The 143,016-nt window shown below is 50.1% G+C and overlaps 2 protein-coding genes across 4 annotated transcripts; both read left to right on the top strand.

Moving 5' to 3' along the window:
- Positions 1-78,452: 78,452 nt before the first annotated feature.
- On the top strand, positions 78,453-100,135 carry HMGXB4 (HMG-box containing 4; the record flags this gene model as incomplete). Its single annotated transcript, XM_084254954.1, has 10 exons — positions 78,453-78,483; positions 79,122-79,270; positions 79,517-79,595; positions 80,373-81,331; positions 92,939-93,020; positions 94,294-94,358; positions 95,426-95,531; positions 96,196-96,365; positions 99,515-99,637; positions 100,091-100,135. 10 exons carry the CDS (start codon positions 78,453-78,455, stop codon positions 100,133-100,135), a joined length of 1,809 nt encoding a protein of 602 aa, XP_084111080.1.
- A 6,095-nt stretch (positions 100,136-106,230) lies between these two features.
- TOM1 (target of myb1 membrane trafficking protein) lies at positions 106,231-139,415 on the top strand (the record flags this gene model as incomplete). Of its 3 annotated transcripts, none has more annotated exons than XM_084256452.1 (15): positions 106,231-106,282; positions 121,353-121,437; positions 122,304-122,382; positions 123,197-123,346; positions 123,595-123,729; positions 123,868-124,014; positions 126,537-126,653; positions 128,748-128,881; positions 130,588-130,621; positions 130,947-131,040; positions 131,836-131,956; positions 134,993-135,068; positions 138,158-138,217; positions 139,109-139,148; positions 139,224-139,415. In XM_084256452.1, 15 exons carry the CDS (start codon positions 106,231-106,233, stop codon positions 139,376-139,378), a joined length of 1,479 nt encoding a protein of 492 aa, XP_084112578.1. In that variant the 3' UTR covers positions 139,379-139,415. The 3 variants fall into 3 exon arrangements, with proteins under 3 accessions (XP_084112578.1, XP_084112577.1, XP_084112579.1); XM_084256451.1 differs by having other exon boundaries at positions 139,109-139,151; XM_084256453.1 differs by lacking the exon at positions 123,595-123,729.
- Between the last annotated feature and the right edge of the window lie 3,601 nt (positions 139,416-143,016).

Below are 143,016 nucleotides of genomic sequence, written 5' to 3'. Positions count from 1 at the left end.
GTCCGTCCGATGGCCAACATGGAAGGTCCCGGCTCCTCCTCTTCCCCCAGTGCTTCCTGTTCCAGCCACAGTGGCCTCCTACCAGCTGATGCCCCGAGGTGCCAAGGACAATCCTGCCCCAGGACTTTTGCATATATTGTTTGCTTTGCCTGAAAGAGCCATCAGCTCTTTGTCTGGCTCCCTCCCTCACTTGTGCCCAACCTCCTCTCAAATCGCACCCACAGCGCCCCTCCCCGACCTGGACTATCCTATCTGAACAACATACAAATACACACTCTGCCTCCCTAGCCCCATACCCCCATTTTACTATTTATTTTTTAGCTCTAATCAACACCTGAAAGTTATCAATTGCCTGTCTCCCAACACTAGAATGAAACTCCATGAGGCCAGGAGCCTTACCTGAGTGTACACTGCTGTGTCCTCAGTAGCCAAGTCAGGGCCTAGCACACAACATTTGTTAACAAGCACACGCACACAGCTATGTATGCCTAGAAAGTCCCTGGACAGAGACACAGAAAGCCTGTCAGCAATTACTTCCAGAGAGTGGGCTGGTGGTACCAGCTCATGGAGAGAGAAATGTTTCTTTCCCCTGATGCCCTGCAGTGTTTGAATTCCTGCCCTACGTTATAAATTAAAATGTTAATCAATAACGAAACGATGAATGTTTTCTCTCATTTCTCGTGTGCTCTGCAACCTTACATTCTGCTATCTAAGAACATGTTTTTCTGCATCTTCTGGTACTGGGGCGCTCCCCTCTGGAGATGGGGTCACCAGGTAGCGCTGCTGAACTCACAGGAAGGAGAATAGAGTCTGGAAAGCATGGTCCCGGGGCAGAGAGGGCAGGGCAAGTGGACAGAGCTCTGGGAATTAGAGCGAGGAGGGCAAATTCAATCACAGAGAAAAGCAATGAGTCGAGCAGGCGGGCCCAGAGGGCAGGAGCTGCCCAGGCTCAGCCCCCAGATAGAGGGTGGATTTTTAAAGGCATCTCAGGGGGATAAACGCAGACGATGGTCAGGTGAAAACTCTTTTATCATAATTAGGCCCGAAAGTTGATTTGATGCCTCTGAGCCTAGCAAGAGGGCAGGGCCACATATAAACAGCAGCTCTTCATCAAATCCTCTGCAGAATTTGGTAAAACATATGATTCACTTTTGACACGGTTTGAACCCCTGCGCCGTGCTCAGAAACATTTATTTAGGGCCATCTGGCCCCATCTGGTCACTAAGTCTGAACCCTGAAATGGAAGAGTCAGCCCAACGGACGAAGCATTCCAGGCAGGCCAGAGTCAAAGCTGGGTTAGCTCCCAGGCATGGCCCATCCCTCCACTCGCTTTCCTCTACAGCAGCCAGGCCCACAGCCTCACAGCCTCCCACCTCATGGTAAGGAAAGACACTTTATCTTGCAGCTGGTAGATGCTGGGTTCTGTAGTGAATGCCTGTTTTCTGTCAATCCATCTATTTGCCTTTCTTCCGGTACCAGCGTCCCAATTTTACCAGGGGATCCCGTCTCTCCACTGTCAATCCATGTGGTTGTGCCGGGGCTCACTTGACCTCTGGCTGCACCTGGGGTGGTCTGTAAACCAACTTTATAGACCACTGCACCCTAAGTCCCACCTGAGGGCAAGACCGGCCATGCCGGCTGTGCCAATGGTGTCCAATCCCAGCACCTTTGTGACAACCCTGGAAAGAGCGACTATTGTTCTGCACCCCGACTTTCACATGAGGACCCTGGAGCGCAACAAGAGCAGTGACTGGAGAGAGGGGTATGGTAGAAAGAGGGGGTGACTGTGTCTTGAACTCAGGCATTTTGAATCCAGGATGACGCTTCCTCTAAAATCCAGGCTGGGAACTAAAAGCAACCAAACAGACTTTTCTGCTCCACCATGGAGGAGGATCACTTAATAGAAAAAAAAAAAAAAAACAACCTCCCCAAGAAGATGGACGAAGCGTGGCAGGTCATCGGCTTCTCCAGCACCCTCCCGGGGCTCTCATCTCGTTACAGCAATTTCCCAGAGAAATCAGGCGGCACTCAGAGAGGTGGAGAGAGAGAGATTTATTTGTCACACCGGCAGGCTCAGTGGGATCGCTCCCAAAAGTCTGAGCCCCGAATTGCAGGAGGGGTAAGGTTTTATACCGCTTGTATGCGGAATCTTGTCACCCCATTCATCATAGACTTTATTGTTTGAGAAGGGGGTCAAGGTAGGCATAGCGACTACTGGGGGCCAGCAGCCCACAGCTGGAACCTCCACTCCAGCAGGCAACAGAATCCAAACAGCAGACTGAGTGACTCCCTGCTTCGGTCTGACTTACCCTCTCCTGCAAAGGGTGCTCTTATTCACACTTTATGGTATGAAATACACTCTGAGAGCTCAGGAAGCCTGAGCTCTCGGCCCAGCTGCATCAGGCCGGGCCATGGCCAATTTGCTCTCCCTCTCGGCAGCTCAGCTTCCTCATCCATAAAACTGTGTCTGTCCAGGTGAGCCTCCAGGTCGTGTCTGGTTCTGATCCTCTTATTTCCTCAGAAGCTGCCGTCTGAGCCAGGACACCGCCAGAGTTCTCAGGAGACACTGACTCACTTCCTCTCAGTGCCCGAGGCGGGCTCAGAAGTGGCGCGTAGGAGCACTGACCCTCCCCTCCATGTGGCCATCGGGATTGATGAGCCCCGTGTGCGGTGAGCCCCGGGTGCTGAGAAGAAAGGTTCCAAACGGAAGCTGTTACTAATCTTTCTCTGGGGTCACAGCTAACAAAACGGTCCCCTTCAGGGCTGAGTCACTCCGGTTAATTGTTTGGTTCCTTGATCTGAAGTGAATCGCAGTGGATGAGCAGAAGGAACAAGCCCCACCACACACAGGCTGGTCACATCTCCCAGTCCATCCCTGTCCGGTGGCTTGTCATCCTGGGCAGCTCTGAGCCTGTGATGCACATGTGTGTCATGGTGCGTGTGTGTGTGCATGCGTGTGTATGCGTTTAGTGAAAAGAAAGGTTTCCCACCTCCATTCTCATCACTATTTCTCCTGCACTCTTCCTCTTGAGACAGGTGTAGACAAACTGGACTGTTCATAAGAGATGATCTGTACGGAGATCAGGCTGACCCCATCTGAACCCCTGACCAGCCTTGGCCTCACTCAGAGAGGAACAAATCGCCATGGTGTGAATCCTGAGCTGAGGCCCACAGCACCATCTGTGAATTGCTCTTACCTAAAACACTGAGCTTAAGTCCAATCGCACTCCACACGTACCTACCTATTTACAGCAAGTAGAGAGGACAGAACAAATTAAGGGCCATGAAGAATTAACCAGTCATATTCAGAATACGGGGCAGTCACCAGGACAGTGATTCTGTTTCTGCAACAAATCTACGGCATGGAAGACGTGCTGGAGGAACAATTACAGACTAAAAGAAACTTAAGAATCACAACAAGTAATTGTAATATATTCATCTCTTTTGAATCTTGGTTTAAAAAAAAATAATAATAATAAAAGATCTTTGCTAGAAGCCAGGAACTCTGAATATGGTCTGATTGATAGAAGACATTGAAATTCTCTGTTAATTGTCAAAGTAATATGGTTTGATTTTTAAATGTTCCTTTTGATAAAGATGCACACTAAAATCTTATGGATGAAAGTATGCAATGTTTGGGATTTTCTTTAAGATACTCCAGCAAACAAACTCACAAAGGAAAGAGGAGAGGAGGGACTGGAGAACACAAGACAAGCAAATGTTAATCGTTGCTGAGACTTATTGATGGGCACGTAAGATTTCATTAAGCCACTCTCTCTACTTTGGTATGTGCTACAAAATTTCCATAATAAAGAAATTCTAATCCAGAAGCCATTCATTAAATAAGGGGGTGGGGGGAAGGATGAACAGAGCAGGAAAAAAAAATGATCAGGAAGGAACCATTTCTCAAAACCAGGTCCCCTGAGGGGCTCCTGAGAAAACCAGGGATGCTTGGAGGTCTAACCCTGCATTCAAAGAAGGGCTTGTCTGGAGTGAGAGGGAGACTTGTTCTGCACAGCCTCAGGAGGCAACAGGGAAATGAAGATCAAGATCAATGCAAAGAACTAACAAGCAACAATCTCCTAAGACCCCTTCTCAGCCCACCCCTACCCCCAGCCTTCTCTTGTCCCGCAGCCTTTGGTGAGCCCCATGATCCAGCCACACTGTCACCTGGGGTTGTTGAAACACACCAGGTATGGACCTATCTCATGACCTTTGCTCTTTGTGTTTTCTGTGGCTGGGATGTCCTCTCCTCCCCCAACTATTACCTCCAACTCATGACTCAAGGCTCAATTCAAGCTCCCTACCCCCACTGCCTCCTTGCAAATAATAACATCCTCCAAGCGCTGAGTCTATGCTGGTAGCTGTTACATGTATATGACTCGGTGGTTTAAAAAGAGAATTTATATTTGTTCTTAAGTAGATCTCACAGATAAATTACATATTATGAATTATTTTTATAATCAATTTTCCTTTTCATTCCCACAACACTCTGTATTTTGATATAGGGGACCCCATGTACTGAGGGCCTACTATGTGCCAAAGGCTTTAATTCTCACATCAATCCTCTAACAAAGGGCTCGCAGGAGTCAAATAGGGGATGTGACTTAGTGTCAGAACAGAGATCTAACATGCACTCAGGTGCCAAAGGTTTCAGCCACTATATTGTATATATATATAATTTATAAGTGGTGTGAGTGTGTATAACATGCCATTATGTGTATATAAATGGTGTGTATGTATACATACTATTATTTATATTATTTTAAAAAATAATATAACATGGATGTACACATTTATACTTATATGAATTATGTAGATATGTATGTGTACACACTACTATTTATAATACAACTATATAAATGGTTTATGTGTGTACATATACCATTATTCTGTTATTTATAAGAATTATAAATTTAGATGTATATAAATAATGTATATATGTGCATAGGTACTATTATTTTTATGTAAATGTATAAATAATATATGTATGTGAATTAGGGGGGATAGACATAGGTGTATTCATTGTGTCTATTTGCTTTCTAGCCCTGTGCCTGGCATGCAGTAAAGGCTAATAAATATTGAAATGGATGGATGAATAAACCCTGCATTATGACTAGCTACCTATGTGCTTCCCCATAATACTAATGGGGACCAGGCCCCAGGATGCCACAGGCAATAGACGAGCAGCCCATGCAGAAGAGGATCCAGACCCAGTGTGCCGGGCTTGCCAAGTGCCAGGTGGGTGGATGGGCGCCCAGGCGCTGTCCTGGGGTGCCATGGGGCTTCTGGAGAAGCAGACGTCCCTCCTCTTCCCAGCTGCCAGGCCCTGACCGCTGTGTGACCCCGGGGGGGGGGGGGCCCTGTACTCCTCAGAGGAGGAAGGTTATAGCCCTATTATCGCCAGGATGCAATAAAGTCATTTCGTGGTGATTAGAATCCTAACCAATTTAAGTCATTTACAGCTCCCAAACAATTACCTGGAGATTCTTATCTCCACAAGAATCCAGAGATGTTATTTGAAGAGGGTCACAGATGAGGAACCTGCAGGGGGTGGGGCATGACAATGAAGTAAGGTGGCTGCCCCAGGGGAGGGAAAGAGAACCTGGTCGGGGGCGCCTGTGCCCCTCACCGTGTGTGGACCAGCAGACATCTCTTCAGGAAAAGAATCTGCCCCTTGAAGGTTCCTCTCCAGAGTCATGAAGTCTTAGCACTGGAAAGACTAAAGAGATGTCTAGTCCAGGATTTCCCAGATTAGAAACCTTGGACTTGGGTGCCTCTCAAGATGTTGATGAGTGTTGAGTGAAAAGTATTCCTAAAGTGCTTCAGTTTGGGAAACCCCTAAACTGTGGGTCACTCCAGAGAGTCACAGGGGGAAAAAGAAGGACAAAGAAAACTCTTTGGACAAAACCAGGTTCCGGGAAATCTATAATAAAGAAACCAGGAGTGTTGGACTCAATGAAATCCAGTGTGTCTCAGACTTTGACCACTGAACCCTCCACCCCCACAGGAAACAGCTCAGTCATCCTCTGGAAATACTCTCTGTCTGTGCATTGCTGCTCTTCCTTGGGCTGAAGTTAGACTGAGTGGGTTTGGCTCCATGACACTACGTGCCCCTGGTTGGGACAGGTTTTTGTCCTTAACAGCCATGTGTAGCCACCTTTGGAAAGGGAACGACCTCCCTTTTTTATGTCTTACCTGAACGGAGCTTTGAAGGGAAAAATGAAGGACAAAGAAAATCTTTGGTGAAACCAAAAATAGCACCACACACTGAAGTTCACCTCCAAAAGTGACAGGAATAGGAATGTATAATATTCTGTGGGCTCCAAAGAGTCCAGTTAAAGAAAGAACTTTCTATCAGTGGATGCCATGGACAACAGAACAGATGGCAGGAAGGAAGGAGCTTCCCGACACCATGTGTTGCATGAGCCAAGCTGAACAGGACCTTACAGTGTAGTATTCGATCAGTCATTAAATACATGAGACTCTATATGGTTCGAAGCACTATCTGCAGGTAGAAAAACAGTGATGGCAAGTCAGAAATGTCTCACTGTACTGGAGGCAAGGCAGAGAAACAGGTAAAATCAAAGTAAACAAAAATAAACAATGATTTCAGAGAATTATGAAGATTTTTAAACAAGTGATGTCATGTAATGGGAGCAGGGCTAGGTAAGTTAGCAAAGCCTCTGTGGGATCAGCCACCCAAGCTGAGACCTAAGTCAGCTTTGAGAAGACAGGGGGATTGTCCCAGGCATGTAGTCAGCAAGTTGAAGGTGGAAATAACAGGGGCTTATTTGAAGAACCAGAGGAAAGCTGGAGTGGGTGTGGGGGTGGGGGAGCACACAGCCAATGGGGATGGGAAGGCACAGCATCTTCGAGCATGTGGTGGCCTAAACACCCCACTTCACTCTTCCAGCTTGGAGAATCTTTACTGGCTGCTCGACTAAGCAGAATGACAGCACAGTGTCCCTGTCTTCTGACAAATAACATCAATCATCTTCTACCCAAGCCTCAGTTTCCTCATCTGACAGTTAGAACCCACAAGCCTACTTTGCAAAGAGGCTGTGTGGCTAAGTGGCTGTAGAACAGATAGAGTGCCAAGTGCCACTCTAAATGCTTTATAACTTTCCTCACTGGACCCTCCAAATAGCCTAGGAGACTATTTATACTCCTATTTTATCAGTGGGGAGCAGGGATACAGAGGTTCCCTGCACACATACATAGTAGCTGCTAAGTGCATTACAGCTACTGTATACTTAGATGTTATTGCAATGTATGTCTTGTAGTGGTTTACCTATATTTTCTTCTATGTATTTTATGGTTTCAGGTCTTGTGTCCAGTTCTTTTATCCATTTTGAGTCGATTTTTGTGCACGGTGAAAGGTAATAGCCTAGTTTCATTTTTTTGCATGTGGTGGTCCAGTTTTCCCAGCGCCATTTATTGAACAAACTGTCTGTGTTCCATTGCATATTCTTTGCTCCTTTGTCAAAGACCAGTTGTCCACATAAGTGTAGTTTTATTTCTGGGCTCTCTATTCATTTCCATTGGTCTGTGTGTCTGTTTTTGTTCCAATACCAAACTGTTTTAATAATTATGGCTTTGTAGTATAGCTTGAAGTTTGGAAGGGTGATACCTCCTTTCTCCTTTGTTTTCATCAGTAGAGCTTTAGCTATTTGTGGTTTTTTGTGGTTCCATATGAATTTCATCAGTATTTGTTCTATTTCTTTGAAGAATATCATTGATATTTTCATAGGAATAGCATTGAATCTGTATATTGCTTTTGATAGGATGGACATTTTAATAATGTTAATTCTTCTGATCCATGAGCAGGGGATGTCTTTCCATTTCTTTGTGCCTTTTTCTATTTCTTTTAATGGTGTTTTATAGTTTTCTTTGTATAGGTCTTTCACCTCTTTTGTTAGGTTTATTCCCAAGTATTTGATTTTTTTTGTTTCAATTATAAAAGGGATGATTTTCTTGATTTCTTCTTCAGATTGATTATTTGTGTATAGGAAGGCTATTGATTTTTGTGTGTTGATTTTGTATCCTGCTACTTTACTAAACTGGTTGATTATTTTGAGTAGTTTTTCTGTGGACTTTTTAGGGTTCTCTATGTATATTATCAGATTGTTTGCAAATAGTGATAGTTTTACTTCTTCTTTCCCTATCTGGATTAGACATCGGTGTAAAAAAATAACAACAGTACAAAATACAACAAAGCAAAAACAGGCAATTATAAAACAGAGATAAACTGCAGGGGAGGAGGAGGGAGAGGAATCAGAGGGAGGGAGGGTGGAGCACAGGGAACTGAGGTGATGGTGCACGGGGGCATTGGTGAAGGAAACTTTATAGGGACTACACCTGAGGGGGTGGGGGGAAGCAAATATTGTTTAAAAATGAACAATGATGTAAAAAAATTTAAAAATTAATATAAATAAATAAACACGCAAAAAATGTGCCGAGGAGATACACATAAAATATTCATTTATGGTCTTTGTCGTCACCCACTTTCATGCCTCCCATTAGGGAGTATCAGCATGTCCTCAGATTCTCAATACGGAATTATTCCCTTGATCCATGTGGCACAGATATGTGCAATGCACCACAGGCACATAAGGTGAATCAAGAGTTGTACAGTCATCCCTATCAAAATCCCAAAGATGTATCTCACAGAAACAGAAAAAGCAATTCCCAAATTCCTGTGGAGCCACAAGAGACCCCCAAATAGCCACAACAATCTTGAGGAAAAAAACAAAGCTGGAGGCATCACACTTCCTGATTTCAAACTACATTATAAAGCTATTGCTATCAAAATGGTATTTTTTTATTAAAAACAGACCAATGGAACAGAATAGAGAGCCCAGAAATAAACCCATGTGTAAGTCAACTAACTAGTCTGTAACGAGGATGCCAGGAACATGTCAGGGGAAAGATAGTCTCTTCAGTAAATGGTATTGGGAAAACTCGATATCCAGGGGCTCCCTGGTGGCGAGGTGGTTGAGCGCCACACTGTGAAGCCGTCTGCAGCCTCTGCAGCGCGGGTTTGATCCCAGCCGGCCAGTGAGAATCCCACATGGCAAAGCAAACCTCTCCTATCACACCCACTGCTCCCCTCAGCAGTGTATTTCGTCAGTCTGCCTATTTGTTTTTTTTTGTTTTTTTTTTTTTTTGCAGGTTATGACCCATTCTTTTTTTTTTTATTCTTTTTTTTAAATAATAAATTTTATTTTTATATTCCCCATACAATTGCAGCCCCCCCCCATTCTGACCCCAATCCCTCCCCTCCCGCCCCCGCCCCCCTAAAAGTGTCTCTGGTTCATAGTTTTTTGTTGATTTTTGATTTTCACTTTCTTATAGTTATTCATTTTCCTGGTCCCTTATTTAAGTTTTCTAGATTCCTGCTATGAGTGAGACCATCCGGTATTTTTCTTTTTCTTTCTGGCTTATTTCGCTGAGCATGATCCCTTCCAGCGCCATCCATGTTGCTGCAAATTGCATGTGTTTATCTTTTTTGAATGCTGAGTAATATTCCATGGTATATATGTACCACATCTTCTTGATCCAGTCATCTATTTTTGGGCATTTGGGTTGTTTCCAAAGCTTAGCTATTGTAAACAGTGCTGCCATAAACATAGGAGTTCCCCATTCTGTCTCCGGTGAATCCTCTCACCCTCCCGCACATCTGGCCTGTACCCCAGTACTTGTATAAAAATAAATAAATCTTTAAAAAAAAAAAAAAGAAAACTTCAATATCCACATGCAGAAGGATCGACCCTTCTTTACCCCTTATACAAAAATCAACTCAAAATGGATAAACCATTTTGATGCTTTATGAGGTGGTTACCACATCAAGCTAATTAAGACAGCTATCACCTCACATCACTAACTTTAAATTTTTGATTGTGCTGAGAACACTTAAAATCTACTGTTAGCAAATTTCAAGTATGAAACAGAATTATTACATATAATCACCATGTTGACAATAGACATAATTATTGACAATAGACATAATTCCCCTTATGTTGACATAAGGGGAAAACTTGACATAAGTCAACGACTTTTTGAACATGATAATAAAAGCTAAAATAAACAGATAAATAATAAAGCTAAAAGCAATAAATAAACAAAAAATGAAAATAAATTAAAAAGCTTCTGCACAGCAAAGGAAACAATCAACAAAATGAAAGGCATCCTATGGGGTGTGAGAAAAAATTTGCAAGAGATATATCCCATAAGGGCTTAATACCCAAAATATATGAAGACCTCTTGAAACGTAGTAGCAAGCCAACAAACAAAAAACCTGATTTTAAATAGGCAAAATACTTGAATAGACATTTTTCCAAAGAAGACAGATAGCCAATAGTCTCGTGAAAAGATATTCATTATCTCACATTATTTATTAAGAAAATGCAAATCAAGACCACATGAGGTATCTCCTCACACCTGTTAGAATAGTTATTATCATGAAGACAAGAGATAATAAGTGTTGGCAAGGATGCGGGGAAAAGGGACCTTGTGACCTGCTGGTGGAAACGTAAATGGAGACAGCATTATGAAAAACAATATGGAGAGTCCTAAAACATTTACACTACTATATGATCCAACAACCACAGGAAACGAAGTCAGTATGGTGATACCTGCATCGCCATATCCACTGCGGTGATATTCACAATAGTCAAGATATGGAAATGATGTGTCCGTGGATGAATGGATAAGGAAGACATGATATGTGTGCTTATATATATTATTCATAAAATATTATCCACAAAAAAGAGGGCAATCCTACCATTTAAGCTGGAAGACATTATACTAAGTAAAATTAGCCAGGCAGAGAAAGACAACTATTGTATGATTATATGTGAAATAGAAAAATTATAAACTCATAGAATCAGAAAGTAGAATGTGATTACTAGGGCCTGGGAAATTGAGGAGAGGTGGAGAGAGCATGCAAACTTTGTTCTCAGATGAATAAGTTTGGGGGATCTATTGTCAACATGGTGATTATACGTAATAATTCTGTTTTATACTTGAAATTTGCTAACAGTAGATTTTAAGTGTTCTCAGCACAATCAAAAATTCAAAGTTAGTGATGTGAGGTGATAGCTGTCTTAATTAGCTTGATGTGGTAACCACCTCATAAAGCATCAAACCATCACGATGTACACCTTGAATAAATGCAATTTTTGCTTACCAGCTAGACCTCAATACAGCTGGTAAAATGGAACCCTGTGTCCAAGAAGGGTACTGGGGTCTCCCCTACAGGGATGCAGGCTGTGCGCCCCCTTTAGGACCTAGAGGGAACTCTTCCATGCAGCCCCTGCATCCACCCTCTTCATGTGGCTGTGGGGTTTGGATCACTATCTCCGGTGCTGTAGAGATTGTGGGAAATGAAGCTCAGGTAAAGTCTACAGGTCACCACAGTTGTGGGGTTTCATGCCCCAAAGGGTTTTCCTCTGACTCTCCGGGAGGCTGGAGACATCTAACCTTCAACAGATCATTGAGGGTTTCTTGGACCTGGGTCATGAGACTCAAACAGTACACTTACCCCATAACAGTGACTTAACAGAGGGAGGGATGCAGCCAATCCACCAGGAAGCAGGGGGCCCCACTGGGCTCCCTGGCAGCCCTGCCACTTGCTACATCTCAACCTCCTTCACAGACACTGCTCCTTTGTGTCTCCTAGGGTCAAGGCCATGCTGCCAGGGGAAGAAGACTGGCCAAGGAGCCCTCTGGGGCACACATAGGGTCCATAGCATGCTAGCCCTGCTTCCCCAATGCTCTTTGGAATGGGCATACAGAAAGGATAACAGGATGGGGAATAATTGCCCTTCAGAGATCACTCATCTCTCTTTAGCCCACATAAGAGTGAAGCTATCTGGGATTTGTCTTTCTCCTTCTGATTTATTTCACTGAGCATAATCCCCTCCAGCCCCATCTATGATATTACAAATGGCAAGTGTTTATCTTTTTTATAGCTGAGTAATATTCCATTTTGTATCCTCCTAATCCACCCACCTGTGTTTGGACACTTGGGTTGTTTCCATAACTTGCCTGTGCCTCTAAGTCATACACAATGTTGGAAACCAATAACCTCAGTAAAAATCACAAATGACCCAGAAAATGTACATTAGGGGGAAAAAATGGCTCATGCAAACTCTGGTTTATAGGGGAGAAGGCAAAGAGGCCAAGGACTTTGCTAAGGGTCACATGGTAGTGTCAAGAGGACTAGAATCTGGTCCTTTCATGTCCCCTTTTATTTAGTTTATTGATTTTTAAATGATAAAAGGACCCTGTGTTTGCTACAGTGACTCAAACAACACAGACGTAATATATGAAGACAAAGTTATCAGCTCATTTCCCTTACCCCTCAACTCACCCCCTAAGCAGGGTGAGCCCCTGAGGCCTTGATATGTAAGGACAAAGCCATCTCCACTGCCCCAGCGGGACTCTGAGTACACTCTGCTGTCTTTTCTGCAGCCCCAGGCCTCGGTGGGAGCCCCTCCGAATGGATGCTTGATCCAGCTGTGTCCGGCACCCCTTGGCCACTCTGGAGTTGGATGTTGAAAGCATCAGGGATCTCCCTGGACCTCTGGGATGAGGAGCCTCTGGCCTTGGTGCATGAGGGCAGAAGGAGGGAGAGAATTCAGCCGAAGCTCAGATTCAGGCAGCCAGCGCTGGCACGCCACCAACACAACTTCTTTTACAACGGAACACTCTCCAATGACTCACTCAGGGAGGTGTCTTGAAAGAGCTCTGTAAAGCTGTTTTGGCACATGGTAAGTGGATAAATCCAGCCCACAATGTAAACAAGGGAGACTCTTAGGCAGAGAGCTTGAGTGAGGGGTTCCATTACAGGCTGGGGTCCAGAGCACACCCTCCACTGCCACCCCTACCCACACACAGATACACTCAGCTGTCCAGGCCTGTGTTGCCAATGCATAGACACCTGCAGACTCTGAGCCTGATGGGAAAGCCAAGAGGCTGCTGGCCAGAGCGCAGGTCCCGAGCCTGCCAGTGCCACCCATGAGACCTTGGGGGATCCCTCTGAAATACATGAGGGGGGACTCCCATATGCTTTCATGCATTTCCGTATTTATTGGCATGAGGACTCACCTCGGAGGGTTACTGTGAGGACTGAGGCTCAAACACGGAGACCAGGACCTGCTTCAGCAGCTGCAGAGCATTTCTCACAGCTGTGGCAGCTTTGGGGGCTGGAGAGCACCTCCACCTGTGCTGCCACTTCCCCTCTGAGGTGTGATCCCTGGGGAGGAACACCTGAGTTAACCACATTGTCCCCTGACCCCAAGAAGCCTTCCCTCCCCGGGTCTCGTGTCAGTCCTCAGGTTCCTCCCCTGGAAAAGGAAGGCTGGGCAGTGAATTCAGCCCAGATCCCAGGATTCAGCCCAAATGCCAGGCTCCCATCCCCCTGCCACCACCAGCACAGAGATTGCAGGTGCTTTCTCCAAAAGGCCAGGTAGTGACTATTTTTGGCTTTACAAGCCTGTGGTCTCTGCTGCAACTATGTAACTTTAACTCTGCCATTGTAACTGAAAAGTAGCCAGACAATCTGTATGTGATGGACATGACTATGTGCCAATAAAACTTTATTTACAAAAACAGGCAGTGGGCCAGATTCCTCCCACAGGCCATTATTTCCTAATTCTTGCCCTAAAGGGTCTCAGAAAAACTAGACTTGTGGTAACTAGGATTTGGACACTAAGGTTTCTGTGACTGGCTACTTTTCTGACCACCCCACCAAATCTGCCTTGTCAATGCATTCCATTCTGTCCTTTCAAACTTGGGCAACTCCAATTAAGACATGCAACCAGAACCTTCCTTCTTCAGACTGAGCTCCTACATGGGTGATGTTGGGGAAATGAGTGCAATGGCCAGTGGAGTGTCTAGATGAAAAGCTCTAGAATACTGGTACCAAGATCTCTTTCCGATGAAGGTAGAAACTGGGACTCAGGTTAAGCAATGGTCCTCGGGTCCCAGAGCTGTAGTGTACAGTCCGCAACTAGAACCAGTTTTCTGGATTCCAGAGGCCAGAGCTGCAGCCTTTTCCCCTTTTATCTACCCCAGAATGACTCCAAGGTCCCTTCGGGTCCACTCCTGGAGGGTCTGGGAAGGTGGAAAGCTCATCAGAGAGAAGAGAAAGATGGCAAAGGGAAAACCAGAGCTTCTCCTCATCCCACGACTGTGTGCCAGGCTGTGATCTAGTTCCAGGAGGTGTGTCCTCCCTGTGAATAGATGAGGAATCTAGCCCAGAGAGGTGGCGGAACTTGCCTAAATTCACACAGCCAGGTAAGTGGGAGTCGGGACATGAACCCAGGCTGTCAGACCCCATGTGGCAGGGCTTGGTTGCCTTCCATGCTCCTGTCCTCCCCTCCATGAAAATGGAGCAGGGCATCCTCCCCAGGTAACAGACAGGCAACAGCCCAAGAAGATGGTACCCCACCCCCAGCGCCCTCTCTGGGGCCACCATCTGAACCCATAGGTTTCCATCAGCCCAAGAGTGAACCATCCACAATGGCCCCCTTGTTCAGATCTTGAGAAACCTCTGTGGCTGGGACACCAGCTGGTTTCAGCATCCAGGAAGGTTTATCAGATGCCAGGAAATGCCTGGAGGTCTTGAACTTCTGAACTCCTCGCTCACCTCCACCTGAACCCAACGAAATAGCCTCTTTGCTATTATTACTTTATAGCCTTGATTGTAAATTCCTCCCTGATCCACTTTATGGCTGCAGGATAAAAACATGTGCCTGGGGCGACGACGTGGAGCAGGCCACCGGGTTTATAAAGTGTAGCTGTCCCGGCACAGCCAGAAGGAGGGAGCTGCTGGGGCCCAGGCAGAGCATCCCAAGGTTAGCTCAGGCAGGAACCCTCGGGGTCCCAGGGAGGTGGCCAGACCTGCCGCCCTGCCACTGCACATGGGGATCGGGGTGAAGAGGCCCTTGAAGAACTTGAGAGCAAAGCATCGGTCCCCATTCCCCACTGAGGACTACAGAGACTTGCTCCTGAGTCTTCAGGACACCTGAGAAACTGGCCAGTGTCGTGACCATCTCATTCCACAGATGAGAAGGCTGAGGGCCAACCAGGTGGCACAGCCAAGATCACGCAGGTCCCAACCAGGACCAGCACCAGGTCCAGAGTTCTGTCCCCACACAGTCTCGTAAAGTTGCCTGTCTACATGGCAGCATATTTCAGCAGACTTCTCAGCCTCCTGGAATCCTCGGTCACTCCAGAGGAGCCAACATAGGCCACCCCACTTTGCAAACATGTTCTTTTATCACACAGACGTCTACAAAGCCCCCACTCTGCGTTCTCTGTTATTGAAGAGTGAGCAAACCTCACTCCTGCCATTGTCACCATGTGAGGGACACAGATGGGCACCCCAGCCCCTGCTGCCCCTCTCCCCTGTGGACTACACAGCCCAGCCCCTGCCTCTTCCCAGTCTCTCTATTCCTGTCGGAGGAGGGACATGGGAGGGGTAGAGCACCCTCCGCTGACCTTCAGATGACAGTGGCCTGTGGATTCAAGCGGACTTCTCCATCCCAGCCCCTTCGGCAAGAGAGATGCTACTAGAGCCCCAGCTGCTTCCTCCCTCATCTTATTTCAAGGTACAGTCAAATGTGCTAGTGCACTCAGGAGACAATAGGGCCCTCTCTCACCCTCTCTCACCATGACTGTCATTCTCTGTGTCTTATTTTGCCCTAACTTCCATAACTCCGAGGTGATGGGGTATTTGGAGACCCTGACTTGAGATACAACCAAGACAGACCAGAAGGAAGTGGCCGTGGGAGGACAAGGTCATAAAAGGTGACCAATGAGCAGCCAAGATACCAGAAAGAGAGTGGTGAGGCCCAAGTTCAAGGCTGCCGCCCTGGAGGGGGAAGCAGCCAGGAGAGGGTCCTGCCCTGGAGTCGGCCACCTGGTGCTGGCCTGCAGGCCAGGCCTGACGTGCTGGCCCCCTAAGCATCAGTTCAGCTTCGGTTTTCAGTTTCCTCACTCCTCTGTGAAACTGGTGGAGACAGGGCATAGAACCTGAGCCCTTGTGAGGTTGTTCAAGCACTAACATCCAGAGCCTGCGCCTCTCCCTTTTGTCCACAGTTCTCAGCCTGGGGTGCACATTAGAATCTCCTGGAGAGTGTTTCTAAACACCATGTCTGGGCCTGGGGACATGGTATGCCCTTGTGACACCCAACTTCCACCTGGTCAGGTCCTGTCCTTTCTCACGAAGGGCAGGGACAGCCCGGCCTCTGCCCCACCTCCCCCGCAGTGACTTCACACTGCTGACAGACTTGTCACCTGTCATAAGGGCAGAGTCCATTATTATTATCAATCTCGGTAATGGATCATTAAGCAGCAAATGCACTAATCTCATTAAGCTATTTATTTAATTAATTTATTTTAATTCATGTAATTAGTTAATATGATAATGCTTTCTTTCATCCAAAGACAGCCTGCAGGCTCTCCAGGCTGCACGTATTGTTATTAATGGACTTTCACATGTGGAGAAGGAAGAAGTTGGGGAGCTGGTCAAAGTCACGCGTTGCCTGGTGGGGGCCGTGTAGCCGGTGGAGGAGCCTACCCCTTGGTCTGCTGGTGCTGGGTGCCCACCTGGAGGCACCAGGTTTCGCTGCCTCTCTCACCCTTTGCACCTGCTCGTTCTCGCTGCCAGAATGCCCTCTTGCCTCATCTACCCAAGTGGCAAACACAGTGGCTTCTAGGTGTGGGACTCAGCTTGGGAGGGCACCTCCAGCAGGGAGTCCCCACTCTAGCACCAGTATCTCCTGGCTGGGTTAGATGGCCCACCTAAGGTAGCCTACAAAGCTCATTTCACAGAGTACATGTGGGGGAGTGTCCCCCAAAAATGAATGCAAATCCTTTGAGAGAAAGAGAATTAGAACAACAGCCACAAACACAACCCCCACCACCAACCCCGTTCATTCATCCCTTACCGCACACCAAGAATTACCCCAGGCTCATGGCAGAGATAGTCACAGTTGGTGTGCCCCAACACTGAGTAGTTGAACTGGTTTAGTGGGCCCTTTTTTGAAGGGGAATAGTGACACTTGCCCAGGGCCACCCACCAGAACTGAGGTCCAAACTCAAGTTCAGATATGGCCCCAAAGTTAGCTCCCTTAATTCCTCTGCTAAGCTGACTCATGTGTCCTTGAAGTCTTCACCCCTAGCACAGAAAACTGACTAAATGTCTATGTAATCAACGAAAGCCTCAAACTCACCCTTAACAAATTTGGATCCCGTAGCAAAAGAGAAACAAAAAGACCCGCGGCTGAAGGAGTGATAATGACAGGTTTACAGGAACTCCGTGGCTATACTCATTACTTGTGGTAATGCTTAAGGACATTAAAAATTTCAGTACTGCTGATAGGATTACATTTTATTCCAAGGCTTAAAACCGCAAACAAAAATAATAATTCCATTAGTTGTTGAAAATGGTAATAATCCTGGTGAGTATGAATTTTATTGCTATGGCAACTGGAAAACCCAGAGATAATAAATAAAAAGTTCCTGCATGTTATAGGGAGTACATTTTGTGGCGGATACTCCATCAAGCATCATAATTCCATTAGTAGTTAAAAATCGTAATAATACCCTTGACAATAATTTTTATTGCTATACCTGTAAAACACAAAGAAAAGAAATAATTTTGTCAACAAGAAAGTGGTGATAATAACTCAACTGTATTAGTGAGAAGCCTGTGGTTGGTTTCAGTGTGACTCGCATCCTGATTTGGGGGGCTAACACCTGAAATAGTGATTTTAAAGTCGTTTTGAATTTATGCTGTTTTTTTTCCATTTCTAGTGTTCTCACTGCGAAGAAAGGATGTGCTTGGAAATGGGTTGATGGGAGCTTTGGCGCTATCTTGTGACCGACACTGGGCTCAGTCTTCCAATCTGTTAAATGGATTAACATCTGCAGGTACAGCCCCAGGGGACAGAGGTGACCGTGGGGAGTTTTCAGTTTGGGGAGGTTAAGTACAGGAAATCTGAGGCTTGCATGATTGTTGAAAGGTGGGGGCAAGAGGCAGGGAAGCCACCGCCTATCAGCTAAGCCTGAAGCTCAGAGAGGGTGGTTTTCAAGAGGCTACCTAGAAGCCACTGGAAGTCCCGTGAGCTACCTCAGCTGCAACCTGAAGTAGGTGCCTCTCCAGAAGCTCACCTGGAAGCTGCTGCAGCCACTGGTCTGCGCCTCTGTGTGCACAGGTGTCTGCCACCAATCTGGCGGCGATGTCCTGAAAACAAAGGTTCTCTTTCTCTTCCATTAGATCGTTTCTGCAGTGAGCACCTCCCACTGGCCAACTCTAACCTGGAACCATCCTGGGGAGGAAATTCTGGGAAATGGCAGGTCCCAGCTCTCTTCAATGAAAAGCACGATGCTGAACAGGCCACAGATAACCCAATATAATTAGTAAGTTACTGTTAAATTAGAGCCCTGAAATGCAAGCACAGGAGCAGTTTTGGGGTGGGGGAAGCTGAGGGGCTTTAAGGACCTCCTGGAAGTCTTCCTGGAGGAAGTGACATTTAACTCGAGAACCAGAGGATGAGTAAGACTTGATCCAGTGAAGAGAAGGGTGAAGAATTGAGAAGCAAGGAAAAGAATTTCAGGCACTGGGAAGAGCATGTGCAAAACTGGATTTTGGTTACACCAGAGTTTCCCCTACAACTCCGTGGCAGAACCCCCACTGGCGGGTGTAAGTCAGGTAGGGAGACCAGATGCTTCTGGAACTTGCTAATGGAGTTTGCTCCTGTCACTAAGTTTTGTCATCCACAGACGGCACCACGGTCTTATTTTCTGATGAAAAGTTTGCCATGAAGATAGCATCTCAGAGTGAAGAGAACAATGACTCATGTTTCACAACTTATGCTCCTCATTTAATTTATTTTTGACAGTCCTGTCATATTTTTGACAATTAATGGCTCCTTCATCCTTAGAATGGAAGGTCACGCAACCTCCATGACTCCTCCCACCCATGTCGCAGCTGCATCCTTCCACAGACTCTAACTCTGGATTAGCAAAAGAGAAGGGAGGACGAATAGAACAAGGTATTTTGGGGTGGTGTGGAGATGGTGATTTCAGTTCCAAACATGTGGTTTTGTGGTACATTAAGACATCCAAGTAGAGATGACAGGTGGCAATTTCTACATTGGTCTGGAACCCGGTAGAGAGGTCTGTAGCTACAGAGATTTTGAAAACAGGAGGGTAGATGAGAAGAGCAGAGAAGTTAGGACAGAGCACTGAGAAACACCAGCACTTAAGGCCAGGTAAGGACACTCAACACTTGACCTATAAAGGACAGAGGACAAATGTCCAGAGAACTAGGAGACACCATTGGACAAACAAGCCAATGCAAGTCACCATTCCACCAAATAAGCCAATGAAGATGGAGAGAGGTCTGAAAAATAGCAGTGACTTAGCAGCCTGGAGAAGGCTGGCCACCTGTGTGAGACTCAAAGAGAACCATGTGTTGGAGAGACTGGGGGAATCCAAATTGGCGTGGGCTGAACAGGGAAACCTAGGTGACCTTGAGGAGCAGTGTGGCACTGAGAGGGGGAAAAGAAGGTGGCAGGTAGAGGGGAGTGCTGGGTCAAGGTGGTGCTGGAGATGGCTGTTTTTCTAAACATGGGTGTGATCTTCACAGATTTAAAAGATGCAAGAGCACACAATGCAGGAGAGAAAAAAGGCAGCTCCGCCAGGAACTAGAACTAAGCTAGGCACCTGCCCCGCGTGAGAGCACGCATCTCTTTCATTTTGCACCTGACAAGCCTGACGGGTTTCCCTCTGAACTGAAGGAGCTCAGGGTCCTTGGGCTCGGGGTAACCCCAAATGCTGTACTCTCCTATTGACACCCGCAAAAGAGAAGTTGTCATCCAAGACTGGACTGAACCCTAGAGCCCTCCACTCCCATGGGTGTCCTGGCTTGGCTGGGAATCTCTGTCTTCAATCTCATGCTGAAACCCAATAAGTAAAACTGGCAAAGCAGGTGGAGGCTATGCTGAGAATCTGGGAGCCGTTGCCGCTCCGGGGTGCAGGGACCTGAGACTCTGCAGGGCAGCACAGTTTGCAAACCTCTGGTCAGGTTCAAGGTGCCCGGTTATTCATCGGTGAATTTGCTGCATCTTTCAGCCCAGCTCCTGAGGGCGCGAGGGAAGCCTAGTGATGGGGAGCGTTGGGGAGCTTATGCATCTGCCAAATCCTCTGTGGGTGGCCAGGGTGGACTTTGCTTTCTATAAACCTCCCACATTTAAATTAATTTATCTCTGCCCTGCCTTGTTTCCAAAGGAATCCAGGTAGTGCACAAAGATAGATGCAAGAAACAAGATAAAATACCTACCGATGGCTAGTAGTTGATAACAAAATGGCAAAGGGAAGTTAACAGAGGGAAGCTTGAGATCTAAGGTGTGCTCAAAGTCCCAGCCACTTGCCACAAAGGGGTCACAAATTTGACTTTGAGCTTTTGATCAATAGAAGCAAAGCGCGAATTCAGCAAGCAAGAGCCCAATAACCGAGGGCGCAGTGGCCCATTTACCACCACGATTTGAGCTAGAACTGCTAATGTAGAATTTAACTTGCCAATTTTTAATTCATTCCTAACTGTCTAAGAATGCTCCCATCATGTAAAGCAAGGCAACCTGTCCTAGGGGAGGTTTTACCTGCTCCTGACTGGTCAAAAGCAACCAGGTGTTAGAAGAATCAATAGTGCCTCTTAAGCCTCCCTTCCAGAAGGTTCTGGGTCCTTAAAACACAAATATGAGGCCACCATGAAAACAGAAAGTGCAGCTCAATCAGGTTTCCCTAGATGCTGGGAGACTCAGGGTCCCTGTGTGATGGGAGCGCGTGGCTGGTCCTAAAGCCTCAGCCCACAGTGTACTGAGCCCCGTGCCCAGCAGGATCTCCATCTTTATCTCCTAAGTCCACTTCCTTCTTTGAAGAAACATTTCCCAAATTATTTGTTCATTAATTATGCTATTCATCAAATATTTATTTACTACCTACCACATGCCAGTCACTTTGACTTCCATTACCTCACTCAGCCCTTTCACTACCTTTGACAAGCAGATGTGATCACTCCCATTTTGTGGATCGGAAAGTTGAGGCTTGCAGAAGTTGACGTAAGTGATCAAGCATGGCACAGCAAGGAAGTGGCAGAGCTTAGCCTTGAGCCAGCTCTCCTGAGCTCAATCTGGTGCCCTTTGCATTGCCCTGTGGGAACCAGCTGAGCTGAATGCATCAAGGCTGAGAATCAGAAAGTCCCAAGCCAGGCAGACATTCAAGAACCATAAAGACCACACCGGCCAAAGGCTCTTGAGAGCTGAAAGGGCAGCCTGCTGTCTTGAGATCAAGGCAGCAGAATCATGTCCTCATGCGCAGATTGAAGCAATGTCTCCCTTCAGGCTTGTTTAGAAGCAGCCATGTACACTGGTGTAGGTTGCACACCACACAACTCCAGAAAGCACCATTCAGAGCAGCATTATGGAGTTGCATAAACTTTTGAGTATGTATTAGTTTTCCAGCAGGAAAGTCACCTGCTTCACACAGAGGCACCCTGTGGGCAGCCAACAAGCTGTGGGAGCCTTGTGAGCGGTGGTGGGTGTTTGAGGACCGGTACTGAGCTTTCCACCCCTCCTGTAATATGAGGACCATCAGGCCTGCTCAGATTGAGGGTATTCGTGTTTTTGTACGTACACTGGGCCCCCATCAAGGTTAGGGAGCTCGTGAAATGGTTAAGCAGTTGAAGGCAAGCCCTAGCGCACAGGCCAGGCCCAGACCCACCCAGGGCACACGCAGGAGACACAGGGAGCAGACAGGAAATGGAGGAGAAAGTGAAGGAGCTGAGGGCCAGGAAGCAGGGGAGAGGGAGGGGCAGGCCTGAGAGGAAGCGTGAGACAGTTGTTCAGGGAAAAGACCAAGAGCAAGGTGAGTGTGTGAGTGGGTGTGTGAGTGGACAGGCTAGTGAGTGTGAGGGTGTGGGTGTAAGTGCTTGAATGAGTATATGAGTGAGTGTGTGAGTGTGAGATTGTGCGTGTGTGTGGGAGAGATAGAACCAGACAGAGAGATTCAAAGAGAACAGACACAAAAGGAAGAGGGCGGGGTGGGGCGGAGAAGAACAGAGCAAGGGAAGAGAGGGCGGAGAGTGGGGGCAGCTGTACTCACACAGGCCTGGCTCCCCCTGAGGTGCGGGGACCCCTTCCCACTGCTGTGCTGTCACGGCAGGTCCCTTAGCATCCTGGCCTGTTACCTCATATGTGGACAGCAGTCCTGGCTACTCCATCCCTGCTCCTCGGGCCTCAGCAGGCCCAGGTGACCGGCGCAGCCCACGGAGCTTGGCTGACAGGAAGGCTGCTGGGATGCTGCTGAGACAGAGAATGCTCCTCGGAGGCGGAGGTGGCAGCTCCCCGTCTTGGCAGGTTCAGGTGGGTCCCTGTGCCTGTCACAGGGCTGGGGGCAGGACAAGTAAGAGGGGGCTGCTCTGTTGCTCCGGGGGAGGCATTGCCACCTTTCACAGGTGGAAAGGCGGGTTCTGGATGGTGACTCTGCCCTTCCTGGACCGCGCCCCAACTGTGTCTTTTGGGGCCTCATGAGGACTGGCCAGGAGAAACTGTGGAACAGAAGGCCTACAAGCCCCAGCCATGTGGCTGGCACTTCTCTCCTCTTCTCTGAGTGTGAAAAGCCCATAAAACAATTAGAACCCCATGTTGCCCTCCTGCCATGGAGCGGGCAGGCGTCTGTGCTTTGTCAAGTGTAATCAGCAGCGATAAGGCCCCCTGGCAGCTGTGCAAGGAGATAGGCAGCCCCATAAACCCGGGTCACCAGCAGGGCACCGGGGTGAAAAGGTAAAGGTAGGAGAGGACAGCACCCCACCCTGGCCCAGAGAAAGTCTTCATCAGGAATTCTGCCCTGGGGTGCGGAGGGATGGGTTGGGGTCAGTGGGCACCTTCTCCAGCCCCACGCTGGGTCCGGGCCCAGGTCTAGGGGAGGTGGCCAGTGGTTGGGAATTAGAAATTAATCCACTTTTGGGACTCCCCGGTGGCGCAGCGGTTGAGCACTGGCCTGCGAAGCTGCCCGCAGCCTCTGCAGCACCAGTTCTATCCCTGGCCGTGGGCGAGGATCCCACATGGCGCGCAGACCTCTCCTGCCGCCCGCTGCTCCCCTCAGCAGTGTACTTCGTCAAGTCTGCCTGCTCTGCTCCCCGCTCTGGCTCTGGTGAATTCTCTCACCTTCCTGCACTTCTGACTGTACCCAGTGCTTGTATAAATAAATAAATAAATCTTAAAAAAAAAAAAAAAAAAAGTATTCACCTTTTAAAAAAAAAAAAACAGAAATTAATCCACTTTTCCCCAACAACCAGGGTTGACATTAAGCTTGAAAGCGGGGTACAGGCAGAACATTTGTCAAATACTGAGCCACTTCTGTCCTGAGCACACAGCTCTGCCCATGCCCCACTTCCAAGACCAACCCCCACCCCCTTGCAGCCTCAGGAGCCTCAGAAGCTTCCAGGACCCTGCCTAGCTACAGCCTGCATCAGATCTGATTAGACAGTGCCCAGTTCCCAGCAGGGGTGGATACGCGAACAGCTCCCCTGCCAACAACATGACGCTAAGCGTGAGTATCTTTGGCCCTTCCGTAGCTGAAGAGCCCTCCCGTAGTTGAAGGCGGGAAGGACCCAGGAGCCCCTGGAGTGCACCCCTGGAGCGTAGCTCCATTAATCCCAACCACAGGGAGGGGGCTGTCTAAGAGGGACAAGAAATTCCTCCAGGGTGTCTTAAGGAGCGCAGTCTGCCTTTGGCAAACTGCGGAGGGCAGAGGGCGAGAGTCCAAACTCTTGGTCATTCTGAGCAGGAAAGCAAATCAAGCAGTGCTGGGTGTCAGGGTCTGGCTGTGGCCTGATGTTCTTGGCATTTGGGATAAAAATAAATTCCCAGGACCTGAGGACAGGCGGTCCATAGCCAACCCCTTTCTAGAGTGACCAGTGGACTAGGCAGGGAGACCAGCAAGCTACTGCTTCTCTTCCTGACTCAAGATGTGTCCTCGGTCATCACTCCCTCCAATGACTGTCAGTTTCCTCATCTGTAAAATGAGGGCCTTAGATGATGAGCCAAACTCTACTCCTTCTCTGCTTCTGATTCTCATCCAACTATCTTGTCACTGGATGGCAGAAATAGCTATGGAGGAGTCAATTCTACCCAGCCAAGAGGTGGCACACCATGTCTTGAACAGCACAGAATGGAAGACAGGCCTGGGCAGGCTGCCATGTACATTTGTTCAGGTTTCGCACTGCACAAATATGCTCAACTGAGGAGATGAGAGGAAGTGTTGGAATACTGCCAGAATCCAGCTTGCTAAGCTGTGCACCTGGTACAGGGTTTCAACCCTGGAGGCTAAACTTTCTCATGTTCACAGATGTATGTGTATATTAGCCTTATGAGCTAGCCTTGAACTCGAGTTCAGATCCCAGTTGTGATATTTTCTAGCTCTATGACCTCAGGCAATTTGGAGAACCTGAACTTCAGTGCTGTCATATAGAATTTGGAATTGCCACTGTTTCCTGGCAGGAATGATGTGAGGCTGGACTGAGAATTTCTCTCCAGTAGCCAGCACGGCCCCTGACCTCTAGGAGGTAGCCAACAGAAAGAGATTTCCCTCCCACCTCTTTCCACATGGATTTCTCTTGGAGATACGTTCATTAGTGTTCTGGTGTGGGAGATGACCACCCTTTGCCAGGTAATTCTGTCCTTAAAGATCACCTGCGAGTGGGAGACTCCCCTCGTTGCCCCACGCCCGCCGAGCACCCAATCTTCATTCCAGATGCTGGCCAGGGTGGGACATGCAGCCTCCATTTACACAGGGATGTCGAGAGCAGATGGGAGTCTGGGTAAAGGCATCACCCAGTAATTTTACTGGTGCATTTTCATTTTTACATGTGAACCCAAGTACTTTCAATAGGGAGGCAGGGATGGGGCGCAGCTGGCCCGGGAATCTGCTCACACTCACCGCACAGGCCGCATGTGCACACGTGCCTGATGTTACCATTAAACCAAAACTCCAGCTTGGAACTGAGATTCCTGCCCTGATGGTACCCAAAGGAGTTGGGGACGTGGATGCTGATTAGCCAGGCTCAGACGGTCAGGGCGTACCTGGGTCAAGATGGCCCAGGGGGCAATAAGAATCTCTGGGGGCTGAACTTGAGGAATCCCAGAAACATCAACCATGACAGGCTGTTTGCTTATGACGGTCTTGGTTTAACTCATTATTAAAAGCCAGCACAAGATGAGATGTCAGAACAATTTCTTCAGGATGTTACACCCACCGTTCTTTCAGATCGCTGGTGAGCTAAAAATTAAAAGTGCAACTTAGAGATTCAATTCCTGTCTCTCTGCTCTTTGGCTTCTGGGTGACAGGCACAGGACCTGTGATTGCCAGTATCACTTTCAACAGCTGGAACCTGCTCCTTTGGTCTCTGCATCATCTCTCTCCTCTTGGCTCTTCCATTTCCCACTTAAGAGACAGACGAGGGTATGTATGGATCCGAAATGCTCAAGCCAGAGCCCCAGGGAGGTCATCTGGTTCCATTCCCTCACCCAAGATATTCATCATCAGGAGTTATCCAGTTCCACACTTCTTCTTGAACTCACTTGCAGCCTATTTCCCCCAGTGCTGGGCACAAGTTTCTGAAAGCTTTCTCAGCAGGCATAATCACCCCATTTTAGAGCTGGAGAGGCACTAAAAGGTGCCTAAGGGGCCCACGGAGTAGCACAGCGCCTGCCAACACCCTCCCAGTGTGAGCAGACTTGCTCATTCTTGATCAGGTCTTACCTTCAAAAATTTACCATCATGGGACTTTTGTCTGCTAGAATTTGGAGAATGTGAATGCTTTAAAAAAAAATCTGAAACATGTCCTCATATACACTGGGCCCTGCTCCCAAACATTCAGTGGCTCACTATTGCCTTCAGGATTAATCCAATTCAATGACTTGACCTTTGCTGTATGTCCTGGGGGCAGAGGCAGGAACAACAGTCTGTTCTCTTCCATTGCTTACATTCTGCTTGGGAGCCATGGAGATGGCTGCACAGGCCGGTAAGTCAGGAATGAGTAAAACAGCACCCACAGTAAGTGCTACGAGTGGACGTGGAGGAGAGAGGAACCGGGAAGTGTTTAGTCCAGACCGTCATTCTACAGATAGAGCGCGGAACCAGCAGAGGGAGAAGCGGTTATCCAAGATTGCACAGGGAGGTGGAGGTGGACTCGAGACCAGAACCCAGGACTTCTGCATGTGCACTGGGTTCTCTTTGCCCCATGCCCCAGGGTTTCTTTCATAACATTCCTCATTTTTGAGGGTTCTCCTTTGCAGGACACCGCCATAGTGCGACGCTGTGAAAAGCACACTAGGACATTGGAAAAGGGGGCAAGACACCTGCGTGTGACTCTTGGGACTCTGCTGTGTGACCTTAAGGGAGACACTCAACCTCGCTGAGTCTTCTCTTTCTCATTGTTCAGCTCCACCGGGACAAGCACAGCCTCTCATTTGCCCTCCCCATGGCTGAACTAAGGACTGTGAGGAGGAAATAACTTACCTGTCCCAAGTAGCAATGTTCAGCAGTCAAGTGCCTGGGACACCAAAGGGGCAGAAAAGAAAGACTCAGAGGGTATCAGCATATTGAAGGTGTGGGGATGGATGAGCAAATGTGAGGAGAAAGAGGGAACTTTCACATTGTCAACTCCTCCCCACTGTGACCCCAGGAAATGTTGAGAAAATGTCTATTTAAAAGGGTTAAAAGGGCCTCCCTGGTGGCGCAAGGGTTAAGACACAACCTATGAAGCAATCTGCAGCCACTGCAGCACGAGTTCGATCCCCGACCAGGGAGCTACCTCTCCTGACTCGCCCGCTGCTCCCCTCAGCAGTGTCTTCTGTCTGTCTGCCTGTTCTGCTCCCCACTCTGTTTCTGGTGAATCCTCTCACCCCAAGCCCCACCCCCCGCATTTCTGGCCTGTACCCCAGCTCTTGTATGCATGAATGGATAAATCTTTTTAAAAAATAAAATATATACATATAAGGGTTAAAAGGTGAAGGTTGGCAAAAGGTGTGGTCGGCTGGCCGCTCCGGTGTCTCCTGGCCCTGAGCTGGAGTCGGCAGACCTGGCTGCAGCACTGGGAAGAGAACACACAAGAGGACTCTCGTCAGCTCCTGCCGTGCCCTCACCTATATGGCCAGGAGTGTCACCTCACCTCTAAAACCCTCGTCTGTAAGTGGGGTGGTGCTGACTCAGAGGGGTGTGGGGGGAGGCTCAGTGGGGTGCGAGGCACCAACTGGGGCAGCACACGCTGGATGGCACCATGCTGGGCGCATTTCCACCATCAAACCTTCCTGTCCAGGACCCCAAAATGGCATGGATGAGTTGTAGGGCTCAGCAGCGCTGGAATGCATTCCCCGTGCAAAGTAATTGAGCCTTTTCAAGCCATTTGATTCATTTTCTCCCCATCTCCCAATAGGTGGTGAGGCTGAGTGCAGCACATTGAGGATGCGCAGAAAACCCAAAACAGGATTGTTTCAGAGACAGGCTGGGCTGGCTAATTAAAATGGCCGCATGTCTAGTCGAGGACATGTCTCTCTTGAGAGCCTGGGAATTCTGGGGATCAACATGCAACTGTCAGCAAATGCTCCTTACAGTAGATGCTGGGACTTTAGGAAAAATGAGTGCAAATCCCAGATCCTGCCTCCAGAGGCCCCAGGGAAGAAACTGGCAGGTAAACAGAGCATCACACCATCAGCAGTGAGGTCCAAGAGAGGGATCACTGGGACCTCTAGCTGCACAGAGAGAGTTCCTGACACCATACACAGGGCCATCTGGTCTGGGCACTGAAGGGTGAATAGGAGTGCGCAGAGCGAGGTCTGAGACAGAGAGGCGAGGAGAGAGGGAATGAGCCCCCTCCCCTCTCCCACAGGAGGGGTCTCCATAGCTGATGGCCTCACAAGATGGCCGGCCATAGAGTCAACCCACGTCCCTCATCCGGGAGAGCAGCTCACTGGCCCACTGGCCCATCCTGTTGGTTCTTAGCATTTTATAGACCTCGAGCAACGCCCTGCCCAGCCCCTCATGATGGGGAGGTGTGGGCCCCACCTGCCAATCACTCTGTCCTTCCTTACAGGTGACCTCAAAGGACATTCCCCAGGAGCCATCCTTGACTCCTCCGGCAGATGCTCTCAGACCTCTAGCCTGGAGCTGACACCATGTGCAATGTTCCCCACTTGCTTCTGCTCCCAGCTCTGTGCCCCCAGGGCATGAAGTGGCGGACCCAATAGGAACACAGTTGCCAACAGCCACGAAGACAGTAGTGATGAGCCCTGAGCGTGAGCTTGCACCAGGCTCCAAGTGCCGCCCTCAAGAGTTCCCTGAATGCTCACAGCCCCACAAGCAACAGGATCATCCACACCACACAGATGAAGGGCCTGAGACTCCAAGAGAGGAAGTGGCAACCCGAGTTGGACAGTCTTGCATGTCAGGCCAGGATTCAAACTGACTGGCCCCAAAGGCTGGGTCTTCACCACTGGGTGTCTTGCTCTGATATGTGATAAATTCGAAGTGGATGCATTCGACTGGATCTGGTTTGGAGTTGATCTCATTGCTCTGCAGAGAGCTGGGCTGCGCTGGGCTGTGTTGGGATGGATTAGGCTGGGTGGGGTGGGTTGTGTCAGTGCCATAATAAAAGGGGGGAAGGAATATAAGAATGTAAAGGAAATAAAGCATGGACACCTGACACGGACCATGCCATGCTCTCACCCAATACCCCTAAAAACCATGAGCTGGAGGATTGCTTACTGGCTTCTGAAGTGGGGAAACTGAGTTTGGACAAAGGATTTGCCCCCAAGTCAGCCTGTCTGCAGGGCCCATGCTTTGTCTCCTATACCAGGCCACCTCCCCACCCCAACAGTGGGTCTCCCCACCCCACCCTGTATCCCCTAATCTACGATGGACACTCTCTGCCTCCATCTCGTTTAAGTGTACGTGTGCTCTTGTGTCAAAGCGGTTGTGGGCTATTTTACCCAACCGCTGGCTCCCGTGATCCTCTTCAGAGAAAGAAAAGGGAGAGGCAGTTTTCCAAATGAGCAAAATCTTACAGAAAGCGTGTGGGTTCCCTCCTAATATCTCCTCTGCTTGGCCAAGGAGAACCCAGACACCACATTTTCCAGAATTTTCTAGCCTCTATAGTTCGGCGTTACCCTCTGCCAGAGAGTGGAAGTGGCACAAGGTCTGGGAGGAGGGGGTGAAGAAGCAGCAGCTGTGGGGAGCCCCTGGCGTGGCTGCACTCATCCCAGGCGCTCTGCAGAATCATCACGAGATCCCAGAGCATCGCGCCAGTTCCACGCAGGCTTTTGAGAACCACCTGCTTCAGCGCTTCGGGCGCACAGCCACCCACGACCTGGATTTTGGCGGCAGCTCCTCTGACCTGTGGCCTCCAGCCCCTCCGGCAGTTAGGTAAGTCCCTGCTTCTGTCAAGAGACTTCTCGCGGGAAACGTGGAGAGGGGTTTCTGTCTTCCTTGTAAACTCGGACCAATATAAAAGTTAATATCCAAAGAGAACATTGACTTCTGGCTGGACTATTGATTTATGAAAAGTGTGGAAATTTTAGGAAGAGATTTCTTTATGTTCTGTCAATTTCCCAGAAGGGCTCTGACCCAGAAATGAGCCGAATGCCTAACTCATGTCAAAGGAAGCTAAGCTTTGGGGACTGGCTTGCAAGTGGCCCTTAAGGGAGCCGGGAGTGGTACATGACGGTGCAACCTCTGACCAGGACCATCTCTGAAATCCCATTTTGTCTTTAAATCCCACTTTGGGGAATAGAGAGGAGCACAAAGCAGCTCCTCTTCAGATACGGTGAAGCGGGAGGGAGGGATGGCGCAGGGCAGGAGACTTACCCCACCAGACAGCTGACCTCTACCCAGCCTGCCGACTTTCCCGCTGGCTCTCCTGGGGGGCCCTCACCACAGGCTGTCTGCTCTCCCAAGAGCCATTCCTTCCATCCCTAGTTGGTAGGACAGGCCAAGAAAATGGGCTCCAAAAGATATCCAGGCCATATCCCTGGAAGCTGGGAGTGTTCTCTTTAAAAAAGCTTCCTTGCGGGCCTCCCCTAGTGGTGCAGGCGGTTGAGCACCGCACTGTGAAGCTGTCTACAACCTCTGCAGCACCGGTTCGATCCCCGGCTGCTGGCGAGGGTCCCACATGGCGCTGCAGACCTCTCCTGCCTCGCCCGCTGCTCCCCTCAGCAGTGTATTTCATCAATCTGCCTGTTCTATTCCCCACTCTGTCTCTGGTGAATCCTCTCACCCTCCTGCACATCTGGCCTCTACCCCGGTTTTTTTATAAGTATATAAATAAATCTTTTTTTAAAAAAAAGCTTCTTTGGAAATGAAATAATCCTGGATTATCCTGGTGGGTCCAAACCCCAACGACAAGTGTCCTTCCAAGGAAAAGGCACAGTGAGATGCAAGACAGACACACAGAAGAGAAGACAAGGTGAAGACAGATACAGAGAACGGTGATGCGGCCACCAGCCAAGGAAAGCCAGACTGCCAGCAGCCACTAGGAGAGAGGCCCCAAAGCAGGGGGCTTGGGAGGGGTGGGGGGCAAGAAAGCCAGCTCCAGGCCTTTGAGCCATGTGGACCATCTGTTCTGCTACCTGTTCTATGTGTAGAGCCATGAAGTAAGATTAAGGGGGCTTGGGGGAAAGTGGAAACCACACCCCTAATCCAGCCCCTTCACTGTGTTTGCTCAAACAGAGGAGGTGACCAGCCGCTGGTCCAACAGTCATGAAGGTAGCTGTGCCAGCGGCCGGGTTCCTGGCTCCACCAGCACAGGATCAGTTACCAAGGCGCTGGAGCTCAGCAGCAGACTCACTGGACACTGACTCTAAGATGGAGCCTGTCTGCTGTTTCTTGGGGAACCATTTTAGGAACACCCCTGTAAGAAAGGGGTTGCAGGGCTGGACAGGGGGATGGTGAGCTGAGAAGCAATTTGTATAGAAGCTCAGCTGCTCCTCTAATTGCTACAGAGAAATGTTGGCCCTTCAAAGTTGTCCCAAATTGTTTTCCTAAGTGCACTGGGCATTGGATACCGGTGAACCCCAGGGGGTGGGCCATGACCTGGGAAGCCACTCCCTTCCACTGAGTGCAATGCCTAAAGTGAACTGTGGACTGAATTGTGGGCCACCAGCAGCTGGAGAAAGAAATAAGCCCCTTGAACCTGCAGAGGAGGGCCAAGTGGCCCCAGCAGGGCCTCGCCACCAATCCTTGATAGATGAAGGTATCTGAAGGACTGGCAAGGAGCCACAGCCAGAACACTATGGACATTTTTATCATAGACAGACATTCCTAGGATCTAATAAGCTATCAGAGCAGAGTGAGCCCAGGAGTTCGTCTAGTCCAGAGACATCAAATGAGTGGCACTGATACCACCCCAACCCCTACCAGGCCAGGGCAGACATCACTAATCAACCAGACCCTTCTTTCTGGAAACACCCCAAAAGACCTCCAAGTTCTCTTCAACATGACCTTCAGGCAGCCAATGCCAATCAGATGAGCTGACCTGCAAGACGAAACCTCCTCCCAGGGTTGTGCAGAGACACCCCTGCTTGGAGGAGGTCTCGGCCGTTCGGTGTGGAGCTGGAGGAGAACCAGGATAGAACCCTGCCCCTGAGCTCCTGCCAGCAGGACCACCACATAAAGGCCGGTGCAGTAGGGGCCAGTGCTTGTTCTGTGGAAGCCTTCTCACTGAGCCAGGCTGTAGCAGCAGGGGCTGCCCCCGCTGCCAGCCTTGGGGACAAGACTTCACAGCCCTCCCAGGAGTTGGGGGTGGGGGATGGTCTGCGCTGTGCAGATTTCCATCATCCTCTCAGCGGGTTAGCAAGGGCTTAACGTAATCTTCGGCCCAGGCGCCAGGAGGCCTTCATTAAGCATTATGGGATAATCCTGATTGGATCAAGAAGTCTCTCCCTACCTTTGGAGAAAAGAAATTCACATGCACAAAAAAAGGGGTGAGAACACCCAAACAAGTTGTCATCATCATGCTGATATTTTCAATCCTCCCAGACATTGGGGATCATGGCCAGATGTGGCAGCCCAGCACCCTCCCGCCCCCGGTCACCCCACCCCTACCCCCCCCCACAGAACGCTGTAGGTGCTAGCAAGTGGGGGTACAGCCCCTCAGTTCTACAAATAGGGTGTCCAAGAGAGGACGAGTGACAAGCCCAGGACGCCCAAGTCCCCCACACAACCCAGTATGCAAACAGGGCACTGCCCAACACACTGCCGCCTCCCTGGTACAGAGGCCATCCAGGAACCAGGTGACCACACCACCTACTTTGCCCACAGAGCTGGCTTCCTGCGGTGGGGCCAGCGATCAAGCTCTGTCTCCCCCTGGTGGCAAGACCAGGGCTGTGCCCAGAAAAACTGCCCAATGTCAAAGACGGAGGAAACAAAGCAGCCAAGAGGAGGAAGGAGCCACCAGCCCCCACTCACATGGGACCTGAGAGTCTCTGTCCAGTTTCCTCTTTTAGAATCTCTTGGTTCAGTTTTCATGTCCAAAATAGTAACAGAAGATCATGGAGCCCCATTATGTGTTAAATTTCTGTCCCTTCAAAAAGCTGTGCTGAGTCTTAACCCTGTATTTGGAGACAGGGTCTTTACAGAGGTGATTAAGTTAAAATGAGTCCAAAGGTGCAGCGGGTTGAGCGCAGTGCTGTGAAGCTGTCCGCAGCCTCCGCACCGCACATTCGATTCCCGGATGGCCAGGGAGAAACCCACATGGTGCGGCAGACCTCTCCTGTCTCACCCGCTGCTCCCCTCAGCAGTGTTTTCGGTCCTTCTGCCTGTTCTGCTCCCCACTCTGTCTCTGGTGAATCCTCTCACCCTCCTGCGCCTCTGGCCTGTACCCCAGCTCTTGTATAAATAAAAAATAAATCTTAAAAAAAAAAATGAGACCAAAGGATGGGTCCTAACTCACTATGACTGGTGTCCTTTAAGAGGGCAGAATCTGAACGCAGACACACACAGGGGGACAGCCAGGGAAGACACAGGGCCAGGGCGGCGGCGGAGACACCAGCCCCGCCTACACCTTGACCTCAGACTTCGCCCCTGGACGGGTGAGAACACAAACGCCTGTTGCTCGAGCCCCCAAGACCGTGGTCCTTTACTCCAGCCTCGAGCTGACTCACACAGACTTCCTCTCCCCTCTGGCCTCCATTCCTGGCTCATTCGTTCTAGGTTTGTTTCCCAAGCATCACAGTGGATTCGTTTCTGGAGATAGAGCGCTGAAAAGAACTCTTACTCATTCAGCAAATGTCCATTCTGGAAGGTTCTTGCCTGATGCTGGGTTATCATGATGCACCAGACAGGACGTCCTGACCATCAGGTGAGAGAGTCCTTCATACAAACATCTACCTCAGGTACTAAGTGCAAATTCCGCATGGAGTGTGCCCAGGGCGGCTGCTCAGAGGAGGAAAAACAAACTCCCCAGGGAGGAGAGGAAATGGCGAGGTGGGGGTGGGGGGCAGAAGGAAGAGGAGCCGCTTATGCTGGGTCCTGAGGACTCTCTCCAGAAAAGCGTCCAGGTGGCCGGCATGAGTCACAGGATGAAAGGGTGCGGTCTGGGTGGGTGGAGGGAAGGGGGGGTGCAGAGGCTAGGAGGGGCCTGCAGGGGCAGAGAGAAGAAAAAGCAGCTCGCCCCCAGGTGTCAGCCCTCCCCACCGCCGACATCTGTTCTGATCTGAGCCTTAATTATGATATTTGGATGTTTTATTTTCCATCCTGCTTGATAATTACAACAGAACCCAAAGTGTGAGATAACACTGAATCATTATAAAATGAGATTTAATTATTCTCCCAACTCGTAGGAATTAACGGGCTTCGGAGTGAACACACGAAGCCTTAACGTAGCCGTTTGGCAAAGCCTGGTCCTCCGCCCCACCCTCCAAGCCCCGCAGGCGGCACAGGCCAGGGGGCGCATGCACTGGGCGCCCAGCGGCTCTTGGCTCTGGTGTCCGGGAAGCGTTGGGCTGTGCCTCGTGGGGCTGGAGGAGCCCCAGCAGGCGGGGCTGTGTCTTCAGTCAATCACATTCCTCCACTCGACAGGAAGCCTGCTAGGTCTTGGGGAGACAAGCCAGCAAGGCGGGCAAGACCCCACCTCAAGCACTGATTCTGTCCTAAGCCGAGAAGACTAGACCAACAAGTGAAGCATCGGAGAGTGAGGGTGCAGAGAATTTAAATCAGGCGCGCTCCGAGGGGAGCGGGCTGGCTACCTTAGACCCAAGGACCCAAGAGAGGCTCCTGGAGGGGTGACATTTCAATCCAGGGTCAGAATGAAAAGAGAGAGCCATGCAAATAGTGGGCTCAGGGGACGAGTGTGGAGATCCTGGAAGGGAGTGAGGGACAGACAGCAAGAAGGAGTGGAAGGAACTGGGGACAGCAGAAGTAGGACACAGAGGGGACGAGCCTTATAGAAGAGACAGAGGAACTGGACTTCCTTTTAGGGCCAAGCGAAAATCCCCCAAAGTTTGAAAGTGTGAGTGGAGCAGAATCACGAGCTGAATTTTGATTCTAAAATTGCACTCCAGACTCTGTGGAGAACAGATGAGGAACAGAGATGGAATCTGGTACAGGAGTGAGGAGTCTGCCGTCACCAAGATAACATTGGTACCAATAGCTCCAAAAAGTATTCTTTCAATGCCCTGAATCCCAACCCTATCTCATGTACAGCGCTCTCTAGCTTAGAAGGTACACATTTTATTTTGAGCTTTATAAATAATGCAAGAAGCAGGGACTGTCATCCTGCAGAGGAGGAGACTAGTGCACAGAGAGGTTGAGCGACCTGCCCAAGGTCACACAGCTAGCTGGTGACAGAACCAGGAGCTAGGAGACTATCACTCTTAGAAGCAGAATTTTTAAAAAAGGTTTTGAGAGGAAAGTGTGAGGTCTAGACCCACAGTGCCCAGCGGCAAGTTCTTTTGGACAAGAGACCAGGGCTTACACGCCTAATGTCCCTCATGCCGGCACCCTTCAAAGAAGCCCCCAGTGTGACTGGACACTGCTTCTCACAAGGCACCTGGTGTTCGGGACATTTCTGGAAATCCAGGGCAAGGGAGCAGAGGGCACAGTCTTTAGAATCAAAGCTCCACAGTCGGGACCTCCCAAGTCAGCCGCTGGTGGCCCAAGTCTGGCTGGGCCGCCGGGCCCCCGTCTGTCTACACTACAAGTGCAATTAACCCACTTGGAGTGTACAACAGACCTGGGGCGCCTTCTTTGAGTCTTCTCCATAGGGAGAATCTATATTCTTAGGGCTAGTTTGAATTTGGAAGAACACCCCGGAGCTGCTAGGAGTTGGGGGACACATGGGTGCCAACAGCAAGAAAACATCCCCACCCCCCCCACCCCCCACAGCTCAGGTAGGCAGGTGGAGCCGCCCTCCCCACCGGCCCGGGGTCCATGCCAGCCTTGGAGGGGCAACAACGCCACCCGGAGGCCACTTGCTCCCAGTCTGGTGGATGACGAGTCAGGGGACCTCGGTCCGCTCTCCTCAGCAGGTGCGGGGAGGGCCAAGACTCTGCGTTTCTTCCAGCAGAAGCTGCTGGTAGTGGCGGGTCTCAGGGTTACCCATGAGGAAGGCTGCTGGTGTTGCCCAAAAAAGTCCATTTGGAGGGAGTGCCCACAAATACCAGCACAGGGCTTGTGCCCGTGAGTGGCTGCCAGCCTGCAACCCCAGCCCCGTCTTGGAGTGCTGAAAGTGATGTCCTCGCCTTCTGACAGCAGTGACTAGTCCAGAAACCCCAGCAGGGGGCAGGAGAGGCAGCTCTGGATCCGGCTCAAAAACCAGTGTTGGAATCCTGGTTGTGCCATTGTGCACAGGCTTGTGAGCCCTCCTCTCCCAGCCTCAATTTTTGCAAAAAACCAAAAGAGGGTTATAGTCCCCATGCAATTGCCAGCCCCCCTTGTTTTGATCCTACTCCCCGCCCCCCCAGCCACCCCTCCCCAGTGTGTCTCTGGTTTATAGTTGCTTGTTGACTTTGATTTTTACTTTATTATAATTAGTCTTTTTCCTGGTCCCTTATTTAGGTTTTCTAGATTCCTGCTATGAGTGAGACCATCTGGTATTTTTCTTTCTCTTTCTGGCTTATTTCGCTGAGCATGATCCCTTCCAGCACCATCCATGTTGCTGCAAACTGCATGAGTTTATCTTTTTGATTGCTAAGTAATATTCAAAATCAACAAGCAACTATAAACCAGAGACACACTATGGGGGTGGGGTGGGAGGAGGGAATAGGATCAAAACAAGGGGGGGTAGGAATTGTATGGGGATTATAACCAAGATGAAAATGCATACACTGTGCAAAAATGAAAGCTGATGTAAAAAATAGATAAAATAAAAACAAATAAAAAATAATTCTTAAAAAGAGGGGTGAGGGAGGACATACTGGTTGAGATCCTCTCTAAGAGGATTTCAAGATTCACGAGATTTCAAGATTCACAAGATTTCAAGATTCATGAGACTGTATATGGGATGAAGGAGGCGCAGGCACAGCTTTGCCCATTATCTTTGCCACTAGCCAGCTCTGCCTCATTGGGCAAGTTACTCACCCTCGCTGGGCTTCAGTTTCCTCATTTGGTTAAAAAAAAAAAAGACAAATAGAACCTATTTCATAAGGTTTGGGAAGAACAGGTGATTGACATGTAAAGCACTACTCAGGCTGCGTAAGCACCACAGGAGTATTCACTACTATTACAATGTGAGGTGTTCTTCAGTCCTTAGCAGTCCTTTAACAACCTCATTAGGGGCCTCCCTGGTGGCGCAGGGGGTTAAGACACAACCTGTGAAACTGTCTGCAGGCACTGCAGCATGAGTTCAATCCCCAGCCAGGGAGCAACCCACATGGCACAGCAGACCTCTCTTGACTCACCCGCTGCTCCCCTCAGCAGTGTACTGTGGTCAATCTGCCTGTTCTGCTGCCCCACACTGTCTCTGGTGAATCCTCTCACCACCCCCACACCTCTGGTCTGTACCCCAATTCTTGTATGCATAAATAAATAAATCTTTAAAAAAATAAAAACCTCATTAAGCCAGGCAGACTGAGAAGAATTCTAAAAAGGTAATGATTCTAAATTAGGGACGACTTTAAAAACAAGGTAGTTTTAAATTGCTAGACTTGCCCCGCCTGCGTTTCTGCAGCCACAGAGAAGCGCCCGAAGAAATTGCCTGAACCATTCCCACACACCTCTCCCCAGGGGCCCCTAGAAATAAAGTTTGACCAATCAGAGTTGGCCACACCCTCTACCAGGCTCAGTGATTGGTTCAGGAATTAGCACATGACCCAGGCCTGGCCAACCAGCAAGCTCTCCAGGGTTGGTGGTGGTGCAGTCCCTTTGGTAAGCTCTTGGAGACCGCACCTCGCGAAGCAAGACGCACATGTGGCAACCAGTGTGAGCACAGGCTCACTGATACAAACCAGAGTTCCCTTCCTATGACATATTTTAAAAACATCCCCAATTCATTACCTGGAAACAGCAACCCTGGAGGTAGGTTGGTGTTTGTCAAAGGGTGGTTCCTGGATGGGGGCCGGCAGCAGGGCCTGAACTTGTCACAGTGCAAAGTCGAGGCCCCAGCCCTGATCTGTGGGTCAGAAACCCAGGGAGGGTGGCATGCCCCTATTCTACACTGAAGTATGAGCATGTCAGCCCGAAGGGAACACATCAGCCCTGGCTTCATTTTATTAGGCACTTTTTGAGTCCTATTTGCTGAGAGTAGAGAGATAAGTCAGCTGGGGCTCTTGACCTCCAGGAGCTCCGAGCCTGGTGGTGGCAGCCAAATCAACAGTCCACATCCACTGAATGGCCATCTCTGGGTTCAGGCCATTTACAAGCAGCACCCCTGTTTTCTTGGACAGGCAGAACACTTTGGAATCTCCAGGCCTTCACCCTGAAGTCCTCCATACCTACGCCCTGAGTCCCCCCTTTACATCCGGAAGACTCCTACCCTTGCTTCAATACCCCACTTCAAATATTTCCTCCCTAAGGCCTCCCAGTCTCAGGACTCCCACCTCTCACCATGGAGGGGTGGGGGAACAGGACCTCCATTCCTCTCCAGGCTCCCCATCCTTGCATTGTCAGTGCTTGTGACTCAGCTGTCTCTCCCTCCCAGCTGGAGGTGCTTGAGGCCAGGCACTGGGTTCCATTCGTGTAGCCCAGGAGCCTAGTGCAGGGCCTAGCACACAGCAGAAGCTAATGCATGTTTGATGAGTGAATCAGTAGGAATTAAGGCAACCCTGAAGGCCAGCAGAGGCTCCAAGCACAGCCTGAGCAAGGGCTGGGCCTGCACCATGTGATTCCAAGGGAGCCCAGGGTTCCAGGGTTAGCGGCATCAGCGCTGCCTCCCTTGACACTGGTAGGTCATGCACCATCTCAGGGCCCCAGGCTGCTGAATCAGCCTGCATCTTCACAGGAGGCCCAGTGCCTCGCACACTTGACAGTCTGAGAAGCTCTGCAAGGGGCTGCTCACTCCCTCTGCATACATGCATGGAGAAACTATCAGTGGCGTGGATTTTCTGCAGTAAAACACATACAGGCATACCTCATTTTACCGCATTAAACAGATAATTCCTGTTTTACAGGTGGAAGGTTGTGGCTGCCCTCCCTGGTCAGTTGGCACCATCATTTCAACAGCACAGGCTCTCCCTGCGTCTCTGCGGCACATTAATTAAGGTATGCACGGTGTTTTTAAGATATGATGCTGGTACACACTTAGTCGACCACAGTATAATGTAACGTCATGTTGATACACACTGGGAAATTGACAAATTCACGAGACTCGATGTAGGGGGAGGTCTGAAGCCAAAACCGCAACATCCCCACCTTGGCGTGTCCAGGCAGTGGAAAAGAGCCCCTTTCTTCTCTCCCTAAGAAGACTCCCCACTTGACACCTCCTGGAAAGCTGAGGTGCCCATGGTCAGCCTCCTATTTCCCCATTTCGCCAGCACAGCTGCTGGGCAGCATTAAGAGGAGAGAACAGAGACCGACTTCCTCTCTTCACCAACGCTTGGCACCAGAAAGACTTCCAAGAAAGATACACAGAGCTTAGTTCTGGTCGAAAAGTCTCCACTCATCTAAGAATGCAATCAATAATGGCAGGAGAATCGATCGCCCTGGGAGGTCCCTCTCTGGGTATTTATGGAGCGTGGATCCCTGGGTAGGGAGGTGGCAGGAGGCTTCAGCAGACCGGGCAGAGTCTGTGCCTGCTTCCCGGAGATCCTGATTCCCTACCCAAGAATTATAGGGTGTCCTTTGTCTCTGCTCGATAACACCCTGGAGTTAGAGCCATTTAGAAACCAATTGGCTCATTTTTCTCTCACCCCTTGCCCACGGTGACAGGTCGCCCTGGCCTGCAGTTATTAAAGGGACAGATAGGACACTCTGCCCGTTCCATCTGGCCGTGTCTGGCTTCACCAGCCTCCCTCTGTCACCAGCAGGGCTGAAAGCTGTACCTTCTCATAGAGCTATAACATTGTGGGGTGGGGAGGGGAGATTGGGAAGGTGTTGAGAAATTGAGAGGTAGGTGATATATTTTATTTCAAATATTTTTTTCCCCCTTGGAAGGCGAACATAGCATTTGTCGTGTGAAAGGACATCCTGTTCCCCCCCCCCCAACCTTTTCATTTGTTTCCCCCTAGTAATCCCATGACCATTTGGAATGACAGGGCTTATTTTTCTTAAATTAGCAAAGCCATCTCCTAAAATGAAACTTACTGCAAGTGTAGAATTTAGAAAAGGCACTTAACCTCTCTGGGCCTCAGTTTCCCCACCCATGAGGGTGATAATCCCAACGGCTAAGGTCACTTTGAGGAAAATGCTTCCTCCACTGCCTGGGAAGGTAGGTGTGCCTGGTGATTGATTGATGTGCATCTACAAATTGTTATCGTTCGACTATTAACTGCATGTAGTGAGCATCCACTGCTCCAGCTCCCTGTGAATCTGGGCTGTTGGGGTGTGAGGGTGGTCTGTGCAGTGGTTAAGTTCTGGGGACGGGACGTTAGGCATGTCATCCAACCTCCCTGAGCATCCTGATAAAATAAGGATGATAATAAGGATCTCGCACAGGGATGGAGCAGAGTGAAGTGAGAATAGATTTAAAGCCCCATTAGAGCCGGGCTTGGAGGGGATACTGTCACATTTCCTCGTCTCAGGTACCTTGGTTGAAGTTGTCTCTCTCCCCATTGTACCAGCAAGGACCCTGGGACTCATCTACAGGAAACAGCTCAAGGTCACAGACCATGGGGTCCGATGCCGCTGGGTTACACTGATTGCTGAGTAAACCCAGCTCAGCTTCAGAGAATCCAGCGAGCACTGCCCCCAAACTGGCCCTGCAGGCTGGTCAACCTCTGTGCTCACAGGCATGTGACAGAAGCTGGTGACCTTGACCTAGAGGCTCCCTGACCCCTCTGAATTCCTATGGGGTTCATCCCAGAGGAGGGAGCAGCAGGAGAGCTGGAGATTGAGAGCCACATATTTCCGGCTCCTCCTGTGCCAAGTCGTGGTCAGCAGGCTACCATCCTCACCCCACTTCTGGCTCTGTGGGAAAAGCTCCACATCTCTCCAGTTCTCTAAATGCTCCCTCCATGCAACTCTAGGCCATGGGTTGATGGTACCTCCAGCTGTGTCCAGACCCAGGAGCCTACACCAGGCCTCGCAGCTTCCTTAGCTCCACCTACACTTGCAAACCGTCTCCCCTATTACCACCCCATTGGGTGCCTCCTGCTGGGCCTCCTGCATGGACAAAGGAGCTGAACTGACCTTCTACTGGGAGCCTTGGAGCTCTGGACACAGACCCATGTGGGCAGGGAAAGTGCCACATCTGGCTTGGATTGCCACCCCCCCTGAGGTCCTCTGGTCTTTGATACAGTTGGACTCAGCCAAAGACAGGGGCTACTAGGGCAGCTCAGTGCCTTGGGGAAGGCCCAGGAGCCCTGTTTGGATAACCCCCAGTGTAGCATCACCCACTTGTCAGCAGTAACAGCAGCTCTAACTGGGATTCAGAGTAGGCATAGGTTCCCTAGACTTCCCTACTCATCCCCTCCCTAGAGAAGGAATCCCCAGATTCAGTATTGATGAAAGTCAGCTTACTGGTTCATAGGCTTCTTTCCGGTTATCTCACATTATGGAAGGGGCATGGAACTTTCTGGAACCTCTTTAATAAGGGCACTAATCCCATTCAGGAGGGCTTCACCCTCCTGGACTAATCCCCTCCCAAAGACTCCACTTCCAATAGACATCACACTGGATGTTAGCATTTCAACATATGAATTTGAGGAGGACACAAACATTTACCCCCAAATAAATGGAGGCACTATTTATTTCTTTCAGTCTTCACTTAATGGGGTCTTGTTCATCAAGTATCTGTGAGACCCCAAGTGACTCATATGCTCTCTGCGCCATTGTTAACTAGATCTAAACTCCACCCAGGATCCAGCCCCTTCTGAGAGCTGTCATTCTGTTACAAAGCTCCCTACAGCACAGAATTTCCAACAGAGACAGGAGGAGAAAAAGAGACTCCTTCTCTGCTGAACCAGTAAAGGATCATTAAGCACTCAAAAGTAAAAAGCGCCACCAAAAAATGCACTATAATTGCCAGGGATTATTCGTGAGGAAAGGCAGAGAGCAAAGAAATGGGGGAAACGAACAATTTCAAGCCTGCAAAGTGGCTTTGCTCCCGGAGGACCCAAGAGAGAAGCTTAAAGTTCAAGTCCCTTTGAAGACAAAATGAAAGATTCAGAAGCCAGGGGCTCCTATTGCTGGTGAAGAATGTAGGTCACTTTGCGCCCTAAGAAAACTGGGTGGTAGGGGGTGAGATACTGCCTGATACCAGCTCCCAATCCCTATTTAGGAAGAAACTTTTAAACAACAAACTGAGGGCAAATATTTGCCCCAAAAAAATATAGGACAGGGATTAATATTATATTCAAAGATATCAGGCAATCAGATAAGAAAAAAAAAAAACATTAACTCCTACTAGAGAAATGAGCAAAGAACAGGCAACTCATAAAAGGAAAAAATTAATGATCAATATACAGAAAATGCAGCCCTCACTAACATAGACGTGTACATTAAAATAACAATCAGACACAATTTTTCACTCATGAAATAAGCAAAGTTGGTTTCTATTAAGAAATCCTCATTAGGGGCCTCCCCGGTGGCGCAGCAGGTTGGCTCAGAACTGTGAAGCTTTCTGCAGCCTCTGCAGTGCAGGTTTGATCCCGGCCGGCCGGCGCGAATCCCACAGGGTGCAGCAGACCTCTCCTGTCGCGCCCGCTGCTCCCCTGAGCAGTGTATTTCTGTCATCTGCCTGATCTGCTCCCTACTCTGTCTCTGCTGAATCCTCTCACCCTCCCTCATCTCTGGCCTGTACCCCAGCTCTTGTATAAAAAATAAATATATCTTTGAAAAAAAAAAAAAGAAATCCTCATCAGGATATGCCTAAAGTTAGGAAGATACTGACACTGTCAGGTAGGAGTGTAAATGTGTCCCGCCTTTTTGAAATATATAACAATAACCATTAAAAGTTCATATCCTGGGCCTCCCTGGTGCCACAGGGGTTAAAGTCTCAGCACTATCAAGCTATTGTCAACCACTGCAACCTGAGTTCTACACCTGGCCAGGGAGCTGACCCATAGCAGACATCTCCTATGTCGCCTGCTGCTTCCCTTAGCAGTGGATTTCAGTAGATCCACCTGTTCTGCTCCCCACTCTGTCTCTAGTGAATCCTCTCACCCCCTGCACCTCTGGCCTACATCCCAGTTCTTGTATGCATAAATAAATAAAAATAAATCTTTAAAAAAATAATGAAAGTTCATATCCTATAACTCTACCCCTAGAAATTTAACCCAACAAAATAATTAAAGATAGGAACAAAGATGCGTATGAAGGGACAGTCATCACAGGGTTAATTATAGTATAAGGAAAAGATTAACTACATTCATATAATGCACACACAATGGTATGTTCACATAACATACAAGCATTTAAAAGTCATGTTTTCAAAACACATTTACTGGCATGAAGAATTGCTCACAATAAAATGAAAATGCAAGACATAAAACAATATATAAAATACCTGTAAATGAAAATGCGGGATTTGGGCACACATAAACAGAGTCACAGAAAAGAACACGGAAGGAGACACATTAAAATGTTAACCATGAGAGTTATAATCAAGAAAAAAATAACATTTGAGATATAAAAGGCCTTTGGCTAGAACTTGGCATCCTACAGGAACAATAAGGCTGAGATCAGATTTCCTTTTAAATTCTATGATATAAGCCTTTCATTCCACAAACACTTAAGAGCACTTGTATGTCCAAAATTATAAAAGGTTTTAAAGATACAGTCAGGGCCTCCCTGGCGGCCTAGGGGTGAAGAGTCAGCGCTATCACTGCTAAAACCTGAGTTCGATCCCCGGTCAGGGAGCTGACCCACATAGGGTGCAGCAGACCTCTCCTGTCTCGCCTGCTGCTCTCCTTAGCAGTGTATTTCAGTCACTCCACCTGTCTGCTCCCCACTCTGTCTCTAGTGAATCCTCTCCTCCCCCCACCTCTGGCCTACAACCCAGTTCTTCTACACAAAAAAATAAATAAAATTTTAAATATATACATATATAGACAAGTCAGGAGCTCCAATCCCAAAGGACTTGTTTGTGGTCAGGAAGGGGGAAAATATATACTAATGATTATGGTAGAATATTGGTGACCCAGCAGAAATTCAAGGAGTGACTAACTCCCAAGGACATTTGAATGAGTCTCCAAAAATTCTTAGAAGTTTGTCAGGTAGACAAAGACACGGCAGAAAATTCCAGGTAGAGGGAACTGTATGTGTGCAGAAGTCGGAATAATCCCCCCCAGCCCCAAAGATGTCCATGTCCTAACCCCAGAAACCTTAGATGGCAAAAGGAAACTTATGGGTATGATAATGTTTGAGAAGCTTGAGGTGGAGAGATTAGCCTAGATTTTCCAGGGGGTGGCATTCCAGATGGGAAAGCAGTCCTGCCAACACTTGGATTTTAACTCAGAGAAACCTGTTTCAGACTTCTCACCTACACAAATGTAATGTAATAAATTTGTATAGTTTCAACCACCAGGTTGGTGATCGTTTGTTACAGCAGCAATACAAAACTCACATGTCACACAAAGGCCTGGACCTGCGGACTGAAATACAGATGGAAGGAGCTGTCATGAGATCAACAACATATTAGGTCATATTTATTGATTACCTGCCAACATGAGTCCCCTTTCTGCTTTTCACAAGACCCAGTGTCCCCCCCAACTCAGAGGTCACAGACCAGCAGAAGACACAGATCAGTGGTAAGAAAGTGACAGAAGGCCCTGGAAGGTTCCTGGGAGGGCAAGGCCAGCGTGCCAGGGGTGATGTCCTCATTGAGAAGGGAACAGCTGGCTTGGGTCTGGAAGAGTGAGTAACCTGGGAAAGGTAGCCGCTGACCTCAGAGCAATCTTCCAGGTTGAGAAGCAACATACTCAAAAACCCTGAAAGGTTTTGTGTCTTGCATTTTCATTTTATTGTGAAAAAATTAATCTCATGCATAGGAATAGTGAGGAATATTTATTGAATGAATGAACTCAAGAATAAGGTGGCAACAGCCTTGGAGAGAAGCTAGAAGTCCAATAGCAACACACAAAGTCAGAATAGCTCGAATATCGAGAGTAGAACGAGGAAGCGGTTCTGTAATGATAAACTCGTGCTACTTAAAGCCCTCCAGTCTGAGGGGAAGTTTGATCCAGAAGCCTCGAACCAGCCTGAACCTTCAGGTCGAGTTGCTATAATTGCAGGGGAGGGAGGACGGGCAAGAGGACACATACTGTGACCCCAAAATCTCCTTCCCACCAGAAGATGGTCCCCATTCCTGCGTCTCCAGAGGACAGGCAGAGTCAGTAGCTTTGGCCACTGCCTGGATGCCCCTGGAATGCCCTGAGCTCTTTGGCAAAAGGTGACTCCTTTTTCCTTCCTTTTGGACCCGTGAGGCTAATAATAAAACACTTTCTGCTTCCGAGTCTATAGGAGAAAATGCCTTCTAAATCCATTAAGTTGCTAATGCGTGTGTTCGCAGACCAGAAAGAAAGGTGCGGGATTGATGGATGTACTTGTCATATTTATGGTTTGTAGCCATGTGATTAATGGGCTTGTGGTTTATAATGCAATGCTCATTTCACTCTCCTCTTTAAGCTCCGGGTGATTTATAGGACCCGGCATTGCTGTTGCATTTCAATGGGATGACAGTGATAACATTTTATCACTCTGGATTATCAATTAGTCTCCTTTGAGAAAAGGGTGGCCCAGACTGAGTTTGGAAACAGGCTGGGGAGAGGGGCTGCTTTCCGGGAGCATCTGTGCCCAGCCCCCTGGAGAGCATGGCTTTTCTTACGGGACCCAAGTCCCAATTAATCCATGAGGTGAGGGGCTGCAGGCATGTGCACGGGAGCTGGGCCCTCCTACCCCAGAGCCGTTCTCGCCCTCTCTAGACTGTGCCAGGCTCCTCGTGGGCCTGCTAACCCCTGTTCACCCTCATCAGCTCCCACATACAGACTCTAGGCAGCTCAGGCTGAATTGTGTCCCCCTAAAATTCAATGGTGAATTCTAACCCCCAGTATCTCAGGATGTGACTATTTGGGGGTCTTTTTTTTTTTTTAATATTATTAGCTTAACTTCTTTTTTTTAAAGATTTATTTATTTATGCATACAAGAACTGGGGTACATGCCAGAGGTGTGGGGAGGTGAGAGGATTCACCAGAGACAGAGTAGGGAACAGAACAGGCAGATTAACCGAAATACACTGCTGAGGGGAACAGCGGGTGAAACAGGAGAGGTCTGCTGCACCATGTGGGCAGCTCCCTGGCCAGGGATCGAACTCATGCCACAGTGGCTGCAGACAGCTTCATAGGTTGCGTCTTAACCCCTCACGCCACCAGGGAGGTTCTGTTTGGGGGGTCTATTAAAGAGGCAATTAAGGTCAGACGAGGTCACTACCATAGACCCAACCCAATATGACAGGTGTCCTTGTGAGAAGAGATTAGGACACAGACACACAGAGGGAAGGCCCAGAGACACCAGGAGAGCCGTCTGCCAGCCCAGAGGGACCCACAGAGGGACCTGCTGCTGAGACCTTCAGCTCAGAAACCAGCCTTCAGGACGGTGAGACGAAAATGTCTGCCGCTCAAGCTCCCTCTGTGGCCCTTCATGGCAGCCCTAGAAGCCAGCGTGGGGTTCCCCCTTTTCACATTCACATCCTTCCCCAAAGCTTCCTCAGTCTCTGCCACTGTCTCACTGTGTGACATTAGCCTGGCTCAGCTCTGTTTCCTTCCGTGTCAAGCAGAAATAACGATAATTAGGTGGAAAAGTGGTTGAAAGCTTCCAAGTGCGGAGCTCAGTACCAAGCTGCACCCAGAGCTGCAGCCACAAAACCTGCTGCCTGCTCCCATCGTCCAGCTGCTGGCGCCTCGGCCGCGGGAGGCTCTTCTCCCCACTTCTGCACCTGTGAAATCAAACCCTTCTTTGGCGTCCTGTCTGCGAGCCAGCCGCCTCCTCTCTGAAGTCTGACTCTGCACAGGACCCTGCTCCCTGTCCCCTCTCTGCACTCATCCTGTCGGGTCTCTTTGCTCCGCGGCCTTTGTTCCTATGGACTGTGAGTCCCTTTCAGGTGGGGCGGGGTCCAGGCCTCCTCGATCCCCCACACCTGCTAGCGGGGCTGGGGTATAGTAGGCGCTCAATGCAAGGGTCCGGAAGGGCCAAGGGCAGGGCGAGCTGGAACTGGAGCGTAAGGAGGAACCCAGGTGTGTCCTGGCAAGCATATCAGGACGCCGCCAAGGAGGAAACACGGGTCTGGCCGGCTCACTCACTGTCGCCTACCCCCATACCCCAACCCTCTGACTTCATCCTTTCTCTTTCTCCCTGAGCCCTATTCTGCTTCTGCCCTTGGTCATTCATCCAGCAGATATGAGTTGACGCCCACATGCACCAGGTGTAGACAGATACACGCGCTGAGGCCCTGCACCAAGGGGCTTGCAGAGCGGGAATAAATTAGTCAGCACGTGGATGCGTAAGTACAAATATGACCAGCGTTGGGAAGACCAAAGAGAGCAGGAAGATGAGAATAGCAACAAAGCTTGTTCCGGTGGGGCTTTGGGGGAGTCTCTCCAAGGAACGGGGCCCAAGCTCCCGGGCGGAGACCTTCAGCTCAGCAGGCTGTCAAGGCAGGCTGTCAAGGGCACAGCTGGTCCAGCTGGCACCTCCTGGTGAATCAGACACAAGCCTGAGCTGTGCTCACAGTGACAGGGCACAGGCGGGACGTCAGCCTCTCCCTGCCCGATGGTAGGTGTCCCCTTGTGCAGTTCACAGCCTGCACAACCAAACTCCATTTCTGGGCTCACCCCATTTCACCCAATCTTGCTTCCTGACCTGCTGGACTCTACTTCCTGGGGCCCAGTCCTCATTCATCATTTGTCCCGTCCCGCCCTTGGCTGCCCCATTCCACCCCACCCCACAGAACCAGGGTCGAGGCTAGAGGACAGAACAGGCAGAGGGCCCAACAGCATAGTAAGCAGCAGCCAGTCCGTCTTGTCATCTGTCTTGGCCCAGAAGCCCTGCCCTGCTCCCTGGCCCTGCCTGTGCACGTGTGTGAGAACGCAGGGCCCGCCGGAGGGGGAGCAGGAGGGGCTGGAATGGGCAAAGAGAGGAGGACAGGTGTGCCTCCAGCCAGGGCAGGGCAGTCTTTGGGAGGGAAGGGAGGAGGGAGAACTAGACAAGGAGGGTGAGGAAGGAAGTGGGGCGATGGGGAGAAATCCAGGGGAAGTGAGGTCTCATCAACTCGAGGAGGGAGGGTTTCTAGTAGGAGGAATGGCCGCAGCTGAGAGGTCCGTTAAGCCAGGAGAACAAATATCCCTTGCATGTGGCCATTGGGGCTGACATTGGCAGGAGGGGCGGGTGCAGACTGGGTTGGATTCTAGAGCACCGGAGAGGAGAGGATTGAAGACAGAGATATAATCAACTCTTGAGAAGAGTTGGGTGACTGGGGAGTAAAGAAGAGGGAGCGGGTCCGTGGGAGAGGCGTTTGGCGCTGAAAGAGGGTTTTTGCTGAAGATGAAAAATATTGCAGCCTGTTGGTATGTTGCTGGGGATGATCCAAAGTTTAGAAGGAAAAAATGCTGCTGAGGAGAGAGAGGAACTGCAGGGATGTCTTCAAAAAGACAGAGGACCAGGGCACAGGGGGAGGGGTGGCCTCTGGTGGGCAGCCCTTCAATTGTACCAGGGAGCAGACTGACAGCCAGGTGGCTCCTGGGAGGTGCTGGCTTATGGGAGATGCTCAGTACAGGTGAAGCTTGCCAGCTCCGCCCCCTGACCCCAGCGTGAGGGGCTCAGCTACTTGTCATCCATCTTGGCCCAGGTGCCCTGTCCTGCTCCCTGGCCCTGCCCGTGCTCTACTTACTCCCCGGCAGACCCGTGGCCTCCTACTGTGACCCCTGTGCATTTCCCAGACCTGCTGTTCCCCACTGCACCTCCCCGACCTCCCCGACCCTGGGACAGCGGGTCCCCCCACTCAGTGCTCCCAGGAGAGGGGCAACAGGTGGCGGTGAGCAGCGCCCCCCACCCGGAATGATGGTCTGCACAGGGGCCCAACACCGGGGACCTCCTCCCAAAACTTTTTTTTTTAAGATTTATTTATTCATGCATACAAGAACTGGGGTACAGGCCAGAGGTGCGGAGGTGGGGGGTGAGAGGACCCACCAGAGACTGTTCTGCAGGGCGCAGAACAGTCCTGCTAAAACTTCTTGAAGGGTCACATCTCTGCTGGTCTCCTCTCTGCAGCGAGCCAGCCCCTGGCACTGCTGTTTCCTAGAAATGAGAGCGCGAGGTCGGCCCGGAATGCCTGCCCGGACCAGGGCAGGCGGGACTAAGCGCGCGGCTGGAGCGCTCGGAGCCCAGCAGTCCTGCAAACGCCGAGGGGACGTGTGTTCTGGGATGCCCTGGGGCCGCAGGCCAGAGCGGGCAGCTGGGTGCAGTGCTGAGGTGAAGCAGGGAATGCCCAGGTAGATTCCAGATGCGGGAAACAACACGCAGTGGGCTGGAGAGCCCAGACCAGGACACCCACAGTTCTGGCTTAGCACCCACAGAGGGCAAGGATTGTCCCCACACCACTGGGTCCAAAGGACCATATCCCGCCAGAGGCCTCTGTACGTGACCAGGAAAGCGGGGTACTCTGGTTAGTAACTCAAAACAGGTGGGTAGCGCCAAGTCCCCACCTTTCAGGAATCAGAAAGGGTCCAACCCCTGATTTCTCATCCAAACTTTAACGGATGTCTCTCCTTCCCCCGACGTTTTTCTCTCCTTTCCTCCTCAGTCTACCTCACATCTCCACCTCATCTGTCTCTCTTCCTCTTACTGTTTCTCTGTCTTCATTGCCAAGCTTTCTCTCCTTGCCTCCCCACCTCTTTTTTTTTTTTAAGATTTATTTTATGCATACAAGACCTAGGATGCAGGCCAGCGGTGCTGGGGTGGGGCAGTGTGTGTGTGTGGTGGTGAGAGGATTCAGGGTGGGGAGCAGAAAATGTGGATCTACTGAAATACACTGCTGAGGGGAGCAGCGGGGAGACAGGAGAGGTCTGCTGCGCCCTGTGGGTCACCTCCCTGGCCGGGGATCGAACTTGTGCTGCTGGCCATAGCTTCATAGTGCTGCAACTTAACCCCTTGCACCACCAGGGAGGTCCCCACCTCTTCTTTAAAAAAAACAAACGGATTCTTTTTTTTTTTTAAAGATTTATTTATTTATTTGTTTGTTTGTTTGTTTGTTTATACATACAAGCACTGGGTACAGTCAGAAGCGCGGGAGGGTGAGAGAATTCACCAGAGCCAGAGCGGGAAACAGAACAGGCAGACTGACAAAGTACACTGCTGAGGGAGCAGCAGGCGGCAGGAGAGGTCTGTGCGCCATGTGGGACCCTCGCCCATGGCCAGGGATTGAACCGGTGCTGCAGAGGCTGCGGGCAGCTTCGCAGCCCAGCACTCAACTGCTGCGCCACCGGGGAGGCCCAACAAATGGATTCTTAATCAAAAACCAGGGGAGAAAATACCAGATCAAGCTGATTTAGCAAATGAATTCTAACATTTAAGAAATAAATAAAAATGATTTTACATAAACTCTGTCATAAGTCAAGTTCCCCAAGAAGTAAACTTTGAGGTGGAGTTTCGTGAAGTGGTGGACAGGGGGATGCACTTAGGAGCACGACCTAGAGTGGATCAGAGGAAGAAAGATTGGGCCAAGGTGGCTGAATGGTGCTGAAGGTGCGACAGAAGTGCCAATCGGGCCCTAAGGTTGTCCCAAACTGGGACAGGGGCTCCAGATGTTGACAGAACATCAGCTTAGCCATTGGGCGCGGCGAGGCTTCCATTTGTCAGTTCCTGGGAAGGAGTCAGCCGCAGACACCATTCTAGACGCTGGAATGATGAGTCCTGCATTCCTGAAAGGGGTGTATGCAATGCACGGGGTACTGCAGGCTCCGTTACAAATGCTTTCAGAAAAGAGGAAAAGGAGAAGTACTTTGCAATTCCCTTTGTGAGGCCAGCAAAGATTCAATACCCAAAATTGAAAAAAGATATAACAAGAAAAAAAATTACAGGTCCACCCTCCCCTTGAACATAGATGCAAAATTCCTCAATAAAATACTAGCAAGGTGAATCTGAAATATAATCAAAGGATAATACATCATGAGAGTGGGATTTATTTCAGGAATGTGAGATCAGTTTCACATAAAGGAAATAATGCAATTCACCACACTAACAGAATAAAGCATAAAAATCCCTTGGTCATCTCAAAACATACAGAAAAGGCATTTAACAAAACCCAATGCCCATTCATGGGTTGTTTTTTTTTTTTTTTTTAATTCTCAGGAAACTATGAATAGAAAGGAGCTTTCACAATCTCATATGAAGTATCTATGAAAAAAATCTACAACTAACATTATATTTAATACATGAAATGTTGAAGTCTTCCTCCCTAAGATAGGAGCAAGTCAAGGATGTCAGCTCTCACTTCTTCTGCTTATCATTGTTCTAGAATTCTGATCCAGTACAATAAATAAGAAAATGAGATTAAAAAGCACAAAAGTAAGAAAATGAGATAGAAGTACAGGATTAGAAAGGAATCCATAAAACTAGCTTTATTCACAAATGAAATGATTGTTTATATAGAAAACTCTAAGAAATCTACAAAGAAAAACCAAATTTAATAGGCAAAGTTAGCAAGTTCACAGGTTACAAGATCAGTGCATTAAAGTTCGTTGCATTTCTATGTACTAGAAAGGAACAATTAGAAGATTAAATTTATTAAAACAACATAATTAAGCTTGCATCAAAAATTAATTTATCATAGAATGAATCTAACAAAATGGTGTCCGAGACTTCCTTATTAGATAAAACAAACTAACAAAAACAACTTTTTTTAAAGATTTATTTATTTATTTGTTTGTTTGTTTGTTTGTTTGTTTATTTATTTATACAAGCACTGGGTACAGTCAGAAGCACGGGAGGGTGAGAGAATTCACCAGAGCGGGGAACAGAACAGACAGACTGATGAAATACACTGCTGAGGGGAGCAGCGGGCATAGCAGGAGAGGTCTGCGCGCCATGTAGGTCCCTCACTGGTGGCCGGGGATCGAACCCACACTGCAGAGGCTGTGGCAGCTTCGCAGCCCAGCGCTCAACCGCTGCACCACCAGGGGAGGCCCCAAAAACAAATTTTTTAAAAGACCTCCCTATTAATAAATAAGCCACTAAATAAAGGGAGAGATATCCATTCTCTTCAAATTTATTTTTTATTCATGCATTCTTGATCAAAATCCCAGCAGACCTTATTTGAAACTTGATGGTTCTAAAATATATATACATGCAAAAGACCTGAGATCACCAGGAATACAACTATATCTGACAATATTCTAAAGTTAATTAACATTTTTACCTTCCTCCTGAACAAAGCAAGGAGCTGATAATATTTCAGCTAGTATTACCGCCTTCAGATTTATGTGTCGTTGTTTTAATTATTGGGTGGTTTTCAAAGCTCATATAGTGGGCCTTATAGTAACTGTTTTATAAAATCAATATAAAATGCATCCATTTATTTGTTCCTGTTTCTTCTTGCAGTTAAAACCTCCTTCTGGGATCATTTCCTTCCTTTAAGTTTCCATCCTTTAAGAGTTTCCTTTCTGAAAATATGTTGGCTAATAGCAGGTGTATCTATATAAACAGAAGAATCAACAATGTCAGACAAGTTTGGTGAAAGAGATGTCGAGAGGGAAGAGTTAAATCCTAGTGACCTCACACACCTTGCTTCCTTCTTCTGCCCTCAGTCTCCCATGTGTAATACAGAAGTTGGGCGCTCTCTGCACCTCCGATTACACAAGCTGGCACATGACACTGCAGCTGATCAACAATAAGTGATGTTTATTGTGCATCCATATGGCTAAATAAATTGATTTAAATTGATGGCTTTGAGGGGCAACAGAGCCTTCTGAACACCGAGGAAAGATTCAATTATAACCACTATGGCTTCATTGTTGGGTGTTCTTTCTTCATTCACCAAGTAACTTTAGAAAGACTACAAGATGGGGCCTCCCTGGTGGCGCAAGGGGTTAACCACTGCACTATGAAGCTATCTGCAGCCCTGACCAGCCAGGGAGAAACCCACCTGGCGAGACAGACCTCTCCTGTCTCGCCCACTGCTCCCTTCCACAGTTTATTTCAGTCAGTCTGCCTGTTCTGTTCCCCACTCTGTCTCTGGTGAATCCTCTCACCCCCCGCATCTCTGGCCAGCTCATGTATGCATAAATAAATAAATCTTTAAAAAAAAAGAAAGAAAGAAAGACTACAAGGTGGCATCATGGGCCTGGGGGAGGGGATCTAAGCTAAGGGACACAGCTCCCAGCTTGGGAGAGCACCCAGTCTGCTTTCCCTATCTGGGGGAGGAAGCAGCTCCTGGGAGACGAGCATGACGTACAGAACCAGTGCAGAGCCAACGCAGGCATGGGCGTGCAGAGGAGGGTGTGTGGTTTTCCGTCTGCCATTTAGAAACAGGCTGTTAAATTATTTCACTGAGTCCAAGATTTATCCCTGCTGTATTTTGAATATGTATCATTTTTTGGTTATTTATATTCCACAGATGAATGAACCATCTGACATCTATTTTTCACTTTCTGGCTCATTTCAATTAACCACCTAGAGAGCGATCTGTGTTGTCCCAAAAGCCACTGTTTCATCTTTTTCACAGCTGTATAGTAGTCCATTGAGTATATGTTCCACCATTTCTTTTCCATTTGTGTTTGGATGGTTACTAGAGGGAACGGGATGGGGAGTGAGGAGGGGAAGGGAAAGGGAAGGGGTGTTGGCACAGGTGGTTTGGTGAAGGGTGAGTGGAACGTGTGCACATATGGAAGAGCAAAACTTAAAATTTATAAAAAAGAAGCAGACTATTGCTCACTGGAGAACAGAAAAACCCGTGATGATGATTTTGTTCTCCCAAACACAAGTTAAATATTGACACCTCATGGCACGTGGGGAGTTAATAGCAAAGGGATTTGGGTGTCATTAGAATATAATCAGGACTTTTGAGCACATTGGTCTTTTCATTTGCTATGAAAACATAAACTTATCAAAAAGAAATCTATGCCAAAGTACCCTTGTCAAGCCTAAGAGGAAGCCAGGCAGGAAGAACAACAGAGTGGGACTTTGTCCACATCTCCGTGCATTTTCGAGTCCACATCTATAAAACAGCAGTGACGGTTTCTGCCTCCATCCCGGCAACTGCTGTGTGCTGAACAGCTACCCGGCGCCAGAGGCCTTGCTGGGACATTCCCTCCAGTTTATCAATTCCCTTCCTTTTCATGGTGCCAACACAAGGGTTCTATCTCACTATAACCAGGACCACAGAGAGTTGTCCCAACACCTTGAAGTTTGTAGGGTTGTGTGATATGAGGGTATGCCTGGACCCAGCACTGTCTGACTATAAAGCCTGTGCCACTGAAGCCACCTCTGGGAGCCTGGAACACCAAGGAAGTGAACTTGGCAGATGTACCCTGGTCAGGAAGCAACTTAAAAGCCAGGATGAAGGACAGCTGGACGGCACCTACTCTTTGGCAGTAGGTCCTCCCCACCCTTGTTAACTCTGCAGCTATAATTAAGGACCCAGGTGTCTAAAGAACCACATAGGTCCTAAGTGTTTGCCCCTGGGTTGCCAGGCACCCACGAAGAAATAGTCCCATATGGTTGGGGTGGCATAAGACCTTGCTCACCTCCAAGGCTTTTCAACCACAAGCCCCATCTCCACGGAGCCCTGCACCCAGGCGGACCCACACGGGAATCCCAAATTAGCTCAACCTGCCTCCCAGCTGCTGGATGAGCCTAATTAGACCAAATTAATAATTTATTCAAGCAAAATGAGACATGCCAAGAATCTCCAGGGAGGCAGTAAAATGATAATGCCATCTTATTAGGGAAATGTGTCAACACCCCAAGCCAGCTCTTTGGTTCTGTGATAGAAGTAGGAGGCCCAGTTGACATGATCCACCTTCTGAGACCAGGTCCTGCCCCTCGCCACCCGCATCTCTCCCTGTGTGGCATCTCTCCCTGTCCCACCGCACACTCCCTCTGCCCCCCACACCCCTGCTCCCCTGCCCGCCCCTCCTCCTGCTCCTGCTCCTCCTCCCTCTCCTCCTCTTACTTCACCCTGACACATCATTAACCTAAACTTTCAAGATCATTCTCCCCCACCAGAAAGGAAAGCGGATGACAAGCTAATATTTTCATGTCACACACTGAGTGATTCTTACATAAAAATTAACAGGCACTTGACAAAGTCATAATTACTAACTAATGATGCATTATGCTATTTCCATAATTAGTCATGTTATTGATATTTCCTTCCGACCACAGAGCCGGTGGGGCCACCTTTATTTATAGTGAGAGAAATGGCTAGTCTGTGTATAGGTTGTTAAGAGAGAACTTTCTGGAAACACTTCCCTTCTGACTCACATGCAGACCTACCAGCACCCTCACGTGGGACAGTCCCTCAGGTGCTGCCCCTTCTCTTTGAAGCAATAAGAGCCACCAATCAATGGTGCACAAGGGTCAGTTCAAGGGCTACACAGTGGGCGCCAGGGCAGCGTTTTCTGTTGGCAGATGCTTCACACATGCACAGTGTGATCCTCACGCTCACTCACTCTGTGCCTCGGACACTATTACTGGCCCCATCCTCTGGATGAAGCACAGAGAGCCAGTGAGTTCTCTCTGGTCTCAGGGTTACAAAACCAAGACAGGACTTGGACCCACATCTCCTGAATCCATATACGATGCTTCCACGTCCATCACGCACTGTTCAACGACTGCCCACACTAGCCGAGCTGGAGAGACATTACCAGATCAAGAAAACAAAAAACAGGAAGTGTCATAAAGCTCAGAATTGCACCAGGAAGGGAACTCATCAATCATTCTTCCATACAATATTTACTGAGCAACTACTAGGGGTCAGGCACTGAGCTAGACGCTGGGAAACAGGAGGGAGCAAGCAAACCAGGTCTCTCCCTCGTGGAGCGCATATTCTGGTGAAAGGTAACCAGGCACAAGAAACTAAATTATAAGATGCTCTCTCAGAAAGTGATCAGTGCTACGCAACGACAAAACAGCCATGTGCCTTCGTAGCTGGGAGGGCTGCCTAACTCTTGAAGATATTGCAGCATCTGCTGCTGAACCAATAGCTGTCCAGAGAAAGTCCTGAGGCTCCCTGGCCAAGTTGTTAGAGACCCTGATTGTCTTTTAGCTAAGCAAGCAGGTGTCTGTGTTACAAACTACACCATGTGCTGTACCTGAATTAACACTTCAAGGCTCAGTGTGGAGAAGCGGTAAGGGCAACCCCCAGAACCAACCAAAGCCCATGCACAGCTCACCCCATGTCCAGCACCCACACCCACCATCACCGCTGGGCCGAGAGAAGGGCCGAAGGGGATGCTAAAGGAGCTGAAGCCAAGGTGGAGGATGAACCACAAGGTTGTCCTGCGACTCTGCAGGAATCGGTGGGAGGCAGCCTTACCTAATACCTTTTCCTCCAAAGCCTGGCAGGGGAAGAGGCAGGTGGGAAGCAGAAGGGGGACTTGATTATAGTCAAGATAATATTTAAAATAATTTATAAAGTGTCACATGCAGGCTGGGCCTTCCAACGGAGCCTGATGCTCCTTCACACAGCCATTTTTCTGCTGCCAAGTCTTGGGAAGTGTTTGCGTGTTCTGGCTACTCTCTCTCCTCCTTCCATCTCTGAGCAGTAAACTGGCCTATTTTGGAGGAACCAAGAATTAAATCAAAATTACATTTCTCCCCCTGTCTCTCAGACAAGTGAAACAGCGTACTCTCATTGACTCCTGGAGGCTGGGTGGCCAGGGGAGGGGTAATAATAATACTATGTAGTCGAAGACCACTGTGTAGCAGGGAGCACCTGCAATCATCATCTTGCAGCAGCTTGTATTATTAACTGGTAATTGAGCTTTCAGCCTTAAGCCATAGCCTGGAATGATGCCCTGAGGTTAGTAAGAACTGAAAGCTGCTTCTAAATATGGCTAGATCAAAGGGCTACTGCTTTGTAAAAGCAGCCAGAATTTCCTCAGCCCACACCCTCCCTTTCAGGCCCTCTCTCTTTTCAGTAGGTCCCAGTATCTTCACCTATAAGATGGAGCTCACAAAGGAGAAAGGCAGAGGAGCTCTATTAGTTAGGGATGTTTTCTGGTGCCAGAAACACAAATAAACATGGGGCAGCCAGAATCATTCAGTGGCTCAAGGATGTTGGGGCAGTGTACCTGCAAGTCTTTTATCCTTTACCTCATGTTACAAAATGGTTGCTTCAGCTCCAGGCATCATGCCAACATTCCAGGTAGGATGAAAGGCTGAAGAAAATAAAGACAACTATATTCATCCCTTTTACCTGTAAAATTAAGGTTTTCTCAGAAGCCTCACTCCTGCTCCTAGCAGACTTCCATTTAGCATCTCACTCAATAAAATGGGATCACATTCATATACCTATTTGGACTCTAGATTAGTCATGAAGGGAGAAAGTGGAGGGTTGGGGGGAATGGAGGAAGTACTGGGTTAACCAACTAACAGTGCAAGGTAGTAGAAAGAGCAGGAGTCAAAAGATCGAGCTCTCCTACCACCTGGGTCTTCATGTCTGCTTCCCCCTCTAGGCTAAGAGCGTCTTTAGAAAAGAGACTTCTTGTGATCCACAGTGATGAGCATGGAGTGTGGCACATGAGAAGTGCTATATCAATGTTTGCTGAATGAATAAATGAATGAATGGGGGAAAAAATCTAACACCTAGCAGCAATATCTATACACCCAATTTCAATCTCTTAATGAGATAATGATGAGTCCTGGAAGAATTTCCCTTACTGAATGGTTTCTGCCACCTTGGCAAACTCTCCCCAGTTGTCTGAGTCTCTCTTCTCTAACTACAGGATCGAATCCCAATACAGAAAAGACGAGGACACTGAAATTAAGACAAAGCACCAAGCACAATTCCCTTATGTGGGTCAGAAATAAGCAAGAAAAGCAATTCCTAGTGGAGCTTCAGAAAGCTTAGAATTGGGCCTCCCCGGTGGCGCAGCAGTTGAGCGCTGGGTTGCGAAGCTGCCCGCGGCCTCTGAGGAGCCGGTTCGATCCCCGGCTGCTCCCCGGCCACCGGAGGGGGATACCACATGGCGCGCAGACCTCTCCTGCCGCCCGCTGCTCCCCTCAGCAGTGTACTTCGGTCCTTCTGCCTGCTCTGCTCCCCGCTCTGGCTCTGGTGAATTCTCTCACCCTCCCGCGCTTCTGAATGTACCCAGTGCATGTACAAAACAAACAAACAAAATAAATAAATAAAACATGCCTCTATTAAAAAAAAAATTAAAAAAAAAATCAAAAAGCTTAGAATTGTCTTAAACTTCATCTCAGAAAGGACTGCTTTGTTAGTAGATGCTATTCTGTGCAAACAGCACTCCAAACAATGAGCTATTGATAGCATAGAAGATTTGAGTTCAATATCAAGGAGAATTTTCTTTAAGTTATAGTTGTGGGCCTCCCTGGTGGCACAGCTGGTTGAGCGCAGCACTGTGAAGCTGTCCGCAGCCTCTGCAGTGCGGGTTCGATCACGGCTGACTGGCGAGGATCCCACATGGCGCGGCAGACCTCTCCTGTTGTGCCCGCTGCTCCCCTCAGCAGTGTATTTCAGTCAGTCTGCCTGTTCTGTTCCCCTCTCTGTCTCAGGTGGATCTTCTCACCTTCCATGCCTCCAGCCTCACGGCCCCAGCTCGTGTATAAAAATAAATAAATCTTTAAAAAATAAATAAATAAAAGTTATAGTTGTGCAGTCACGAAACAGGCTACTTCATTGAAACAAGTTCCCCGCCCAGCCAGTCAACAATTATTTACTGAATGTTGGGTCACGATAGTAAACAGCATGAGAAGGCAACTATGCTTGGAGAGGATATGCTGGATAACAAGGATTTTGCAAGAGGGAGTCTGAACACCAGATCAGATGACCTCAAAATTTCCCTCCAAATTTAAATCTTTCTTGTCCTGATGAGCCTTTCTGAGTTATCAATTTCATGTAGGACTAGTGACTTCTAGGCACAACTAGGGAGGATGGAGAAGACACTCATTAACTAGTATTAAAGAATGTAAATTTAATTATATCCCAGCAAAACTGGTGGGGAAAGGGGGAGGATTCAAACTTGAGGAAGCAAGAGCCAGGTGTCTTCCATCCTCCATTATATCCAGAGAGCTTGGCACATGAGAGACTCAAGGTAAATATTAGTGATTTTTAATCAAGGAAGTGCAAATCAAAACCACAGAGATGCCACCTCTCACCTGTGAGAATGGCCTGTATCAAAAAGACCAGAAACAATGAGAATCGACAGAGTCGACAAGGATGTAGCAAAAAAAGAACCCTCATATACTATGGGTGAGACTGTAGTCTGGTTCAGCCCCTATGGAAAGAATATGGAGGTTTCTCAAAAGATTAAAACTGGGGCCTACCTGGTGGCACAAGGGGTTAAGATGCAACCTAAGATGTAACTGTCCACAGCCACTGTAGCACGAGTTTGATCCCTGGCCAGGGAGCTACCTACATGGTGCGGCAGACCTCTCCTGACTCGCCCGCTGCCCCCCTTAGCAGTGGATTTCAGTCAGTCTGCCTGTTCTGTTCCCCACTCTGTCTCTGGTGAATCCTCTCATCCCCCACACCTCTGGCCTGTACCCCAGCTCTTGTATGCATAAATAAATAAATCTTTAAAGAAAAGATTAAAAATGGATCTACCATGTAATCCAGCAATTCCACTCCTAGGTACCTATCCAAGGACTACAGAAACACTAATCCAAAGGGATGCATGCTCTCCTATGTTAATTGCAGCACTATTTACGAGAGTCCAGCTCTGGAAACAACCTAAATGCCCAATGACAGATGAGTGGATAAAGATGTGATATATAAACACAATGAAATACTATTCAGCTATTTAAAAAAAATGAAAATCTGCCATTTGTGACAACATGGATAGAACTGGAGGGGATTATGCTAAGCGAAGTAAGTCAGAAGGAGAAAGACAAATGCCAGATGGTGTCACTCATATGTGGAATATAAAGAAACAAAACAAAGAAACAGACAAAACCTAACCAAAACAAACCCTGGAAATCTGACTGCAGAAGTGAGACTACCGAAGGGGGAAGGTAAAGGGCTGGGGAGCAAAAGCGGGGAGGAAGCCCAATGGACTATGGCGGAGAATTAATGGGGTTTTGGTGGTGAGTGTGGTGACATACATCTAAGGAGGTGAGAACCCAGAGCCCAAATATATACAGTTTTGTAAACCAAGATCACCTTAATAGAAAACAATACATTTTTTAAAAAGATTTACTTATCTGTGCATACAAGAACTGCGGTACAGGCCAGAAGTGCAGGGAGAGGTGAGAGGATTTACCAGAGACAGAGTGGGGAGCAGAACAGGCAGACTGATGAAATACGCTGCTGAGGAGAGCAGTGAGTGAGACAGGAGAGGTCTGCTGCACCATGTGGCACAAGGGGTTAAGCGTCAGCACTATGAAACTATCCACGGCCACTGCAGCACAAGTCAATCCCTGGCCAGGGAGCTGACCCACATGGCGCAGCAGACCTCTCCTGTCTCGCCCTCTGCTCCCCTCAGCAGTGGATTTCCATGCATCTGCCTGTTCTGCTCCCCACTCTGTCTCTGGTGAATCCTCTCACCCGCCTGCGCCTCTGGCCCGTACCCCAGCTCTTGTATAAATAAAAAATAAATCTTAAAAAAAAAAGGTTTGTTGTCGCTTTTAATGCCCTTTGTCATTTTCTCAAGAGGATTGCAGTAAAAAATCAAATTGCCTTTTCAATTGCTTTTGGATTCTGGGCAGATAATTCTTCGCCTGAGATCGTGGTGAGAATAGACATAGGTGGCCTACCTTGCATACAAGTTTTAATTTTTTTAGGGCCTCCCCGGTGGCACAGCGGTTGAGCACTGGATTGCGAGGCTGCCCACAGCCTCTGCAGCGCCGGTTCAATCCCTGGCTGCCAGTGAGGGTCCCACATGGCGCGCAGACCTCTCCTGCCGCCCGCTGCTCCCCTCAGCAGTGTACTTCAGTCCTTCTGCCTGCTCTGCTCCCCGCTCTGGCTCTGGTGAATCCTCTCACCCTCCCGCGCTTCTGACTGTACCCAGTGCTTGTATAAATAAATAAATAAATCTTTTTAAAAAAATAATATGCCTGAAATTTAATTTTTTTTAATGCTGTGAGAGACAGTGACGTGAGTCGGTTGGCAATGATGTCTTGAGCACCAGTCTTAGCCAGGATGAGCACTCCGTAGGATGAACCTGCCATACTGTCAACTGGAACAGCTAAGGTCACGTCTAAAGTTCAACGATGTACAATCAGTTCGTGGTATAGTTAACTTGTCCAATTTTCTTGTTGGTGTTTCATTCATGCTGTTGCTAAGGAAGGGGGCAGGACACGCAGACTGGAGAAAGAGCGATGAAATTCGTTGTGTAGTTTTGACTGGACGATGATACCTACAACCTCTTGAGATACGCTGATGGCTCTTGCAGCACGCGCTGTCCACAGCAGCAGGAGTGAAGTGCCACGCACGTGGCGGGTTCCCTGCCACGCACATCTCTAAACAAGCATCACCCCCTCCATCACAACATCCCTGACTCTCCCGCCCCTGGGCCCTGGCCAGATGTCTGCCCTAGCTGCTGGCTTCTTGAGGGTTTGTGGACCACCGGCTTGGGTAACCCCCTACTGGTGCCCTACCTCCTACTGTCCTCCCCGGCTGTGTGCCAGGACCTGTTGCATCATTTCACTGAGTGAACACAGCCTTCAACATTTTCTGCCACTCCAATACCAAGTATTACCTGAATTAATTCACATGCAAATTAAAACCACACGAGATATCACTTCCCCGCTGTATAAAAAAGAATGGATTTAGCAAATGTCAGGGAGGTTGCAGTGAAAACGGAGCTCTCCTCTCATCCGCCGTTGCTGTTGCTTCCGTCACCAGTTGTGGGACTTTGTTCCAGCAGCCCGGACAGACCACAGCAAGCCCCAGCGCCCCCTCGGTGTGCTCCCGCCGCCGTGTCCTCACTCCGAACATTGTGCTTGTCCTTCTTCCTTTGCACGCGGGTTCCCTGCCACGCACATCTCTAAACAAGCATCACCCCCTCCATCACAACATCCCTGACGCTCCCGCCCCTGGGCCCTGGCCAGATGTCTGTGCTAACAATGGCAACGAGAAACATTTACCCGGCACTTACTCTAATCAGGCACTTGGCTGACATCTGTCATTTAATCCTCCCATCCATTCTTAGGTAGGGCGCTATTTCTGTCCCCATTATACAGATAAGAAAACTGAGGTCAAGTGTCTTGCCCATGTAAGCAGCAGGGCCCAGATTCAAAGGTGGGCGATGGACCCCAGGGGCCCCCCACCTCGCCCACTCTCTCAGGACATCCACACTTCAGTGCCTGACCTCTTGGACTCCCTGTCTCCTGAGCAGGCCAGGAGCTCCTCGGCGTCTGACCTTGTCTAACCCGGCTCTGCACCTCTGTGCCTCCAGTAGCTGCACTCTGCATGGCACACATGGATCCCATAAAGGCTGGAGAAGAGGGAGAAAGAATGAATGAATGAATGAACAAATGAATGCCTCAACCTCACCCTGGGAGCCACCTGTCACAGTGATCAGAAAACCGACAGTCCCTTTGACTGTGGTTATTAACAAAGAATCCTAGTGTGGGATAATGAAAGTTCCAGCGTGTGCCGTCTGTCCACACAGCCTCCCTCTGTCTGCACGCATGCACGTCTGAGTGAACAGATAACTCATGCTGAGATTTACTTAAAAGGCATTTAACTCAGCTCACACGTCCGCCAACCAAGCCTATTCTTGCAGAAATCTATTCCATGCATTACCATTTTGATTTCCAGCGTGGAGAGAGACGGGTAGGCTGGTAGGATTCTTCTTCTTCTTCTTTTTTTTTTTTTTTTTGCCTCTCACCAGTTGAGTTACTGTCTGCTTTTGTGGAATAAATTGCTATCAATTGAGTTACCAGCACTCTAAAATGGGGGAATATATTCTCGATGCTATCCGGACAGCTGACAACATTATGGAAATACACAAAGTGTGTGTCCAGGTTTATGGGAATGATGATGCACTGTGATGGATGTTAGGAGAAGGGGGTGCAGGAGGGCAGGCTGGGAGAATGGGGTGACTGTGGCCCTAGGCAGAGAGGTACCCACATGCCCTTCCTCCCACTGCCACTAGACACAGCCTCTGCAGGGGAGCTTTAGAGGAGAAACACTGGGGAGATTAAAGCTATGAGGATAATACAACAGGGTTAATTGCTGGAGAAAAAAATAACAGCTTGGGGGGAAAAATAACACCAGCCCAAGAAGGATGGGGTTGGAGACGGTGTGGGTGCCCTGTGCATTTTCCCTTAGGTGAGTCTCAGGTGGGCCTGGTGTTGAGAGGGTCTGAGGGAGTGGATGCAGGAAATCCGGGAGCTGATGGGGCAGCCGGGGAGTTTCCAGGAAATCCATAGGTGCTTCTGCTTCAAGGAAGCCCCAGGGTGACATGACTAGGCACAAAGGCAATTTCCTGACCCTTCTTCCTCCCTCCTCCACATCCCATACCCAATGCCCCCCAACACTGGGGGTCAGAAAGAGCTGCTCTCAGTCTGCCTCCCTCCCCCAAACCAGGCCTAAGTCTGCTTTGGCCCCAGCTTGGAGGGCCAGGGGTGGGGAGGGAGGGAGGCAACTTACCTGCTTGGAAAACAGTGCTGCGGACTGACAAAATGGACTGCACGCCAGGTTCCTCGCTTCCCAAGAGTCTGCCTTGCGCCCCCAAGGCTGTGGGGTCTTTTCCAGCCTCAAATGACCAGCAGCATCTATGGGGACCCCTGAGTTTTCATCCAGGACCAGGGAAGGGCCTGCTGTCCTGGAGCCAGGGTGTCAGGGACAGGGGACATCAATAAAAAGCAGCTTTTAGGATGACACCACCAGTCCCGATCCACACGCACCGTGGGCACTGCTGCGACCGCCTGTGTTAGAACTGAGTTCCTGAGCAGAGCGGCTTCTTAGGCCCCAAACAGACGTGGGGCCCACAGGACTGCCCCGAGGAGGACGAGACCCGAGGCCGGAGGCTCAGTGAGGAGGCTGAGGGGCGACCTAGCAGACCCGGCCTGACTGCAGAGGCACTGGTGAGTCACGGGGATACCCGTGCTGGGTACCCCAAAAGTGACTGAGGTGATCTGGGGAGTGTGTGCAAAGCCAGGAGGCCAAAAAATGGGGGCAATCCAGTGGAACCCCCAAATTGGGAACCAGTTCAGGAGGAGACTGTTAGAAGGAAATCAGGAATGGGGTCCAAGAAGTGACTTTTGCCTGGCTAGCGAAGTCCTGGACGTTGCCTGATTGATGACAGGGACGCAGAGCTGAGACTTTCGGGGTGCGCTGCCGGGCGTGGCTCCGTGGCCCGGTGGGTGGGGCAGGGGCTGGGGCCCCTGAGGTCTCGGCGACAGCCGACCCCGCAGACCTGCACGTCCCACCTCCTGGCATCAGATCACTCGCGCGCACCCGGGCGCAGCCGCTGGTCCCGCGGGTGCGGCTGGTCTCCCCGAGTCCCCGCAGCGCCGCCGGGTCGGGGACGCGATTTCTGACAACGGCCGCCAGGTGGCGCCCGACACCCGCCGAGGGCTCCCCGCCGGGTCCCCCACCCTCAGGCGGGCGGCGGGGCCGGCCGTGCACCTGCCCCGCGGGCCCCCCAGGACGGCCGCGCGCGCCGCCGGCTCCCGGGGACACGGCTCGGGAAACCCCTGCAGCCGCGCGCGGAGCGGCCTGGGGCCGAGCCCCGGCGTACCCCACTTTCCCAGGGGAGGTGGAGGCTTGGGGGAGCCTGCACCCCGCGCCGGAAGCCCGAAGGAACGGATGGACTCGCCTGACCCCAGAGAAGTGGAGACGGAGCCTGTCTCCGCGCAGACGGCCCCGCAGCCCGCGGGGGCCCGGGGTGCACACCAAGGCTGCGGGGAAGGCGAGGGGGTGCGGCGCGCTCAACGTGGCCCAGAACAAACAAAAAAGTGGGGTCACGGGGGGGGGGGCAGGGGCCTCCGCGTATCTGAGACAACGGTTTCGCGCCCTTGGCTAAATACCCACAGAAGGTATCGCTGCCTCGTAGGATGGTTCCACCTGTTCTGAGGAGCTTCCACGCCGTTTTCCATAGTAGCCGCGCCAATTTAGAGGCCCCTCCTGCACACCCTCGCGTTAGAGGCCCCTCCTGCACACCCTCGCGTTTAGAGTCCTTCCTGCACACCCTCGCGTTAGAGGCCCCTCCTGCACACCCTCGCGTTTAGAGTCCCCTCCTGCACACCCTCGCGTTTAGAGTCCCCTCCTGCACACCCTCGCGTTTAGAGTCCCCTCCTGCACACCCTCGCGTTTAGAGTCCTTCCTGCACACCCTCGCGTTTAGAGTCCTTCCTGCACACCCTCGTGTTTAGAGTCCCCTCCTGCACACCCTCGCGTTTAGAGTCCTTCCTGCACACCCTCGCGTTTAGAGTCCTTCCTGCACACCCTCGTGTTTAGAGTCCCCTCCTGCACACCCTCGCGTTTAGAGTCCTTCCTGCACACCCTCGCGTTTAGAGTCCTTCCTGCACACCCTCGCAATTAGAGTCCTTCCTGCACACCCTCGCGTTTAGAGTCCTTCCTGCTCACCCTCTCGTTTAGAGTCCTTCCTACACACTCTCGCTTTTAGAGTCCCTTCCTGCACACCCTCGCGTTTAGAGTCTTTCCTGCACACCCTCGCGTTTAGAGTCCCCTCCTGCACACCCTCACATTTAGAGTCCTCTCTGCACACCCTCAATTTAGAGCCCCTTCCTGCACACCCTCTCCAAGTCTCGTTCCTCACCTTTTTTGGCTAAGTTGGGCTTGTGATGTGCAGTGACTGTGGCTGCAGGGAGTGACTTTGAGCACCTTTTTATATACTTGTTGGTCATTTGCATATTCCCTTTAGAAAAATTTGTATTTCTTCTGCTAACTTTGAAATTGGATTGTCTTTAAAGGAGGGAGAGAAGCTTTTAAAGGGAAATGATGGGAGGAAGGAGCAAAGAATTGCAACAGTTAGGATTGCTTATAGATTACCAGGGAGAGAAGAAATAGAAAAAATAATCTCTACGCAGTTCTTGGAGAAAGCTGAGGCATTGAGCTGGAAATCAATTATTTTTTTGAAGGTTTATTTATTTATGCATACAAGAACTGGGGTACAGGCCAGAGGCACGGGGTGGCGGGGGAGTGTGTGCGAGAGGATTCACCAGAGACAGAGTGGGGAACAGAACAGGCAGACTGACTGAAACACACTGCTGAGGGGAGCAGCGGGAGAGTCAGGAGAGGTCTGCCGCGCCATGTGGGTTGCTCCCGCCTGGCTGGGAATCAAACTTGTGCTGAAGTGGCTGCAGAGAGCTTCATAGGTTGCGTCTTAACCCTTGCACCGTCAGGGAGGACCCTGGGAAACCAATTCTTGCCAGTTCATAGTTTTTAAAAGTTTGTTAAGATGGGGGTTTGGGGCGTAAGATGGCGTCTGGCTAGTCTGCTCCGAACATTCCTTTTTGCACACAGAAACCGGAAGGTACCCACTAAGGACCCAAGACCTCCCACCATGGGCATGAGCAGAACGTAGCAGGGGATGGCGTGGGCTGGAAGGGAGGGCAAAAACTGAGGCATAAGAAGAAATCAGAAAGGTGGCAGAGCAGGAAAAGGGAGAGAACAGAAAGAGTAAATATCTGGGAGAGATGCTCTCTCTTTGAGGCCTTCCTCCAGCACCTACCTTTAAAGTTGGGGAATGGAGACCCAACATGGAGAAAGAAGAAAAGATAAAAGCCTGGCACTGGGACTGTCCCTTCTCACTCATTCACCCACCAAACCTTCACAGGCCGCTCACTGGGCAGTCAAGGTCGCACAGGGCAGACCCGCAACCCGAAGGAGAGGCAGCCACATCTGTGGGAATTTCTCTTCCTGCTGCTCCGACCATCAGTGTCCAGGGCTCCCCTCCCCAAGTTATAAAGGGTTTACAGGAGTGGGGGTGAGGACAGGTTTGGGGGGACCTGAAACTTATTCAAGAATCCTTTTATGGAAACATAAAAGTACCAGTTATGGTACTTTTTATGGAAACATAAAAGTACCAATTATTAATGCAAAGTTGATACAAAATTGGAAGAGAGCAGTACAAATTGGAGACCACAGAGCTTAAGCTTTTTTGGTTTTTGTAGCAATTCTCAGACCACACAGGGGAAAGTGCTGCTAAAGTGGGCCGGCAGCACCCTCTCGTGGGCTTGTGGAGGAAGGCCTCAAAGAGATCATCTTTCCCGGACTCCGCCCGCAGCCCAACCCAGGTACTGGCAAGGTAAGTGTGGGCCTCAACATCCTAGAAATTCCTCCCGGGCTGTAGCCCCACCCTCCCACCCCAGAGTGGTGCCATCCTCATTAGACTCTCAGAGATCGGCACCCAGACACACTTATAGTTTGATGACGCAGGTAACCTTACCCTCCTGAGCTGCTGTTTCCTAAAAATGAGCTGTACCTTTTAAGATTAAACAAGTGCCTGCGAGAGAAGGTGGTTCTGTGGATTAAATAAGATCACTCACAGGCAAGTGCTCCATACCAAGGTTGTTTTGTTTATGCAAGTGATTTTGAAAGGAAAATGTATAGATGTTGACATATTTTTCTGCTTCTGGATCAACTCTTCTGAAGAAGTCACCTTCCCTGTGTGCTCAAGAAGGTCCCCCGGGTGCCCTGTGCAGGTATACAGCTTCAGGCAGCAGAGAGAGAGGTGGCATTTCTTCATCCCTAGAGCTCCTGTCCCCCAGCATTGCCCTGTCCCATGGGCCATCACAGGCTTGATGACATGAATGAATGAATGAATGAATGACAACAGTGGCCCCATGCAGAAGGGCAATAAATGGAGCCCATCAAGTGTCCTCTTTTTTTCTTCTAACTATATTATTCTAATAAAATAATATATGTTACTACAATGATATTATAACATTAATCATATATTATGGAATATAATATATTCTAACCACATGTAACTATATATTGACATAATTTAAGATTTCTAAATAAGCGGGCCTCCCTGATGGTGCAGGGGATTAAGTCTCAGCACTATGAAGCTATCGGCAGCCACTGCATCATGAGTTTGATCCCCGGCCAGGTTGCTGACCCACATGGTGCAGTAGTATGTTATTCCAGTTTGAACCCCTCCCCAGAATATAAATAAATAAATTTTAAAAAATTTTTAAAAACACACACAGCTGGAAAGGGCAAAGCATGTGTGAACTGTTGTGCCCAAGATCAGCAGACTCGGCAAGCATAGCCTCCAAGAATCCAAAGACAGCTGATGCAGATGCAAAAGGGAGTTTATTACGGGCTCAAGTCCGAGCTCACAGCACCTACCAATGCAGTGGCAGTTAGCGAGAGAGCCCCAAACAGAGGAAGCAGGGGTCTATTATAGGGTCACGAGCAGTGCAAATTTTGAAAGAAGCTGGCAATTACTCATTGGCTACTACAAAGGCATTTTGGCGCGCATGGTTATAGTTTCAAACTGATTGGACGGTTAGTGATGCTGTCCCATTTATGGACAGGACTGCCCTCATTGGCGGCTGGGGTGGTCTGCTTTTTCATCACCAAGTGGAGTGAGGGTTGTGATTATTGAAACTATCTCCGGAATGCGGCTGTACAAGGCCTAACATATCAAGGTGGAGGATATACAAAATGGCGAAACCTTGGCTAAGCTTGGTTCCACATGAACCTGCTGCAAAATTTTCAGGGATCTCCCCAAGGCAAGAAAGCAAAGCTGTCCTCACAAACTGAAATGTAAGAGGCCTCATCTTTTCGCTTCTGCAGGAATTCTGCTGTCTGCGAGGAAAGCCAGTCTTTTCACACCCATTGATGACCCAGGAGCCAGATAAAGAAAATTTAACAATGCTGACCCAGGTTTTAAGGCTCTGCAGTGCCTTCTTTAGCCAGGAAGCAATTCAATTCTGCTTTGCATCATCAACATTGGTTTATGCTTGGTCTGGACAACTTAGAACTAGAAGCCCCTCCTCTCAAGAATGGTGACATTCTTTTTTTGTTAAGATGTATTTATTTATGTATACAAGAAGTGGGGTACAGGCCAGAGGTTTGGAAGGTGAGAAGATTCACCAGAGACAGAGTGGGGAGCAGAACATGCAGATCGACTGAAATCCACTGCTGAGGGGAGCAGCGGGTGAGACAGGAGAGGTCTGCTGTGCCATGTGGGTCAGGTCCCTGGCCAGGGATCGATCCCATGCTACAGTGGGTGCAGATAGCTTCATAGGTTGCGTCTTAACCCCTCGTACCACCAGGGAAGTCCAAGAACAGTGATGTTCTTAAGGTTCTGTTTTACCTACATAAACTGAATGCAAACTTGTGTTTCTTGGAACAGCTTGGGGTAACATCTGTCAGACTACTTCCCAGGTTTGGAATCCTCACTTTGCTGAAACTCCTTTTCTTCCACTGAGACTTTATTTCCAGTAAACACGTGGGAAAATGGTCCAAAGAAGGACCACCTGCTTCTGCCCTGCACCAGGCAGTAGGCCTTGGGTCAGGTGAGCCAGAGAGGAGTCTCGCCCAGGGAACGCCCAGTCTTCACGCAGCTCAGCAGGCACCCTCAAGTCATCAGAGGAGTAGGTATTCTGGGTCACAAGGCCCACCCTCACCACACCCCTCACCATCTCAATCAGCCAGGTCCTCCTTAGGACATCCTTTTCCCCCTAACACATTCCCTCTTCCCAAGTTTCAAAAATTGAAGCCCCGTGATAGACAATAGTTTTCCAACAAGGCTCAGAGGAAGGTCTTGCATCTGTTTAAAAAAAGTTGGGTGGGGGGGAGTTGGATAAAGGGGATCCATTATATGGCAGTGGATGGAAACGAGACTGTGGGTGGTGATCACAATGAGGCTCATACAAGCGTGCATTATAACGCTGTACACCTGAAACCTTTATGGTGTCTTAAACCAGTGTTATTTCATTAAATAAAAAGAAAGCAAAGAAGTAATTAAGTATGCTTAAAGAGCTCCTTGGCTTTATTGCGGGATTCATGAATGGGGCACATCCCATCTGGCTAGCAGGGCCACAATGCTGCAGGAACTGCACAATGGAAGCTTTTCATAGGCAGAAGCAGTAGAACAAGGTTATTAGCAACAGAAAAGAAAGATCCTGGCAGCAAAGTTACCTTTCCTGGATGGGACGCAGGGGTTCTTATGCAGATGACTTCACTGGTGCTGGCCAGGAAATCCTCATTAGTTGGCTTAAAATTCCACTTTTGGGGGAGGCTGAAACCACAGTTAGGTTAGATATTGAGGGTTTTTTTTTAAGATTTATTTATTTATGCATACAAGAGGTTGAGTACAAGCCAGAGGTGCAGAGACATGAGAGGATTCACCAGAGAGAGTGGGGAGCAGAACAGGTGGATATACTGAAACACACTGCTGAGGGGAACAGCGGGTGAGACAGGAGAGGTCTGCTGCGCCATGTGGGCAGCTCCCTGGCCAGGGATTGAACTCATGCTGCAGTGGCTGTTGATAGCTTCATAATGCTGAGACTTAACTCCAGGGCCACCAGGGAGGCCTCTAGATATTGAGTTTTGAGTGGACTTGGCATTCATGGGCTTCACTTTGGGTCTGTGTCTTTTGCTGAATACATCCGTTCCAGAAACTAGGACCTCTACTTTTGGGGTTGAAGCTACCTCCAGTGTATCTGACGCTGGTTCCTAGTTACAGTCAATCTGTTATAGGACAGGGAGAGGGGCAGCCCAAACCCCGCAAACCTGCCTATTCTAAATGGGTTCTGCCATCCGCCGCATCAACACAAAACATAGGAGACTTTAATGGGAAGGAACTTTAATAAAACTAGGAAACAATACAGGTAAGGCAAAGAATCTAGTTTCTAAATGAAGCACCCAAAGTTACCCGTCCCCTCGCGGGTAAAAGTCCATCCATATGGGATCCGCCCAGAGCAAGGCCCCAAAGCCTGCCACAAGTCTAAAGCATCTTCCAGTGGGGACCCACAGCAAAGGGTCAGAAACAACCAGACAAGCCCGGAAGGAAAAGAGCAAAATCAACATCAAGATAAAAGCTGCCATGGTCACCTCCCCACGGGTCTCACTCACATCTGTGTCACCCAGTCCACGACCAAAAGACAAGCGCAGTTTCTTCACGTGTCTCTAGGCTCCATGCGCCTCCTCCAGGTCTCCTGGCTCCATCCTGCTTCCTTCCTCAGTCTCTTCTCCAGATTCTCCTCTTCCTGCTCAGCTCCACCCTCCCTTGGGTGGGGCAGGGAACCTCCCCCTTTCCTGGGGACCACCCTGTTACAGTCGGACTCAGGCCATCGCAGTGGTAGTGCTGAGACTTAACCCCTAGGCCCCCCGAGAGCCTCCATGGACTACCTTCTTGGTGAACAGGGTAACTATATTTCATGTGAGGAAAAAGGAGTCCATGATGCTTGATTTATTTATTATTTGCATTTACATATTGGGAATAAATTTTAAAGCTATGCATGAGGTGTTTTAAGATCTTAGCATCTGACAGTTGTTAAGGGCAGTGAAGAAACAGAATCTGACTTACTCAGTGCCCTGGGAAAGAGCAAGATACAATGAAAAGAGCGCTAAGGCGACAGTCCAATAATCTGATTCCTAAAGCTTATCTGATCGCTAATTGACAGTGTGGTCTGAGACCAAGTGTGATATCCATAGACAGGGGAGGTCCAGGTTCCCCGCCCCACCCAAGGAAGGGTGGAGCTGGGCAGCGAGGAGGAGCTGGAAAAGACTGGGAGAAGGACTCAGGAGACCCGAAGACTGGAGGAGGCACATGAGCAGAGAGACATGTGAAGAAGAACCCGTGCTTGCTTCTCTGCCTTGGACTTGTACCAGGGACTTGGGGGACATGGAAGGAGACATTTGGAAGAAACATGGGTGAGAAACTCATGCGGAGGCGGACAATGGCAGCCTTTATCTTGACTTGTGTTTTGATTTTGCTCTTTACCGTCCAGACTTGCCTGGTCCCTTCTGCCCTTTCCTGTGAGTCCCCACCAGAAGGTGCCTTAGACTTGTGGCAAGCTTTCTGACCTCGGTAGCCCCACTTTGGGTCAGGCCTGCTTGGCTAGGCATTTACCTACAGGAGATGGGTAACTTTGGGTGTTCCTTGGGGAATCTATTTTAACTATATATTTTTGTCTTCTCTCTATTGCACACTAATTGTCTATTGCACTAATTAATACACTAATTGTATTAAAGTCCGTTTCTATTGAAGGCTTTCACTCTAAGAAGATGTTTTATCTCTATGAGGCAATGGCACATAAAGCATGCAGGTTTGGAGGTCCTGGGATGCCCCTCATTCTGCCAACTAACAAAATCTTCTTGCTCCTCTGGGTTTTAATTTCTAAGTCTGTAGCATGAGCACTGTCACTACTTGGTACTTCAAGTACCTCTTCAATTCTGGAGTGGAAAGCCCAGTAGGGCAGGGGTTCCTGATCTTTCATGGGATCTGAACCTCAAACAATGCACCTGTGTTTTTTGCATAGGACTTCAGGGGGCCCACAACTCTAGAAGGCAATTTTTATCTCTAACCTTTGCGTTCCACAGTAACCAGGACCTTAGCCTCGGCTTGGATTCCTCCAGTTACCAGGAGCTCACTCTTATACAAAGTATTCAAATATGAATGAACAACTCTAGAAAAATAAGTTCATGTTCATATTGACCCAAGATCTGTACACCGTGATTTCTACCTTGCAGGTCCAAACTCTCCACAGCAAATCAGAAAACCCTTCCTTATTCCTTGTGAAATCTCGTTTCTCTGAGAACAGGTTTCTCACTTCAGATGCTAATACCATATGGGGAGAAATACAGAGATTCGCTGTACAATTTATTTCAGTCTGATGTTGTTTTGAGGAGATGCTGGGTTCAGTGAGTGGGGTTCTTGGGTTAAACCTTTGAGAAGTTTTGGTAGAGTTCCCCTTTCTGTGGCACAACGACAAGTTTACCCAGAAGACGAAGATGTTTGCACAGGCACAGGCAGGTGAAGGCCACATTTTAAAAGGACAGGTTTATTAGGAAAAGGAAAGGAGAAGTTGTTTCCACAGACACAAGTGCATAAAGAGCTGCCGCTGCTGCTTTGTAAAGGGAAAAAGTTTTCTTGCCTAGTCATAGGCAGGCAGGGGGAGCTGCATTTTGCCACTACAGAAATTGTAGCTGAAATCGTGTTCTTTTGGGGAGGAGTTCATTCCTTTATGGAATTGGTATCTGTTGTTAGATTAATTACTTCTAGGGTGTGACTAGGTTGATTTGTAATGAGTGGTGATTGTCTGTAATGGCCCTCAATCTCAATATCCACCTCTGGTCTGTGCCTCTGCATACTTGCTTGCTGTAGCAGCTGGTGCCCAAGGATTGTTTTCATTTCCATAGCTGGCTAAATAACTATGTTAATCATGCCTACCCCTACCTCCAATTTCTGGTCTTGTGACGCCGCCATCCTAAATTTTCTACGCTTAGCCTTCACATCTTTATAAATCTCTTAAAGTCCCTTATGAAGACGTGTTCTTCCACTTCACTCTCTTTCTCTGTCTCTCTCTCTCACTCACTCACACACACACACACACACACCAATGTAGATGTTAATTTTCAAATGAGTGCCACTGCTAGTCCTCGTGACTCTAGGTGTTGCTGAGGAGTTATTGTTATAAAATATCTTGAAGGAACTAGTTTGATCTTTTGGAAAGAACACTTAATTCATTGAAGAATCAGAAGTGAAAGAGTCCTCTGCCTCCTGCTCCAAATACCTGTGTATCCTTGAGCACGTCACTAACCCTCTCTTTCACTCATCCGTAAAACGTCAAACCTACCCCTAGCCCCACCTCGGATGTAGTGAGGACTGAAGGAACCGGCTTCCAGCCCACCTGGCCGAGCAAGCTGCAGGTGCCGGCCCGGAGCCCAGCCCGCCCGGCGGGCATTCGATGCGCTCGACGCTCCCGCCCGAGCTGGCAGCCCCGGAGCGAGCCCGAGCGCGCTCTGGGCTCGACTGAGGCTGCCTGGCGCTCGCGCTTTTCTCTCCTTTTCCAACATGGCGGCGGTCGGCGGCGCTGAGGCGGGATCCGGACCAGCCGAGTGAAGGTAGCGGCGAGCGGAGCCCCCACGAGGCCGGGCTGGGCCCCCACCCCGAGGCGGCGGCGGCCCCGCCCCGCCGCCCCCCGCCGCTCGGGACCCGCGACACCGCTCCCGGGGCGCCCCAGGCCCGCCGCGGCCTAGCCCAGGGGCCGAGCCGGGGACTGGAGTAGCGGCCGCAGCCCGCCCCCGGGAAGGGGCTGGAGCGGGCCGGCGGAGGAAGGCGGGCGGGAGCTGTTCAAATGGGGAAGGCGGGAAAGCTGCGGGGCCGGGAGGGGGCGTGCGGCCGCCCCAGGGGCCTGCGGGCCGGGGCCGCCCCTCCCCCTGCCCGGGCCGTCCCGCCCTCGGGGGCGCCCCGAGGCCGCCGGCGCCGCGGGAAACCCGGGTCCGGGCCGCGGTGCGGGTCGGGGCCGGCGTGCGGGACCCCGGGGCTGTCATGGGGAAAGGGCTCGGGGGCCGGGAGCCCGGAGGGCTGGGTTCTGGGCTGGCTGGGAGGATGCGGGGGGCTCTCTTCTCGCCTCCGCCGAGCTTTGTGAGACCAGCCCGGGCTGCAGAGGCGCCGGCAGGGGTTTGCGGTGGGACCCCAAAAATGGTTCCTGGGTGCTCTTGAGGTCAGTAACCTGGTGTCGAGTGTCCTCTTGGCGTGTGACCCAGTTCGAACGTGCCTGATCTTCATACAGGCCCATTTCCTCCCCTGGCTCCTGCTTGTAGATGCACTTTATTGTGTATCGTGCAAAAGAGGGGAAGCATCGCTCTCCTCTCTCGGAGGGCAAAGCTGGCGGCCGATGCTGCCCGCTGGTAGCAGAATAAATGGGAAAGCAACAAGAGCGGGATCCAGAGGAAAGCCTGTTGATGGAGCAAGGCTTGTCAAAATTTGTGGTGCTGGGTTTGGGGAAAGGTGTGTTGTCAGCCACCTGCACCGTGGACCTGGGCCCGCAGTGAGAGATGTCAGGCCCCCACCCACCCTACTGTCAGGAGCTCCAGTTTCCAAAGCTGGCAGGGTCTGTGAGTGCTGCCTAGGTAGGTCCTCGGAGAGAGGTGGCAAGAATTCTGAGTCGCTGTGTCCTGAGATTGGAGGAAATCACGAAAAGGAGAAGACTTCACCGGCTCCTATCTTAGAAGCAACAGCAAAAAAATAAGAAACTGTGCATCTTCCTTTCCCCGCACGGACTGGCTTATTTGAGTTCCTGGAAGAAGTACTGGAAGAAGAGAACACGGAATCTCAAACAAGGCTCTCATCCTGGACTAGACCTGGATTTCAGGATTTAACAACCTGCACTGTTAAGGGGACTTTCTTTATTCCCTCTTTTTTCAGTCCTCATTCTATTCTGGCAGGAGGAAGATTGCTAGTGATTGCTGAGGCTCGGAGTACCTCAAAAAATTACCTGAAACACTTTTTCAGTATTTCTAATCTGGACTTTAAAAACAACAGAGTACCAAATCTGGTGATTTTTGTGTTTTTTTAAATACTTTAATAATCCAGAAAGCTATGCCTCAGCATAAAAACTTGCATGCTTATCTACAAGTGGAAGAGCACCTCTAGCTCCCCTTTTGTATATCCTAAAGAGAAGTCCAAAACTGCCATTTTATAATTTGTGCTTTTTATGAGTACATTTTTTTATGATGGCACGCTTCTTCCATAAGTCATATTAAATAATGCACTTGTCATTGCTTACCATTCTAAAAGGAATGTAATTATAAAATAATTCTTTACTCTTAAAAGTTGACAACATTGAATTCTGTAAACTCCAAATTTAAAGAACTTTGAAGAATGGGTTTTAATACCTGTGTTACACTTGCCAACATTTAATGTAATTATGACTTCTGTTTTCTAATGTGAAATTCAAACCTAATATTTTTCATTTTCATTAATCCTAAAAATCTACCACCTAATCCTGAATTCTTGGTCTCAATTTCTCAGTCTGACAATAGACTAAATTCTGCATTTATCGTTGAATAATATTCAAGACTTAGAGGAAATGTCAGGGGCTCAGCTGATCTTCCTAAATGTTGCCTTAATTCTGCCTTTCTTCCACACTGTTGCTTGAGACTTCTTTTTCTGGTTTCATCTTAGGAACCAAAACTAGCTTCTAAGCTGCAAAAATACCCTGATTTTAAAGAACCTAGGAATTCAGGACCCATCAGTCAACCCAAGCTGTGAGTGACATAGTCCATTGTGTTTTAGTTTTTTAAGCTGTTGGTTGTGTCCAGGTTCTTTAGTGAATTGAGCTTGCCTTTAGGCCTCGTGCATTTTCTTTTTCTACAGATTGTTTAATCCTGTAATTTATAAAATGCTGTTTAGTGTTTTTTATGAAAGTGTAAACAGTAGCAGGCCTAATTCTAATATACAATGTGAACTCTGGACCTATTTTTTGTGTTGGCCTGTGCCAACACAGAGGAGGAGCTACTCTGAATTGTTCCCTTTCACAATTTTTTTTTACTCCACTGTTGTTTTTCTTGTTTTTTGACGCATACAGTTACCAGACCAGGAGCACTTTCTTATAGTTCAGAGCTCATGTGGTTTTTTCTCATGCTGTCTTCAGAGGGACAGCACATTTCTCTTCTGACTGTTAGATTCCTTGACTCTATTTTATGTTAGTTTTGTTGTTACCAAAGGAAAGGCTGATTAAAAGTCCCTGCTTCATTTAGAATGCATTTTGTTGTGGACAACAGATTGGTGGCCATGTTTCTGATGTTGAATATGTGAGATTTTGTCCCCATTTTTCTGAAACATTATTTGCCAAAATTCATTTGGCATACAAAACATAAATTGAAGTCTCAAGTTGTGGTTTCTTGGTATTATCAGCCTATGAAAGCTACTGGGAGCCATTGATTTTTCTACCAGACTCAACAGTTTAGTGCAAATGAGAGGATGTTTTCAGTGAATGGGTCGAGCCCTCTGACATGCCTGTCTCCTCACCCTTTGAGTCATCGCCTCTTAGCTGGAAAGGGGAGTATGGGCATTTCCACTTGAGAAAATTGAAAGCGTGATGCTGGAACATTAAAAACTGGCTACATTATGTAACTTGCTGCCTTGTATTTCTGCATGAGACCTGACCTTACGTCCCCATTATTTCCTGTGAAAAACCCTTTGAATAGGCAGTTCTCCAGTTGATCTTTAGAATAATCCTGTGCATTTCATTTCCTTTTTTTTTTTTTTTTTTTTGCATTTCATTTCTTTATATCACTTTAGCATCACTTACCTTGACCAATCTGTCTCTATTTCACTTCTTAGGGAAATGGTGAAATGTGTTTTTGTGTGTTTCTTTTCTCAATCTTATAAATCATTCTTGGCAATGCTGCTTTTTCTGTTTTCAACTTAGGTCAATCTGTGCATTGTTTTTTATCTGACTTGTGCAATTATGCCTTTTTTCTAATTTATTTTAAATGTAACTTGTGACAGTTTGCCTTGTTGATCAAACTCTTCTTTTACAAAAGTTATATATACCTACCTGAAGGGATTGACAATGTCACATTGGTGTGCCTTCAGCGTTTCTAAATCCTATTATAGCAGTGACAGGACAGTAAAATTTAAACTGCCAACGCTAAGCATTTCAATAACTGGATGACAATATTTTCAATATATTTAGTATATAATTTCTAAACTTCCTGTCAAGATTTTTCCCTGTAGGACCTGTGACATTGCAGTCTTTAAAGTAGTCTTTCAACTACTTTCAAGTGGTTGAAAGTAGTTGAAGAACTTGACCTTACAGTGCAGCTTATGTCTTGTCATCCATCATCAAAGGCAAAATGGACACATAAACTTGAATCCCAAAAAATTTTAGCAAATTCAAAACAATATGGCATTTAAATTATAGTAGTTTAGTAATTCTTCAAATTGGTGAAAATGTTAATAATCGTGAACACTTCATCACCAATGGACAAATGATAATTCTTCCTTATTCATCTACGTGACCTTTAAGAGAGGCATGATGGTGTTGGGAGCTGTTGTATGGCCAACTAATATTAGAAGTGAACCTGCTTTATACTTCTGTGATTTTAAGCAAATTCATATAACCCAACAAAATGCATATAAAAAGTTATGCTCTAGTCATCTTCAATGGCCCTATTATGTTATTTCTATGTAAATTGCAATATTAAGGATTTTAGCCTGTCACCTGTCCAAATAGTAGAATTTTGTGGTTTCTACTATAAAGTATATTCTGTCTTCCTCTGCACCCTGCTTTATCTGTGCATTTTGTAACCTTGAATGAGCCTGTCCCTCTGACTTTATGTCAGTTTTTACTCTATCTCAGTGTTGTCAGTCCTGTTGGCATTTCAGAAATTCTCCTAATTTCAAAGGTTTTTTTTAGTTAGGGAGGTAGTTTATGTACTTCCCCAAATGACAACTTTGATTCGTGAATCAAATCAAATTAAGCCTAGTACACTTCCTGGAGTTTCAGAGCCATGGTATATTTACAAACAGATTGAGGAGGTGACAAGACACTCCTTTATTTCTTGCTGCCCTTCCAGTCTGCCCTTGGATCACTACGCATTTCCATCTGGAAGGTTGAGAAGGTTGAGTTCACATTACAGGAGGGTTTTCCTTCTTTGTTTCTCAGACCTGGTCCTGTAGACGGGAAGGAGCCTGGACACAGTGACATTCTCAAAGGCCCTGCAGGACCGCCATGGCTTATGATGACTCCATGAAGAAAGAAGGTATGACCCCTTAATCTGAGAAGCATTCCAAAGAGGGTGTCCTCTTCAGTCCTTTCAGCTCATGAACATAGAGACCAGGACTGGCCACAGCCTGGACTCCCAAGTGATGGTCCAGAGCACTATTATGACACTCGGCCTCCACGTCATCCCCAGACTGGGCCCATGGAACCGAGAACCAGGACAGGGTTCCAACATGAGAGTCTGAAACATAAGTCTCTGTAGTCTATTGGGTTGATCCCCTGCAGCACTCATGGTCCTTGCCAGCTCCAGTGTGCAGGAGTCTGGGGGTAGGAATCACTTACTGGACTCACAGAGCAGCACAGCACGTGAATCCTTATTCTTTTCAGCCTTACCTCTGCAAGTCTGTGTCCACCTGCCAAATCACAGCTAAGAACCATGTCTGAGGATGCACACTGGGCCTTTGCATAGCGTGGAGCATTGTTTCTTCAGGTTTGAGTCCTTCATTTGCAGCCAAACCATCAAGAAATTTTCTTGTACCCTTGGAGCTAGCCCTGTATTCCCGTGGACTTATTAAAACATTTTAACTTGGAAGTGGGGGGCTGTTGCATTGCACATGTGATGTGCTTGTTCCTTGTGACTTTCTCATGTCCTTTCCCAATTGAACCTGTGCTTCTTAGATTGCTTTGACGGTGACCACAGCTTTGAGGACATAGGACTAGCAGCTGGCCGAAGCCAACGAGAAAAGAAACGTTCTTACAAAGATTTTTTAAGGGAAGAGGAAGAGATCGCTGCTCAGGTCAGGAATTCTTCCAAGAAGAAGCTAAAGGTAAAGTCCAGACATTTGAGTTGGGCAAGTTTGAAACTGTTCCATATCACTTCTAATAGTGGAAGACAGAAATTTCTTTTAAAAATGTTTAAAAAGAAAAATAAACACCATTCATGTCTATTTTATTATTTCATGTGTTTTACTTTGTTTTCCAAAGTCAGAAATCATCAGAGAACAAGATGGGGTCCAACTTCTTTTGCCTCATCCTCTTCTTCATTAGTCCATTCTCTTTGGCTCTAATTCCAGGATAGTGAACTTTACTTCTTGGGGACGGACACGCACAAGAAGAAAAGGAAGCACTCCGCCGATGATTACTACTATGGAGGTAAAGGTGGGAAAGGGCAGCAGGTGGGATAAACACATCACTGGTTCTTGGAGTCGGGGTAGGGGAAAGGGATCCAGATGTTGCTGACTCAGTGGCCTATTTAACAGGACAGTGGTTCTTGTTCTGAGTGCCGATAAACCAGTTGAAGGAGGAGAGAGGTGGAGGGCTGGTATTTTGGAGGATTCAGCATAGAAGAACAGTCTTCATTTGTGATACACCAGGTACCAGGTTCCTTCTCCCCCCAATCATCCACTTATCTTGTGCCCATTGTTATCTAGCATCCCTTTTGCCATTTGTAGTCTTGGGCCCTCTGGCCAGCACCTGTGGGTTACTTCTCACGGGAGTGCATATCTGCTCACAAGACCGGTTTTTCCTAGCTATGTTATGCACACAACTGACAAGACTAACCCTTTACTAGAATGGGTTTGTCCTGAGCACAGAGACAAATAATACTATGTCTGCAGTATAATTCAGATTGTAACTACTCCTAATCCCACAATTCTAGTCCATTCTTCTGGGTTTGCTCTCTTTCGTTGCTTGCGGAGACTCAGTGAAGAGAAAGAACTTTGGTGGCAAGAGCTGTCTCCCAGGTCGGAGCCAGAACCTACCAAGTCAAGAGGCACGAGGGCATCATCTTGATGTTAGGAATCAGTTCAAGGGCCTCCCTCAAATCATTCCTCTTAGCCTCTTCCTCATGTTAGTTGGATGTTTTTGGTACGAGAAGACTTGCTGGGAGTTGGTTTTGTCATATGGACACTACTTCTCGATTGTTTCTAGATATTTCGTCTTTGGAATCGTCACAGAAGAAAAAGAAGAAGCCCAGCCCTCAGTCTGCTGATACAGCTATGGACCTGTTGAAAGCCATCACGTCCCCTCTGGCAGCAGGCTCGAAACCCTCCAAGAAGATGGGGGAAAAGTCCTCGAGCTCCTCCAGCCATTCGGAGAGTAAAAAGGAGCACCACAAGAAGAAAGTGAGTGGGAGCCCTGGAGAACCGTCCCTGGAGGATAGTTCCCACAAATCCAAAAAAATGAAGCCGCTGTATGTGAACACAGAGACACTGACCCTTCGTGAACCCGATGGCTTAAAGATGAAACTGATTCTCTCACCAAAGGAGAAGGGAAGCAGCTCAGTTGATGAGGAGTCTTTTCAGTACCCCTCTCAACAAGGAACTGTGAAAAAATCCTCTAAGAAATCAGCTCGAGATGAGCCGGGTGCTTTACTCCTCGGGCACGAGTTGCAGAGCTTTCTGAAAACGGCCCGGAAGAAGCACAAGTCATCCTCAGACCCACACTCATCGCCTGTCCCTGAAGGCTGTGGGTCTGATGCCTCCCAGTTCCCAGAGTCCCACAGTGCTAACCTTGACCTTTCAGGGCTTGAACCTATTCTCGTAGAATCAGAATCCTCCTCTGGAGGGGAGCTGGAGGCTGGGGAGTTGGTAATAGATGACTCTTACCGGGAAATCAAGAAGAAAAAGAAATCAAAGAAAAGCAAAAAGAAGAAAGACAAGGAGAGGCATAAAGAGCGGCGACACTCCAAGTCCAAGAGAAGTGCAGGACTGCCTTCTGCAGCAGCGGGAGAGGGCCCAGTGGCACCTGGCCCGGCGCCCCCCAGCACCCCACACACTGGAGCCACAGCTGCCCCTCCCCCACCACTTCCTGGCCTTCACCCGGATGGTCATAGTGAGAAAAAAAAGAAAAAAGAGGAGAAAGACAGAGAAAGAGAGAGAGGAGAAAAGGTAAAGCATCTTTTTAAGTGTGTGGGGGTACAAGAAGAAGCTGGCTTCTCCTTGACTACAGTAGTAAGTGGACTTGGTTATGAAGCAGCTGGGGTGGCCACTGAGAACGCGGCAAGGTAAGGGGTCTCCTGGAATGATTCAGAGTCCAGAATACCTACCAATGGCCAAGTCTGTCTGGGACAGAAATAGGAGCAACCTTAATTATTCATGGGTTTTCTTAAGTGGCTCCCCATTGGGCCAGGCATAGGTTTAGGAATACCTTGGCTTATTCTGTCTGGTACGCAGGATTCATAGAAAGAGAAAAGCCTAGTTTCTGTCACTCAGCAGCACTGTGCCTGGGGAAGTTGAGGGGTCGAGAACAGTGCTCTACGAGTTCATTGTGAAAAATAGATTTTCTAAGTAAGGAGAATGATGACCACGGTAGCAGCTTCAGCAAGGCACTTTCCCCTGCTGGCCTTGGCTGCCCCCTGGTGCTCTGCCCCGTTGCACCGTGCGTTCTTGCATCCTGCGAGAGCTTGCTGTTTCTGTCATCAGCGCTGAGCTAAGCAGGACCTGGTTCTTGACCTTCGGAAACTCCCCTTTGGTTGAGAGCTAGGAAGGAGACATCACCCACCTTGGGTTGATTCTTGACAACTCTAGAAATCTTCTAGCAGTTGTGCATTAGGGATTGATGACTGCTTCATTCAAGGTTTCCGTTAAAAAAATACACTTTTCTCCCCAGTATCAGTCATATTTTTGTGTAAATTTAGAAAATCAAAATAGTGGAAAGAAAAAGTTTTGCCCCATAAGGGCAAATATTGTCTTGCCTTGTTCATAGCTTTTCTTGCTTTGCTTATTGAAATGTCCGATAATATCTGAAAGGAAAGCTACTAAAGAAACAGAAAATCAAATAGATTAAGAATTTGGGGATGAAAATTTCATTTCTGGCTATAATTGAGCTGCACGCTGTTTTTTCTTTTTTTTTTAAGTATTTTTATTTTTTAATAGAGACATGTTTTGTTTGTTTGTTTGTTTGTTTTGTTTATACATGCACTGGGTACAGTCAGAAGCACGGGAGGGTGAGAGAATTCACCAGAGCCAGAGCGGGGAGCAGAGCAGGCAGAAGGACCGAAGTACACTGCTGAGGGGAGCAGCGGGCGGCAGGAGAGGTCTGCGCGCCATGTGGGACCCTCCTCCTGTGGCCGGGGAGCAGCCGGGGATCGAACCGGCGCCGCAGAGGCAGCAGGCAGCTTCGCAACCCAGCGCTCAACCGCTGCGCCACCAGGGAGGCCCTGCACGCTGTTTTTTCCACTGTGCAGGATGCCTTTTAAAAAAGTATGTAGTAAAGGTAGCTCAGAAAGAAAAAGCAAAAAGACTACTTCCCGGCCAAGAATCAACATGATCATAAAAAACTGGGTAGTTAAATACTGGGTCAGGTTTTACTCATTTTCTTGGATAAAAATTGCCTCACGAACGAGTATAAATTCTGTGTAAGATTCTGTTTATTCTAAGTATTTCCATTCTAGTGACATGAACTAGTCTTACAGGGCCCAACGGAGCAGGCCAGTGCCGGCAGTGAACACTTGAGGCTGAAAGGATTTCAGTGGATGGGGCGCCCATTTGCAGAGAGATGTTTGGGGAGTGGTGTAGAAAAATAACTGAACACCAGTGCAGCGTTTCTGACTGCCTGCTCAGTGTTTCTGCCTGGATACCTAAGTGACCTCAGACCCCTCCGTCTCTAATGGAACTAATCATCCTGGCCCTCCAACCAATGTCCCCCTTCCCATCTACTCTACTCCCCTCTCCCTGTAGTCACCCCATACTTAGCATTTTTCAGCACTTCATTATGAAGTTTTTCATTAAAAAACTTTGAAAGAATTGTACAGTGAACAGGCGCCACCCACCGAGATTCTACCGTTAGTGTTTTGTTTGCTTTATCATACCTCTACACCTGTCTAGCTTACCTATTTTAATGCATTTCAGAGTAAGGTGTAGATAACATATACTTCACCCCAAAACACTTCAGTTTGCGTATCACGGACTTAAGCTCAATATTTGTTTTTAGAGCTTTGTAAGGTAAAATTTGTATTTAATGAATTGCACCATTTAATGCAGAAGTATACCTTTTGATGGATTTTGATAAATGCACGTATCTGGCGGCCAAACCTGTAAAGACATAGACATTACCCTGATCTCAGAGCTCTCATACCTCTTCCCCATCAGTCCCCAGCCCACCCCAGAGCCAGCTCTTCTTTTTTCCCCACACTTACAGTTCCTTCTTTCCTGCTCTCTTCTATTTCCACCCAAGTGTTAAGCCTGCTATTCTTCCTCAATAATGTCTATACCTTTATGTGCTTCATTACCACTGCCTCTAGCTTGGCCTCCCCGCTCCTGGTACTTAATGTAATAAATGGCTTCCTTTTTGTTTCCCCATGCAGTTAATCTCATACATTGATGCCAGAGTGATCGTAAGGACTGCTGCAATAATGACAGCCCTGTTGAACATCTTCAGCGCATCTGAATGTTAGCCTGTCAGCGCCAAGATCAGACTCATGTCTGTCTTGCTGTCCACTCTGTCCCTGGTGCTTTGCCCACTCTAGCTAGTCAGCAAATACTTGTTGACTGAATAAATATCAAAAGCACAAATCCTTGCCCAAGCATTTGTAGTTGTCTGTGATTTAGTCCTAACCTCCTTTTTAGCTTTACTTCCTATTAGTCTGCTTTATGCACACTAGGTGGAAATCAGACTTGCTTCCCGTACATTCTTATCTCCATTCCTCATTTTTTTGCATTGACTTTCTCCCCCTTGTTGGTTCTCCTTCCCATATTTGAGACCTAATGAAATACCTCTCCCAAGGCATCTTAACCCTCCAGTTAAAATTAACTTCTGAAATCCCATTGGATTTCACCTTTTCATGGGGGATTACTGCATTTATTTTCTTTCTTTTATTAAAGTTGTCTTTTATTTTTTTTTTTTGTTTAAATATTTATTTATTTATTTATACAAGCATTGGGTACAGTCAGAAGCGCGGGAGGGTGAGAAAATTCACCAGAGCCAGAGAGGAGAGCAGAATAAGCAGAGTGACGAAGTACACTGCTGAGGGGAGCAGCAGGCGGCAGGAGAGGTCTGCGTGCCATGTAGGACCCTCACCCGGCCGCCAGGGATTGAACCGGCACTGCAGAGGCTGCGGGCAGCTTTGCAACCCAGTGCTCAACTGCTGCGTGACCGGGGACGCCCTGAAGTTGTCTTTGTAAATACTCCATTTCCCCTATATAAAACTAAGCTTTGGGGGTGTTTTAGCTTTTTAGGGACTTTGTTCACCTTAATATTACCTTTGGCTCCTCAGTGTTCTTGATAAGTATCTTGTGATGATGATATATGCCGAATGAATGAGTGAATATGTGGGTGAGAGGAAACCTAGTATTGTAAAGGTGGATTGGGAGCTGATTGTAGAGAATCGTGAATGCCAAAGTAAGGGATTTGGCAGTGGGCACTTTGGGGTTGTGAGCAGAGTTTTGATGTGCTCTGTATGACAAAATTAACAACAAAATGATACAGCTGTGTCAGGTAGATTGGACTGAAGAAAGACTAGTGACAGACCACCCAGGAGATATTATAGATGAGGCCAGTAATAAAAACCCGATAGCAATCAAAATGAAGAGATTAAGAGATGTTGCAGGAAAGTCCAGCAGGCTCTGGCAGCAGGGCGTGGACGTGCTGCAAACATGACGTTCAAGGTTTTGATTCTTGGTGCCTTTGAAAATGGAGTTACAACCTTCTAAAGGGTAAAGATTTATAATTCCCCCACGTGGCTAGCAATTGCTAGTTGAAAAGTGAATTTTGATTTTTAGCCAAAAATCTTACTAGGAATCAATATTTTGTGACCAACCAAATAACCTGAATTAGTCACCCTCTGAACATAATCATTTACCCAACAGGTATTTTTGAGTCAAATACCATGTCTTTTAAACCTGACCCGTGCATGAGAACTTCCTAGGGAGCTTTAAAAATATATCCTTTTCTAAAGTTTTGTTTCAATATAGAGAGGAACTATCTAGAAGCTCACCTAGAGATAGAAAGGAATGCCTCAGAAATAGTGTTCCCTCACTCCCACAGTGAGCAGGCTCAGCGCCAACTGGCAGAAATGTTGCAGGCTCGGTCTGCCCTTTCTGAGAGTCTATGACCAGAACTAGTAAAAACAGAGAAGCAGGAAGAATGGCTGGTTTGGGATTAGGTTTAGATTTCAAGGGGGGTAAACTTGAAGAGATTCATCATGTGGTTAAGAGTGTGGGCTTGGGGGCCTCCCCGGTGGCGCAGCCGTTGAGTGCTGGGCTGCGAAGCTCTGCAGCGCTGGTTCGATCCCCGGCTGCCGGGTGAGGGTCCCACATGGCGCACAGACCTCTCCTGCCACGCCCGCCTGCTCCTCTCAGCAGTGTATTTCATCACTCTGCCTGCTCTGCTCTCCCCTCTGGCTCTGGTGAATTCTCTCACCCTCCCAACCCGTGCTTCTGACTGTACCCAGTGCTTGTATAAATAAATATTTCAAAAAAAAAAAAAAAAACAAAATAAAACAAAACCACAACCATTTCACTTTAAAAAAAAAAAAAAAGTGTGGGCTTGGGTTTAGATCCCGGCTGTACCACTTGCATGTGCTGTGATGGAGGACAAACCGCATTGCCTTGCCATCTGTAAATTGAGGATGATAGACCTATCCAGTAGCGTTGTTAAGGATTACAAGAGGTAATACATGTAACACTGTTTTGGGCTCTATTGTGCCGAGATTCTCTAGGATGATACTGTAGGCTTGCATTCAATATAATGCTTATTAAATTTTCAAAAGAAACAGCATTATTTGACATCTGATACCTTGTGGATCTTAGTTTACAGCTAGGGTTCAAGCTATTGGCTCGAAGTGATTCACAGTTTCAGCATCTTATGTTATATTCCCTTTGTTGACGCTCCGTCCTGTCAAAGCTGGGGGTCTTCTACGATTGCTGTGATCAAAAGAAAGTGCCACATGAAAACCTGCACAGGCACTGTGAATCAAGAACATTTGGGAACCTCGGCAAGACCTAGAATTCAGTAGATGAGTTGAAGTTGGGATTCGAAATGGGGTGTTTTTCTGCAGTAAATGAAATATGTGAGTAGAGGTGAGGGACTAGAGTCCAGGACAGAATCTTGTAGAACACTGATGTTGGGTCACTTGTATTGGAGGACAAACCAGAGACAGGTCATTGTCACAGAAGCAAGGGCACAGAAGGTTTCAAGACTAGATTGGACTCCTGCTAGAGAGATCGGGTTGAAGTGCAGTGGGGAACAGTGGGGCCAGATCGGCCTAGTAAGTGGAGTGGCAGGGGTGGCTCTCTTACGGGACTTAGCGACTGACAGAAAGAAGGGAAATTGAGTTCTCCCCCTACTGGAGGGTAGCATTTTAGGACTGGGGTGTTTTTGTTTAAGTGGTTTTTTGTTTTGTTTCGTTTTGTATGCTGTGGAATCCTGTTTTCTAAGGAGGAGGAAACAGTAATATCTAATTTCCCCCTAAAAATCTTCCCATTGGAGTGGAAGTTTTTTATTTCCAGGAGGAGCAGGATGTGATGACATTTCAAACATACCTTACTGTTAGTTTTACTAAATCAATAAAAACCCATTCCTCCTCACTCAGGACACTATTGGTGATGTTACTGCCTTCAACCATCTGGATATTCCCAGGAGGTTCACATTTCCTCAACCTCGGTGGCCTAATGCCTGGCACACTAGGGCATTATTGTTCGTCTAGTGATAAAATAAATTCTGAAGGATACCTAGACCTGGGATGGTATGACAAATTCTCTCCGGTAAAACAAGTTGAATAAACAGCAGTAAATAGTAAAATTGAGTGACTGCCATCCGGGGAGTGCTATGGGTCACGCACGCTGTCCTAGGCGTGGTATAGAGTGGTCTTGACCAATAGGTATCGGTAGCCCCCCGTACATGACAGAGGCAAAGCTGTGAAGAGAAAGTGCCATGGTTTAACCCCAAGCCTGTATTCTTTCCACTTTGTAAAACAGCGAGGTGGATTAGTAGTGGCTGCATTAGTGGCTGTATTTGTAGCGTTTTTATTATGTTCTAAGCACTGCGCTAAGTTTATGTTTGGGATATCAGTGGATCGTCACAAGGTGTAGGTGTTATTATCCCCACGTCACAGAAACGAGCTCAAAGAAGTGAATTAACCTTCCCCAGGACACAGCCTTGCTCAGTTGTAGAACAGAAATCTGAACCCAGGTTTTTCTGATGGCAGGGTCCATGTTCTTTGACCGATATGTGTCTAGATTGTCACTGTTACATGAGAGATGGTGGAAGTAGAGTACATTTTACAAAGATTCCCATTTAGAATTGCTTAAGTAAATGCCTTGGTGTGGAGGTTTTACTTCCCTGGTTCCATTTCTTCAAGCCAAGGCAGATGGAGGGTCTCAGTCAAGTCAGTTCAGGAGGGCATCAGATGGTATCATGGTTACAAGGACTGCTCTGAAGCCAGACTGCCTGCGTTCCAGGGCTGGCCATGAGTCTCCACAAGTAGAGCTCTTATAACGTTTGCATTGGTGAAGAGATTGGGTTCCTGTAGAAGAAACCAAAGTTTTATTTCTAAGATTCCTAAATTGTGTGTGCCTTAATACCAGAACACTTCATCCTTGAAAGCAGGTCCTAGACTGGAGTCATGAGCGGGCTTGCTGGTGGTGTTCTTTGAGGGATGTGGATGCTGCGGTGAATATCATCAAGCTGTTAAAATGGTTCCTGCTGTAAAATTACAACAGTGGGAGTCACACTTGTTGCAAGTCATTTGAAACTAGTCAAAAAGTATCCAAGTTTTCAAAAGGTTAGCATTTTGTTAAATTAAAGGGAGTCCATGTTATTCCAGATGTAGCCTCTGTGATGCCCTTGCAGTGCTGCGAGAGTCCTTGCATGAGGAGCCCAGAGCCGGCGTGCTAGCTTTGCATTTAGAGTCACTTGGAAGTGACACGTGCTGAGTATTTCTAACTATTAATTTAGAAAAATGTCACACCTGAGGCTTTGAATTCTGAACTTTAGGCGCATGACCTGGAAGTCATGTCTTGAACACTGGGCTGCACATAAGATGAGCAGTAAGCGGTCAGCTTCTCTCGAAAAAAATCCATTAGGAAGTTTCCACCATGAAGATGGGAAGGTTCTGAGTCCAAAAGAATGGTAGCCCAGTGCGGCGAGACTTACCTCTCAGCACCAGATGTGGTCAGTGGCATATGCTCAGGAGCCAGTGTTTTATTTATTTTTAATTACATTAACTACAAACATCAGAATCACACTTGGGTAGTGAGATGCGCACACTGAGGCCGACATACAGGAACCATCTGGGGAAAACAGATTTACGTTCTCCATCACACTCCAACAAATATGCTCTTAAAGTGCATATCCCAGACTAATCCACACTCCTCCCTCCGCTCTTCTCCCTCCCTTACCTCCTTTCATCTTTTCTCCCCTTCTCTCCTTTCTCTGATGTGGCAGATACAGACCAGACATGCGCTCCAATCTGTGTAATGCCACCCGGTTGTGCATGGGGCCCACCCAGTAAGGTGAGATTTGAAAGGCGAGAACATTTAGGGAGATGAAGCTGCTACCAAATTAATAAGGGATATTAGCACCCAGAACTCCCTTCTGTAACACATCTGAACAGGACCGGCTCCACCAGGACAATGCTAAAATTAGGACCTTAGCTGTTGAAATGTTCAAAGTAAACGCTTTGCTACTATTTGCTTTTTCTAATTTAGGTCAAATCATTTTTCACCCTGTCCTTCACCAAAATTTCTAAAACTTGTGTTGGCTTTTGGATGCCATACCTATTTTGAAGGGACATAGGGGGAGTAGAAAAGAATTTACGGTAGTTTGCTAATTGTGGTGTAACCGATCACCACACCCTTACTCTGAAACCACATCCAGAGAAATTTCTGTAGATCAGAAGTTCTGACAGGGCGCAGCGGGGCTCAGTCTTACAGGGCTGGATGTGGCCAGAGCGAGATTTGATGTCCTTCTCCAGGTTGTTGGCAGCATTTCAGTTCCCGCGTCATAGAATGCGTGGCAACTGGTTTTCTCCGTTCCAGAACAGACAACGGGCGGGCACATCTGCTGCTCTCTCTCTTGTTTGCCTTTAGGGCTCGTGTGATACCATCAGGCCGCTCAGGGTCATCTCCCTTTTGATGAACTCACTTTCCGTTCACTGGGACCCTCATCCATCTGCAAAATCACCTTTGCTGTGTGACTTGACATAACGAGGGAAGTGATATCCCTCTCAGTCACCAGTCCAGTGTCAGCAGTGTGCGCCAGGAGACAGAAATCTTGTGAGCCATCTTGGCATTCTGTACACCACAAAAAATAATATTGAGTACCCACTGAAGTGCCAGACACTGCTAGTGTCTACCCTTTGAGTCAACAGTGTTGTCCAAGTTTTACTTACAGGGAAACTACAGCTTGGGAAATGATGCAGTCTGGCTCACCTCGACAAGCGTATGGTTGGGATTCTAGCCTAGGTCTCTTAGGCTTTGAAGCCTGGGCGCTCTTTGGCCACATGGTCTGGTTAAATCCTGTCACACTCCCTCCTTTCCACCTTCCTCCAGCCTCGCTATCACGGCTGTTACCACACGTTGTTCCCGCTGTCTACCACAGTCAGCCATGCTTCATCCTACTAAGTCTACCCAACTTCCGCATCTAGATTAAATGTTACTTCCACCAGAGGCTTTCTTTGACTCTGTAATTAGGTGAGGTGCTCCTGTTACAAAGGTTCCCTTTGCACCTAGTGCTTCCCCATAATGCTGTGTTTTCTTATAATATATTTATCTGTTGGTTTATGTGTCTGATTCTTGACTATATTATCAGGTCTACCACAATAAATATTTCCTAGTAAAGGGATGGCAGGCTACTTGGATAGTTTACCTTTTTTTCTGTTACCCTTGAATTCTTAGTCCTGCTTTTCCTTCTTTGCCATTGAAATACTTTTAATACCATGTCAGAAGAACAGTCCACCTCTCCTGGTTTTATCCAGAATCATGATTGGTATAAGGTGAAGCTGGGAGAAGATGGTGGGCCTTTCAGCTTTAAGTCTTACCTGGTAGCCACCATTTTTTTAAAAGATTTATTTATGCATACAAGAACTGGGGTACAAGCCAGAGTTTTGGGGGGTAAGAGGATTCACCAGAGACAGAGTAGGGAACAGAACAGGCAGATCGACTGAAATACACTGCTGAGGGGAGCAGTGGATGAATCAGGAGAGGTCTGCCGCACCATGTGGGTCACCTCCCTGGCCGGGGATCGAACTTGTGCTGTAGTGGCTGCAGTGAGCTTCATAGGTTGCAGCTTAACCCCTTGTGCCACCAGGGAAGCCCCATTAGCCACCATTTTAATGCTGCTTAACAACCTTTGAGTACGATATGGGCTCCAGAGCTCATCTTAACTACTCACTATATCCAATACAGATGCTAATAAATGCTATTTTATTTTCTATATAAGAAAAGTCTTTATTATTAGAGTTATGAAAGGAAACCCCTCTTAGGTATGTGATTTTAGATCTAATTATTGAGTGACAGTTGTGTTCAATTTTATAAAAGAAGTTTTAATTTTATAGCTGCAGATAGCCTTGTGGACGATAGAGAATTAAGCTTTTGTGATATTATGTCATGTTTGAGAAAACATGGTTAAAACTCCTTGCAAGTTTTATAATATGACCAAGTGGACTATGAAATCTCTCAAGCAAATATTCTTTCTACTGTTCTCAATATTTTGTAATGAGATTGATTCTACATTTGAGAAAGATTTGGCTGTGTATATACATAGACTTCCACAAATTACTCTTTCATCATGTATTCTAGCAAATATCAGGCCTATGGATAAGCTGCTTCAAAAAGGTTAGTCTAAGATATTTGAAGCTAAATTTGTATTGAACCAATTTTTATATCCAAAAAAGTATTGTCCCTTTCAAAGCAATTGCTTTGGAGGTGTTCCAAGGATGTTGCCATGCTTCACAACAGTTTCAGAATTCCTTTTGCAATTGAAGTCAGTCATTACATAAACTATTTTACTGCCATCAGTCTCAGCAAGTCATTGGCCTTCAAGGGTTGTTATTTAATAAAAATAAATGTTAAGAACGAAATCAGGTAGACAAAGTATGTGATTAGGTTTAGATTAAATGAAGATGCAATACTGAAGTCACAGGCAAGACTGTGTTGTCTTTTGGCTTATTTGGGTTATAAAATCTGGCTCTTATGGCACACAAAAGTTCCTAGTAGGTTTTAAAGCACCAGACCTTCGCTTCAGTGTATTAATTTCAAGACTAGTCAGGACTGCCTGGGAGAGGATGGAGGGTTGACATCATGTTTTAACTTACATATGAGGTTTTCAGTAAAGCTGTCCTGGAAATGTCTCCATTTATTAAATAAAGATTACAAAGGGAATGTTTTCTTTTAAATAGTAACTTTTTCTATAAGAAGTAATGTATTTTCTTTCTTTGGCTCACGGTGCTTAGCCCTGGAAGTCAGGCCTCAGGAGTAGGTCATCCTGGTGTTACAACTAGCTTAGTTGTGGGAGCCAAGCAAGTCACTGTTTTCCTGAGTTTCATTTTTTTTCTCATCTTTAAGATGAGAGGTTTGCACAGATGCTCTCAAATGTGGCTTTTGAGACAGGAAAACTTAACTTTTCACCTCAGTCTATGGATAGTTGCAAAAGGGAATTTCAGCATAATATATAACATAATCTTTTGTGTTATATGCGCCTTGAGCTGACTTTAAAAACACATTTGATTTTTGTTTCTCAAAAGTCATCTTGTGTTTTGGAGCTATCCTAATACAATAAAGAATAACTTCAAGCAGTGGAGAGCAGTTTGTTGACTTGAAAAAGGCTTATCTTACACTAACTACCAAAGAATTGTCTTCAGTTACTTATTTACCTCTCACCTTGAACCACAAGAATGTGATAAGTGAGGCCTCCTCTGGTGGCGCAGCGGTTGAGCACTGGGCTGCGAGGCTGCCTGCAGCTTCTGCAGCGCCAGTTGGTTCCCCAGCCACCAGCGAGGGTCCCACCGAAAAAAAAAAAAAGAAAAGAAAGAAAGTGATAAGTAAAATAATGAAAAACTACAAATGATCGTAGAAGCAGGATGAGAACATTGCAAGATTAGCAATCAAAACCAACTCAACAAAAAGAACAAGGACTTGACTTGGCTTCCTGACCCCAGCGTTCAAAGAGAAATTATGTGGTTCTTACTTCAAAGGTGAAAAAAAAACAGACACTCCGGGAGAGGTGAAGCTTTTCTTAGCACTTAGTTCCAAAATAGATAACATGGTGGGTAGGTAGGGAAAAAGAAGGACTTATAAATAATTGTTATATAGCTGCCACAACCTGAAAAACCTAAAAGTAATTTAACATGTAGTTTCTACCTTCTAAAACTGAAAGCGATATTTATCTTTGTTAAGTAACGTGGATTAAACATGAATTACCCGATTTGGGAAAGCTAGTCAATAAAGCAGTTTAGCACTCTTCCCTTTATGAAAAAGTGCAGCTATCATCTATTTTGTTACCTTAGATTCTTGTATTCTAATTAAGCCTTCCCCTGTTCTGTTTTCCTGTGGCACTAGCCAAAAAAGAAGAATATGTCAGCCTACCAGGTGTTCTGTAAAGAGTATCGTGTGACCATTGTGGCCGACCACCCAGGAATAGGTAAGCTCATTTCTTTTTCCTTTCCATTGTATCTCCTATTAACACAGTCAGTAGGCTCCTTTCCATATTATAAAAAAGAACACAGTCTCCTTTCTTCCTTCAGTTCTGCTGGTCACTTCAGAGTTTAACCTAGTTCACCCTCTCCATAAAAGAGATAAGCTTTCTATGCATAGCTTTTCAACTGATAAGTTGGGAAACTGAGTAAAATGAAATGCTGTGAAGCATAATGCGTAAATATCCAATTGTTTGTTTCCAAGATTCTACAATTGACCTTGTCCTTAATCTGGAGTTATAAGATGATATATATTATATTGTTCATAGTGATCTCTATATTAAAAGTTACTGAAGGGCCTCCCCTGGTGACACAGGCGGTTGAGCGCCGCTCTGTGGAGCAGTGTGCAGCCTCTGTAGCGCCAGTTCGATTCCGGCCGGCCGACCGGCGAGGGTCCCACATAGCGCGGCAGACCTCTCCTGTCATGCCCGCTGCTCCCCTCATTAATATGTTTCGTCAGTCTGCCTGTTCTGTTCCCCACTCTGTCTCTGGTGAATCCTCTCACCCTCCTGCACATCTGGCCTATACCCCGGTTCTTGTATAAAATAAATAAATACAAATCTTTAATAATAAAAAAAAGTTACTGAAGTGACAGAAACCTTGGATAAGGTTTCTATACCACCTTGGATAAGCCACTTAAATCTCATTTGCTTGATGTGTCCAATAGCTTCCTGATCCTCAAGGCTGATGTGAGGTGAACAGAAAGGGCCGGGGTTTGCTGCATGAAGCCTGGCTTGCTCTGCAGGTGGAAGGGCAGCATCACACGTCTAAAGATTACTTCTGAGCTGCTCTAGGAGTTCTTTGGTTCTGAACTCCTGGAAATTCAGTAAAACTTGAGCATCTTTCATTAAATTCTCTAACACATTTTCTTCAACCTAAGTTGATAAACCCTGTGTCATAGGATCAGATTAAAAGACTTCAGAAGGGTGGTTAAAGGATGAATTCCAGAGAACGGATGTGGGAGAATTTGAGGCTATTTCATAACCACCAAAACAGCTCCTTCTAGCTAGAAAAGAAACAAAAAAAGTAATGGAGTTTGTGTGGCACTGAAAGAATTTTGTGTTATATCTGCTCTTCAAAACGCTTTTCCCAGGGAAGGTGTAGGATACTGGGTTTAAAAAAAAAAAAAAGAAATCCAGTTTTTGCTCTCATATCTCATGAACTTTGTTTTGTTTTTAAATAAACCTTTACTGTATTCAGTTTTTTATTCTTTCATGCCAGATTTTGGGGAACTTAGTAAAAAGCTGGCTGAGGTGTGGAAGCAATTGCCAGAAAAGGACAAATTGGTAAGCACACTTTCTTACAAACACCTTTTCATTGCTTTATGCCTTCTAAAATGTGTGATTCTCCTGTGGGCCACTCGGCCAAGCAGCCCTGAAAGCAGCAGGAAAGTTGCAGATCAATGGGAAATGGCTCGCACAGGCAGAGCAGTGACTGGTGCCAGAGCGTTCCAGGTGAGGGTTTAGCTGCAGGGAGGCTGTCTCCGAAACTCATCTAATTTTTTTTCTGTATCCTTATATTTGAACCAAAAGAGGACCTCCTCAGGCATAGCTCTTCAGCTGATAAGATGGGAGACTGAGTAAAATGAAATGTGGTGAAGCATAGCACATAAATATCCAGCTGTTTGAGTCCAAGATGCTACAGTTCACCTTGTCCTTATAATCTGGAGTTGCAGTAAGATGGTTTATATAGTTCATAGTTGTCTCTACATCAGAGCCCTTTGCTATGCACACCTACTAGTCGTCTGTGTGTGAGCTGAGAACTGAGGAAAGTCATCCACTTAATGATCACTGCAAATAATAACCAGATTCCAGTTAACCAGGTTCCAGGTCAGCATCCTCATCGACCACTGCCAATGAGAAAGGCATATTGGAATCTTTCACATTCACTTTCCACTTGGATGTATGAGGGTGGTCTAGGAATTAGAATTACCATCGTGCTTTCAGGTACAGTTCGTCAGGGTAAAACAACTAAAATGTTTTTTGCCCAGGTAGCTTGTCTTTCATTTCTGTTTTCTGAGTCATTGTTACCCTGTATTTGGTATTGCCAACCGGCAGGTCAGAAAAAATATTTAACCACATAGACCTAAGGCTGAGCCAGATGTTCACGCTGTGATTTTTACATTTCAACCTTAGAATGATCTCAACATCAAAGTTGAAATCCAGCATAGCACTGAGGAGTGTTTGTAATCCTCCACTGAGCTGTTACTGCTTGCACTGTCTGAAGCCTGTTCAGTGACTGGCAGCTGTGCCCCTCCTCTGTTCCCTTCCTTTGCTTCATTATGCTTTCCTCTGATGATTACCCTTTTACTTTTTTGTCCCTTTTAATTTATTTTGCCCTGATTTGATTGCAGATTTGGAAGCAAAAAGCTCAATATCTCCAACACAAGCAGAACAAAGCAGAAGCTACAACTGTGAAAAGAAAAGCATCCAGCTCAGAAGGTGCCATGAAAGTGAAAGGTAGTGACCACATCCCTCTCATGCTTTTTATTTTTTCCCCAAGAGAGAGCACGATTTTGCTTCTTTACTGGGAAATTGGGAGAGATGAATGAATATTATAAATGTCCAAAAAAAAATTTAGAAAATGTAAATCAGGGCCTCCCTGCTGGCACAGGGGTTAAAGACAGCACTATCAAGCTATTTCCAGTCACTGCAGGATGAGTTCAATCCCCAGCTGGGGAGCTGACCCACATGGCGCAGCCGACCTCTCCTGTCTCGCCCGCTGTTCCCCTCAGCAGTGTATTTCAGTCAGTCTGCCTGTTCTGCCCCCCACTCTCTCTGGTGAATCGTCACACACCCTCCCCCTGCACCTCTGGCTTATACCCCAGTTCTTGTATACATAAATAAATCTTTAAAAAACAAAAGAAAATGTAAATCAGAAGTCGGTGAACTTTCCCTGTAAAGGGCCAGAGAATAAATATTTTAGGCTTTGTGAACCATATGCATTCTCTATCATGTATTTTTCTTTCTTTTTTCTATGACCATGTAAAAATAGGCCACATTTGGCCCATTGTCCATAGTTTTGTTTATGCCTGGTAGAACTTGTAAAAAAGGAAAAAATCATTTTGGTGGTATTCACAGCCATGGGCATGGGCATTTATCTCTGTTTCATCTGTGTCCTCAGCATCTTCTGCAGGAGTACTCTCGCCCCAAAAGAAGTCCCCACCCACTACCATGCTGTTACCAGCCTCACCAGCCAAAGCCCCTGAGACCGAGCCCATTGATGTTGCAGCCCACCTCCAGCTCCTGGGAGAGTCCCTCAGCCTCATTGGACACCGCCTGCAGGAAACTGAGGTGAGCACAACTGTCACAGCACACTCTAGTTTCTGATGTGATTTGAACCTGTTCACTCATTCCACATATATTTATTGAGTGACTACTTTATAGTAGGTGCTCAGCATACTCAGTAGGTGCTCAGTGATAAAGAAGACACATGGTGATAGAAACATCTCGAGTCAGTATCTACCTACTAGCTCTCAAAGTTCACATTAATACTGTCTTACTGAAATAATGGCACAAAAAGAAGATGGAATACCCTTTAACTTTTTTTCCAGTTTTACTGAGATGTAATTGACATATAACCCTATCATTTAGTTTTACCTTTCAGAAATGCAATGGAAGAGTGAAAATCCCGTGGAAGTTTTGATCACTTTTACTTCCTTTTAAAAGAGTTTGAATTTGTCTGTGCATCTCTAGCACAGTTTTGAACAGGCAGACTAGATTTATAGGGGATTAAAAGTTCTCTACACTGATAATAGGTGGCACACAGGCAATTGCTCTTCATCACTCTGCCCTTGAATGATACAGTGCTGTGTGCCTTGGGGAGCTCTTTGTTCTCTTAAGCTTCAATTTCAAAATCACTTAACCTGCAAAGTTGTCATGTTCCATTTCTATTACCATATTCAATTTCTAATCATATTGCCCCCTTGGCAGACTCAGTGGTGTGGTATTTTGTTTTTCCTCTGGGTCCTAATATGACCCAGGACCCATCCAGAATAGGATGTTTCTGCAAAGAAATCATTCTCAGTGCCTAAAGCTATTTTTAAACCAAGAAGTCATTGTAGAAATATAAAACTGTTCACTTGCTTCTATGTGCAATTTGAATTATTATTCCACAAATAAAATATCAAAGGCCACAAGAGAGGAAACTGTATCTAAGTGCTTTGACCAGTTTCCATAAGAAAGTAACAAGTATCTACATAACTGGAGAACTTTCATATAGTTTCAGATATTTGAATGGATTTAGATATCTCCAAATTTTCCTGTGATCCTTATTTATGTTTCAGATTTAGACATTACATTTCCTTAAAAGTTAGAAGTAAAAATGTTTCATGCACCTTTCATATTCTAGATTTTCCCTGTATTTCCATTTAGTTTAGCAAATATTTGTTGAGTACCTCGGCATTATTCTAAGAACTTGGAAGGATAGAAAATAAGAATTAGGGTCTCCCCTGTGGTGCAGGCGGTTGAGCGCTGCTCTGTGAAGCTGTCCGCAGCCTCTGCAGCACTGGTTCAATCCTGGCCAGCCAGTGAGGGTCCCACATGGCGCGGCAGACCTCTCCTGTCTCGCCCACTGCTCCCCTCAGCAGTGTATTTTGTCAGTCTGCCTGTTCTGCTCCCCACTCTGTCTCTAGTGAAACCTCTCACCTTCCCGTACGGCTGGCCTGTACCCCGGTTCTTGTATAGATAAATAAATCTTTTTTAAAAAAGAAAATATGAATTACTTCCTGGTGATCCCTATAATCCAGAAGCTTGCATCTAATTATCAAGATAAAATGTTTACATAGTTAGTAAATTGAAACCAAGCTTCTTTGAGGAGTCACTATGGAGAATTACATATAGTGACCAGGGAAGGGAAAGAATTTTGCTGATTCTCTAGTTCACTTTTTTTCATAACAGTCTTATTGAGATACAATTCACATACCTTAAAGTTAACCTTTTTAGAAAGTAGAACTTAGTGGGTTTAAGTGTTTCACAGCATTGTGAACCCATCACTATCTCATTCCAGAACATTTTCATAACCCCTAGAAGAAATTCCACAAGTGTGATATTCTAATTTTTTCCCATTATACATCAAAATGGGTAGATAGATATCAGAATAATTATTGTTTACCTGTATGCCACCTGAAACTACATACTACACTTTAAGGAACATTGATTTACACAATTTATACCTTTAAAGATTGAATACCTGAAGCCCAGTGAAAATAAGTGACTTACAAGTTTACACTACTACTTGTGATAGAGCTCGGCTTACCTCACTCTTGTAGCCCTGTGCTCATTCTGCTCTCTGCTGGCTGAAGCAGAGGTGTCAGAGAGCAGTGTCAAGAAGAGACAGGAGGGAGAGCCTTTGTGAAAGGGAGGTGGTGGTCAGCTGGACCTGAAAGGATAAGGAGGACCTTGTCCTGTGGAGATGTTGCAGAGACTTTCCACATGAAGAAGGCAGTGTACATCTGTCTGCTAGCATCAAGGTCTTCTGCAGAGGTAAAAGGAGCCCAGTGGAACTTTAGGCCCTCATGCCCACTCTAACCAGATCTTTCAGATATTTCCACAAAAGTTTTGTTTGAAAATGGTCTTACTGCTAAAATGATGAAAAACTGGAACATCCACTGCATCAGGTGGAGGAGGGATGCAGTGAAGGCTAGAGCTCACCCTATTATACAGGCTCTTCATGGAGTGTTTACTTCTTGCTGTTCAGGAACTGCAGGGAATTTTTTGAGTAGGGAGGGGAAGTGATCAGAGTTCTCCTTTGTTTTTCTCTGTCTTCTTCTATTTTTATTTTTTTAAGATTTATTTATTTATACAAGAACCGGGTACAGGCCAGATGCACAGGAGGGTGAGAGGATTCACCAGAGAGAGAGAGCGGGGCACAGAACAGGCAGACTGACAAAGTACACTGCTGAGGGGAGCAGCGGGCGAGACGAGAGGTCTGCCGCGCCATGTGGGACCCTCGCTGGCCGGCCGGGATCGAACCAGCGCTGCACTCAACCGCCTGCGCCACCAGGGGAGGCCCTGTCTTCTTCCATTTTAAATTAGGAATGTAGAGTCCAGAATTAGGGAATTATAAAAATAATCTAGTATAGATCGGCAAAGATTTGAATTTAATAACAAATGCATATCAAGAACTTTGCTATTTGTAGAACACTGGTGGTTATTGGAAGGATATAAAAAGGAATAGGACATGGTTCCCACCCTCAAGGAGCTTATAATCTATTAGGCATAGAGGGTAAGGTAATTTAGGAATATAGGAAGAAAATCTGGGAATGTACTGTAAAAGTTTTCTTTTTAAACAACTTATAGTTATCAAAGCAAGTATTTTCCATTTCTACTGTGTGTTTCATGGAACTGCCTGAGGCTTAAAGAAACATGAGAAAATGGGCACGGAGAGGGCCTGGGAAGGGTGCTTGGTGCCACCTCCTCTCCTGTAACCCTCTCCCTTCCAGGGCATGGTGGCTGTGTCTGGCAGTTTGTCGGTGCTTCTGGATTCCATTATCTGCGCGCTTGGCCCTTTGGCGTGTCTGACCACACAACTACCTGAACTGAATGGCTGTCCTAAACAGGTGTTGGTGAGTGTTCCCTGCACCCTAGGGAGCCAGCACGGCCCTGCCCTAGTGAACCTGTCAGGCATGAGCTCCCATGTCTTCCTAGTCAGTAGTAGTCCGTCTCTCAGCCCACAGGACACAATACTGTTTTGCATGCCATGCTTGCAGAGACCCTAGAGAACGTGCCATTTATCAAGCCAGCCCTCTGCGGGGAAGCATTTTAGCTGTTGAGGTACTGTTCCACCTGTGTTTTCCTGTTAGCTCTTCTGTTGGCTAAGAAAGCATGGGGTCTCTGCCTCTTTTGGCCAGGATTAGTGAGAGGAGTCTGCAGAAAAGCTCCTAGCATTAGCAGTGACATCCTCTCCATTTGTTCTAACTCTAGTTTTTTTTTCTCATCTTTCTCTCCTGAACAGAGAAACATGTCTCATGGAACTTAGAAATTCCTCTTCAGTTGAACCTTTTTTTCTTGTTTTGCAGTCAAATACACTAGACAACATTGCTTACATCATGCCTGGACTGTGACAGCAAAGACTCGTGGAACAGAAACCTTATCCTCTCCCATTGCTGGTTTGTGTGTATATGACAGATCCCTTTTCTGGCGTCGGCGTGTAGGTTTTAAATTTTATATATAGACACACACACACACACATATATATATATAATGTATAATATATACATAGGACTGTAACAACTTTGCTTTTAATCATTTTATGAAATAGTAAAGGTATGGCCGAGAGGAAATCTTGGCATGAATAGGGGCTTAGGATTCTTTTTTCTCCTGTGGTGGATAACTCTGCCTTAAAAATCAATGTAACTTGGGGACTGGGGGCTTGTTCTGGATGCCAAGTGCATCTCTTTATGGACAGCTAAAATGTGATTGTTTTTTTTCTGATCTCAGTTGTACCTCCAGACCCATCACTGACCATTTGCCTTACCTGTCGTACGGTCTGAAATGTGTTAGGAAAAATGATGGGAAGATGCCAGTTGACTGAAAGTACAGAGCCTTTCAACTTGAAATGGCCTCGTTATTACAGTGGCATAGGTGGACTTAGCAGGGTTTTTTTTTCCAATTCCTGCTCAACAGGTGTCCGTGTCTCAAAGTGTATTGTAATCATTGGTACCATTGGCAACCTCAGCAGAGGCCAAGGAGTTGTGTGCGCCCTGTCAGTTTAAAACACCTTGAAGAGGGTGAGGCTGTCACTGTCCTGGGTTGAACTGCATAGATTATAAGCTGAATATTCCAGAATATTCCATCTGCAGAACCAAGAGCTGGGTGTGTTCTACTGGCAGCATTCGCTTAGCCCCCCCCCCGAGTCCTCAGAGGTCTGCTGCTTAGCTGCTCAGTGGTTGTGGGCGATGAACTTGCCAGAGTGATTGTGAGGTTCATCGTGTTGGCACCCGCAGTGAGCACATCTACCTGATGTTCTGCAGCCCGCACACAAGCGAACTGCAAGGAAGGCAGTTCTCATGTAGTTTTATTTATGTGCGCGTATGAATGTATGATTTAATTATGTGTATTTAACTCTTTAAAATCTCCTAGATTTTAATTTATCCTGTAAATTTCTGTATATATAATTTAATAACAAAAGCCTCCACCAGCAGCAGCATGTGGAAGATACAGATTTGTCATTTTTGTTCCTTCTTCCTCCATCTGGTTTCCTCTGAAAACCCCAAATCATCTACATTTTAAGGTATTGTGCATCAAAAAGGAATCATTATGTTGAGATTCTCATTCTTTAAAAAGAACTTCATAGCCTTCAATAATGTCAAAAAGTTAAATAAAAAGGAATGTTGCCATTCCCCGTGCCCTTATTTCCAAAGGACCAGACTTTTGCTTCCCAGTTGTGTACAAGACAGTTGGGCATTTCAGGGTGGTTTGAAATTTGGTGTGAGATTCCCTGCCAACCGAGGTTTCTTCCATAAGCCCAGAGAAACCATAGCATCAAAGTAAAGACTTTGAGGACAGTGCAATTGTCCTGTTTTACTCCTTCCCTTCTCCCCACCAGTGTGGTCACAGGGCTGGGTTTCTTAAAAGTATTTTGGCTGCTGAAATGCCTTTCTTAGCTCAGAGCAGTTTTGAGATTTAATCGGGGAGACAGAAGGAAATGGGAATGTTCGGGAACCAAAATCAAGAAGAGCAGAAATCTTGGTTTGATTCTACATGTTAGAACCCATACCTTGCCTCCTCTGTTCCCCGTGGAAGTTTCCTGTTTGACACAGGGTATCAAGGAGGGGCCTTGAAGACATGGACTCAACCATTGTCACTTGTATCCATTAATGAAATCCTGATGAGGACCTGCTTTTTGTTGTTTTCCTTTGAAATCCAACCCTATTGTATTTGTATTTAAAGTTTGTACACATTTGTATGATAATCTGTACCTTGTGGTATTTGGTACTACTCGAGGAAAAACTTTGGATTCAGACCTTGCAGTTTTTATATCATTGTTTTGTTTTGTTTTTTAAATAAATCCTAGCGGTTTGGTCCAAATCCCATTACAGTTGTATAAAGAAATAAAATTTTGTACTTATATTATTAAAAATCACATTTTTAATATTTGTAGTCCAGTCTCAGGTATCTTTTCCCTGCTGTTAACTAAAGTTGCTATGAAGTGATAAAATCTCTATTTTACCATCTTCTCTTAAGGAAAATATATCAGTCTGGAATCAAGGTCAAGTTTCTCATCTTAGCCATTTTCCTGACATATGTCTTACTCTTTCTATTAACTTTTACATTATGGAGATTTTTGTGTTCTCTCCTTTGCAAGCTGCAAACCCAAACCCAGTGACTCTGATAACAAAATGACTATTCATTGGCAAATGAAATTGTATGTACATTAAAGTTTTAGCCTAACTCAAGAATATACCAGTCTTGTAAAAGGGTAGCATGTGCTAAAATGTATTCATATTTTTTCAGTACTCTTAGTTGTGTTGGATAAGTCAGTTATCACCTCCATGTTTCCAAGCCTATAGCCTGCAAATTTGACATGAATGTTTAGTATATTGTGAACATTAACTATATGGAGTTTTGGCTTTCCAGTTAAAAATGTCAGTGCCAACACAAGGTGTTAGTAGTCATAAGTAGTGAAATATTATGAGTGGTAAAAGGTTAATATGAAGAGGCAGCCAGCAAGAGACCACTCTTATCATTGACTGACTACTTACTAGTTAAATAACAAAAGTTGCTACGAAGTTATAAAATCTGTATTTTACCATTTTTCCCTAAGAGTGATGTGCTTGTTTTGTCTCAATCCTCTCTGAAGTCTTTTTTTTTTCTTTTTTTTTTTTTAAAGATTTATTTATTTATTTATGCAAGCACTGGGTACAGTCAGAAGCGAGGGAGGGTGAGAGAATTCACCAGAGCCAGAGCGGAGAGCAGAGCAGGCAGAAGGACCGAAGTACACCGCTGAGGGGAGCAGCGGGCGGCAGGAGAGGTCTGCATGCCATGCGGGACCCTCCTCCGGTGGCCCGGACCGAACTGGCCCTGCAGAGGCTGACAGGCAGCTACGGGCAGCTTCACAACCCAGCGCTCAACCGCTGCGCCACCGGGGAGGCCCCCTCTCTGAAGTCTTAAGCGTTATCCCTTTACAAATGAGGAAATGTAGATGCAAAAAGTACTGCTCTACGTTTTTACAGCGAGAAGATGGCAAAACCATAGTGAACACAGGTACAGTTCAGTGCCGCAGTCACTTCCAAGTTGAATCATGTATAATTCATCAGACTCCATCATCATCTACCATATTGAGCAAATGTGCTTGTCGGAAAACTATCTGAGCTTTTTTCACTGTTCACATGTCCTTTTGTCCTAACAGGCCTCGCTTTTCTTGACATACTATCGTCTTTAAACTTTAGAGGCATTGTACTTTGGGTTTTGCCTGAAAGTGCTTAAGGACATAATAGATTACATTTATGCAACTTGTCAGTATTATAGGACTTAGAAGCTTTAGCAATATTAATATTGCTAAAATACTTAAGAGGAAAAATTAAGAACAGATTTTTCTTAATTGTTTTCTCCTTATTAGCACACACTTTTTTTTTTTTAAAGATTTATTTATGCTTACAAGAACTGGGGTACATGCCACAGGTAGGGGGGGGGTGTGAGAGGATTCACCAGAGACAGAGTGGGGAACAGAACAGACAGATTGACTGAAATACACTGCTGAGGGGAGCAGTGGTGGAGGCAGGAGAGGTCTGCTGCACCATGTGGGTAGCTCCCTGGCTGGGGATCAAACTCATGCTGTGCTGCAGTGGCTGCCCTTAGCCTCATAGGTTGCATCTTAACCCCTTGTGCCACCAGGGAGGCCCTAGCACAAGTTTTTTTTTTTTTTTTTTTTAAGATTTTATTTTTATTTATTTATATAAGCACTGGGTACAGTCAGAAGCACGGGAGGGTGAGAGAATTCACCAGAGCCAGAGCGGGGAGCAGAGCAGGCAAACTGAAGTACACTGCTGAGGGGAGCAGCAGGCGGCAGGAGAGGTCTGCCCACCATGTGGGACCCTCCTCCGGTGGCCCTGGAGCAGTCGGAGATTGAACCGGCGCTGCGGGCAGCTTTGCAACCCAGCGCTCAACCGCTGCGCCACCGGGGTGGCCCCCCCAGCACACACTTTTAAAGCCTAGTTTTAATCAGTTTCGTAGTATGCTTGATATTTGTCATTTACATTCTTCTTTAAGATTATTTATTTATACAAGCAGTGGGTAGTCAGAAGTGTGGGAGGGTGAGAGAATTCACCAGAGCCAGAGTGGAGCAGAACAGGCAGAGTGACGAAGACACTGCTGAGGGGAGCAGCAGGAGAGGCAGGAGAGGTCTGCCGTGCTATGTGGGACCCTCGCCAGCGGCTGGGGATCAAACCCCGCTGCAGAGGCTGCGGGCAGCCTTTGCAGCCCAGCGCTCATCCACTGCACCACCAGGGGAGGCCCTGTCGTTTACATTCTTATCCTGTTGACAAAATCCACACTTCCATTTCTGATTTAATACTCTGCATGGAGTTACTGTGACTCCACATCCAGTTTGGGGACACATGCGTTATTTCTGCTTTTGTATCATGAATGACAAAACTTAAGGCAGTTTTATTCTTGGAAAACCAAGATCTGCCCATAATGACTTTAACCAAGTAAAGTAAGAAGGCAGGAACTTATTCCCACCAACATGGGGATGTTAAAAGTTGTTAATGGAGGAATTCAAAGGAAGTGCATGCTAAGTTACACCCCAGACGACCCAGCAATGTGTTTAGATGAAGACAGACAGAAGGTTATCTGACTTGAAGTTCATCTTCAATGATCATGGCCCTTACAGTCCAAATAACACTGAAAGAACACTTTCAATGTCATGCTCCTTATTTCTAGACAAAGCATGGACACGGTATCCCGGCCTTCATGAGGCATCAATACTAGTGGGGCGGAAAGCACTAACAAGTCTTGAGCATGATTAAAACACGTCAAACCGCAAGGATATATAACTTCCGTAAAGTCTTCATATTCTACAATAAAGATATCAGGCCCAGTGGTTGCTCAGATGGGTTAAACGTGATTAAGTACTAAATTTGGTTTTACACTATCCAAAAATTTGTTTAGTCAATACTGACCTTTCAGATTTAAGGATCACGAACACGACGCCTAAACAAACACTAAAGCGCCCTGGAGTGGCTCGGACTACAGCAGCACTGGTCACTGTGTCTCCCGGCGTGGGTGTGAGAAGAGAAAACCCATCTCGGGCGGGTCACATCCGAAAAGGCGCCCAGGGAGGTGCTGGAAGGAGATGCTGCAGTTGCAAAGCTGGGGAGGGCCTCTGAGATCCTTAACTTGCAGCGCCCTGCTGGACTTGGAGGACCCCCAAACTCGGAGGTTAAAACGTATCTCTGCCTTTTTTTTTTTTTTTCTTCAGAAAAATCTTCAAATTCTCAAAGGAACCGCTAACCTTAAAAAAAGACAAAAAACTGAAGCGTCTCCTAACTCCAGCATCCGGAGAAAACGCCTCCCTGTTAGAATCATGCAACCGCTAACGGCAGAGACGGGTCCCAGGCCCCGAGGCGCCGCCGCCTCCAGCCCCGCCCCAGCCGCGGTCCAGGGGGGCGCTCGGAGCGTGGGGGCGCGAACCCCTAATCTGTGCCTCCTATTTGAGGGGATACAAGCCGGGCGCATCTTTTCGCGGGGAGACCTCCACACAGAATACATTCCTGCCGGGGACACCCCAAGCCAGAGCTGTCACGGAGGGCGCGGGTGTCGGGGGGCCAGTCCCCGCGGGCTGATCCCGGGGAGCCCCGCCGGGTCGCGCCCCCTCAGACCGATTTTCCCATCAACCGAGGGCGCCAAACCACGCCCCCAAAGCCGCGCGCCGGGGGCGTGGCCCGTGGGGCGTTGTTTGAACGGCCACGCCCCGTTCCGGCCCTCGGGTCGAGCGTGAGGTCCATCGACGCCAGGAAGCCGCCGTGAGGTCATCGCCCTCCGCCTCGGGGCGCCCGGCCCTCACGTCAGGGGCGTGGCCCGCGGCCACGCTCTGGCCTCCCGGCGCCCCGCCCCCCCGCGCTCCTCGCGGCCGTCGGGCGCGTCACGTGACGGGTCGGCGGCGCCGGCGGTTGCTGTCAGCTGATTCCCCGGGTCAGTGGCGGCGGCGGCCGTGGCGATGGACTTTCTCCTGGGGAACCCGTTCAGTTCTCCGGTGGGACAGCGCATCGGTGAGTCTCGGGAGCCCCGCACAGCCGCGCCGCGGAGCTGCGCGCCCGGCTCCGGCCCCGGGGGGCGCCGCAGGTCCCCAGTCACACGCCCGAGGGAGGCGGGGAGGGAGCGGAGCTGGCGTGTCCCCCACCCCCGGCCTGGCCCCGCCCCGTGTCCCGCCCACCTTGACTGACAAGAGCCGCGACCGCTGAGGAGGCCTCAGCTTGTGATGGATGCTTACGGCCGCCAATAGGCACGGAGGAAGGGCGGGCCAGCGGCTCAGCCTCAGTGCGGGTGCCGGGGTCGTGAGTCTAGGGACGAAGTTTCGGAGGTTCAAGGGGCTGCGTGTTTTGGGGTCCCTGCGCCCCCCGACGCGCTTTCCCGGCCGGAGTCGCGCCGGCTGCGTGCTTGTGACCGCCCTCCTGGTCGCCGGACTCTCCGGACGGGGATCCTCGAAGGGGTCAGAGATCCATTCTCCCGGGGCCCTGGGACCCGGGCTCGGGGTGCGCGCGGGATGCGCGCGGGGTGCGGCGGAACCGCGGCTCCAGGCGGCCCAGGTCCCGGGACGAGCTTGCTTGGGTTGCTCTCACCAGCCACCCTCAGCTCGACCGCAGAGAGGGCGGATCCTCGAGCTGGACGTGAGCTTAGAATCCACCTGACTCGGCCTCCCTTGCTCTGGCAGATGGAGCAGCCGGCCGCGCGGCCCGGCTCCCGGCTCGGGTGACCCCCGCGCGGAGACGCCCTTACTAATTCTCTGACGAGGTTGCCTCACCTGTAATTAGGGATTAATAGTCCCTGCCTCTTTGGGATTGCTGTGAAGATTGAATTCCTTAACAAGTATAAAGTACTTAAAACAGTGGCCGGCGGGTCACCAGTGCGGTGCAAGAGAGAAAGCGGTGCTGTGTGTGATCGTTGTTGCTGAGGTGCCACAAAGCCGACGGGGGGAATGCCTGGAAATGGCTGGGTCTGGTAGGGGCTCACTCTGCGCACCAACCCGGTCCACCCACAGATCATGGCCCAAGCAGCACACAGGTGTCAAGGGACAATCTGGGTGCACCCCTTCTTGCCTGGAGAAACCACAGGCGGTGCTATGGAACTCTTCCCTCTTTTTGATGGTTTTTAACCTTAAATCCGGAATGGAGAACGTGGATCTTTAAGACAAAATATTCTTTCCATTCTTACTGTCTCAGTAGCCAAACTTCACTGAAGTCCCTCCACCCGACTGTGTTGTAATCGTCAACATGGCTGTTTGTGGCTCTTCTGAGGTTTTGTAATCAGATATCTCCAAGAGGCAGGTGGCAGCACAGGACTTACACACCAGGAAGCTGCTCTCTCAGGACCCTGGCCTCTTGAACCTCTCCCATCCCCATCATAACACACACACACGTGCGCGCACACACACACCCCTACACACACACACCCCACCCCACCCCCCAGTGAGTCATTGTTTTAGAGCCAAAGGAGAAGCCAGCTCTCCTCTCTATTTCTTTTTTTTTTTTTTCTCTATTTCTCCAACTGCAGATACCACTGCTTTTATCACATGCCAAGTTTGAGACTTCCTACTAAAAAAAAAAAAAAAAATCTGACCTTCAAAATCAAATACTATTCCTGATGCTTTCTTGAAAACGTCACCTGGGCTCTGGACTTTGGCTGATCAAGGAAAATTTAGTTTCTCCTCCTAGCCTGAAGGGTTGCAGCTCCTGAGCAAGAAATACTTTGTCCAGAGCAAATGCTACTAAATCAAAATACCTTAAAACTCAAACCAAATTTTACTGTTGGAAGAGTCTTTTCCTTGGGGATTTTCTAACTCAGGGTCCTCTTCAGAATCCCCTGGAGGACTTGTTAAAGCCCAAAAGGTAGGGCCCCACCCGCACATCTCTAGCTCTGTGAGTCTGGAGTGGGTCCAATGATGTGTATTCTAACAAGGTCCCAGGTGATGCTAATGCCTCTGGATTGGGAACCACACATTGAAAACTTCTGTTCTAGTTTGTCCCCTTCGAGTTACATAGGAGTAGACAAATACAGAGAGGGGTGGTAGCCTGTAATTCCCCACAACCTGTGACATGAGCTCCCCAGAGCCATTGAAGTTTGAACCAAAGCTGAAAGAGTCTAAAGGCAGAATTAAATGGAGACTAGCTACCAATTGTTAATGTCCTCAGTTTTCCATATTCTTTCAGATAAAGAAGTGGAAGTACTGCCAGTGGGCTGTGACTATTGATGACCGAGATTAGCTGCCTGTATTTCTGTAAGCCTGCCCGCTCTTTTACTGCAGGAGTAAAATGATTTAAAGTCTACTGCCACCATCCTCTTATTGAGAGTAGAGCCCTGAGAATTGGCCTCCCTGTGCGCAGTGGCTTCTTCTGGTGCTTGTCCTCCTGCACACACCTTTGTGCTTGCTGCCCCCTCGGCCTGAAGTGCCTGCTCCTATGTGCATCCTTCAAAGCCCCAGTGATTATCACCTCCTCCGTGAGGCCTTCCCTGACCTCCTCAGAGCCCATCATTGCTCCTCTTCTCTCCTGTCACCATAGCTCCCCTACCTTTGGACTGGGGATTATAACAGCCTCCACCTGCTAGGTGAGCATGAAGCGAGATGCTCCCCCAGAGAGTACCTGGCACATTGTCAAAGGGCGGGAAACATTAGCTCGTTTTATTATTTCCACGGTCACTAGTCCACTAAAAAGCACTGTCGTGTTCTGCTAGCAGCTGTGTGTGTGTCCACAGCTAGACTGCACTTCCTGAGTACATGGACCCACAGCAACTAGTTTGGTACTTGGCACGTAGGAAGAGGGAAGCAAGGAGAACAGGAAGGTCACATTCTTTAACCAAATACCATGTGCACATGCCATGCTAGTATCCTAGGTGTTAATGTGCACCATGACCCTACAGGTTTTACTGTTTTCCCCCATTTTACAGAAAATAAGTCTGAAGGCAGGTATCGCTTCCCGGGGTCTTGCAACTCTGAGGGGGCAGAGTCCAGACCCAGGTTGCTCAGCTGCAGGTCCTCTCTAATCCCTCCCCTCCCTGCCTCTGGCTGATCAGTGCTTGTTGGGATAAACTTTAGTGCAGCCCTCCAAGATCCAGTCATCGTTCTAGATTTTTCAAAGATTGTCTGTCCTGATTAGGATGCACACGGACTGGTGTGTGTCTCCAGGTGCTCTGATCTGGAGCTGCCCGAGGGTAGCAGCCTATGGCTAAAAGGATCCCAGATAATTAGGAGGAGGTGATGTTGACACAGTCCACCTCTCCAGGGATTTCAAAACCCTTTCCAGGTATTCTCTGAGGACAGAGCTGACTGACCCTGACAGATGTCAGAAGGCAGCCCATTTTCCATTCTGAGTCAGAGGCTGACTCATGAAAGTAAGCTGCAAGCAAGACACTGTACTGGGGACCAGACCCCCGAAGTCAGGGTGTGGTGCTAGCCAGATGTAACAGGAAGAGTGATGACCCTGATGGGGGTAGACAGGAGAGGGGTGAAGTCAGGATCCAGTGAGAGATCACAGGTGCTAGTCGGGAGGGAACCCCTCAGGTCTGGTGGGGTGCTATTGTGGGAGGGATGAGCTATAAACCCAGCAGGACACATTGTGATGTCATCGAGGGGATGCTGGGCTTGCAGGCAGGAGACCTGGCTGGGTTCAGCTCCCTGCTCTGTCACTTCCCTCCCCAGTACCCACCCCCTTCTTGCCCCTCCCCATCTCCCTCAGGACTGATGCGGACAGGAAAGGATTGCTACCAGAAGCAGGAGGGAAACTCCTGGCCTCATGATAGAACTGATCCCATGGGCCCAGAGGGCTGAGTGCAAGGTTACAGGAGAAGAAGCAAGGCGCCAGCATAGAGGACCATCCCCGCCCTTTCAGAGATGGCGTGGTCACAGCCACTTCCCCCGCCCCACTGGAAGGGGAAGGCCAGAGGGGAGGGAGGTCAGCACAAGGTCCTGCACTGGCTGGCAGGGCGACCTAGAACAGGATCTGCAAACTTCCCCCCTCCACCTTTTTTCTTTTTTTTTTTTTTTTTTAAGATTTATTTATTTATTTATACAAGCACTGGGTACAGTCAGAAGCACGGGAGTGTGAGAGAATTCACCAGAGCCAGAGCGGGAACAGAACAGGCAGACTGACGTAGTACACTGCTGAGGGGAGCAGCGGGCATGGCAGGAGAGGTCTGCGCGCCATGTGAGACCCTCGCCGCCGCCGGGAATCAAACTGGCCCTGCAGAGGCTGCAGGCAGCTTCGCAGCCCAGCGCTCAATTTTTCATAGAAGAACTGGGGTAAAGGCCAGAGGTGCAGGGGCTAAGAAGACTCACCAGAGACAAAGTGGGGAGCAGAACAGGCAGACCTACTGAAATCCACTGCTGAGGGGAGCAGCGGGCAATACAGGAAAGGTCTGCAGCGCCATTTGGGCCAGCTCCCTGGCTGGGGATCGAACTTAGGCTGCAGCCGTGGTAGTGCTGAGACTTAACCCCTAGGCCACCAGGGAGACCCAGGATCTCTGAACTTTTGCGGGAAAGGGCTTGATAGTAAACTGTGGTAGCTCTGTGGGCCGGGTAGGTGTTCACTGTCCTTGCAGGAAAGCAGCCAGCGACCAACAGGCCCGTGAATGGGCAGTGTATTCCCATCAGACCTCACAATTCCAGTGCTGACATTGGAATTTCATGTAGTTTTCACATCATGAAATGCTCTTCCTCTTTGGATTTTTTTTTTCAACCATTTAAAAATGTGAAAACCAGTCTTAGCTCATGAGCCATACAAAAGCCACTGGACTTGGCCTTGGGCTCAGAGTTTGCAGACCTCTGGGTTAAACCAACTAGTCTAATGACAGAGGACAGTGTTCTTTGGAGTGGGGTCCCAAGCACCTACATGAGGTGCTTGCGGGTGTGCCCCACCCCCCAATCCAAGTCCGAATTTCACGTGAGCCCACACACGTGAAGCTCCCCAGTCCACTCATCCGTGTTTGGGGATAACAAGAAATAATGTCATCTGGCAGCCTGCTACAGGGTCAGGCCCAGGGCGAGCCCCAGAGCCAGACCAGAGGCCTGAGTCCTGCCTCTGCCTTCATCTTTGTTGCCTAGAGCTAGTTCCTTAACCTCTCTGTTCTGGAAAACAAGGATAACCACAGTCCCCTCAGGTGGGATTTGTACAGCATTAGGAAGCACCTGGCCTGGTGCCTGCCAGACAGTGGGAACCAGTTGATAATTGTTAGCCAGTGACTTTTCACGGGTGGCACCCCCTTTGCTGGAGCATGGTCCAAATTAGTGGCGAAGCCAAGAGCCACCCCAGGGCCCTGACTCCCGGGCAACCTCTGTGTTGGCCTCAGTGTCTCTGGTGATGAGCAGTCGCTGGCTGGGCGGTGGCCACATGCAGGGACAGGTCAGGTTCCATGCAGGCTGTGGGTGGGGCAGCCCCACTTGGGAATGTGATCCTGCGCCTGACCCTGGGGTGGACTGCTGAATAGGTTTTGTTCCCTCACTCAGCTCACAGAAGTAGAGAGAAGTCCCAGATTTTTCGCTCTTCTGGCTTTAGAAAAAAACAAAAACCCTCAGTGTGTTCTCATTAGCTTGGGCGAGTCCCCTGTGAGAAACGGGGGTCAGACAAGTTAACTCTCTAACTCCCTTCAAGGAGGTCTCTAGCAAGGTGGTGCTTTCCAAATTCTGCTCGGTACCTCCTTTGTCATTGATTGGTCGCGCGCTGCCTTGAGTTTCATTTTCCCAATGGTTGCCTTTTAACTGGCTCGCCTTTTAAAATTTCTCCTCATCTTGCGTGATTATATTCATTAAACAGTGACTTTAATGAGTCAGGTCATAATTTGCTTTTTTTCCCCTATTCCACATTAAAGCAAATACGTGGCTCATAAAGTGTAAGTTTGCCCGTGAGCCCACCTGACGTGATCCTGGGAGCACGTTCTGGCCCCTCAGATGTGTGCAGCCTCAATAGGTTCAAAATTTGGACCCTGCATCAAAGATTTGGGTTCAAGTGCCCGCTCCGTGCTCTCCCTGCCGTGTCCCCAGGCAAGTGACAAAACCCTTGAGAGACCTCAAAGGACATGGGAAGCTTGGCAGTGATGGGGCCCTCAGCACACTGTGGAGCAGCTGCCTTGCAGGCCTCCAGCTTCAGGCTTCGCTCCTGAGCAGGAGGAAAGTAGAGGAAGAAAGGGAGGAGCGGAGCGAGGAGCTGCCAGGCCACCGGAGGCTGCAACCAGAGTCTTGAGGACAGACAGAGGTGTCCCCTGGTCCGTCGGAACTTGTCCAATGGTGACGCCTGTGTGCGCTGTTCATGTAGCCATCGGACCACCACAGGTGCTTGTCCCACGAAGACATAGAAAGGAGTCCGTAGACTTTTTAGATAGCTAGCAGAGAGAAGCAAACTTTATTTAAGAAGGTAAGAAAAAGTTTATTTAGAGGAAAAAGAACAAAAGCAAAGACTCCAAGGCAGCATTGCCAAGGAGGGGCAAAAGATGCTGTCATAGGTCGTGTCTGGGGGATATGGATGTTTCTCCATTCTGAGATCTCATCATCCTGCTTTGTGATTGGCTCTTCCTCCAAGTGGCTGTACTCCTCTGGGCAGATGTGCCCATTTTCCCAGCTCTTACCGTATAGTTTTTTGTTTTTTTTTTTATAGAGGCATGTTTTTTTTTTTAATTTATTTGTTTTGTTTGTTTGTTTTGTTTATACATGCACTGGGTACAGTCAGAAGCGCGGGAGGGTGAGAGAATTCACCAGAGCCAGAGCAGGGAGCAGAGCAGGCAGAAGGACCGAAGTACACTGCTGAGGGGAGCAGCAGGCGGCAGGAGAGGTCTGCACGCCATGTGGGACCCTCCTCCGGTGGCCGGGGAGCAGCCGGGGATTGAACCGGCGCCGCTGAGGCCGCGGGCAGCCTCGCAACCCAGCGCTCAACCGCTGCGCCACCGGGGAGGCCCTCTTACCGTATAGTTTTTTTTTGTTTGTTTGTTTGTTTTAAAGATTTATTTATTTATTTATACAAGCACTGGGTACAGTCAGAAGCGCAGGGGGGTGAGAGAATTCACCAGAGCTGGAGCGGGGAGCAGAGCAGGCAGAAGGACCGAAGTACACTGCTGAGGGGAGCAGCGGGCGGCAGGAGAGGTCTGCGTGCCATGTGGGACCCTCCTCCGGTGGCCGGGGAGCAGCCGGGGATCGAACTGGCGCTGCAGAGACTGCGGGCAGCCTCACAGCCCAGCGCTCAACCGCTGCGCCACCGGGGAGGCCCCGTATAGTTTTTCTTTTTAACTCCCCTGTCCCATCCCAATTAGCCTTAAATTTTAGCCTTAAAATTTACTGCCCTCATTAGCCCTCTTGAATTTCTCTGCCCTTATCTCAGAAGCCTTTTTTAACTCTCCAAGTCCCTGCCTGCACTGTGCTTAAAGCTGCCTAATTAACCCTAACTTGCCCTGGGACTCAGTGGCTGCTGTGTAAACCCAGAGTGGTTAGCTTTATGCTGGGGGTGGGGTGGCGGTGGCAGAGCTTTAAGTGTCAACCTGGCACCCAGATGTTTGGTAAAACATTCTTCTCAAGGTATCTGGGAGAGATGAGGCTAATGAGTGGACCTGGAGTAGAGCAGATGACTCTGCTAGTGTGGGTGGGCCTCATCCAATGCCTTGAAGGCCTCACTCCCCAGAAGAGGGAACTCTGCCTGTAGATGTGACTCCAGCTGTGTCTGTCCCCTGGGTCCCAGGCTGCCGGCCTACCTTACAGAGTCTGAACTTGGTCAGCCTCCACCATGGCCTGAGTCAGTCCCTTAAAACAAACCTCTCTCGATACATGGAGATGGGAGACGCAGAGAGAGAAGGGCTGGGGGAGCCTTAGGGCTGACTGAAGCGCCTCCAACATTCACAAGAGGGGGAGGCAAAAAGAATGTCTCATCTGCCCTCACGCGCCATGTCCCCACCAAGCTTCCTCTTACCTGGACTTGTCAACAGCACACCTCCCGCACCGCCCCCAACTGAAGTTTTTATCAGTTAGGTACTATAGTTAGTTACTTTGGCTTTAAAATTGTGGGTTGCAGAAGTAATACCTTCTGTAAGGCATTTAGAGTTCCTCTTGAGGCCTGTGGTTCCAAAATAGCAAGGGAGTGGCACTAGGGTTTTTGAGGAAGGACTGCCTAGCAACTTAGGAAACTGCTGGAACTTTCCATGCCAGGTCTGGAAAGAGTTGCTCACTTAGAAAATAGGCTTCAAGGGCCTCCCTGGTGGCGCAGCAGTTGAGCCTGGGCTGCGAAGCTGCCCAGCTGCCCACAGCCTCTGCAGCGCCGGCTCAATCCCCCGGCCTCCAGTGAGGGTCCCACGTGGCACAGCAGACCTCTCCTGCCGTGCCCACTGCTCCCCTCAGCAGTGTCCTCCATCTGTCCGCCTATTCTGCTCCCCGCTCTGGCTCTGGTGAATCCTCTCACCCTCCTGCGCTTCTGACTGTACCCAGTGCTTGTATGAATAAATAAATAAATATTTTTAAAAAATAGACTTCAAGGCAATATGCTGGCTGAAAGATAAATGGCTTCATCATATATATAATTTAAAAATCTGTCTTGTTGGAGTACCTGAAATTTTCAAACAGTTGTGGTGCTTGCTCTGTGCTGGGTAGAATGCCATGTGCTGGGGTGCATTCTCTCGTTTCCCCCTCTGTGGCTCTGGAAGCTGAGTGCTTTGGGTAGCCCCCTTCTGCAGAGGAGAAACAGAGGCACTGAGGTTAAGGCATTCACTCGGGGTCTCACAGCTAGTAAATGCTCAAGTCAGGATTTATGTGTGTCCACCTCGTTGCTTCCCCTTAGAATTGAGAGGAACATGCTGGTTTTCCTTTTGAGTGAAAACGAGACTCGCATTAACATGGAGAAAACCCATCTAGAATGAATGTCTTCGTGGCTCTTTCTGTGTTCCTCTCCTCCCATGTCTGCCTCGTCCTCACACTTGTCCCCACCTCGCTGGAAGCGCAGGTGAAGGCGGCCCCCTGCCACTGTTTCTGACTCCCATAGCAGGAGAGCAGGACCTCCCCAGGAGCTCCCCAAGAGACCGCCACATATGATTGAGTAGCCAGAACTGGGACACTAAGAAGGCTAATGGGCTGGTGACTTTCAGTACGACAGGCTGTGCTGGCCCAGGTACGCCAGCCAGCATGGGCAGAGGCGCGCGTTCCCACGCTGCTTACAGATGGGGATGGCGAAGCCGCTAGAGATCATGTCCAGAGGGTGTGGTCTCGGGAACAAGGATGCTCCTGTGGAGGATGGATTAGGGACGGACATGATCCTTTTTAAAAAATATTCAAAGGACTGCCAATTGGAGGAAAGATGAGGATTTCTACACCACAGCTAGTAAGAAATCAATGAGGGCTCCGGGGCATTTCATTTAAATTAAAGTGTTATAAACAATAAAGTTTATTGTCCTCGAGACTATGGCCTCAGCCCTCAGTTCAGTTATTCAGCCAGCATGTGTGAGTGCTGTAGCTTCATCACAGTGGGCCCTGTCTGCTGTGGAGGATATGGCCATTCATCAGCTGTAATTTCCACCCTTGAGCCCACAGCCTAGTGGAAGAGACAGAAAGAAACAAAGAAACCAGTTCTGTAGGTTGCTTTAGCAAGTTCACTAGACAGGGCTTACAGCTGTGGTCCTGCCAGTGCGATGGCCAAGCGAGTGAAGCGCAGCCCTCCGAGGGTTCAGGGCAGACTCCTTGAAGACCTGCCCTTGAGCTGGGCTTCGGAGCAGGGGCTCAGGTGCAGAGGCAGAAGGGGCATCTTCCTAGAAGGACTAGTTGACATGGCACGGTCACAAGGCCTGAGCTGGTGGGAAGAGGAAGTGGGGGCTTTGGTGTAGTTTGGGGTCTAGGCAGAGCCTGTCTGTAGCACAGGTCTGAGGAGCCAGGGCGGCTGGAATTCGGTACCCAGAGAGGCGCGGTAGTTGGGTGCATTGGTGCAGGCACATGGCTTCCCTAGCACAGTCTTAGGTTGCGCAGTTTCAGGCTGGGGTTGGCAGCTCGGTGATGTCAGCTCAACACCAGCCCTTTCTTTCTCTGTCCTTAGTATGTTGACCTTCTGTCCTGGGCTTAAGCTCCAGGCACCATGTTTCCATTTGCGGGGCAGGCAGGAGAAAGGGTGCAGAGGCTTTCCTCTCCCGGGCCAGGCCTCTGCATCCCGGAAGGGACACTGTCCATCTGCTGCCCACAGTAAAGGGACTAGATATCCTTTACTCCCTGGGGGTCAGAACTATCTCCTGCTGACTTCTGAACCAGGCCATGGCAGAGGGAGTGGGGCCGGTAAAGAAGAGGGGAGGGGCAGCTAGGCAGACCGGGATGAGGCTGCCCCTGCAGGTGTTGCTGGGGCTCGGGGCCTGATTCCCTCTCCAGTGCTGAGGACAATGTCCTGGGCCAGGGCATTCGTTCCTGAGATCAACCCCTCTTTCCTCTCTGGGACCTTCAGCCTCCTCCAGGCTCCTGGACCTGTCCCTGCCTCAGCACAGGCTTTTTTCCCTCTGTCAGCTCACAGTTCTCCCCAGTCCTCTTCCCGTCTTCCTTGGTGACTCATCACTGATTCATCCACTGGGCAAAAGCTGATCCTCTACCAGTATGTCCCTCCCCTACGTTCTCTGACCTGGCAACTCCTGCTGCACACTCAGCTCAGATGCCACCTCCTCCCTGACGCCTTCCAGGCTCCCTCTGTGGGTGATCACCCTCTTCGTGCAGCTCACACAGCACTCTGGGCTGGCCTCAGTCATAGCAGCTCTCCTGGTGCTGGAGCACCTCCTCCAGAGCGGAGGTCTGGTGTTCATCTTTGCCTCTAGCACCTGGCATGGGAGTGGACAAACAATAGGTGCTCAGAGTGTGTGACGGGGAGATTAGATGGCGGGGTAAAGGCATAGAGAAGGGATAGGAGGACACGGGGCAGGGGCTGAAGGCAGATGGTGGGTGGGAGGGAGTGGGTGAGGAAAAGAGGGGGTATTACTTACAGCAGATTCCAAGCATCCTGTCGTTTCATTCATAAATGTTGCAGTCTCTAAAAGGTGCTCAATAGGATTTAAGTCTGAAAACAGTTAAGACTAGAAAGAAATCACAAAGGCTAACTGGGGTTCCTTTGAGGGTGTGGGTAGGTGCCTTTTAGCGTGAAAACAAGGCATTCAGTAAATGTGGTCCAAAAAGAATATGTATGTGCAGGAGCCACTGCTGGGGCGCTGGTTAGGGAGAGACTCTCAAGGGGGCCTGCGGGCCCCTGATGGGTACAGCACGTCGTGACTTTTCTGTCACTGTCAGCTACCTCCTCTCCTGGGCCCTGCACGGGGGACCCTGCCCCAGACTGGCCTCGGGCTCCGGGGGCACGGTCTGCCGGGGTTGGCAGTCCCATCACAGACCACATTCCTTTGAGTCCAGGATGGTGGAATGCAAAGAAAAGCCACCAGCTGAGCTCTGGCGGGTCATCATCAGTAAGAAAACAGTCTCAAAGGGCTCACGGCGGGACGTGGCGCCACGATCAGTGAAACATGAAGATTAGTCTCCACGCGGGATGGGGACGGGGGCGCAGCACTGAACGCGAGCAGAGGGGCAGCTGTCTACCGCGCTGAACAATGCTCTTCGTCCCCCCAGAGGGCAGATCGGGCTGTCCCGGGAGCGCCTGTCCTCTTCTGCACCAGCACAGCCACCAGCACAGCACGGTCTTCTCCACAGACCTGTCAGTCAGGGCACGGTTACATTTTGTGGAGTCCCTGTGTCTGTGCCCTCCCAATGGACTGTAAACTTCCCAGGGGCAGACCTGCTCACTGATGTCTCCCCAGGGCCTGCGTGACAAAGGGGGCTGATTTGGAGGGGCACTAACATGGAGGAACCGGGAGTATTTGGGCTTAAACCTGCTCTGCAGCCTACAGGCTGTGTGACCCTGGGCAAATCACTGACCTCTCTGTGCCCCTGAGTTTATTCAGCCTCTGTCTTTGGGTTGTGAGATGGGAGTGGTGGGGGGTGACTGAGCTAAGTGGGGTGCCAAGGACTGTGCCCAATGCAGACTGAGTCCCTGGTGAGTGTGGAGACAGCGGGGGTGGTGAGGTGTTCAGCATCAGTGTCCTCCTCTGTGACCTGTCACCTGACTGAGAGAAGAAAGGCCTGTGGGGGCCAAAGGGACATTAGCATCCAGCTCCACTGCCCCCCAGGAGGAACAGAGTGGGAGCAGGGGCTGGAGCTGGAGTCTATAGTGACCACTCTTCATTCTGTCAACCAAGTCCCAGTCCTGGAGCACAGTCAGTGTCACGTGAGGCGGGGAGGGGGTGGGAGGGGTCTTATCTGCTTAGAAGATAAGATGTGAATCCAGGGGCTTGGATCTCTGCCCTTGGAATCCCAGTTAGCAGGCGGGGCCAGACTCATCCCACTCTCCAAATTCTGTGCCAATGCCAACATGCTGTGTCTGCCCCAACGCAGAGAGGAAAGGCTACTGGACAGACAGACAGGGGCCCAGTGACCCAAGTCCACAGAACCACCTGCTTTAGACCATAGCCCTGCAGCCTGGTGGCAGGTGGAGGTGTGCAGGCCTGGCTTCCTCAGCAGCTGGGACACGAGCAGAACTGCTACCCTGGGCTTTCAAGGTCACCGCCAACAGCTCAGAAGTCGGGAAGTCACTTTTCATTCTGCTAGAACTGGTAACCATCGTCAGTGTTCGTGCTCTCCTTCCTGACATGGCAAGCCAAGTTACTTGTGGTTCAAACAAAACCAAAGCAAATATCTCCAGATTCTTGTGGGTCTGGATTTCCGCCCTTAATGGATCCTCGCTTTCCCCGTGAAATGTTGAAGGAGGTCCTGCCCTCTGCCCGGCAGACGGGAGGGGAGCCGGCAGAGACAGCCACGGCGCCCGTCCTGGCCTCCTTCCACTGCAGTTGCTCAGGCTCTTGTGAGTCTCTTCTGCCTCCCTCCTTTGTTGACTCTGACTGAAACCAGCCCTTATCCATGCTTCGCCCAAAGCCTCCATCCTCTGAATGGCTCTGCTCAGGCATCAGACTGTCTCCAGAACCCTCCATACCCACCTTGGCCCCTGGGATGCCATTCCTCTGCCTTAACAAGATGCCGGTGCCCCTTAACAGCCTGCTTACCATTCCTCACAACCAAAACCCCTCCACCTCCGTGATGCTCTCTCCCCCAGGAGAAGAGGGAGCCTATCTTTTCAGGAGTCTCCGGGGGTCATGAGAGGAGGAACTGCTGAGAGGCTTGCTAGTGGCGTCGGGGCCAGGAGGACAGAGCAGAGTGCCTGACTAAGAGACTGGGCAGCAGTGTCAGCAGTGCTCCAGCCTCGCTGCAGTGTGCCCTCTCCCTGCCTCAGTGTCCTCAGGAGTGAGACACTCCTGAGACCATAAATCCAACACCGTGAGGAGAACGGAGAAGGTCTGTGGGGCCACTGTCCTTGTCGGGTAGGAGGACGAAAGCCAGTTTTGCTTCTAAAAGCAGAGGCCTACTATAGTGGAAAGGCGTGTGGGCCAGGCCGAGGGCCAGAAAACGCCTCTGGGCACAGGAGGGGCATGGTCACTTTCAAGTTTTGGAAAGTTCATGCCAAGCAGCACATAGAACGGCTGCGGGGGAGGGGGAACTGAGGCGGTGCTCTGTGAGGGGGAGGTGATGGCCGGCAGGGGCAATGGCAGAGGGTGGGGAGAGAAGGAACTGGGTAACTCAGAGAGTCCGGAGTGGCACCTGCAGGAGTCTGGTGGAGTCTCTGTAGCCAGGAGGGGGATGGCCCTGATGTTCTGGCCCTTGTGACTGGGGGCCGCTGAGCTGTCACTTCTGGAGGAGCAGGTTCTTTTGGTTGGTTAGCCACTGCTGCCCCCCACCCCTCAACCCTGCAAAGTAGGGCCCAGCTCCCTCTGCTCAGGGGAGCACTTGCTTGGCTCTGCTTCTGTGTGGCTAAGTGGGAGCGTGGGTCCCCAAGGGTGGGGAGGGTGGCGTAAAGAAGCCACACTTTGTATATAATCATGGGAGGAAGAGCCCATCTGTCAGCCCCTGCCCCCTCCCCCAGCCGTCATCTCAGAGGTGGAGCCAATTGCCCTGCTGTGGGACTGTATGTGGATGCCTCAGCTAGCTGGCATGTGTCCTGACCACCCTGGCATCTCTCTGACCAGAGGATCCAAGGCGGAGCCCAAGGTGGAACTGAAGTCAGGCCCAGTTCACAACCAAAGTCACGAAAGCCGCAATTTAGGTTGTTGACTCTGCGGCCCAGCCCAGGCGTTGCCCTGCAGACAGGCCTGCCTGGCTGTCTAGGAGAGGGCCCCGCCCATGTGGGGGCTGCCCCTCCAGACAGGCCTGGCTGCGAGTGTGCCTCCACTTCTCTGGGCTCCTAGGACAGAGACCGTGAGTGCCTGGTCCACATTCCATCTGGCACTCCATCTGGCACAGCCTGCACATCAGTAACTGTTCGGTGAGGGAGGGATCAGCCTGCCTCCCGGCACCCCCGCCATCCCCATGAACTGGGGATGAAAGAATCCCCCCTGACCCCCAAGACTCAGTCATCCTTTGGATGTGGACGAGAGAGCAGGTGGCTGTACGAGCACGCGGAATAGTGAGTTCTCGTGCCTGGTCCGCCCAGCACTCTTGGCAGATGACAGAGCCGCATGCTGTGCCAGCAGGTGTGCCAGCGCTTCACGCCTGGAGCCAGTCTGGAGCCAGCGTCAGGACACCAGGGTCTCATTCTTTGAACCACAAAATGTTGGCCCCCACTGTAACCTTCTTCCTCCGATCTCCAGAGGAAGTAGCGCTGGGAGGGCTGGGGGTCCACTGTGCGTCGCCCGCCCCGGGGGAACTGTGCACAGTTGAGTACTATCTCCGTGTTGTCGTGTGAAAACAAGCAGCCTGAGGCCAGACCCACGGGTCCTGCCCCACTCATCCGTCTGGCACGCTGAGCCTCGGCCTCCTCAGCCGCCAGGGGACCATGGTGCCCCGCCCCACGTGCCTGCTGGAGGATTAAGTGGCACCACAGGACAGTGTTGGTCAAACCGTTAACATAGCACCTGACCCAGATTGCAGTGTTGTCTTCCCCGCTTCTCCCCTCTCTGTACCCCTGCGCCACACACCCGCACCTCACTTTTAGAGTATATCCCCCTGGGACCCTCCCCACCTTTGTGACTGTGGTGTCTTCTCCGCAGAGAAAGCTACCGATGGCGCCCTGCAGAGCGAGGACTGGGCCCTCAACATGGAGATCTGTGACATCATCAATGAGACCGAGGAAGGGTAAGGGCCCTGGTGTTGGGAGGGGCCCCACAGGTCAGTTGAGCGCCACCCCCAGGCAGGAGTGCAGCATTTTAAGTATATTGGACCCGGGATCTCATCCAGCCTCTCATCAGATGGACCGGGCCGGAGAAGGCAAATGCAGAGCCACAGGGCATGCTGCTGGCCCCCGGATGGGCCAGCCCCATGGCCTCCCAGCTGCCCAGCCCACTGGCTCTGCCTCGGATGTCGCCCAGGCAGCTGGCCTCTCAGCACCATGCTGTGTTCTGTGGGCTGAGCTGTGTTAGAGACGCCCCCTTTTCTCAGTGAGCCAGAGCAGACTTTCATTTCCTTAAGATGTGAACCAGCAGAGAGGGTCAGGGAGTCACAGCAGAGCAGTGAAAGTGAAGCAGAAGCGAGAGGCTAATCAGAGCCTGCCCAGCACTGCCGGTGCACAGGTCACATGCAGGCTTGGCGCAGGGAGCCCTGCTAGGTCCGTGGTGTGGGGGAGGAATTGGCTCCTGAGCATGACCAGCTGTGTGCCCTTGGGTCAGTCGCGTTGCCTCTCTGGGTCTTAGTCCTCAAAGGCAAAGCTCTTCTGGAGTCTTCCAGCCATAAATCCAACACTGTGAGGAGACAGAGAAGGCCTGTGGGGCCATCGTCCTAAGGAAAAGCCAGGGAAGGTGGGATGGGTGTGACACCGACCCCAGCCTGTGGCGAGGACCAGCCAGACCAGGCCTCCAAGCTGAACACCAGGATCTGCAGCTGGAGCAGAATCAGCTCCACCCTTCAGTCTCCGCCAGGGAGATCCAGCTGGCCTGCGGGCAGCCACCGGGTGGATGAGCTGCTTCCATTCCTCAGCCCATCCTTCCTTCTGTCTTTCTGCCCAGTCCCAAAGATGCCTTCCGAGCAGTGAAGAAGAGAATCGTGGGGAATAAGAACTTCCACGAGGTGATGCTGGCTCTCACGGTGAGTGCCCCGTCTGTCCATCCATCTATCTGCAGTTGGGACCACAGTCAGTCAGAGTGACCTCCCCTCAGGCCCATCAGGGCTCCCAGCCACCCTGGGTCTCCTCTTCCAAGACTGGAAAGGAACAGTTGGGGGGGCAGGTACTGTCCTGTCTACATTGCTGGCAGACATGGAGTGGGGACCATGCTCTCTGGCCTCCTGGCATGGGAAACCTGGGCCACAGGCCCTGCCAGGTGACATAGAAGGTGAGCCCAGCACCCCTGGGGGAGACCAGCAGAAACAGAGTTGGGTGTTGACTGGCCCCCGGACTCCCTGAGAAATGAGCATAAAGCAAATGCCGGTGGTTGAGGAAATCCTTATCCACATCAGAAGACCTGGGTACGAGTGGGCATCCCAGCTGCTGGGGCGGCTTTGTGTGGGGAGTGGGGATGAGAGCACTCTGTCCAGCCCCACGTCAGCATTTACATCTGGTGAAGCCTGATAAACTGAAAGGCAAGGGCCGCTGCAGGTTAGTGGGGACGAGGAGTGAGGAGTGGGAAGGGACTTTTAGTGCCTTTTTCTCAGGCTGTAGGGCCACCGTTTGCTAGAAAGTTCCCTCTGGTTTCCACGGGAGCACCCTCTTGCCTGGGCGCTACTCACAAACAACATCTGGACAGGATTCAGTGGGCACTGAGGTCACTTGTGTTGCGAGATGTCACTTCAGAAATCCCCGTCCTCTGCTCAGCTCCCTTCTGGGACATAAGCAGGCGTGAGGGTGGAGGTCCTGGCCACCCCCTCCCTCTGATGGTGCTCACAGGCCCCTCACGGCCCCCAGGTCTTAGAAACCTGTGTCAAGAACTGTGGGCACCGCTTCCACGTGCTGGTGGCCAGCCAGGACTTCGTGGAGGGCGTGCTGGTGAGGACCATCCTGCCCAAGAACAACCCCCCGACCGTCGTGCACGACAAGGTGCTCAACCTCATCCAGGTGAGCGGGGCTGCTGTTGCTGCTAGTCCTGTTCGCTTTCCCCTGCGTCTTGTTTGGGACCTACTCAGTCAGCCTCTGACAAGGGGCACAGGGTGTTTGTCAGCTGTGGACCCTGCAGAGGAATGGGCTGTCCATGTGAGGCAGTCAGAGGACCAGCAGCTCAGGGAAGGAACTTCTGCTGTGGGGCGGTGGGCTGCAGGGCAGCAGTGAGCAGTGGTTACTGGCCGTGTCCCCTTGTCCCCTCTCAGTCCTGGGCTGACGCGTTCCGCAGCTCTCCCGATCTGACAGGCGTGGTCACTGTTTACGAGGACCTGCGGAGGAAGGGCCTGGAGTTCCCGATGACTGACCTGGACATGCTGTCGCCCATCCACACGCCCCAAAGGGTAAGGAGCCCAACTGGTTGGGTGGCAGTTGGAGGGGAGGCAGCAGTAACCAGCAGAGCGACTTTCTGCAGCTACTTTCTGTTGGCCCTGACCATCTGCACCTTTCTGGCCTCACTGTCCCTGGTTTTGGCCCTGTAGACTGTATTCAGCTCGGAGACAACATCGGGACAGAATGCTGTGGGCACCGACGCCAGTCATCAAGGGGACTCCAATCAGCACTCTGTCCCTGTGCCTTCCCCTGCCCTTCTCCCCAGCGACACACCCATCACACCGACCCCTGAGCAGGTAAGCAAGTGAGCCCAGGTGAGCCACGGCAGGGCAGGGGCCTGGCCCCACTCACGGGGTCCATCAGTGCAGTCACGCTCTCTCAGCCACAGGATAAGTCCTGGAAGTGGGTCATTAGGTGGTATTGGCTCTGCAGATGTCATAGAGTGCTTTACCCAGCCCTGTGGCGTGGCCTACGGCATGCCTAGACCATGCAAGTACTGTCCTGTGGGTCGTTGGCAGTGATACCCATACATGGCGAGGCTCCGCTCTGCCCTCACACAACCCTGCAGGGCAGTTCCTGGCCTTCCGTTTTGGAGGAGAGGCTGAGACAAGTTCACCTGCCCAGAGTCACACAGCTCCTCAGAGAGAGTTGGGGTCTGACTCCACGAAGGCTCTGGCCCTGTCACTTGGCCATTCCCCACACTGTGTTCTCCATGGAACACTTCGGTAGCACCAAGGAGAGGAAGTGCCCGACAGGCAGCCCCTCAACCCCAGAGGTGCTCCCGTGCCCGTGTCGTTGCTTATGAACTCGTGTAAGATTCTGTTTGAACAGAGGTTCTGGCTAAAAACAGTTAGAAAATATCTACCCAAGACAAAACATTTTTCAAAACCCTGGCACTCCGGCACTGCACCGTGACGCTTCCTGAGAAGCCCCAAAGAGGTCTGGGTGGTGGGAGATTACGAGGGCGGCCCAGGGCGGGCTGCCCAGGGCTGGTGGCAGCTTTGCAGGGCTGCCCTCTTTGGACCAGGTACACCCTGGCCCAGCGCCAGCCCTCAGCTTCCCCGTCCCAGGCGGGGAGAAGACCACTGACGTTGGTGAACTCACCCTCTGGGCGACCTCCACAGCCACGACCGGTGTTGGGGGGGACTCAGTCTATCTCAGACATGGGTGTGGGGTTGATTATTTTTGAGGCAATTTGCAAACTTCAGACCCATCCCATCCCCTAAATGTGCTGGAGAGAAAGACAAGATGCGCGAGCGCACACCACAGGCCTCTTGCACTGCATCGTTTAGAAAACAAACTTACAGAAGCAACTGTCACACCCCGACCTATTGGAAGAGGAACTTCTGGACTTTGTGGCAAGTTATGAAATCATCACCCCAGAGTTACAAATACACCTAGAAAAGTTTTCCTATCTGACTAAAATAATTATAAATGCATAAACAATTGTAAAAATTGCCCTATAAACCAGAATTTATCTGATCTAGTTATGATTTTAATGAGTTCGCCTGAAGTCTGGCATCTGTGTGCAGTAAGACTGATTACATCTGGAGGGTGGAAGGTTCTTGCTAAACACGACTCGCCTCGGCTTTCCTTCATGTGACACGCTGACTTCTAGGCCGGCGGTGATGTAATCCCAGACTCCTTATAATGAGGTCCCGATGGACCTGGGTTTGGAATCAGTAATTTTTCCACTCATGTACATGGAGTGCTAATGAAATAGACAAAGGTACCGAACATTTTGCGGGCGTTGGAAGGTGTCCCTGACCCCTGGTGGATGTGCCAGCTGTGTCTGTGCTCCCGTGTCGTCTTGATACTTGGGATAATGGGGTAACAGTACCCGCCTTGTAAGACTATGGGGAAATGTAATTAGCAATATACATGAAGTGTTTGGCAATAGTTGTTGGTCACCAGATGGTAGCTACTGTTACAGGAATGTGAATTTATATAGTGAAGCTCATTCTGAAATCAACTAGGTCACATGATTTAGAATATACCAGCTTCTCAAGATGTAGGCTCGACCCATCAGACATTATTCCATAATCAAAGGGCTCTTCAGATCAATATTGGGATCCTCCTGGATGTTGACAGTAGACACAGCATTCATTGGGGATTGAAGCCCCAATGAATGAAGAGCCCCACAGCATGGCCCAATGAGTGGCCTCACCACCTCACTGTGTGAAGAAACAGTGATTCCCTAAGCGAAAACCTGGAACCCCTCTGTTGCTAAAAACTACTCACGTCCCTTTAACTCCAAATCTGAGTTATAGTCAAAGTGGGGTGGCACTGAGACTCAACCCTGGAAAAGCCTGGAACTCCAGAGAGATCAGGAGCAAGACAACATCCCATCCTCTGAGGAGGGGAGAGCGTGAAATCCTTACCCTAGGCAAAGAGCGTGAAATCGCATATTCTAGGAGGAAAGAGGATAATCATCTGTCATCCTAGGAGGGAAGCAGAGCGGCTCCACCCCTGGGGGCTGTCCTCCAGGGCCTCGTTAACTGCCCCTTGGGCCCAGGAGTTGCGGGAGTCGTCCCTTTGAGTCCCGTGGTTCATTCACCCTCAGCTTCGTCCCTTTTGGCCTCTCCCTACATCAGGCTACCTTGTATGAAGATGGTAACGGTTGGTATTACCTCTGTGAGGGAACAGTTGGGGGGCTAGGGGAGAACCACCCCAGGCCTCTCAGTGCCACCTAGAGTGAGCTTGGTGGCAGATCAGCAGCTCGGTGCCACCCTGGGGCTGGTGGCCCCGGGCTCTATCCCTGTGAGCGGCATTGGCTCCAGACCCCTGGCACATTCTCACAGGCCGATGGTTGTTTCAGATTGGGAAGCTGCGCAGCGAGCTGGAGATGGTGAGTGGGAATGTGCGGGTGATGTCGGAGATGCTGACGGAGCTGGTGCCCACCCAGGTGGAGCCTGCAGACCTTGAGCTGCTACAGGTGAGCAGTTGTCCACCCCTAGGTGGCTTATTTCCCTCACACGTCTTCCCCACCCACGCCACAGTTGTCACAGTTCCCCTGAACTCCTTGATCATGGCAGAGCTGTTAAAACCAGGGACTTGGGAGTCTGTCAGATTGGGGTCCAGGACTTTACCATTTTCTGATTTAAACAAAATAGCCTCTCATGCCTGTTTGCTGAGCTGCAAGACTGCTCTGATCGGCAGAGCAGACTCAAGTTTGATGGGGGAACTAACATGTAAAACCCTCATCCCCGTGCCTGGTGCAGAGTAGCTCTCGGGGTGGGAAGGGTGATGGGCTGACCTGAGAGAGCTTGCGACTTTGCGATGAAGGAACTGAGGAGCTGAGGCGCAAAGCTGTGGGCTTTCCCTTCTGTGTGTCAGGCAATATTCCCACAGCCCCATGCCCTCTGTGAGGGTTGGGGGCACTGGAGCAGAAGGGGCTGTGTTTGGGGATTGCTCCCTTTCCATGGAGTTCCATTCACCCAGGCACCAAGAAAGCTGGGCCCCCAAGGCCCAGCATCACCTAAACCCTGAGGCTCAAACCCTGTTTGTTGTGATTCACTTGTCTATGTTGCTATCCCGCTGGGCCTCAGGCTACTGCGGCGGGGCCATGCCGGGCTCCTCTCTGGGGCCCTGCACCTCGCTGAGGACACAATGCACTTGCCCAGGGCCTCCCTGTACGGGGGCTTGAATGAACTCCTGACTCTGAAGACTAACTGGGACCCATGAGAGAAGCTGGAGAGAGTTGGGGAGCTGTAGTGCAGTTGTTTTCATGGGTCCCAAGCCACAGCCATGCCATTGTGGGGGGCTGAGAAGGCTGAGCTGGCAGGTCAGCTTGGTGTGGTGACAGCTCACATGCATCCAGCGCTTCCGTGAGCCGGCCCTACCGTGGCACTTGTTCTTAGCCCTCCCCTCCCTACCCCATGAGGTAGGGTATTATCCCCTGCTTGTTTTCCCCCATTTTCCAGGTCAGCAAACGGAGGCAAAGATGTCATATAATATAAGCAGCAGAGCTGGGATTTGAACCCAGGGTCTGTTGCTCTTCTGCTCTTGAGAGGGGCAGCCAGGCTGCAGGAACAAAGCCACAGGTGTGATGGTCCCGGGGGATGGCCTGCAGAATGTTGAAAGTCACCCAGACCTGCCCCACTGCCATGCTAAAGGCCCTGAGGAAATCCCAGGAGAAGGCCTGGCCAGGGTGGGGTGGGTGACAAAGTCCTAAAAAGAACCAGAATTAACGACACCTCAGGAGAAGTGTGTGGTCATAAGGCACAGTGCCTGACCACTGTCTGCACCTCAAGGTTGTGACCTAGCACTTCTCCAGCCAATGCCTAGTCTTACTAATGAAAAAATGCTAAGGCTGGCACCCCTCCAAGCAAGTTTAAGTCTGTAACACTTACTGATACCATGTGGCCTCCTGGGTGGGATCCTGGAACAGAAAAAGGCTCAGTGGGAAAACAGGTGTAGTCTGAGGTTGACTGAGTAGTGCGGAGCCAGTGTTACCTGTACACAGTCAATAGGATAGTGTTGTTGGACCATCTTAATATACGCTAGACCACGAGGCACTGGTGAACAGTTTGCAGGAACTCTCTGTACTGTCTTGGCAACTTTTCTGTAAATCGTTTTACTCCAAGGTAAAAAGTATTAAAGAAGAAATTAGAATAATGACCCAAAATTTCAGAATAGGGATTTGTGGGTAGTAGTTGGAATCATGTAGACATTTCTTGTGCTTGGTTGCAGACCATGACACACAGAGAAGTGGGGTTTGTTCGGCCACCTTGCAGTCTGATTTTCAGCTAAGTCAGGATGGCGGCCAGACTTCATTCTGGAGTCTGCACAAAGCCGAGTGAGCCCAGCAGCATGCTGAGCATGTTGACCACCTCCTGCATGTTAAATGTTGATGTGGAACACATAGAAGGGAAATACAGGTGCTCTTTCGTAGAACCCCAAAAGCTCTCCTGTAGACTTGGAAGCCAGTCTTGGAACCTCTTCCGTCCTCTGAGGCCAGAGCCCACCCATTGGTGATGGACTCGCTGTGGCTCCAGTGACTGTGGTTGGCCTCTTCCTCCTTCCACAGGAGCTCAACCGGACGTGCCGGGCCATGCAGCAGCGAGTCCTGGAGCTCATCCCCCGGATCGCCAACGAGCAGCTAACAGAGGAGTTGCTCATCGTCAACGACAATCTCAACAACGTATTCCTGCGCCACGAACGGTAGCCCCACACCCAGCTCCCCCAGCCTCCACCCACTGCCCCATCCTAACCCCTTCCCCTCTGTCCCGTTTATACCACTGACCTGCTCGCTGCTTCTCAGTCACAAGGCCAGCCACCTAGTGCGGTGCCCTCAGCTGTCCTCTCCCATGTGGGCACGAACACCAGCCCTCTACCCACTGCCTCTCTCCTTGCCAGAGCTAGCCCTGAGCCCGGAGCCCCGCTTCCAGCACAGCCAGGCCTGGTGTGTCCTCCTCATTCCACCACGGCTGCTGCAGGCCCATCGACCAGTACCCGGAGCCTGGTTACTTCAGTTGAATTAGGGCCCTTTGCAAGTTACACAGAACATTTCTGGCAAACTTAAGTAGAAAATATAATGTATTCGAATAGCCTGTTTTAACTGGATAGCTTCCAGAATGCAAAGGAGAGTGAAGCAGCGAGGCCTCCCAACAGAATAGGCAGCACAGATCCAGGGATGCTAAGGGGTCTCGCGAGCATAAACTCTGGGACCATGTCCCCAGGGACATGTCTCCACCAGTAAATGCCCACATGGCTTCATTCTGTTTAAGAGTCATTCCCCAGGAGACACGCCGGCTCAGCTTCGTTGTGCCCTCAGGGGGAGAGGGACCAGGCCCCTCGAAGGTGGTCCTACCATCATCACAGGAGATAGGGAAGAGCAGCTCCCCAGAGGAGTACTTAGGTGCTATTACAAAAGAAGGGAGAAGGGGTGCTGGGCCTGAAGATCCAGCATCCCCCACACTTTCTTTGTGCCTGTAAAACAAGATTCGTGGTGGTGCCTACCCCTTAGGGTGCCTGAGAGTCCAGGCACTGGTGCCTGGAAAGCACTTAGGGCGTCCACAGCCAGGCAGCAGCCACTCCGGGCTCCTCCAGCCCCATGTTCATCGCGTGTCTTTATCCATCAACAGACACTCATCAGTTACTGAATCCTCGGGGCTTTGGGCTGCTGCACACCCCATCTGCCAGATATACTTGTTCCATTTTGAGGTGTGGGCTGAGAGGTGGTCCAAGGCTGCCTGGCCTCTGACACCACAGTCATCAGGCCTTGTGTTTGCCTGGCCCTTCCCAGTTGACAGGCCCAATAGACCACTCCTACTCAGTGTTATTGCTTCGTCCTCTTGTCGGGGAGGCAGGTTCCACTGTCATCCCCTTTTAATAGACAAGGAGATTGAAATTCAGGGGTGAATTTACCCAAATTCATCATTAATAAGCAGCAGGGCCAGGACTCCCACAGGTCCCAGGCCAAGGTCCCCCCACTCCACGCCTCTAGCCCCCTGGCCTCTCCGAGGGGAATACATGGCTCCAAAAGCAGCATGGGAAATTGTCTTGTAAATGACTTTAGAGTGCCCCTCCGTTCCCCAGCAAGTCCATGATCACTGAGGCAAAGTCGTAAAACAGTTCTTGCCTTACTGCATGCTGTGCATTCCTGTTTTCTATTCTAGTTTATTCCTGTTTGTTTAGCACTGATCATGGCCAGCACTATTGACAATCCAAATTGAGGGGTGCTTTGAACAATTCCCCAGGAACAACAGCATAAATAAACTGGATCTCTCCAGGGTAACCTGGGTGCTCTGTCAACCCACTGGGGGCGCTGAGTTCCTGGTGAGACCCGCAGTGTGGAGAGTCTGCCCGGGCTGTGCTCCCGGGCCTCTTAGTCTGTCTCCCTAATGCAGCTCTGTTCTGTCTTGCAGGTTTGAACGCTTCCGGACAGGCCAGAGCGCCAAGGTAAAGACCTCTTTCTATGACTCGGCCATGGAAATGTGGGAATGGGAAAAAAGACCTATGCCCTGCCCTCCCCAGAGACCCTGAACAGGCTCAGAGAGTGTCCCCTTCTAACTTTGTCACTGTCCCTTTAAGGTAGATTAGGCTCTGCATGAGCTGATGCCCCAGGGTCTGCCCAGCCTCCCAGGGGTGAAAGCTCTGATGCCTCATGTGCTGCTGGGGCCTAGAGACAGGTTCTAGACAAAGGGTACAGGCCCCGGCACTTTGGAGCAGGAGGGGATGAGGCTGCGTGCAGGCAGGATGACAGCGGCATCGCCCTTTCCCCCAGGCTCCCGGTGAAGCTGAGGCCACAACTGACCTGATCGACATGGGCCCTGACCCCAAGGCCACGGGCAACCTCTCGTCCCAGCTGGCGGGAATGAGTAAGTGCAGTGCGGGGCCCTGGCCCAGGGCACGTTAGGTGCTGTGGGCACCCCAGCAGCGCTGGGGTGCCCTCCTGTCATACGGTTGGAGCTGGACCACCAACAGCAGAGCATTGGCCTTTCCTCACCAGCATCCCCAGCTGAAGCTCACTACAAGATTGAACACCCAAAGTGGGACTCTTCCCCACAGCCCTCAACTCCTGAGCTCCCCAGGGCATGAGCTCCCTACAGAGCAGGCGGCACAGGTCCAGGGATGCTCAGTGGGCTTGCTGGGTGGGCTTGCGCAGTCCTTGAGTTCCCTGCGCCCCTCTGTCCTTCTCTGTAGCAGGGCAGGCACGGGCCTTCTTCACAGGGCAGCCCCAGGGCTGAATGAGCTGCGTGGGCCAGCTCTGCTGTACACCAGCAGCCACCCTGACCATCGCTGTGATTAGCTTTAATGTCATCAGTTGCCCGCTTTATGCCCAGCCCTGGGAAATAATTAATCCTACTTGAATCACTCATCCCAACTGCACTTTTTGAAAACTCAATTACACCATGTGGGACCACTTCCCTGCTGCTCAGCCCCTCTCTCTGCCAGGTAGAGCAGGCAGCTTTCCTGTTCTCATCCTGCCAGGAGGGCTGGATCCCCACATGGAGAAGGTGGACCCACCGTCCCTCAGCCAGTGGGTGGCCTGTCCCCACTCTACCCCGTTGCTTCTCTGGAACAAACCCGGGCATGACAGGGAGCAGCTGCGCCATGGCTCAGTGTATGAGGACAGTAGGTGGACCCTTTATGTGGCCTTTCTGCCCCCACAGACCTGGGCTCCAGCAGCGTGAGGACTGGCCTGCAGTCCCTGGAGGCTTCTGGCCGACTGGAAGACGAATTTGACATGTTTGCGCTGACCCGGGGCAGCTCGCTGGCTGACCAACGCAAAGAGTGAGTGGCCTGGCCTTACCCTGTCCCTGCAGTTTGGGTGACTCCCTGTCAGGGAATAGCCTCCTCCGGGCCCCTGAACCTGGCATCTTGGCTGGCACACCGCCCTCTGCCTGCACCCTTCAGGACTCCTACCCCACGTCATCCAGTGGGGCCAGAGAACCCTGTGGCCTCCAGACAGACACCTGCCCCACCGGTAGGGTGGGTGGGAGTGGTGACCATTGGTGTGCCCCAATCTTCTATCACCTGATCAGATGAGGTAACAGGTCTCAACAGCTGGGTCATTTGCCTCAGTCACCAGACAGCTGATGTTGGGCACCACTGACTTGGGAGCCCATGACTCTCTGGTCTTAAAACACAGGGTCTCCAGCCCAACCCAGCCCCAGTGCACTGTACGCCACGTCACTTGTCCCCACCACCTGGAATTTGCAGACAGCTCCTTGTCTCCTGGCTTGGGTTAGCCTCTCTGCACTTTGTGCTTCCCTGGGGACTGTCCATTTCCAGGATGGTGCTTTCAGCAGCAATGTGTCCTTTGGGCCAGCCCCCTTTCCTCAGTTTCCCAGGACTGACTACACACAGGCTTACCAAAGGAAGCTGTCAACTTGGGGTCTTGTCAGCTCTTTCTTTATGACCCGGGCTGAGCTGTGAGCAAGCAGCATTTACAGCCAAGGATGCACCTCCTACTTCCGAGGGGTCATTCTGGTGTCTCTGGCAACTGTCAGTGGGCAGCCAGAGGCCAGGATCCCCACTTCACACCAGCCAGTCCAGGTCAGATCTGGCAGATTCAACCGGCCTGGGTCCATAACCAGCCTTGGACTGTGAGCTACATCTTTAGTCTGGAGCAAAGTCTGCAGTCACAAGCCCAGGGGCCGAGGCTCACGGTTGCCATGGAGTTTGGACACATGAGCTGCTGCAGGTGGAAGCTAATGAGGATGCTAGGACTTGCAACTCACAGGGTTGCTGCCCACATTGGCCAAGCAGGTAGCACATTGGCTCAGCAGGCAGCACATTAGCCGTGCTGGGACCCGCGGGCACCTGGCCTGGCTCCCCAGCCTGGCTGAGGCTTGCTGGTGCAGTCACTCACTTGGGGAGTGAGAGAGGAAATCTCACCCAGAGCCCGCTCTCCAGAGCCTGCAGTCTTGGGAACAGTGCTGTCCGCACAGCCTGCTGCTAGGTGCTGTTCTGGAGCAGCATGTGGGCACTGAGTGGGGAGGTGGCATGGACTCAGCAGAAGGCACTCAGAGCTGTACAGCGAATTAGGGGACCAGGAAGGCTGCTTCAGGCCAGAGGAACAGTATGTGCAAAGACTCAGAGGCAGGGGAGAGTGAAATGTTGGGGGTGGGGCAGATGTGCCTAAAGAACATCCTTCACCTCCACCTCAGTCATGGTTCTGCGGGCCCACCCTGCAACCTGATTTCCACCCCAGCAGTGCCCAGCAGGGAAGGAGTGTCTCGTATCCAGTTCCTCTGTCCTTTGTTCTCCTGCCTGGCCAGCCTGTCAGGCATCAGCTGGCTCTTTAGCCCTGCTCACCTGACTAGTCTTTAGCTTTCCCATTTGCCTTGTGCACCGGGCTCCTAAATCCTTCTCTGCAAACCCAGCATCTGGCCCATGCGTCCCTCTACCTCTAATCAACAGGTCCCCGGTGCTACCTCTAATCAACAGGGAGCCAGTGCCCATCAGCCCCTCTGTTTCTGCTTTAGCCCACACCTGGCACAGCTGACCACTCAGCTGACCAGGTCCTGTCACACCAAGGAGAGTGACAAAGCCATCTGGGCAAGCCAAGTCAGGGGCTCTCAGCTGCGTGGGAACCCAGGCCCTCTTCCTCGTCTTCTTCCACAGCACTGTCCCCAAGACACGTCACTTCCCCCCAGTGCCTTTCTCTCTTCCGAGAGCACTGACACTGGCCCCTCCGGGGCTGTCTCAGGACTGGCCTCCTCCCTCCTGCATGGGGCAGGGGGCCCGGGTCTGCAGCCCCTGTGGGCCGGTGGGCTTCCTGCATGAGTGTGCTCAGCCCACAAGCATGGCCCCGGGGGCGCCCAGCTTTGGCCTGCAGGGCTGGGTGGGTGTGAGAGACGAAGAAGTAGAGGGGCTGGAGGTCGTCAGAAAAGAACAGACTGCCCCTTTGAGTGCAAAGGTGCATCCCTCGGTGTCTGTCCCCTGGCACTGGGCCTGCCTCATCCACCTTTCCCCCGGCATGTTAGCTCGGCCACAGTGGCGCTGCTCCTTCACCCTGAACAAGCACCTCCTCTGGGTCAGGCCGCATCGCCCGATCTTTGCACCACTTCCTGCTTGTCAGCCTCCCTGGAGGTCCCCGCTGTAGCAGCCAGCAAAGACGCCCTAGAGGTTCCCTCTGTAGCAGCCAGCAAAGACGCCCTAGTCCCCCCCAGACTACACTCTGTTAGCATGGGTTTCCTCCCACTGCTGGTTTAGTCTCTCCTCCTCCTGAGACTTCACCCCCAACCCCAGCAAAGTCCTGCTCCCTTCCCCCATGCACACACACACACACACACACAGCCTTGCATTTCCTCCCAGCTCCCCCATCCACCTGCATGCTGCTGGCATCCACCAGAGCACATTCAGGTACCCCCTGCTGTGCTACTGACACATGGGCGGGGGTTGCCTGTGCAGGTGCAAGATGGTACATCCCACTCAGGGCAACCTGATACAGAACCACCATTTATGAGACTAGGTGGTGGGAGCCCCTCAGAAAAAGGTCCGTAGATGTGGCTTCTCCACAAGCCCAGGATCATCGGTGCTACCTCGCCCTCTTCCAGCCAAAGCTGGTGGTGGATGTTGGTGAGCTCCGTCTCGTCTTTGGCCAGTGGCACCTCCTCAGCTCTCCAGCCTTGCCCATGCCCTTCATACAGGTCACTTGTCTCATCCCAGTTCCCAGAAGCAGAAAATGAGACTCCTTCCACCATGTCCGCAGGCTGCAGAGTGGGAGGCCTCGCTGCAGCCTGAGACAGCAACTCCAGCCTCACGTCAGCCGGCAAGCCAGGGATGGGCAGCATCTAATGGATGTGGGGACCTCTGTTTCAGGGTAAAATATGAAGCCCCTCAAGCCACAGACAGCCTGGCTGGTGCCTTGGATGCCCGGCAACAGAGTACTGGAGCGGTAAGCACAGGGCCCTGTGGCGCTGCCTGCGTGGAAGGAAAGCTGGGAACGCTCAGCCCCAAGCCACACATGCCGGGCACTGGTGTGGCACGGCCACAGCCCTTCTCTTGCCTGACTCTCCAGCTGGCCCTTCGTAGCTGACGACTTTAGTCCTGTTTCTCAGTGGAGGAAACTATTAGTTAGAGAAGTCAAGTCATCTGCTCAGACCCTCACAGCGAGGAAGGGTTAGAGCTGGCATGGACCTGACTCCGAGACGGGCTGTGTGCAGTAGCCTTGTCCCCACCCCAGCTCCCAGCGCCTGCTGCGTGTCCTCGTCAGGCCACTACCCTCTGGGCCTCGGTTTCCTCTTCTAGCCTCTGGGGCTAGCAGCACCCACAGTGGTCCGTGAGGGAATGCGGGAGAGGGCATGTTGAAGGTGCTTGGCACAGTTAGAACCAGCCACTGCCTCTCTGGAGACAGCTCGTGCGTCTGCAGGGGCACAGCAGGGGACAAAAGAACAGACCCTGATGCCACAGGGAGACACTGCAGGTCTCTCTCAGTGCCACTGAATTGCTGGACTGGCTTGAGTGGCATCTACGTGCCAACCTGAAGTTGCTTCCGAATGCTTTTCAGGCAGTGACCACTTCTGTCCCAGTAAGCGGACAGACAGAGTGGCTCCTTGGGAGACAGAGACAGCAGAGCCGGGGAATTGGGAGAGGCAGGGACGTGAAGTAGGTGGCAGAAGAGGAAGCAGGTGACAGCACAGGGCTCTGATGCCAGGGCAGGACTAGGTGGCGGGAAGCAATGCCTAAGGGCCTGAGGCAGCTAGGAGGACATGGATTTGGTGCTGCAGGGGTGCATATGTGGGCCCCTGGAACAGAGGACAACATTGATCGATTTCCATGTTAGAAGGCTCCGTGTGGGAGCTGGGAGGCAGTCAGGCCGGCTCAGTGACAGGGGGAGGAGGGGGGTAGACTTTGGCTTGCTTGGGGCCACACAGCAACTCAGGCATGACAAGACAGCGGCCCGGGCCCCCCGGCTCCACACCATCTGCAGGTCGCCACAGCGAGGAAACAAGTCTGCTTGCAGGAGAGCAGCAATAATTATTATTGCTCCTTCATCTCTGCTCGCTTAGAGGTTGAAGCAACTTCATTGGTCTGGATCAGGGTACGACTTCCTTAAAAGCGTGTCTGGAAGCCTCTGCTCCCCCGGCCTGGCAAGTGGCATGGCTTTTCCCCTGGACTGCCAGAACTGATGCCAGGAGCAAAGGGCAGAGTAGAATCAAGTGCCAGTCATATGGGCCGCAACGTTTGGCCCCGGGGTTCATAAGCCCCGTGATATGGGGTATTGGCCAGCATGTGACAGGCTTCATGGTGGTTCTGGGCGGGGAGATTGGGGGAGCAGTCGCAGAACTCTGGTCTCCCTTTCCCACCAATCTGCTCCAGGGTTCTAGGGAATGCCCTGTTTGCCCATTGATATGGCATCAGGGCACTGGGCATTTTCTAAACCTGGCAGAGTCTCCTGGACCCAGCAAACCGGCTAATACTGCCTACTCTGCTGTCCAGGTTGCCCAGACCTCCCCCAGGATTGCCCAGGGGACTCCGGGACCTTTGGGAAAGAGGAAAAACTTTACCTCTCCCTTCAGGACTCTAGAGTTGTGGGGCTATTATGGTTCACACCACAGGAAGACGCAGCTGTGCAGCACACACATCATGCACACATGTGCTGAGGTCACTTAGGCTGGACTATCTGAAAGGAGTGTCCCTGCTGGTGAAGGCCAGCCTTCCCATGGCCCTGGCCTGCCCTTTCCGCCCCCTTTAGCGTGTCCCTTTCTCATCCAGATAGGAGACAGCAGTGAGAAGAACCTCAGTGACTGGATGGTGAAACAAGGCATGGTGAGGAGGCGCCAGGCCAGCCACCAGAGAGCTCCGCCTGCCGCACGCAGGGGCCCTGAGGGACCCAAAGAACAGAGGGTGCTCTGAGTGTCTGAGGAGCCAAGGACCTGCTGGGCCCCTGGCATGGACTATCCTGGCTTCATCCAGCCAGTCCTTAGGCCTGCAGGCCCAACCCAGCACTTAGGACTGTCCCGCTCCCTCAGCCTTGCTTCCGTCACCCCGTGGGCCTATTCTGGCTCTGAGTGGGAAGTGAGAGCCCTCTGACAGCTGAACGGGGCTGGGCTTTGCCTGGCTCTGGGCTGGGTGACCATAAGTGGTCACTTGTGGACCATTTATGGAGTGGGCGTGGGCCGCCACTGGTGCTGCTGGGAAGGCAGCTCCTGCTGCTCTTCGCCGGGCTCTGCTGGGGTCTTCAGGTGCCAGGGGCAGAGCTTGGGGGCTGAACGGGCTGGTAGAGAAAGTCTCTGGCTCCCCTCCCGCCCGAAGTGTCTGGCTTCCTCAGGCGTTGCTCTGCCGGCTCTGTGCTCAGCTCTGATCCCGGCATCCCCTTTCGCCCCCTGCCCCCCCCCCTCCCCCAGCAGGGACAGTAGGCACCACTGTTACCCTCGCTAAAGGTGAGCCAGGCTAGTGTCAAAGACATGATGTCACCTGTCACACGTGAGCGACTGAGCCACAGCCCGTGTGACACAGAGGTCTGTCATCGCCTCCCCGCGATCCTCCCACTGAAGGGCCCTTAGAAAAGGAAGGCCCAGCCCTGTGCAGGAGCCTCTGTGGCCGTGGCCTCATCTGGTCACCTGGTGCCTTCCTCCACTCTGGCGTCTACGCCCCCTTCTGCCCCGAGTCTGCAGAGGTGCCTGGAGACAAGCCCTAGCGCCCCCCCCCCCCCGCCCCCAACCCCTCCCCTCATCCTGAGGCCTGGCCCCTCCCTGGGCTTCATGCATTTTTTTTCAAATGCTCCCTCGCCCCCACACTTAGTCCCTGCTCTGGGCCTGTGCACAAAGCTCCCCTGTTGGCCCTGCACCCCATCCCCCTTGCCTGGCACAGTGGGCAGAACTGGGGCCCAGGAGCTGGGCGGACACATCTTGGGGAGGAGATGCCAGGGCCTCTACCCTCAAGAGGGTGGAGCAGGACTGCTGCCTCGTGTAAGTGAGGGGGCTGCCGCTGTTCCCCATTGCACTGCCCCCTCCCCGCCTCACCCTCTGCCCTTCTTTCCAGATCCCCGTCAGCCAGGCCTGCCTCATGGAGGACATCGAGCAGTGGCTGTCCACGGATGTGGTGAGTCAGCCCCACCCGGCCCAGAGGCAGAGGGTCCGGCCTACTCCTCCGGAGGAAGCGATCCATCCTGGGGGCAGGGCGGGTAGGGTCACCTCAGCAGCTGCAAGTGTCCCCTCTCCTGCCACCCACTTGCCTCGTCCTGGGAACTTACAGAAGGGCCCAGAATCCACACTCCTTGCAGCTGCAGGAGCTTCCCCTGCCCTGCATGAGGTCCCGGGGGAGTTACACACTGGGGAGAAGGCAGGGGTGCTGAGAGCCCTAAGCTCTGCCCTGAGGCAGGGTGCTCAGCAGGCCTCTCGGGGAGGCACCACCCATACCCCATTTCACAGATCAGGAGGAGGTGAGCAAGCAGCCACCCAGGCAGTCTCTCCCGCTGGTCCCTGAGCGGGGAAGGGGCAGTCAGCCTCTGCCTCCCCTTTCAGGCTTCCTCACACCTCTCTGGACCAAAGACCATGCGCCTAGGCACCTAGAGGCCAAGGCTGGATTTTTTGTAAGCGGCCAGGCTGAGCTTCTGCCCAGGGTCAGGCGCGGCCCATCTGTTTTATCTGGCGGCAGAAGCGTGGCCCTCCCCAGCGCCACCACCGGCGTGCATGAGCTCTGGCCCTCCTGGCACTGGAAGGAAAACTAGAGTTCAGGAGGCTTCTTTGGGCTCTGTGCCAGGCGCCCTGCGTGGATCCTTCTATCCCAGTTTCCCAAAAACCCTGTGAGTCTTGCCAGGCAGAGGTCCGAGGCTGAGAAGTCAGGTGACACCCAAAGCCTCTTGTGGGGAGGCAGGAGCGGGGGAGGCTTCAGCTCCCAGGCTGGGACCACTCTGGGTCTGCCACCGGGTCACCCCACCCACGCCCCGTGCCAGGAGCCAGTGCTAATCTCGGCCTCTTCCTGCTTTCTCAGGGGAACGACCTGGAGGAGAACAAGGGCGTGACCAGTGAAGGTAGTAGCCCCTGCCTGCCCTCCCCCACGCCCGCTCTCGGCGCCCGGCCGCCCAGCTTCTTTCTCCTTCCTCTAGAATTTGACAAGTTCCTGGAAGAACGGGCCAAAGCCGCCGATCGGTTGCCCAACCTCTCCAGCCCCTCAGCCGAGGGGCCCCCAGGGCCCCCTTCCGGTGCTGCCCCTCGAAAGAAGACCCAGAAGAAAGATGACGACATGCTGTTTGCCTTATGAGTGTGGGGTCTGGCACCCTGCAGCCCCGTCCCCCTTCTCCGCTGGGGTCTCCCTCCTTCCTTCGGTGTTAAGGCTGCTTTGGGGGTGCCTTGTTACCCCCTTCTCTTCTCCTGGAGGATGGGGCTGACCCAGCCAAGGCTGGGCCCTGCTGCCTGGGGGTGTGGGGGCAGCTGGGTGACTCAGGAACAGGTCTTCTCTGGCCACTCCTGCTTCCTCCTCACCCCAACCGACCACTACGATGTCACTGGGAACTGGGAAGCCCTGGGACAGACAGGCTGACTCTTTCCTTGGCCTGGGTGACCCCCCCCGCATTGGGCGCCCCACAATCCCACACTGCCAGTCGAGGCCTGGCTGGAGGCTGGCGATGGCAGAAGCTTCTGTCACAGCCCCTGGTCCATCCCCCGGCCCTTGCCTGGAGCCTGCAGGCTCCAGTCACCCCTGGGCAGGTCTGCGGCCCTCGGCCGAGCTGCTCTGCAGGTACGAAGCTGTGCGAGGTGGGGCAATCTCACCACCTAGCTGCGGGGGCGCATCCAGGGAGCCTGGAACGTCTGTGCCCCCACCACCTCCTCCACTGCCTTTCCCTTCCTGGGCCTCCTGGCAGGGCTCCTCAGCCCTGGGCCTCCTGTTGTTGATCTCTTGTGCTGGGAGAGGTGCCTTTTATATCTCAGATTAAAAGTAGAAACCGCGCTGTTGTTGGTCTCCAGGAGGGCAGTGACCTCTCTTATCCAGGGGAGCGACTACTTGGGGCTGGGCTGGGGGCCATCCTAGCGGTGGGCCCCTGTGGATGGACGGGTGGAGCAGCTGGCGAGGCCCACAGGTGCCAGCCTTGCTTTGCCTGCTCATTCTCCACCTGAGTGAGGTGTCCGGCACGGGCGCGAGGCTGCTTCTGACAAGATGCAGCTGTGAGGACTGCTGTCCCGGGCCAGCCCCTGCCCTGCCCATAGCGTGGGTGGGAGTGTGCGCTGGGTAAATGCCTCAGGGCGGTGTGTCGGGAGCTCACCCAGGTGCAGGGGGCCCCGGGCTGCACGCGGGACTGGCATGGTCACCACACCCTGGGTGAAGCAAGGTCACCCTCATGGGACGCTGCCAGTGACTCGTGGGTCACGTGAGCTGCCGCTGGCCACAGGTGCACCTGTGTATCGTGTGCTGGGAGCTCGCTGTGCGTCAGCACCTTATCCCCACTCCAGCCAGCCCTGGGGCTCGGTCTGGAGGATTTGGCGCACAACTCGAGGCGCTGGGCCAGGTCAGGCTCAGGCATTAGTTCTTACCTGCCCAGCAGCTCAAGGGCCCCAGCTCTTGGGGTACCACCTTTTCCAGTCTGGATGTTCCACACCAGTTTCCTGGCAATCCCTGCTTGAGGCATGTTGGGGTCCTGGCCCAGCCCTCAGGGGTGGAAGGAAGGGGGCTCCTGTGGGGCTGGGTGAGTGGCCTGCCGAAAGACCAGCCCGCGGGGGACAGAGACTGAGGGCCTGGGCCCGGAGGCTGGAGTGGAGCCCGGGTCTGTCTGGGAGTAGCCGCCAGCTGCCATCAGGCTCAGGCAGGCACCCCACTTTCTGAGGTGTGGCCTAGAGCTGGACACACGGGACCCTGGCCCTGTTCAGCCCTCCAGGTGTGGTGAGGACCCTAGGTCTGTCCATCCCCTAGGCGGGTGGTGCTGAGTCTGAAGCCTGGCCCACTTCCCCAGCCCAAACGGCGTGTGTGGGCACAGCCAGCAGCCTGACCCACAGCCTCAGGAGATGGGGCGGCCGGCCCCGGCCCTGCACACACATCACACTCGGCTGCTCCAAACTCCAGGCTGCCTCCCAGGCCCTGCCTACGTGCTGGCCCAGGTGCAGGCACTGCTGCTGACAAGGTGTCGTGGACACTGCCCCTCAGCACATGGCCCCTGTGCCCAGGTGTGGCCCTCCCCAGAGGCTGCTTTTACTCCAAATTGGGAGGAGGCCCAAGTCCCTTGGCCATCCTGCCCCCCCGCCCTGCCTGGGGCACCACCCCATCCCACCTTCGATCACTTGGAGCCGGCCAGGGACTGGGTCTCCGGCCCCTGCTCTCAGTGGCCCCATGCTGTTTGCCTTGCTGTCCTCCGATCAGCGCTTGGGGCCATAGGTCACTTCCTGGGCTCTTCCTGGGCTCCCGCTGTGTGCCATGCACCAACCCCGCCTTTCCACACCTCCACAGCTTTGTGGGGTTAGGGGTTCGACACTGCTTACAGATGGGGAAGCTAAGGCTCCGGGACTGGCCTGCTCACACACAGTAATGAAGAGGGGAATCCGGTCCTCTCCTCACAGCTGCCTCGCCACCGGCCTGACCCGCCCTGCTTCCCCCATTCCCCCCAGGTGAGTGACAGCACCTTTTAAATGGTGTCCCCTGCGGGGAATGGAGATTTGACAGGGTGACAGCCGGAAGCCCAGGGCCCTTTGGGGGGTGGCTCCAGGGCTGCCTCTGTCAGTGGCCAGTTGCCAAGTCATTTGTTCCTTCTCGTGTATTGTACCTCCCAGTGCCAGCGACACCACAGGTGTGGTGCGGGGTGCTGAGAACACAGGTGAATGTGGCCAAGAGCTGTCCTGGCAGGTCACACAGGAGGGAAGGGGACAGCAAAGACGGCGCAAAATGAAAAGGCCTCACCTGCTCTGAAATGCAGCCAAGGGAAGCCCGTCCGGCCGTGGGAGTGAGGCGGTCAGGGAGGACCCAAGGCTGGGAGAGGGACGGAGGCAGAGCAGCACTGCCGCCTTCCAGGGCCCTCTCCAGAGGGAAGGCCGCTGGGCCTGGCGGTGGGTGAGGCGGGAGACATGGCACCGGCCAGACTGAGTTTCTTGGCCGCAGGCCCCGGGCCAGATGGCTCAGCAGCCGAAGTCACGGCCACATAATCAAGGACCCGCTGCCGGTGCGGCCTTGGAGGCTCCCGGGCAGGGTTTGGGAGGCTCCTGCTGGGCAGGGGTGCCCGGCCGGGATAGAGGAGGCGAGAGTGGACGCAGCACTGGGCAAGGGAACGGTGCTGACGGGAAAGCCTGGGCCGAGCCTCCGCCCCTCCATGCCCTCCTGGCTTCCTCGCGCCGCAAGAGCCCTCTCCGGGCTGGACGCCGACCCCCTCCCGCCCCGCCCAGGTGCAGTCGTCTCGGCAGCGCGGCCGGCTCGGCGCGCCGGCTGGTGGCTTCAGGCCGCGCTCCACCTCGCTGTGCCCCCCGCTTCCCGTCACACCTGGCGGGCTGGGCGCTCGCGGGGCGCGGCGCGGGGCTGTCCAGGAACGCCGCGTCCGCCGGCACCGAGGGGCCCTCCCGCCGGGGCAGCCTCTGCGGCAGGCGCCCCCGGGGAGCCCGGCCCCCAGCTCAGCCCCGGCACCGCCGCGTGCGGCCTCCAGGGCGGCTGCGCCTCGCCCCGCGCCCTCGGCTGGGCGGGGCCCCGGCCGTCCCGGGTCTGGCGCCTGCTCGGGCGCCCCTCGAGGTGGCGGGGCTCGGGGCGCGGCCCCCGGTGGCCACGAGATGGCAGCATCGCCGCTCCGCAGCGGGGCTCCCCGGGGGGGGCGGGGGGCCCTCAGCGCGCGTCCCTCTCCCGCCGGGGGCGGGGGGCGGCGCCCGCCCCGCAGCAGCGCCCCCTGCCCTCAGCACTGACCCCGGGCCTGACTCCTGCCGGCCACCGCCTCC

This window comes from Talpa europaea (assembly GCF_964194135.1).
Source record: "Talpa europaea genome assembly, chromosome: 15".
NCBI lineage: Eukaryota > Metazoa > Chordata > Mammalia > Eulipotyphla > Talpidae > Talpa > Talpa europaea.
Note: the sequence above shows the minus strand (reverse complement) of the source record. Positions and strands in the feature narration are given on the sequence as shown.